The following is a 121896-nucleotide window of genomic DNA, read 5'->3' as shown; positions in this document are numbered from 1 at the left end:
AATATTAATATGGAATATTTCACACAAAATTTTTCTCCTTACATGAAAAGTGCTTAATAAATTACATTTAAATGATATATACATATATGGATAAGTGGATAAGATTTAAAATATAAGGAGTAGGAGTAAAGAAGGAATTGTATATCCAGTTCAAATGTATTAAAACACAAATATAAAATATAAACGGAAGTTACATTTTCCTAAAAGGAAATAAATATTCACTATCACTCTGAAGTAGATAAATTATACCATTAAGAGAAAAAAATATATACATAGACTGAGATACTTTCTTGCTTTGATATATGTAAAAAATAAAAATACATTTTATGTTTGTCTGAATGTTTAGGATTATACTGTTGGAAATGTATGCTCTACTTTTATGGACAGATCAACTAGGGGAAATAAGTTGGCATAATCATTTGAATTAGTTGTCTTCATAGTGGGCAGGGCTTACTTCTCTCTCTTTTTGAGATTTTCTGAGGTATAATTGATACATAAAAATTGCATATATTTAATGTACACATCTTGATGAGTTTGGACATAAACACAGACCCATGATATTATCACCACAATCAAGGTACTACACTTAGCCATCACCTTCATCAATTTCGTTCTTGCACGTGTGTTAAGAACGCTCAACAGGAGATCTGTCCTCAACATATTTTAAGTGCACAATGCTGTGTTCTGAACCACACATACTATGTTGCATAGCAGGTTTCCAGCACTTACTCTCTTGTATACTTTTTCAAGCTTCTTTACATATGTGAAGCACGTCATAAGATGCCCTGTGTTGCCATGGAGGTTGCAGCTATTTTGAGGTGGGCTGCAGCAAATCACACAAGGATCAATGGCATGAAGAGGAAGACTAGATTTCATCCTTTCCTCTCTGTCTTCTGTTTCTTCCCTCTCCAATTCTTCTGCATCCTCTTGGCTGCTGTAAGTGATGCTATTAGAGTTGATGACTGAGAACAGTGCTCACCTTCTTGGGACTGGGAGGCTCAGGTGATCTTTATCATCATTTTCTTCAGTGTATAACTCTGAAATCATTCACTGCAGGTTTGTTTTTTTTTGGTTTTTTGTTTGTTTGTTTGTTTGTTTGTTTTTGCAATCAAGAACATCAAAGCCCTCTTTTACTTGTATTGAATTTTCTAGATTGGCTTTCTCTGACATTTTCCCTTTATCTTTATCTTCAGGAACTAATTCTCACAAAGGGTCCAACATCTGTTGCAAGGCAACAGAAGAGGGAGGTTTATTTCATTTCATAAAGAACACTTCCAGTAGTCAACTAAGGGAATTTCAGGATCTTCTTCAAGTGAATCTATATCACTCTCCCCTGTCTGATGGATGGTAACTTTATAAACCACATCATCTTCCTCTGAGAGTTATTCTTCTGCACTAAAAGGCTATATAATCTTCTGAATCGAGACTCAACTCCAAATTCTGCAGAGAGTTAATCTGAAACTGAATCCTGATCCAACCATCTGAAGGTTCACTCATGCCAGCATCAAGATTAGGATTTGATGGTGTCTCTGTGGAGTCACCGCTAATGTTTCACAACATACGTCCCTCATTACACATAAAGCAAGGCTTGTACCAAAGAAAGAGAAATGCTATCAGATTTCTGTGCTTTCTTTCTCATTCACCAGGTAATTCATCTGAATTTTCTTCTCATCGAAAGTCATCTCTTCTTCCTCTGAATTCCCAAAACATTCACATCCCAGTCTCCTGGGGCGCTGACCGCACTAAGGCTGGAGAAGGCTTCCCAGGTGAAGGGGGTAGAGCCCGGACAGAGCGGTTAGGGATAGCCCTCCCCTGGGCTTCCCTGCCCATCTTCCTTCCAGGCACTCAGCTCTCACAGGCCTCAGAGATGCCAGTTCACTCAAGTCCCCCAGCGCCTCGCTGGGCATTGGCACTTGTGCACTCAGTGCCCTGCCACCATCCTCGACCAAGTACCCCTTTCATTTTCAAAACTGCCCAAGTTTGCACACAAATTCTCTTTTCATGCTACGTAAAAGTCACTGAAAATTATGAAGCTGAGGAAGAGGGAAGGCAGAGTGCTTGACGGATCATCCAAGTGGGTGTAGAATCCATGGCAACAAGGGAAGAAAGAGGGGCTTAGTAAGAATACTCATAAATGAGTGCATAGTAATAAAGCATAATTAGGTGAAAGCTAAAAACTTAAATTTAAGTCTTCAGACACTATAGACAACATGCCAAGTAGAACACCTGGGGACCTAACACGTAACAGCATCTCACACTCACCGTGGTGAATGATTCTATGAGATGCTGCTCTGATTTAATTACCTTCAAAAGTCCAAGTCTGATTCCTTCCAAAATTTAGCATCTATTGCCAGCCTAACAAGTGAAAACTTGAAGCTGGAGAACAGAGCCATTACTGAAATAAAAGTAATCAACAAACTTTTACAGATTTAAAGCGATGATTCACACAGGATTTCATACAAAACTCCCATTAATGCTAATGAAATTGGGTAAGTTACAGGCTGAAACTCTTCTATACATGGATAGGTGACTAGTTCCCTGAGGTACTTATTTAGATGAGGGAACTTAATTTTCTCTCCACTAATCGTCTCTGGATGAAAAGTAAGAAATCATGCTTCATAGGTTCAATTTCTTTTTAAAGTAGATGGCAGAAATTCAGAAGCATGGGAATGGATTCATCGAATGCCACATTAGGACACTGTAGCTCATTTTTGACCAATCAAACCATCTTCCATTCAGATGGATACTCATTGGCCAAAGTCTTGAGAAGTCAGTCCTGTTTGAGGCTCTGAAAGTAAGTCATTAAGTTCATTCAATCTTGCTTCTTTGAGACTCTAGAAAAAGAAACTGCAATTATGTGAGGGAACAAGTTGAGAAGAAGTAGAAATTCCTAATTGCTGTAGTAAGAATTGAAGAGTGCTGTCACTGATTTAATTAGCTGCCGAGGGAAGGAGAGATCATGAAATGTTGAGTTAGAAACAACATAAGATTATTCAAAGACTTTTACAAAATGATAGGACAGGTAGAATTAAGTTTCTGGAACAGAAATGGTTTTTGTGTGTTTTTCAGAAGAAAGGGGAAACTTTCACTACCATGTCACGGTAGTGTTTTTGCCACATAATGATCATTCTAATAACATCAGCTCGGTTGTATGCAATTCTGGACTAGCGCCAAATAAATTTTCTATTCACCTTCTCATGTGTTACAACTTCTTAGTATATAGGTACCGTGTATAAAGGTAGTATGTGTAGCTTGTGGTCTTATTTTATAATTGACATAATGAGGCTCACTTTGGTAACTTACCCCATAGAATAAAAGTGGTAAGCCCTAAAAATAAAACTCATTGTAAATAAAATAAGTACGCTGATTTCGATGAAGAGGTTGATGTCATGGAAAGCAAATCTTAAAGTCTCGTGTAGCTGACCTTCGTTCTTTGACAGCTGATGCAATCAAGCCTTAAAATGGGTATTTTCTAAAAATCATAACTTGGGATTCTAATGGCAGACGAATTCTAGTGTCTTGACTTTTAGTTAGTGGTATTTAGGAACTTTTAAAAAAATAGGGATAGACCCCAAATACCAAAATATATCTTTGATTAAATTATGCATGAACACATAAATAGTTATTATGTGCTGCTCAGTGAAAAGTATCTGCTGATTCTTATTTTGATTAAAGCCCAAATTACTTTGAATTTAAGCATTAGCAGACACATTTTGGCTAATTATGTGGCTTTAAATAATTTTTTTAAGTTTGCTAATTTATTAGACATTAAGAATTGCTACACATGACATTAAAAAAAAAAGTCTAGTCTAAAATCTACAGTTATAGTTGGAAACGTCTCAGTAATTGATAGAACAAGTAAAGTCAGTAAGATCAACACTGTCAACTAACTGGACCTAATTAACCTTTATAGGACAGAGGGCAGAAACCTGACAACAGCAGAATACACTTTTTTTTTTTTTTCAAATGCACAAACACTATTCACCAACATAGGCCATATTCTGTGACACAAAGATTCTAGAATGAAACTGTACAACATAAATCCTCAAACCGCAATGGAATGAAACTAGGAATCAATAGATAATAATTCAAAAATGGTCAAATATCTGGAAATTTTAAAACATACTTCTGAATAAATCCTGCATCAAAGGAGAAAGCAAAAAGGAAGTTAGGAGGTATTTTGAATTAAATGAAAGTGAAAATGTCAATATTTATGTGGTCAGTTTAAGCGGTGCTTAGAAAAATTGATAACATTAGGGGAAAAAAAGAAATATTTCAAATCAATCTTTGGAGATTCAGCTTAAGAAAGTAGAAAAGGAAGAGCAAATAAAGTTCAAAGAAAGTAGTAAAAGAGCAAAACATCAGTGAAATTCAAAATATAAAAGAAATTCAGATAATCGATAAAACCAAAATTAATCCTTAGAAAAGTTCAATAATAAAATTGATAAAACTCTGGTCAGACTAATTAAGGAAAAATGAGCGAAGACACAAATTACCAATATCAAGAATAAAAGAGGGAACATCACCTCAGATCCCAAAGACATTAAAAATATAAAGGAATATTATGACCAACATTATGACTATAAATTTGATAACGTAGTTTCCCTAAAATGGACAAATGCTTTAAGATAAACATCTAAAAAAGGGTGAATTTTGTTATATATAAATTATACTTCAATAAACCTGACTAACAAAAAGGGAGAGACTGGTTTAAAGGAAAAGAAACAAAATGTACTGCTGCTGTAACTAACACTGATACAGTCTTTTTTATAAAGTTGTTTTTATTTGTTTGTTTTTATAGCTTAGCCTAATATTTTGGGGCAACTTGAAGATTATTCAGAGGTGCTTAAAGCATAGTCTCTTAATATCTACAAAGTACACATTTATTTTCCCAGTTTTTCCTTCCTTTTCCTTTATTTCTCTTAAATAGATCATGTATTTAAGTCACTTAATTCACTTCCACTTTGGGATGTTTTCCAGTATAAGTGAAGCTTTTCAACATAAGCTATAGAGCTAAGTGTCAGTTCCCCTGCCTGGAATATGGCAAGTCCATTCAGCTACCTTTTTAATTTTTCCTTAATTTGAACCTGAAGTTTCTGATGAAATTGTATTGAAGCTAAAGAGTCTATCTAGATGGGTATTTTGGGGGAGACATGAAGTCATCACATTGCTTTTTGCACCTCATCATAGTTGTGAGCTTTGTCTGCTGGTAGTCAGTCACCAGTATAAAATAAAAGTACTTTCTAACGTGAGCATTAAGTATTCATGAAGTTATTAATTCTCCAATAGACCCAGGAAGAGAAAAAGTAGACAAAGGTATTATTAGTCAGAGAGATAATAATAACATGAGAGCCATAACTTTTCAAACACTTATATGTGCCAGTGTGTTAAGCAGTTTTCATTTATTACTTAAATTAATCCTCATAACATCACTGAGACATGAGAATAATTCTTATTGTACCACAAGAACTGATATTAAAGACTAAGAAATAGCCCACCAAATGAATTAGCAAAACTTAAAAGGCAAAAACCACCAGTGTTAGCAGTGGCTGTTGGGAAATGTATGAATTCAAGCTTGCATTGTAGATTGAAGGTTAAATTCTGTAAAAACCATTTAATTAAGTAATTTCTAGTATATAGCAAGAGGCATGAAGTTGTTTTGTGTTTTGTTAGAGCAACCCTAGAAACGTACTCTAAAGGCATAATCCAGGCTATGGAAAAGAAAAACCTGAGATTAATGATATTAATGTGAGCAGTAGCCATAATATTATTTTATTTATTTAACAATATTTAATAATATTTAATGTTGAACAATATTTATTTTTAAATGTGTAATACTTAACAATATGCAACAATAATTGTTAAATAAAATACAGTGTAGCCATATGACTTTATATTAAATACAATATGCTACACACCCATCCATATGTATCTATGCATGCATATGCATAAATATATACAGATATATGTACCCATATACATGTGCATAAAAATAAACACAACTCTGTATTTACATTTCCTTTGATTAAAACTATTTTCAAAAGTGTGATGCACAGACTAGATTGAAGTTGGCAAAAAAATACAATGTCTAATATTTCTTACCACTTAGTTATATTCCTGCAATAGTGAATTGCTTATAGTACTCCAGATAAAGCTGTGGTGTGAGCTTTGATTCATGTATTTCTTTTTCCTGCAATGATCCTCCTTCCTTCCTGTTTTGAGTTAGCCCAACTTATTCTTTAAGATATAACCCCCAGGAACATATATATATAACTCATACAATTTAATAATAAAAAAAAAAACCCAATCTGAAAATGGGCAGAAGACCTAAACAAGCAATTCTCCAGTGAAGACATATAAATGGCCAATAGGCACATGAAAAAATGCTCAATATTGCTAATTACCAGAGAAATGAAAATCAAAACTACAATGAGGTAGCACCTCATACCAGTCAGAATGGCCATCATTCACAAGTCCAAGAACAAAAAATGCTGGAGAGGGTGTGGAGAAAAGGGAACCCTCCTACACAGCTGGTGGGAATGTAGTTTGGTGCAGCCATTATGGAAAGTACTATGGATATTTCTCAAAAAACTAAAAATAGATTTACCATCTGATCCAGCAATCCCACTCCTGGCATATATCTGGAGGGAACTCTAATTGGAAAAGACACATGCACCCCAATGTTCATAGCAGCACTATATACAATAGCCAAGACATGGAAGCAGCCTAAATGTCTATCAACAGATGCCTGATTAAGGAAGTTCTGGTATGTTTATACAATGGAATATTACTCAGCCATAAAAAAGAATAAACTAATACCATTTGCAGCAACATAGATGGACCTAGAGATCATCATTCTAAGTGAAGTAAGGCAGAAAGAGAAAGAAAAAATACATATGATATCACTCATATGTGGAATCTAAAAAAAGAAAAAAGAGGATACTAATGAATTCATCTACAAAACAGAAACAGATTCGTAGACATAGTAAACAATCTTATTGTTACTAGGGGAAAGGGGATGGGAAAGGATAAATTTGGGAGTTTGAGATTTGCAAATGTTAGCCACTATATATAAAAGTAGATTAAAAAAACAAATTCCTTCTGTATAGCACAGGGAGCTATATTCAATAGCTTGTAATAACCTTTAATGAAAAAGAATATGAAAATGAATATATGTGTGTATATGCATGACTGGGGAAAAAAAAAGATATAACACCCAGGAATTATCTTTCCTGAGACTGTTTACTTCCTTCCGGTGTACACCTAAGGCTCCTCCGAATAGTTCTGTCTTAGCGTCTGACACAGTATTCTAAGATGGTCTTGCTGGCTTTGTAGGAGACTTCCATCTCCACTGGGACCCCTTGGGGGTTCAGAAACTGTTCCATTTCTTCTTTATATTCTCGGGATCTAGAAAGTTCTGGGTGTGTAGGAGCATTATAAGCATCTCAAGAACTAAGCCTTTGTGATCTGAAATGTAAGCAGTTTATATTAAGATAGTATGATTACATCAAGATAATAAGTTTCCCTTTTTTCAGTTTCTCATAATTTTATACTGTGGTTATATTGTTTTCATAATGATGAAAATATACACATTCAAACAGAATAAAATATGATGCCAATACATGCTAATGTCTATCTATAATTTTATCAGTACTACACTTCAACCAGCAAGTTTTAGAAATACCTAAAGGAATAATTATGATATATTTTATGAAAACCTTTAAATCTTTACTTGAAATCTGGGATCAGAATTGAAGAAAATGCACATAAAAAAGGAATGGTGCATGTCCATAGACGTCAACATTATGTGTCATTGAAAAGTATATTAAAACATGAAAATTGCAAATTTTTTAGTCAAACCTAAACTATCAAGTATTGTCCTAAAGCACAGTGTATATAGCTAAGGGTAAACTCTCTTAGCTAATAAGGAAAACTAGAGGTCCTAAAAAATTAAAACAAAAGGAGGAAATAATAGATGGCATTATAAAATATATAGAGATATTCCAAATATTTAGCTATGAATATGTCCTTTTATAATCATACAATTTGTGTGCATTCTGCCTCCACCATGAATATATAACAGTCTTTTGAAGTCCTGTGGTTGTTGTGATTTCTGGTTAAGTAAGAGAGCAATCACAGGAAATTATTTTAAATAACCTAAAGACACTTATTTGAGCAGCCTTGTTAGATTTACTGCACAATGGTTGAGTAGCTGGTTTTTTTTTTTTTTTTGGCTTGAGTGGAGACCCGATTTAGGGAATGTATACCAATTGATTGTTGGGTGTTAAAACAGAAGTAAAAAGAACTTGTGCAGGAATATTGAGCTTCTCCAAGGTAATATTTTTCTTTCAAAATACCAACAGTAAGATACCATCTGACACATTAAAAGTTCTGGAGGCCAAAAAGCTTATTTAAAATACACTATTGTGACACCCTAAGTGAAGGAATCTCTAAGAAGAGAAAGCTGAAAAATAAGCCAAAAGAAAAATCATCGTACAAAAGGATAACTAAGTTTAAAGCACAGGCATGATAACTAAGCCTAGAACAGAACGTCTTTGATCCTAAACACGTATCCAGAAACCATCAAAGGCAAATGTTACAGGTAGAAGCAATAAAAAAGATTACCTCGAGAGGAAGGAAAGGCGCATATTTAGATGCACTGTTAGAAGAGAAAACAAAACCAGGGAAGCAGTGAAAGATCTGAAAATTGAAAGGGAAAATCAAATCGGTGGCTTTTCTGCCTCATCCATCTGCCAGCACCCAGACAGCACACTTTGGAGTCCGATGGAGTGAAAACAAGATTGGGCAACTTCAGCAGAAACACATCCTCTCCATTTTTAAAATAATGAAAACAGTAACAGAGGCATGACCAGGAACCAAACAGGAGAAACACCCAGGAAATTGCACAGGGGACAGTCAGAGAGGCAGTAAAAGAGAGTTTATTCATTGGAATGAAAATTCAGCATGGCTGGACTAGGTTACATATTTCAATGGCCTGGAAAAAAAAAATGGGTTGAGAAAAATGTGAATTATCTAATGATCACGTTTAGTCAAGCAAGAAAAATGTCCTGGGCTGCTTGGGAAGAGCTGGGTCTAGTTCTGAAGTGACATAATTAGATTGTTTAAATTCCTGATCATGGCACCAAGAATCCTCACCATCTGTCTGCCCAGAGGATCCCTCTCACTGGACTTCCTCCCAGGAATGGGCTGTCTTTGTCACAGCTGCCCCTGAGAATAAACCCAGATACTTTACTGAGGTTTGAAAGAACCTAGGTTTTCTGGACCATGCCTTCATGCCAGCCTCTCTCCCATCATTCTCCCTGGTGTTTGCTAAACATCAGCCACTCTTTCCTTCCACGAAGACTTGAAGCTCCACCATCAAATTTGTGTCTTTACACATGTTATTCCAACTGGAAAAAGTTATCTCCATTTCCCCTGCTTCGGATACCACCTGATCTGAGAGGTTGTCCCTGACTATACCATCCTCCCCTTCACAGTTAAATCACACTGTTAATTACCTCGTAAAATGTATAAACATTTGAAATGAGCATGTATAATTATTTGATTACTTTTTTTTATGATTCCTAAAAAATATAAACTCTAAGAAAGCAGAAACCTAGTTTTTCACCATGCAATCCTAAACAACTGGAAAAGCAAATACTGTATAATAGAAATTCAATAAGTGTTTCTTTAATTAAGGAGTTGATTGGCAGAGAAACAGTGATCATCCTAGCCTTGAAGCAAGGATGAGGAAAAACAGATACATCGTTTCAGGAAAGGAGCTAGGTATGTTATATACATTATATCATTTAATCCTCCACCAAACCTAAGACATAGGTATTATTATCCTCACTTTACAGATAACAGTGGAGGCTAAAAACAATGAAAGAACTTAACCTAAGTCATGTAATTCTTAAGAGGAAATAGTTGGTTTCAAATCTGATTCTGAATTTCATGTTCTACCCACTTTACCACACTGACCCTTCATTATTCTAGTCATTTCCTTCTCTAATTAGCTCATTTTGCAACATCTTCTGTGAAGCAGACTATTTATAATAACCTTTTTCCTTGTGTGATATCTTGTTCTGATCATCAATTGGACTTTTAGGAGAAATACATAGACTGGAGATGCTAGCTATGGTTTATGTATTTACTCTAGTTCTCTGACTGAGCAATAAAGTCTTTCAGGGCAGTGATCTTGTCTATTTCTTCTTTGCCTGCCCCGTTTTGCCCCTGGCCCCACTACACCCCCCACAAGCCCGTTACCTCCTGTACCTCCTTCTCCCTTGTATCCCCCACCCGCCTATGTCTTCTGCATCCTGATGTGTTCTGCCCTAACTTGCAGCACAATTGTCTACACATCAAGATAATAAGTTAGCATAAAAGTAAGAGAAATCAGAGGAAACTTTCTTACTTCTAGATACTTGTTCATCGTTTGGGGCATAAAGGGAAGAATGAACAGGACAGCAAAATTATTTAGAGTGAGTAATAGTCTCAACTGCTTCATTTGTTCATGCCTGGTGACCAGAGCCTCACTCAAGTCTCTGAACTCATCTTCCTTCAAACAAAAACTTATGTAGTAGTTTATAAGCAGGTGTTTCAGACCTAATTTATCTGTTTAATTTACCTGTCTAATCCTAGACTCTTTATCTCTAAAACTGAGCTATTAAAACACCTATTTCAAAAGATTCTTGTGAGGAACAATTAATCTAATATATGTAAATATTCCACCAAAAGGGTGGGGCCATAGAAAGCATTCGATAGCTACAGTGTTCAAAATTTATACAAGTCCCACCTCTACCCCTCTGGAGGTAGGGTTTATGCTTTGGGGAGATTCCCTTTTGTCTTAGAAGATTTTCTCAGATTTCTCCAAAGGCTCTCAAAGTTAATAAAAGGTTCACTTGTTTTTTTTAAGAGATGGTACCCATCTGGGGGGAAAGTATATTATTCCTTTTCAAAAGATTTGATACTGACCTCTGAGTAAACAAAAGGACAAACGTCCTCATTACAAAGAAAGATTTTTGTTACCACTTGTTCCCTTCTGTGGCTTTTTAACTTCTCAGTAATTTTAAAAATGATTTTCCTGATTATATGTATGAGCTCTCTTTCATTCATGGATTTAACATCCACAATATTGATAATTTGCAAATATGATGGACACCACTAGTTCTCACTGATAACTGGATCTCTGTTCCATTTTGTGCACATGTGAGTCTGAAGTCCCTCAGCCTTGCAGTTAGGTAGGGCCCTGTGAGAACCAATGAAATGAGAACAAAAGTAACATCTGTTAGTGGCTGATGCAATGAAGAGCCCAGGAAGATTCTCCAGTATCGTGTTCCTCTGCCCCTCCTGTGGCAGGCAAAGCCTTGTGCTCCCAAGGCAGAACCAAAGAACGGAAGCAGCATGGGTTACTGAGCTACTGAGTGGCAGTCAGGTGCCTTGGAGAGTCCTGCAGATTTTCAATACATTTTACATCAGTGGGGTGGGTGGTGGTGGTGAAATGCTTTTGTTGTCTTAAGTCAATGAAATTAGAGGGTTGTTTCGGTCATCATAGTGTATTCTAACATGCGTGCGCAGGAAAGAGTCAATTCATCAGGTCTGAGTTGCTAAAAACTTGTGCATTCCCAGACAAACTGATTTTCTTGACTGGTCCTTGGTGGGTTACTGGAAATGGTATGTTTGAAATGTTCTGATAAATGTGTTTTGCATGTTTGGAGCTTTGAAGGAAACTCTACCAGTTTGTCCAGCTTGTGGGAGCAATGTGATTTGTGGTAGACACCTGCCTTCTTCTCGACAGTCTCTTGTTCTGTTAATTGCAGTCAGTCATGAAGGCAGTGTGTGCTTACGTGATCAACCCCCAATAAAAATGTAAGGCTCTTGGGCTCAAGAAAACTTCCTAGTAGACAACACTTCACATAGTTTGCTACAGTTTACAGCAGGAAGAATTAAGTGTGTCTTGGGTGATTCCAGTGGGAGAAAACCCTTGGAAGCTTGTTCCTGGTTTCCTTCAGACTTTGCCTGATGCACCATTTCCTGATTTTGCTTTGTATCTTTTCACTATGGTGATAAACCACAGCCATGAGTATGATGACTTCTGAGTTCTCAGTCCTTTTAGTGAATCACTAAGCCTAGGGATGATCTTATGAACCACCAAGACACTCCTCTCACTGATACAGAAAATTGGTACTGGAAGTGGGGTCCTGTCATAGCAAAAACCTAATATATGTGACACTGCTGTTATAGGTGCCTGAAAATATGATGATTTATATTTAAAAGTGGCAGAACATTTGTCATATATGATACAGTGATAAAACTCTTGCCTGGGGTAATTTAAGCATTAGATCATGTAAGTGATGAACTTTCCCTCTTGAACTGAGAGTCTAGAGGAAATGATTGGAAAATTGAATTTTATTAGTGTATTTTGAATAAAATAGGCCAGATTTTATATTATGTTTCAAGAAAGTGATGAACTCAGAAAATAACTGGCTATGGAAAGGAATAATGGAATCACAAACATTCCAGGTTTTGCAATATTGGGGAAGTTGATTGCTTTTGATCCCAAACGATAAGTGATGAATATAATAAAAACTTTGAAAGTGAAAAATCTGTAAAAATTTAGCCATCTAACAATGAATAAATTAAAGGCCTTCCTGCCTTTAATTAAAATTTCTCAAAAGACTTAAGTGCCTTGAAACAAAGATTAGATTAAAGGTCAATGCCAAATAAATTAATATCAATATTTAAAATATGTTGAGGTAAAGATCACATTTATTTATGATGTAGCCTTTTCATCTACTAGGCAAAATAGACTCAGTAGGTTGATAGAAAAAATTAAGAGGACAAAAAAAAAGTAAATAAAATCAGAGAAATTACTGGACCTAGGAACCTGTAAAAAAAATGTATGTTTCCTGGTACATGGATCTAATGGATTCAAATATGTAAGAACCCTACCATGCATGTGTATGTGTGTGCATGCACGTGTGTGTGTGTGTGTGTGTGTGTGTGTAGTGTCACGTTGCTAAAGGAACTTGGAGCTTAGACTGAAAAAAAAGCCTGTGATTCCTTGAGGCTTAAAAATGACTTTTGCATTTGTCAAAAATATTAATTATGTCCAGCTACTCCAGGAATTACCTCTAACAATTCTTGAAACAATTCCTTTAACTCAGAAGTATAAAGACAATAGAAGTAAAGGAAACATTACAAATTGGTATCAGAGCAGAACAGAGTCTGAATCCAAGTCCCATTATGGACTAGCCATGGAACCCTGGGCAATTGAAACAGGAATCATTAAAATACCATTTCAAAAAGCTATTGTGAGGATTAAATGCATGCAATTGCTCAGTATAATTTTGATCACATTGAAAGCATCCAATAAATGTTAACATTCATTGTCAAAATGATCCTTGAGCCCCCATGCTTGCATAGGCAGGTAGTGGATTGAGAACCTGTTATAGTCCCCATGAAGGGCCTATCCCCCAAAGTCCACTTCAGATACGGATGTGGAAGATAATGAGAGACAGAGGAGGGGAAAAAGCTTTCAGAAAATGGAGCCAGGAGGTCTCTGAAAAAAATGGAGAAGAGAATTTCTCCTGGAAGAGCAGGATAAGGGCTTCATCAAGGAATATTCTCTGCCTTCAAGATAGGGCATTTACACTATGTCTGCTAGTGGGGTTTCAGAATTTCTAAGGACCAACGACTGCATATGATTCTCATCATTCTTTTTTCAGAATGAGAATGTTTACTGCAATTATCCAAGCCTTATTGTACCATTGTCTACTAAGTGTGTATGGGGAGGAGCAGATGGTTGTCGTTTGAGTTCATAGGTTTCCCATCCAAGACAAGCCATGTTCACATCTGACGGAGAGACCATTATTACACAACACGTAAACGTTAGAGCTGTTGTTGGATAAGACTTGGGTGGTCTTCCTTGGCAAGGGAGTGTGTATTTTGCATAAAAATTAAACTTCATATATTAGAACTGGGAGCACAAACTATAGCAGGACTTACCAATGATCACCAGTATCTAGCTCTCTTCTCCTGCCTCACCTTACAGGAGCTGCACTTCCCAACCTCCTTACAGTGAGATGAGCCAACGTGACAGGTTCTGGCCAGTAAAATACATCACTTTCAAGCTAAGACAATGAAAATACCCTGAGAAGTTTTCAATTTTATTATTCTACTGCTGCAGCTGTTATGAAGACATCCTCATCCTGGGTTAGCCAAGTCCCAAGAGTGCAGCAGGCTGGGTGGAGGAGAGCTGCCACGGAGAGTTTCCTAGACCTAGGGTGGATTTTTTATAAATAAAAAAATTATCATTTTGTGTGAATCCCAAAAGATTTGTGGTAGCCTGTTAAAGCAGCATAACTTAGCCCATGCTGACTGAAACAGGGAGCACTGCTGAGTATCTGTGACTTGACATTGTTTTCAGTATCTCTAAGGATGAATTTTAATCTTTTCCACAGTAAGGCCATATGCTGGTTATTGTCAGTTTGTGCTCCCAGAGGTCAGAGTGGCTGCAGCATGTTAAACACGGAGAAGGGCAGTGCAAGAGAAGTTCTACATTTAAAAATTTTAGATTATAAAGGACTTTTTAAGTCATGGCAATGTGAGTGCAGGTTTTAGTTTCTAAAAACAATGGAAAGATTTTAAGCAAAGGAATGACATACGATACACACTTTATTAATATTCTGAGCTATGTGCAGTTCAAAAATGGAAACATGGATAACAGATATAGTGGCTATTGTGGTTTTCAAGAAGAAGATGCAGCTTAAACTAAAGTGCTCATGGTGACATTTAAAAGGTGAGGCTAGAATCCATATATATGTTGCAGTGAGAAGCAATAAGGCTTGGTGATCATGTAAGGAAATGCCCTAGAAACTTATTTCTCCTGAAGAACATATAATTTTTGAGAAAGTCAAGAGACTATACAAACTTCTCTGTATTTGCAGAGCTAGAAATTTGCAAAGATCTTGGGATTTATCCCTTGTAAATGTCAAGGGTCTTATGATACCTGCTTATTGTATAAAACTTGAAAAATACAGTTGTACCCAAATGTCATTGAGAAGTGGGTAGGAATTGCATCTATGCCACAATTACTTTTTTTTTTCTGTGCACTTCCGAGTTCATTTTCTACAACATTCTTCTCCCCAGTGCAGACAGAAACACAGACCTCCAAGTAGCCCCCCACCCAGTACACCCAGTACCCATTATCTCTGGGAACACCCAAACATGTGCTTCCCACATCTCTCCAAAGATTTCTGACATTCTTCATTCTCTCTTATTTTGTCCTCGAATTCTCAAGTGACACCCCCACAACACACACATACAGGCACATGCAAACGGAAGCTCTTCAGAGAGTCTCAAGGCTAATGCTTATATAAATGTCTTCAGGTAAGCTCTAATATACATGACATAATACTTTTAAATGATAATTTAAGTTTTTTGTATGAAAAATCTGACTTTTTTACACCTTCTGCCACTTATATCTCATCCAAACTCTCTCAAGAAAACCATCCAGTTATAATTGAGCCCTCATCATCCTATTCATATCATTGCATCTAAAGTCTGTAGATTGTAATTTTTCCTCCATTTATGTTTTTACTACAGTATTCAGGCCCCTCTTCCTCATCACTTTCTGGGAGTATTGAAACAGCTTCCTAACAGACAGCCCTCCATCCACTCTTATTTACAATCAATCACCACTGTACAATGCAGTCAGAATAAACCCACTAAAATGTTGACCTGACCACCTCTACTCCTCAACTAGATCCATTAAAATTTTGCTGTTCTCTGGATAGATCCCAAGTTTCTTTACAGACTTTTAGAAACACTTACTACTTGCCACTGCCTACTTCTAAAGCCTCATCTTTCAATTCTTTCCCCCTCAAACATACACTCTGCGTATGTCCCAATCAATCTGAATACCGTTCAGTTTCTCCAGCGTGGCAGGGGTCTCTCATTTCCGGGACTTCACGTGTCCAGATCTTTCCTTCTGGACAAATATTGCCAACATCCCTTTAGGATCTTAGTCTCAATGGCTCTTCCTCTGTAAGTCTTTTGACATTTTCCTAAACTAGACTCTACGTTCTGAATATGTCGTTTCCAAATACCTCTCATTTCCCTGTTTCTCACATAAATCACATTTGTGTTGGTACTGCATTTAAAAAAATTACCTTTAGATCACGTGACTCCATGAAGACAGGGGATTTCCCTTGCCCAATATATAGAAGGACTTGTGGCAAATGCTCACTGACTTGTTGTTGTGTGTTAGTTTCTTGTGCCCCAATTCCTCACTTGCCATTTGAATACAAGCCAATAAGTGATTGTGTATATTTTATGGAGAAGGCAAAATTATCCACCTAAGAGACTAGTGATGTGTGAGTTCCCTCACCAGATTTCTCTACCACACTGGGAAGCATATGGAGAAAAATAATTTAAAAAGGAAAAAAAACCCTAATATCTAATTAATGTGTTTCCTTCCAGTCTCCTATACATGCCTGGTAGATAGGCAGATTGAAAGCACAGTTAGTTGGAGAGATCAAGGCATGGCATAGAGCTAGATGAATGGATAAATGACAGTCATATGTGAAAGTGTATTGAGTGGGGCTGTGTGTATAGTTTTTGTCTGATTGTTGTTTTTTGGAAGTTTGTGTGTGTGTGTTCTGTTTTTCTAAACACTACCCAGAGAATCTTTTTCCATTTAATTAAAAATTTTTCCTGATGCCTACATGATACTGAAATATGTAATGCACATTATTTATTTAGCCTTCACATTCACTAACACATACATTATTTCCATTTTTTCTCATTATAAATAATCCCCTAGCAAACATTTCTGTCAAAATCTTTTCCTGAATCTGGATATAATATTAATCTTTCACACTTCTATGCTTCTGTGCTCTGGTGCCTGGTCTTCCTATGGGAACTCAGTAATCCTTTGGTGCACCTACACTGAGACCCATTTTTATAACCCAGTCCTCCTCTTTACCAATTCTTAGCAACTTTCTCCAGCTTGGTGTAGTAGCATCGAGCTATTGAGTTAGAAAACATCAATGCGGTGGAATTATGTGAACTTGAAAATTCATTTAGCTGCCCTGAGTCTGAGATTCCTCATTCTTACAATGATAATCATCCTACTATTTGTCCTACTTCTGCAGAGGTGTTTTTTGGTTTTGTTTTTGTTTTTTTTTTTGCCTCTGTGTTTTACAGACCATTACTAAGGGAAGAAATGTAAGATGTAAGTGCATTTTAACAAATAATGTTTGTTTTTATGTATGTGTGTAGGTGTGTGTGTGTGTGTATAAAAGCAGTTGATAAGTCTTATTTTGTTTGAAATGATTTGCGTGCCCTTCAGATCACTTGGATTAAGTTCAGATACTTGATTCATACACCGTGTGTTTGGATCATGTCCAGGGTCTGAGGCTTGGCACATAAGGCTCTTCTCAGCTTTACTCCAAGTTTCAGCTGCAAACTCATTGCGCATGTGTTATTTTTTCTCTGCCAGATGTACTTACTTCCCCATGTTTTGCAAAATTTCAAGGTCCTTTCAACCCATGGTGCCTTGCTACAAGCTCATTCCTCTACTTGGAGTGTCATCTTCCATCCATCCTCCCCTACGGACAAATTGACACAAACCAAAGATGAAAAGGTGATTGGTGCATCATTTTGAAACAACTTTCAAAAGACATTCTGTGTCTTAGATCGTATAGTATATGTAATTTTTAGAGTGTATGTGTGAGTGTGCACGCATGCAAATGTATATCACATGTGTGTGTTTTTGTGTGAGTGTGTAAGGACTGAAATAAAATGTGCTTTTTTCTCCCCAGAGTTTCTATATGACAAAGCTTCAAGCCAGTGAATTTCTAGTTAATGGAAAAGTTAAGGATAGGATTGCGTTCTCCTTAAGCTTTTACGCAGAAGGCAAACGGGTGATGGGTTGCCTGGAGGCCACTTCACCTGTAGGGTCTGTTGCTGTGTGCGGCTGTCAGCTTCCCATTGGACGACCTCACACAGCCAGGTGCAGATGCTTCTCTATGTTAGTTCTAACAGTACACTGGAGACGGGGAGCAGACATGCACTATTGTAAGGAAAATGAACAACCATCGTCTGGAAAAGAAAGAATTGAAAATGACAGGCCGGTTTTAAGAGGGCTTTTGTTTGGGCTTACGTTTTTCACCTAGAAATGGACACAATTACTGAAAATTAGAAATGAAGCTGGGCTTTATACAACAAAATGAGATAATTTCACGGCCAAAACAAGTGGGCTCGTGTTGAAAGGAAAGCCATTAAAATATACCTAAGCAGTAAGTTAATGGGGGAGAAATTCAATTTGAAAATGAGAGAACATTTTCAGATAGAAAGGGCAGGCAGTGGAACAGGGTGCTTAATGAGGTACAGTAGATATATTCAAGTTTAATCTAGATAATTTTAGATAATTACAGAAAAAGCTTAAGCTTAGGAGTTTTTTTTTTTTTTTTCCCCGACTTTTCCCCCTCACTGCTTGATGCCAAGCATTTGACTGGACTAGAAAAAAAAATTACACTATTACCCTATTATCTGTTGTTTTATATAAAGTCTATTTTCCAAAACTAAAAGTTCAAAGGGTTTTTCTCATAACTGACTGGACGTCAGTCCCATGAAAGAACTGCACTGTTGTCAAATAATGTTCAGAGGACATTCAGGACTTTCATTGCTCCTGACCCTGCCGCTCTGTCCAAAGAAGAGTCTCTCCTGGGTGGCCACCCTTCTCTGTCTCCTCATCTCACAGACTTAAGTCTGTTCTGGGAAATGACACACCGCTGACTGATCACCCTGAGAGTCAAAGGCTGTTTCCAGGGTGGCTGTGGGATGTCCTAAGGATGAAACTTCTGGAAGTTATGCTTCTATGTTTGTAGTGGGGTTTGCACTCCCTGTGCATTAATCCTTCCTCCTCACTATTTTCCTCAAATCTTTATCCAGGTTTTGCTTTGGGTACAGACCTCTAGTGGATGCTCTTTAGGTCTCTAGCAGCTTGTAAGATTTTTTCCCCCCTTACCACCAGGACTATACTGATTTATCAAGGCTTCAGGACATACTGTGATGTAGCTACAGGGTGTAGAAAGACAGAAAGGAGTGTTGCACAGGACAGAGGTGGTCTTGAGCCCATGTGTGCTGAGGCTTCAGACCTGTGGGGACACACTTGTTATCATCAGGCAGGCTCAGGTGGGCATCTCGCAGGTTCCTCGGCTCAGACTTATTTTTCTGCTCAGCACTACTAACGTTCCTGATTAAGGGCGGTATGAACTAGGCTACCTGGGTCCTAGTAAGAGGCAATTTTATCCGCTTGCATGCTAGAGAATTCTACTCTACAGAAAAAGTTTCATGAAATGGTTCAATATGCAGGTTTAGGAAAGATATATACCTGGCTTCAAGTTTCTATTTTAGCCACTTATTTGCGGAGTGTTCATGGACTTGTTGCTTATTTCTCTGTAGGACAGATTTCTTATGTCTTAAACTGATACATCCAATTCTCAGGTTTTTAGGAGGAAAAATCAAAGTGTATATTAATTGCTTTTAAATATAGACCATAAACTAGTTTAATCTGAACTGATCACTGATGAATTCTCACTGTGTCTATGGTAATAAAGAAAGTGATAGACTTACACTACCATCATCGTTATTATCATTTTAGGTCAGAAATAATTAGGGAAGATTCTACCATACCTTCCAGTTTAGTCCAGCTCCAAAAATACGCATATGATGTGTACTGATTTATCTAGGAAGATGACTCAACAGCACAAGATGACCTCGGAGAGCATACATGTTACCTTCCTAAAAGTGGTACAGAATCAGTTCCCGGGTGTGGCTGCTGAAATGGCAAGCCCCACGTCTGGTGCTATGTTAAGGCACACATTCTAGAAACCCCGGAAACCAAATCCAACGAGAAGTGACTCCCAGAGGAACTGAAACTAAGCCATACACCCAACAAAGACCACCACACAAACCATGTGAATGTACTGATACCCTTAATGATTTCTTAGATGATAACAACTACTCTGGTTTTTTTTTTTAATAACATAATATTATTAGCAATATTATGCAATATCAACCCAATTCTTATACATGTTAACAATTAACACTACATTTGTTCTTTCAGTGTGATAAGCTATTATACTGCGTCTTCACCATTAGAAATACACCTCTCTACGATGTTTCGTTCAGTCTCTACCTTTTATTTCCAGAAACTCAGTAAAAGCTGCTGGGAGCTCAGAAATTACATAACAAAATTAAGTTGCTACTAAATTCAGTTTATATAAATCCCATACCATACCTTTATCTATGAAAAAAATGTCATATGCTCCATATAGTTGCTCTCTTGCTTACAGATAGAGATGTTACCAACCATGGGCAGCATAAAGCAGATTAAAGCTGCTTTTGTCTCCATTCACGCCACAGGCAACTTCAGGAACAGCAGAGATCTCAGTTGGCTCCAGCAAGTAAAAAAGCATGATTTTCTCCCTTAAAGGATGAAGATAATTCGCACAGGCAAGACCTGGCTAAGCTAACAGGACACCAGGATTAGAAGACCGCAGATCCTCCTGTTACATTTGGATTTTCTTGTCTTGTATTTCTATGAGCGAAGGTTCAAATGAGTTCTCTTTGCTATAGAGAGTTGAGGACACAATGAAGCTTCCCGTGAAAATATTTTCCATCCATCAAAAGCCTTTCCTTGAAAAATATATATACGTGTGCTTGCAAGTTTTAAAAATGGATCGGTTCCCCCGTGACCCACCCCCATCCTGAAACGTTCATCTGAATAGCAGAATGCCCCCTAGCTTTGTACTCCACGCAGATCTCTGGCCCTTCCATAACCCATCCCCCATTAGAGGAAGGAGAGCTTACCTTGGTAGTGAGATCGGGATAGGAGAGGGAGCATGTGCGGTCCACCCTCTCTTTCTCCTGTTGGCAGTCCCCCTATTCCATCGTAAGGTTTGCAGTCGTGGACCCTGCTCCCTTCAGTGGTGAGAGCTGCGGGTTTAGTAGTGTGGTAGCCTCATAGCCCTCCACCTCATCCATCAGCAGTGAAACCTCAGAATTATCAGTCCAAAGTTACATATGGAGAAACTTTGAGGAAGCCAGGACACGTAGTATCTTATCTTCAAGGTGTTCTTTGGGGGTTGTTAATACCCAGTTTAGAGTAACTTCTGTGCACCTAGTAGCCTGTGTTTTGTTTTCTCAGCCAGGTCTGTAGGTTACTAAGAGTTTTTTGTTTTTGAAAAGCTTTGAGATTGTCACCACCAACTTTCAGCAGGGCGAAAGCAAGGCCAATTAGAAAATTATATGCCATTTTAAATTATTATTAGCATACTCTTAAAAATTATACTCATCAGTAAGTAGATTATTATGCTTGTGAATACTGGAAATCCAAATAGGAGCCCTGTGTACTGAAATAGGATATATTGTGTAAATGAACAGACAGAAATGAAGGCTCCTGCCAGTTTTGAATATATAACCCTCACACGGACAGATTTAGAGGAGAGTTGATCACAAATACTTGAGCCACCTCTTCAATTATTATTATTCCCCAAAAGCTTATACCTGAGGTGGCTTAATCTTGAGAATTAGCCTGGTATGAAAACAGTGTCTGGACATAGGCAAATGGTACTTTAGATGAATAGGAGATGGTACTTGAAGAAAAGTCTTTGAAAATGACTGAGGATGATCTAGGAGAACCAAGCAAAAAGAGAAAAGGCATATTCTTCAAAGAAATTCAAGGTTTGAGAGACTGTGATTCAAATGAAAGGGTAAAAAAAAATGTACTTAGGAAATAACATACCAAGGTTTAACTACTTTTAAGGTTTTGGCTGGACAAGGGGTAAATGTTTTATTGATAAGCAAACCAAAAAAAAAATGATCAGAGCTTGAGAAACCTAATGGAAGAATACAGGCAAGATCACAGAGACCAGAATGAAATAATTTCTTTGTATGGAGCTAGGACTCAGGGAACAATTGAGAAATGCCATCTTAAAGCTATAGATAGAGTCCATACTAGGACTAATAGAAAACTATGTCCTTGAAGACTGGGATAATTTTTTTTTTAATTGAAGTACAGTCAATTACAATGTGTTGATCTCTGGTGTACAGCACAATGTCCCAGTCATGCATATACATAAATATATTCATTTTCATTGTTTTTTGCATTAAAAGTTATTACAAAATATTGAACATAGTTCACTGTGCTATACAAAATAAACATTTTAAGTCTAGTTTTATATGTAGTGGCTAACATTTGTAAATCTCAAACTCCCAAATTTTCCCCTTCCCACTTCCTTTCTCCAGTAACCATAAGATTGTTTACTAAATCTGTGGGTCTTTTTTCTGTTTTATAGATGAGTTCATGGTATCCTTTTTTTTTTTTTTTTTTTAGATTCCACATATGAGTGATATCATATGGTATTTTTCTTTCTCTTTCTGGTTTCACTTAGAATGATGATTTCTAGATCCATCCATGTTGCTGCAAACGGCATTATTTTATTCTTTTTATGGCAGAGTAGTATTCCATTATAAAAATATACAACACTTCTTTATCTAAGACTGTGATAATTATAACAGCTTATATACTATTTGAACAGGTGTAATGGGGAAGACTAGGTGTATTATGTTTGCAAAATGCTCAAATTATTGTTGAAGGAGTTTCAAGGGAAGTTATTATAAGCAGAGGCACAGGTATTAACTATTCTTTTGAGGAGGAGAATATTTCCTTCCTCTATCCCTCTTGAGATCTTGTGGCTGGACTAACAGTAAAAACGACACAAAGCAGATCAACAGGAAAAGAACCAATTTAATTTCACAGGCACAGATCATAAGATAATGCTCACAGAGTGAATAAAGCAGGCAGATTTTGTAACTTTTTACACAAAGAAACAAATTTTTGAGGAGTTGATAGGGCAAAGAAATAGGTTTGTGTACTTAATTAATAAGGGACTTAAGGAAATTGCAGTTTGGGTAGTAAGTAAGTAAGTAATAAGGTGTATATATCCTGGACCCTAAAGTAGGAAGACATCTTTCACATGGAAGATTTATTTCCCGCTTTTAGGATGACAGAGAGGAGGGTCAAAGTATTCCTCTTCCATCAGCCATTTCTTAAGTAACTTTAATTCAAAAAAATAAATATGCCATTTAAGGCATATTTTTGGGTGGCCTGCCTGCCCTGAGTCACAACACTTCTCTCAAGGAATATGTTGTAAAAATTTTATAAAATAAGAAATAGAAACCAAGATAAAGGATGGATGATATGAATGAGGAGGGAAACAGGCAGATCTCAAAAGGCAGAATCCAGATCTGGGCTAGATTTGGGGTTCACAGAAGACTAACTCTAAGATACGATTTTCTTACTCAGGAGAATAAAAACAGAAATGTTTTGACAGAACCAGAAATGAAAGGCAGCACATTTCTTACAACAGAGGATCCCAGTAGGGTCTGAGACGTATATTATAAAGAAAAATGTAAAAGACCATTCAGCAGAGAAAGTTAAGCACAGCTGTTTTCCCAACAATCTAAACAATGAACACATTTATATATTGAGAGGAATGCCAAGGACCATCACAGGGGCAACACCCAAGTTGGAAGAACAGACAGAATCAGGTTGATATATGTTTAGGGATATCAGGAAATCGAAGACGCACAAATGTGACTGAACGAGGTCAAGCACTATTTGGAGAGCAAATAACTGGAGTTGTTTGAATGATAAATCAGTGTGTTTTGTCAGTAGGATTGCCTGTCATCTGTATAAACACCGTACTGTCCAGAGAAAGCAGCATCGGTAGAAATGTTTCAGACTCAGAAGTTAAAGGAAACTTGGTTATAGAACAGGAGGCACTGAGATGCTCTGAAACGTAGCAGGGCCAATGAGAAGGAGGTCCGTTACCCCACATTCTGATACTTTGTTCATGCCAGAGATGGGCAGCTAAAAAAGCCCTTAGAAATTAACTTGTGGTGCTTATTCTCAATTGGTGTGATTGCCTCTACCCTTCTGGAAGACTGGGACATGGGACATTCTTTTCTCCCTTTCTCTTCCCTCTTTTTCTTCTCCTCTTCCTCTTCTCCCTTTTCCTCCTCCATCTTTTGTCTTCTTTTTTTTAAGGAACATAGGAATGTGTAACTTCCCATTTTCAGGAATAAATATAATACTGTAAGATAGGCTAACAGGGGGTTTTGACTTATTTTATTATTTTCTTCTTTAGACTGACTAGAACATTGCATATTTTAATTTATTTTCTTTGGTTTTATATATAATCTTATTCTGAAAAATAAAGTCGACTTAAGGCAAATGATTTGTTTTCGACTTGGGCCATGTATTTATTGGAATTTACATCTGTCTTGATTCTGTCATTTGACTCCATTCAGAGTCTCTGAAAGACTGTTCTGGACAAAGTGGCCTGAAATATTTTCGGATGGAACATTGGAAGAGTCTAGCCTTAAATACAGTATGGATCTAGAATGGGCTTGATAAATGCACTGCTGTAGTTTTTCTTAGACTTTTGGGTAGCCAAGTCTATGTTACCTAGTAGTATTCCCAAGAAGGTAATCAAGAAGAGCAGTTGTTATTATTGGGGCAGTGGCCTTGTGAGAGTAAGGCAGTAATGTTGGTCTCCTTCACGGTGGAAGAATAATCACACTCTTGGTTGACCATAAGCTTAGTGGCTAAAGCCAGTGAGTTAGGAGATGGAAAGACATAGAATATTTGGGGAACATACTTCCTCCCAAACTGCTATTTTTTATGTGATATTAAAGACCCCATTATTGTAAAAATTCTTGCCCCTCCTCTTCACTACCCCCTTATAAAGTTCAGTGAGTTATCATATTGGCGAGTTTGAAAGAGGAACGGGATCCAGGTGGCCAGCCACCTTACTGAGTTACGTGCTGACCAGAGAAGGCACATGTATTTCATACCTTTTGGCTGTGTGTAGAACAAAGAGAAAGCTGGCTCTTTTTCATGAATGGGGAAGTGGTAATGCAGTCCTTAGAAATAAGTTCAATTCAGGGAATTGTCAATAGCAAGAAGTTACAGAAAGGTCAAGTTCTCCTTGAAAAGAATCTCTGCCCACGTTGGAGCAGCAGCATAAACTCTGCCAAATCAACAAAGTGATGATGTAGTGGGAAGGCAGTGGGCATGCGTGATACAGGTGCAGCACTGTGCTAATAACTCCGTGGCCTTAAAGGCAAGATGAAAGTCAGGAAATAATTCAAATGAACCCAAGTGACGTCCCAAAGCCAGGTTAGGCATTCAAAATCATTCAAATGATTCATTAAATGATGACCGAGGGATCATCTATTTAGGAGTTCTGGGTGTAGGGGTGGCCACAATAAACGTATAGCTAATAATGGCAAGCATTCTATCTAAACAGAAAAAAGAGATCTTAGAGATATAGTCCCTCCTTAAGCAGTCCCACTTATACAAAACGGACCAAGAGAGAAGACCAGGGTCCCCAACTTACCTACTCTTTGAGAGTTGGGCAATGTGAGACTGAAATTTCATTCCTGAAACTTACCAGAAGTTTCATTCCTGAAACTTATGAGACTTTGGCCACAGGTAATGACTAGGAATAACTTCTTAAAACCAGCACTGTTTTCAGAAGGAAATGATTTTAATAAACTTACCAGTTATCTTTTCACCATATTGAGGAGCAATACAATTTACAGAGAACAGTGGGCTTATTCTAAGTTTTGAAGTGTTGTCTGGATTAGTGCCAAGACAGAGCAAATTATATTTGCATGATTTTAAGTTATTACATAATCAATGAAGCCGCATCAGTCAAAACTTAAAAAGCCATTAAACAACCCAATGTAGTTAGATTGAAATTTGTCTTTTGATAGTACAAAATCTCTTAATTGTTTAATTCAATTAAAAAATACATATTTTACAGATGTTTTCATAATTAAAACATAATACACCAGCTTGTATTTAATAGATAAATAAATTACCACAACAGCTTGTTTTTAGTAAATAAGTAACTAAACTTTCACATTGAAGTCAAGATGAGAAACTTGAAATGATGGATTCCATAGCTAACCAGTTCACCAGTTTTCTTAAATAACTTATTCAGAAATTGACAACAAAAGATTAACTTAGAAGTTGTTTTTTTTTCCAATCCCTAAACGATCCTAAGTTTATAATTAATGAGCTTAACGAAATGAACAGTTGTTTTTCTGTGTCAGTAAACGTGTGAAGCATTAAAACATGAACAATCAATCATTTCATTTATCATGCTTCTCACATTATATTTCTAGATCACTGATATGAGATCCTTTAACTCAATTTTTAACAAATATGCATTGAATGATGCACAGAATAAATCTCAGTATTTATAGAGGAATATGTATCAATGTCATAACTTCCCCATCCATGTCCGATTATTCTCATTCTTAATATTATTCATTTTTCCTAACGAAATTCATTCCCAGGAGAGGTAAGAACTTTACTTTGTTCAGCAAACTTGATGGCTGGGTGTGTTATCTTTCAAATTCGCATTTTGTTATTAACACCCAATTCATCTCTACACATACAGTTCACAGATTAATAAGTGAAAAGGCTTTTATTAATAATTAATGACATTTTCTTTATTTGCCGAAGACTAAAATTCAGTCAGCTGAGAACCTTTCTTAATCTTTTTAAACAATAACTAGCAAAATTCTCTGTGAGTTCCATTATATTGTATTCTTATGATATTCTAGAGCTACTTATGTCTTATAGTCAATGTATTTTGAATAGGTTAATCAAATTTATCCAATATTTATTAAGTCTCCCCTTCAACAAAATAGTGTAGAATATAGAAATGAAAAATAAGTGTGATTCTTTTTTCTCCTTAGGTATTTCTTCAAGTAGCAAATCCTGATATTCTATGTTCCTTCCACTGATTTATATGTTCAACAAATATTTATTGAGTTCTTAGCATCTGCCAGGGACCGTTCCAGCACCTGAAGATTGAGTAGAGTGGAAAACATTGCTTTTGCCCTCTTTGTCCTTAAAATCCAGAAGATAACAAATAAGCAATAGATAGATAATTGAGTTTGAAATAACATGAAAATAATGTTCTTTTAAAAATGAAATATATCAGAAATTAGCTTTCTTTGTATAGTTTTTGTGTCTGTATGTTCTGAATGCATATCTAAAGAATGAATCAAAATCTGTTTTTCTCAGTAGCAAAGTAATGGAAATAATTTTTTAGCTTCCCAAGAGGACCTCAAAGGAGTGATAATCTTGTTAAGCTTCCTAAAGACAATGACCACAAACATCTGGTCCATCAAGTATTCTCAGAACACAACCAATGATTTTAGTATATAAAAGAAAAAAAACACAGTTTTGTGATTTTAAAAGACATATTGTTTCATATTTACATAAGAACCTGTGCAGATTAGTATTTTAATGCTCCCTGGCATTCTTATTACAATTCCCTTGCCCATGCACTCTCCTACTTTTCTGGGGGATAATAGCATGTCATTTTCTCTCTCCTAAAAAAAATAAAAACTTATATATCTTCCTTTTCTCCATGTAGAGCTAATGTCTGTCTTTCCTATTTTACTGAGACAATAAAAGTGATTAGAAAAGACACTTCAGGAGCATGTATTAATATATCTGACTACCTATCTATAGCAGTGTTCCAATGATCCATCTTCTCTGGTGTTGTAATAAATGAATTAATTGTGCTCCTAATAGAAGTTTGTCAACTTGCACAAGAGACCTCATGACTTTTGCCCATTCCAGGATATTGCTTCCATATCTGCTCTCTTTCATGCTATTAATGCTTCTCTCTCTCCTGTCACTCTCTCATCAGCATACACACATCCTATCCTCTCTCCTCTACTTCCCTCTCTTGATACTTCCTTTTCTGTCCTTTCCCTTAGAGCAAAACTCTTCAAGAATGTTCCCTATATTCTACCACGGGTTTCTCCCCCTCTCTATTTGAACCCACTTCAGTTGAGACTTCACTTCCACCAGGCTTCTGAAAATTGTCTTTTCAAGGTCAGCGATGGTCTCTACATTTCTAAATCAATCAATTAATAGTCCTTTCTTGCCTTGCCTATCAAGAATTTAACAGTTGATTGCTGTCTCCTCCTAAAACTATTGTTTCTCCGATTGATTTCCAGGCTACCACTATCTCGTGCTGATGCTTCCATCTCACTACCAATCCTCCATCTCCTTGGCTGGTTCTTCCTCACCTCCACAAACATTTAAACTTCAATGGTTCTCTTCCTGGCTTTCCTCTTACTCTGTATTCACTGCCTTGGTAATCACTTTCAGTTAAGTAATTATAATACTTTCTCTTCACCGATGACTCCCACGTATAGTTTCCTAGCCTCTCCCTTATCCCCCAAATCCAGATTTGTATATGCAACACCTACTTGACATTGCCCTTGGATTCATAACTGGCATTTCTGATTAACCTGGCAAGAAACCAAGTTATTGAACCATCCCCTCCACCATGAAAAATAAAGGCTGTTCTACAGTCTTTCCTACACTGATAGATGACAACCTCATTCACCCATTTGTTCAGACCACACCTTGAAATTATTCTTCACTCCATCCTTTTCTTCCTGAGCAGATACACTCCAACAGCAAATCTATTATCTCTCCTCAAAATATATCTATAATTTACTACTTTCACCACCTTGACTGCACACCCTGTGCAAGCTACTGTCATCTTTCACTTGATGATGCCAGATTGTTTGCTGACATGGTACATTTCCACTTGCACAGTGTTCTATGTTCTCACCATGTGTGGGATTGTCAGTCTTTTGTGGTAGACATGCAGTGACATTTTATTTTTATTGAACTAGCAGTTGCCTAATTACTAATGAGTCATCACAGGTTGCCATATTAACCATTTGGCTATCTTCTTTTGTGGATTTCCTGCTTAAAATGCTTACCTACATTTTAAGAGTGTACTGTTTCTTATTGATTTGAAAACATTTTTTATATCTCCTGGATATAAATCCTTTGTCGATGACATGAGTGAGTTGCAAATATCTTCTACTCAGTGGGTTTTCCTTTGGATTATAGCTTTGAATAGGGGTACCTTTTTACTATTGGTAGTTGAATTTTATCAATCTTTCCTTTAAGGTTCATGGCATTCAGTTTCTTTTGTTTTATTTCCCTAACCCAAGGTCATGAAGATACTCTCCTCTATGATCTGAAAACTGTGACTTTCACATATAGCCATACAATCTCCCAGAATCTGACTTCGTGTGTATTGAGACAAAGGGGCCAAACAACTTTTTTTTTATATGGATATCCAGTCTCCCTTTGAAAAATGGTTTTTCCCCCATTGATCTGCAGAATCACCTGTAAAACAAATTAATAAACAAAGTAGGGTGATGTTCCCCTTGGGTTCTCTCTCTTCCATCCTATTAAAGAAGAATGAAAGATCTTCTAAAGCAGATTTTAAAAAAAATGAAGTTGTAAATAAAAATATAGATGAATTTACTTGCTATTATTAAAGTAGATATTTTTAAAGTCATGGCCTAATATAAATATTAAAATGAATTCAACAGATAAAAAGCAAGCTGTGAAAAATACATTTGCCATATTTAAGACATAGAGCACCTCCATGAGTCAAAATAAAAATGATGAACCAAAAATTGACAAAAGAGGGAGAGGAAAGTAGGGATTGAGGGTTCACCAAAAAATCAATGAAAATTGTGCATGAACATATAAATACCTTTATTTTTCTCATAATTAAAAATAAAATTTAAAACAACAATGAAATGCAATTCTCATCCTATCAGTTGCAAAGTTCATTTGTACGTTAGAATATTCCGTTACTGAGGGTGACTGAACACTGGCTCCTCCTTATTCTTTTGGTGGGGCTAGAAGTATGTGATGCCTTTTAAAAGGCACGTCTGTACTGGCCTAGGTATTCCATCCCTGCATGTACTCAGCAACAAATTGCATCCTCACAAAGCTCTATGAAGCCAGCATTATTATTATCCCGTTTTACTTATGAGGAAACTAAAGCAAATAAGGGTAAAGTGAGTTCCAAAATCAAAGCTAGTGAAGAAAAAAAAAGAAAGAGCTCACATTTGATCCTAAATAGTCTGGCTCTTAACCAAATTTTATTGCCTTTCCATGAATGTGCAAGGTTGTTCATTGCAGTGGCTTTATTACAACAGTACTGGTATAACATTAATATCACACAATATAGGAATTAAAAAGATAACTTCATGCATTGGAATATAAAGCAGTCATTAAGAAAAAAATTATGTAAATCTTGTAAATCTATGGGTACTGACTAAAGGATACGTAAGGACTTGGTGACAGTGGCTAACACTGTGGGATACCCTGGAAATCTGGAGTCGAAGGCCGATTTATTTGTCATTACACTAAATCTTGCATGTTTTAAAGTTTTTACCATAAGCATTTGATACTATTATATTTTTTTTACAAGAAATAAGCAGCATGGTAATTCAAAACCTGTCTTAGTAGTGAGAAAACGTCATAAAAACAGGCGATCAACTATGTGTGGTCCACCCTAAGGGCTGCACCAGACGCACATGCTTTGTAAAGAAAGCTTTTCATTCATCTTTGCCTGCCGTCAGTGTGCGATCCTAGGAACTGTGCCCAGAGCAGATCTGGTATCAGAAGCAGGCTGTGGTGTAGTCCTTCACTTACTTATGAGAGAAAAATATAAATGTAATCACATCCATGACGTTTGGGAGGCAATTTGTGGAGGTGGCCCGAAGCTGTGGGGCTTCCTGCTGGCTCAATCAAGCCTTCCAAGAACCCTAATCGTTCATTCCTCAGAAGAAATGTCAAGCCGCTCATGCTGTCAACAGAGCAGATGCTCTGCTGACGTCTTTGGGGAGCAGTGTCAAGTGACTGGGAAATGGATGCCAAGATGACAGGAAACTCGTACCCTCCTCACTGAATTTCATGTTCCCCGTGCCCTGGTGTTTGGTCATGCACCACAGACCTCAGTGTTAGCAGCAGCCCTGGCCGGGGGAGACTCAACCATGTGCTAACCGGGACACCAAAGGACTGAGCTTCCTCCCTGTCTCCTTCATAGGGTGCTCTCCAGAATCACGAAAAACAACGTGTCTATTTAATTTACTTGACTTTATGAAAGTTTCCCTTCTTATGTGACAACTTTTACTGGGGAGATATCCTCTTTTTTTCAATATATGACTTAAAAATGTTCTCTTTGTATCTGTGTCTTCTAGTTTTTTTCAGCGTCTTCTAGTTTTATATATACATATGTAGGGTTTTTTTTTTTGTAGAAAGCTTTTACTGAGACACAGAGTAAATAATCAAAAAGTGGGAATTTTATTTTTTTTCCCCATGCCTTCTTGTGCATTACTTTATTTGAAATTAACACACACACACGTCTTTTCAGCTCCATTTTACAAAGCAGGAAAGTGAGATCCACGAGTAACCTGTCTGAAGTAACTAATTGGAGGTGGAGGTGGGTTGAGAGCTCTAGCTGGCCATGATTTCTCATGTATCAAGAGTACTGCTAGGTCCTCTGTGATTGGTGTCTTCACCTTCATTAAAAGTAGAGCTGAGGTTTAAAAATTCTACAACCAAAATCATTAATGTAGTGATATCTGACTATAGAAAATTTGAAGGACACTGGACAACAGAAAGATAATGGTGCGAAAGGAGAAAGACGGATAAAGGTAAAAGAAAGGAAAAAAAATCGACGTTTTTTAAATATTCTTATAGTTTTGGATTATGGATTACATTTTTATTTTCATTTCCACATTAGTATGTGCATAATTTTATGAGTTCTCTCTCACTCTGTTCTGTTGTGGCCTGAAGCATATACAATTTTGACAAACACTGTTTAGGGAAAATAATATAAAATTAGTCAATATTTATTCATAATGAGAAAAGAAATTGCAATAAGTACCATAACCGTTAAAAAAAAATCCAGGAAAACAGTATAATGTTTTATTTATAAAATTTATAACATAATTCTTTATTTTTCCTACTTTTTTGTTTTGGCTGCATTTTCTTTAATTGTTCCTTTACTTGAAAATGATTTTGTAATTATAACTTCTGATATGAGAGCACAAAGTCAATTCAATCTTTCCTCTAATGATATAAATTAGTTTCCTTTAATAATTGATAGTTTAGGAAAAATTATTTTTGTTTCATAATGTGTTACTGGATATGTTATTTACATTTTTGAGACAAATTTGGGAAAACTAAATTTTCTTTATAGCTATTCTGTAAGATTCAGAATATTATTGAATATATATAAATAATAAACACTTAAAAATAAACAAATAAAACAAAATAATGACACATTATTAGTTTTATTTGTTTAGTAAAATTTTAAGAAAGGAAAAAATATATTTTATATATGTATATAATATATTTTTAAGTATAGAAAGTTGCTTTTGGCCGGGAATCACTGAGAACTATGTTCTGTTTTTAATTATTTCACATGTCGAATGATTTGAAGACTTTAAACAGAATAGTTTCTGGCACTATTTGATTTCGATATTATTTTTTCTTCATTACCCTGATGTTTCTAGGTCCAGAAACCACAGATCACATTGACAATTTGACATAATCTCTGGCCATGCACTTCCATTTACAGTGTCAGGAGTCACCCCAGTGGTCATTTCCTGGTGGTCTTTTCTACATCAGACCCACTGATAATAATTTGATTAAAGATGAAAAGAATCACACAATCATGTTCAAATCAATAAACTGTCTTTTTAATGAGTAAGGTTAAATCAAAAATACTTTGTTATAGCAATTTTATGGTTCATTTAATATTTGCCAGTGTGAATTCAGTATATTTTTCTAATATATTTTCTAAATTACTATTGTTGATCACTCTATATTTTGGAATATTCTTTGACATAATGAGATAACAAATATGGCATCTCAATAAAGAAATGGAAGCTACACAATAGAATTAAATTAAAATTTTACAACTGAAAAATGCAAACACTTCAGTAAAAAAAAAAAAAAGATTGGTTAGATTTAACAGCAGATTGGACACTAGGGAAAAACTCAGTTTATTTAAAGAAAGGAATAAAAGCTATCACAAAGACCAAAAAACTAGTGAAAATAAATAGTCCCTCAGTGACCTACAGGACATTACAAAGAGGTTTAACATACATGCAAAACAGTAAAACAATAAATGGAAAAAAATTGGACAGAAAACATATTTGATAAAGTAATAGTTGAACACCTTCCAAATTAGATGAGGGATAAACACAAAGACCTAAGTAACTCAAAGAACTCCAAGAAGAATAAGTAGAATAAACAAAACAAAACACACATGCCGAAACACCTCCAAATCAAATTGTTGAAAACCAATGATGAGGAAATACTTCTAAAGGTAACCCGAGAAATAAGACATATTTCTTATCAGAAAAAATTAAAACTGGAAGAAAAAAAGAATAGAATTGATACCAATATAAGTTTCTTGAGTGTGATGAGAGGTCATTAGAAGGTTTGAGCAAAGAAATGATAGAAACTACAGTTGAACCTTGAACAACCAGTGTTTGAAATGCATGGTCCCATTAATACGTGGATTTTTTTCCTTCCAGATTTATAGTTGACAGAGCTATAATTGACATACAGCAATATATAAGTTGAAGATGTACAACATAATTATTTGACTTATATACATCATAAAACGATGACAATAAGTTTATGAGCATCCATTATCTTATATAAATACAAAATAAAAGAATAAAAGAAAAATAGAAAATTATTTTTCCTTGTGATGAGACCTCTTAGGGTTTATTCTCTTAAGCCTTTATATATAACACATAGCACTGTTATTTATATTAATCATATTATACATTATATCCATGGTACTTATTTAGGTTATAACTGGAATCTCATAACTTTTGACCATCTTCATTCAATTTCCACGACTCCCACCCCCTGCCTTTCTTAACCACAAATCTGATCTATTTTTCTGAGTCTGTTTGTTTGTTCGGTTGAGTTTTTTGTAGTATAATTGACCTACAACCCTATGTTAGTACCTAATACACAACATAGACTTGATATTTCTGTACTTTACAAAATGAACACCATAATCAGTCTAGTTACCATTAGCCTACATTCAAATATATGACATTATTATTAACTGTACTCCTATATTCTAGTTCATTTATTTTGTAACTGGGAGTTTGTACCTCTTAATTTCCCCTGCCTATTTCATTCATCCACCCACCCCTCTCCTCTCTAAGCAATCACCTGTTTGTTTTCTGTATCTATGACTCGGTTTCTGTTTCTTGTGTTTGTTCATTGGTTTTATTTTCAGATTCCTCATATAAGTGAAATCATGTGGTATTTTTTCTTTCTCTGTCTGACTTATTTCACTGAGCACAATACCTCCTAGGTCTGTTGTCAAAAATGGTAAGATTTCTCTTTTTTGTGGCTGAGTGATATGCTTTTGTTTGTTTGTATGTATTTATGTATATGAACATATATATATACACATACACACACCACATCTTAATCCATCTATCTATTGATGGAAACCTCAGTTGCTTTCACTGTGAATAATGCTGCAATGAACAAAAGGGCACATCTGTCTTTTTGAATTAGTGTTTTTGTTTTCTTTGGAAACAATATTCAGAAATGGAAATGCTGGATTGTACGGTAGTTTTATTTTTATTTTTTTGAGGAATCCTTAGTGACTGCACCAATTTACATGCCCACAAAAAGGGCACAAGCTATCCCTTTTCTCCACATTCTCACCAATATGTTTTGTTTGTTGTCTTTTGGATAATAGCCATTCTGACAGATGTGATGTGACAACTCACTGTGGATCTGATTTTCGTGTCCCTGATGATTAGTGATGTTGAGCATCTTTTCATGTGTCTATTGAGCATCTATATGTCTTTGGAAAAATATCTATTCAGGTCCTGTGTCCATTTTTAATTAGATTATTATTTTTCTAAGTTGAGTTGTATGAGTGCTTTGTATGTTTTGGATATTGACCCCTTATCAGATACATTGTTTGTAGATATCTTCTCCCATTCAATAGGAGGCCTTTTCCTTTCATTGCTAGTTTCCTTCATTATGCAAAAGCTTTTTAGTTTGATGTAGTCCCATTTGTTTATTTATACTTTTGTTTGTCTGAGGAGACATATCCAAAAAAAAATATTTTGAAGACCAATGTCAAAGAGAGTACTGCCTATGTTTTCCTTAAGGAATTTAATCGTTTCAAGTCTTCCGTCTAAATCTGTAATCCATTTTGAGTTTATTTTTCTATATGGTGTGAGAAAGAAGTCCGGGTTGATTATTTTGCATGTAGCTGTCCAGTTTTTCCAACACCATTTATTTATTTCCCATTGTAAATTCCTGCCTCCTTTGTTGTAGATCAATTGACCATGTAAGTGTGGGTTCATTTCCAGTCTCTCTGTTCTGTTCTGTTGATCGATGTGTCTGTTTTTGTGCCAGTACCATAGTGTTTTGATTACTGTCGCTTTGTAGTACAGACTGAAATCAGGTAGTGTGACAACTCCAGCTGTTCTTCTTTTTTTTTTTTAAGATTGTTTGTTTGTTTGTTTCTTCTTTTGATCTCTTTCTTTGTGATTTGATGATTATCTTTAGTGCTACGTTTAAATTCCTGTCTCTTTTTTGGGTGCAAATGTTAGTATGCTTGATGTTGTCTCTGAAGTCTCTTAAACTGTCCTATTTAAAAATTTTTTTTTTCTGTTCATCTTGGGTGGTTTCCACTACTCTGTTTTCCAGTTTGCTAATCTGTCCCTCTGTAAAATAGAATCCTCTTGGGGGGGGGGGCTTCTCTAACGTCAGTAAGTGAGTCTGACCCAGGCTTCTCTCAGACTACTTCCTTGGCATTGGGTCTCAGAGTGTATGAGATTTTTCAAGTGCCCTTTAAAAATAGAGTCTCTGTTTCCTATGACCCTCAGGCTTTCTCACATTCAAGTCCTGCTGGCCTTCAAAGCTAGATGTTTTGGGTGCTCATCTTACTGGTGTAAGAGCCATGGGCTTGGGAACCTAGGACCTCTAGCATCTTGGGAAGAATGTCTGCAATTGTAATTATCCTTCTGTTTGTGGGTCACCTACCTGGAAGTGTGGGTCTTGACTATACAGCACCTCTGCCCCTCCTCCCCATCTTGCCATTCCTTCTTTATATCTCTAGTTGTGGAAAATCTTTTATGCTAGTCTTCAGTTCATTATCACTGATAGTTTCTCTATAAATAGTCGTAACTCTGACATGCCCTTGGGAAGAGATGAGTTCAGGTTCTTTCTACTTTGCTATCTTGGCTGCTCCTCTAGATTTTTCTTTTCAGTAGTAAATATTACAGCTCTGTATGATTCACATTGGTTGAATCTGCAGGTGCAGAATTGCAGATCCAGAGAAACTGTGGATACACTATAACTTATACGTGGATTTTGGACTGTGCAGAAGATTGGCACCCTTAATCCCCTTGTTGTCCAATGGTTAACTCTAATATATGTATTTTAATGTAACACCTTGGCTTCTAGGATGAAAATAGATTATGATACAGGACATAAGTAGAAGCAGATACAGATTTTAGGTAGTACTTACGGTAAGCTAGAGGTGGGTTGATGGTGGCTTGGACCAGAGAGGGAGCAATTAATGTGACAAGAAGTAGGGAAATTCTAGGTATATTTTAAGATAGAACCAACATCACTTCCTAACAGATTGGATATGGGATATAAGAGAAATAAAGCATCCAATATGACTCTAAGTGTTTTGTCCTGAGAAATTGAATGATGAGGTAGCCATAAACTGACTTGGAAAAAACTATGGTTGACCCAGAGGATTATTTTTGGTAGGGAGGAGGGTTTGCAGGGAGTATGGGGCTGAGAGAAGAGGAATCAGGTGTTTAGTTTGGAATATGTTAAGCCTGAGTTTTCTACTAAGCGTGATATATTGTTGATATGCAGTTGTATAAATGAGCTTGGAGTTCAGAAGCAAGATCTAGGCAGGAGTGTATATTTGCAGGACATTGGTACATAGATAATATTTAGAACCATGAGAATATATGGGATCACTGATAAGAGTAAATGGATAGAGCTAATGAGTAGAAAAAGGACTGAGCCCTGAAGCACTGGTGTGTAAGATAGTCATGGAGAGGAGGAGGAACCAGCATAAGATACTGAGAAGGAATGGCCTGGGATAGAAGAGAGAAAATAAGAGCATGATTCCTCAAAGCCAATTAAAGAAGGCATATCAAGTAGAAGGAAGTAATTAATAGTGCAAATACAGCTGACAGATCAAGTGAAATGATGACATTGCTTGTCTTGTAATTAGAAGAACTGGTCTTAACTGTGAGCACGAATCACAACAATGTCTTCCTGATATTTGTAGGAGGAAAGGGCACAGACAGACCTATGAAAAAATTTCATAATCACCATAAAACAAAGAAATATGTTTCTAATATCAGAAAATATGCCTATTGTCTACTTTTCATATCAAAGGCTTGTAATTCCTAGAACATCTATCTTGCAGAATTTTTGATTTAGGTACAGGGGAAAAACAGAAGAACAGAATTGAAATTTATTTGCACTTCTGTTTGAATGGCATGATATATATGTGCCATTGTACATCATTTCTTCATTGAAATGGAAGTTAATATCATTTCTCCAGTGATTTTTTTTAAATTGAAATATAATTCAAATATCATAAAATTCATCATTTTAAAAGCAAACTCTAGAGATTTTAGTGTATTCAAAAGGTTATGTAATCATTGTAACAGATCCCAAAACACTTTTATCACCCCCCCAAAGAAACCCTCCAGAGAATGGCTGAACCCATTAGCAATTACTCTCAACCTTTATTTCCTTTTCCCACTCTCAGCCCCACCAGCGCCTGGGAACCATTGATTTCTTTTCCATCTCTATGGATTTGCCTATTATAATTCATATAAATGGAATTATGCAGTATGTGGCCTTTTACCTCTAGCTGTGTTAACAGTGTAATGTTTTCAAGGTTTACCCATGTTGTAGTATGTATCAGTACATAATTCCATTTTAATGGCTAAATAGTATTCCATTTTGTTTCTCCATTGATCACTGGATGCACTTTTGAGTTCTTTCTACTTTTTTGCTATTATGAATATTGTAATAAGTATATGTGTAATTTTTGTGTGAACATATATTTTTATTCATCTTGGATGTATAATTTAGAAATGCTGGATGATATGGGACTCTATTTAAATTCTAGAGAAAGCACTGAACTGTTTCCAAAGTGGCTGCATCATTTTACATTTCTACCAGCCTTGTATGAAGATTCCTATCTCTCTATACCACTAACACTTGTTACTGTCTGTGTTTTTTATTCTAGCCATACTAATAGTGTGAAGTGGTTTTGATTTGCATTTTCTTAACGACTAATGGTGTTCAACAGTTTTTCTCATGCTAATTGGCCTTCTTCTTTGGCAAAATGTTATTTCAAAATCTTTGCCTTAAACAAATTATTTGTCTTTTCATTGTTGAATAATGAGTATGTATCTATGTACACATGTATACAAATGTGTATATAGATATATGTATGTATACTACACATGTACATACTTATATTTCTATGTGTGCTAGACTTTGTCAGATACATGATATGCAAATACCTTATCTCATTCTGTGGCTTGATCTTCTATTTTCTTGATAGTATCCTTTAAAATACAAAAAACTGATCTATATGTCTGTCTATTTGTTATTTGATCTATATGTCTGTCCTTAAGCCAGTACCACACTGTCTTGATTACTGTAAATTTGTAGTAAGTTTTAGAATCAGGAAGTTTTCAATATTAACTATTCTAGATCCTTTGAATTTCCATATAATTTTTAGGGTTAGCTTGTCAGCTTCTAGAAAAATAAAGTCCACCTAGAATTTTGATAAGAATTGCCCTGGATCTGCGATCAAGCCAGGGAGTATTGCCATCCAAACAATCTTGTCTTCTAATCCATGAACGTAAGATGTCTTTGCATTTACTTAGGTTTTGTATTTCTTTCAACATATTTTATAGATTTCAGTGTATCAGTCTTATACTTCTTTTGTTAAATTTATTTGTAGGTATGCTAGGTTTTGACATGTTATTATAAATGGATTTGTTTTCTTAGTTTTACTTTGAGTTGCTTATTGCTACTGTATAGAAATACAACTGGCTTTTACTTGAGTGTCTTTTACATCAATGATTAATTACCAGAAACTAAGCAAAAATTCCCCTTACCCCTTAATCTTTAAATAAGAGTTGCATTTAATTAAAGATAGTTCTCTTTGTTTAACTTCCTTCTGATATGAAAGAGATATTCTTCCTGAATATTATAGAATACCTGGCTTATAAAAAATAATAAAATAATGCCATTTGCAGCAACATGGATGGACCTGGAGATCGTGATACTAAATCAAGTAAGCCAGAAAGAGAAAGAAAAATACCACAGGTATCAGTTATATGTGAAATCTAAAAAAAGAAAAGACACAAATTTACTTATTTACAAAACAGAGGCAGAATCACGGACACAGAAAACGAACTTATGGTTACCAGAGGGGAAAGGCGGGTATAGAGGGATAAATTGGGAGTTTGGGATTTTAAGGTACTATCTACTACATACAAAATAGATAAACAGGGTTCTACTCTATAGCACTGGGAACTATATTCAATACCTTGTAATGGCCTATAAATAAAAAGAATATGAAAAGGAATATATGTATGTATAAAATAGTCACTCTGATATACACCAGAAATTAACACAACATTGTAAATCGACTATACTTGGGTTTAAAAAAAAATAGGATACCTGGCTCATTTCCTCACTTTAAAGAATTTTTAACCACTGCCTCCTGAATTCTGGCAAGATTAATCCTGTGTTATGGAAGAAACCTTCCATTTCAAATGAGAATTCCCCATGTTCTCCTGGTCTGTTTATCTCATCTTGAGACAGATCCAAACCGTAGTGCCTACAGCTGCTGGTAATACTGATGGTGATGGAAATGGGAGATGGTGGTGGTTTGGAATGGTGTGTGTGCGTGCGCGCATGTGTATGTGAGCCATTGATGATTTTCTATTTGAGTATCAGTAATAGCTGTCAATCTGAAATCTTAACAGAATTTACCCTGTAGCTACTACGGGTATGGCTGACTTTGAGAAAAGAGACATTTCCTGTATCAGTTGTATTGAGAAAGTTTACTTAAGCAGTGTCAAGGTGGATAAAGGAAGAATGCATTCGTTTTAACTTCACTATACAGCAATTAACTTATTAACTTTGATGGATTACAGGAGGAGGTTAAAAACAAAATATAGCTTGTTTTCCTATCCCAAAAAGCTACTGGAATTTTCCTCCCTCAGCTTGCATTTCTTATTTGCGTGTGTGGAGTGTGACGGACTATTGAATCCTGACAACCTGTTGGATGAAATCTAACAACAACCAGTCAGATCAGTGCAACCCAAACTGCCCTCGTGGGACTTGACAAGAAATCCTGCTGTCCTTTAGGATGCAATTACCCCGCTGCTTGCTGTACAGAGTGACCTCTTTTACTCTGGTATTTACTGAATCCAGACCTAATGTCTGGTCTCATTTCAAAGTCCCTGTCTGCAATGCCTATCCCACGGCCAAGTACAGTAGACAGTGAACCACCATAGCTGCCAAGAATCAGTACTTTGAAAAGCATCTTTGCCAGGAGATTATCATGCCTGTTCCCGTTAGAATCAACATTGCTTTTTTTCTGGCTCATTTAATGTAAAATGCAATTCAGTTTTAGAGATAAGTACTTTAATTCACAAACGGTTGACAGCAGTAGGATTATAGTGTAGGCTCTGAACTTAAAAATAGTTTGGGGTCTGAGTCTAAGTGTTTCTGCACTGAGGAATATTTAACAGGATAGGAACTGAATGGAGGATATTAGTATTGGGCCTTATCAGCTCAGGAATAAAGACACACGAAAGGTATGACAATTGAGTAATGGGATTTGGAACTAAAGTCATGATCCTCTATTTCATATTAAGAAACATTTTGAAGACATAATGTATAAGTTTCATTAAAATTTATGCTGTGATTTATTTTATCTACAGTGATTTATTAGACATAATTGCAAAGAAGGAGTAGTTCAGTTTTTTTTCCCTATTTGGTTAGAAGTTAAGTACTCTTGAATCTAAACTTGGGGGACATGTCCTTATTAAAATGGAACTCATAATTAACATTTCTGTGCATTTCCTATAATCCAAACATGCAAGAGGGAACATTTAAATGACTAGCAATTAAAATGAAAACATTTTACTTTTACTGGCAGCCTTTTAACTTTTCAGTTCATCATATTTATAGTTATCATTATTAGACATCTGGAAAAATATAGTTATGCTTGCTATTTATATTACCAACTAAAGACTTTGAATCACTTTGTAGACATGATCTCATTAACGCTCTCTACATCTCTGTGAGGTAAGTGCAATTATCTTCATTTTATTGAGTTTAAATTACTTTCCAAGGTGTCAAAGAAAATTGTGGCAGGATATGTAAAAAAAATCAAGGTCTCTCAGTGTCCACTTTAATGGTAAATCCTTTCAATAAAACCAGAAAGAAATGAATCTAGTTTTAAGTGCATGGGGCTTAATTTTCGACCAATAGTCATTTGATGTAGCTATATAAGACATAATATTTTGTAGTTATGCCATTTCCAGTATAATTTATCAGCCTGACCCATATTCTACTGTATTTGTCAAACCAATATTTTATGCAATGACATTTCCCTAAGTTTTCTAAGAGAAAGTTTTACAAAGAGATGGAAATAAAACTTACTTTCTCTGTGAAAGTTTTTTTTTTTCACTTATTAAAGACATTGTCACTGCCTGTCTGATTATGCTTTTTCAGTCTCTACCACTCATAGCCACATTTATAACGTAGGCTTGGTTTCCTTTCAGATGGTTGTTTAAAATGCGTTCTTTACATTTTAGGGAAAGGGTGGAGGGCTTGCCGGCGTTCATTTTGTGGGTTTACTGAATTATTATGCAATTGATTGTCCTTCTTCTAAATGCTCTCTACTCCTAGACTTTTATCAATATGAATACTTAGGTTAGCATTTCCCCCTCCAGCTTTGCACTCAGATTTTCAGATGTGATATAATAGATGTCATAACTGATTGGGTTATTCTTTTTCAATATAAATACTAGCCCTCCCATATTGGTCACCTAATTTTCAATAAGGATGCGGAGACCATTCAGCGGGACAAGAATAGTCTCTTCAACAAACAATGCTGGAAAAACTGGATATTCACATGCAAAAGAATCAGGTTGGATCCTTACCTTATAACATATAGAAAAGGTAACTCAAAATGGATCAGAGACCTAATTTTAAGAGTTTCATGATAAAACTTATAGAAGAAGACATAGAGGGATAAATCTTCACGATCTTAGATTTGACAATGGTCTCAGTCTTAAACATGACATCTAAAGCATAGGCAATAAAAGAAACAAGATCTTCAAAAAATTTTTAAATGTTTGTGCATCAGAGAACATTATCAATAAAATGTAAAGACAGTGGATACAATGACGACAACAAAATAAAAAAATGGGAGAAAACAAAACAAATCATTTATTTGATAAGGGTTTAATATCCAGATAAGATGAAGTCCTAAAACTGAAAAGCAAAATGGAAAAAAAAAAAAAAAATTAACAAATGGGCAAAGGACTTGAGTATTTGAATAGATACTTCTCTAAAGAAGGTGGCCAAAAAGAAATGGCCAATAAACACATTTAAAAAAAAGATATTCAATGTCATTAGCATTAGGGAAATGCAAATCAGAACCGCAGTGAGGTACCACTTTACATCCACTAAATAATAATAATAATAATAATAATAATAATAATAATAATAATAATGAATAAATGTTGAAGAGGATGTGGAGAAATTGGAATTCTCATACATTATTGGTAGGAAAGTAAACTGGTATATCCACTGTGGAAAAACAAAGTTCCTCTAAAAGATAAACATAGAATTACCATATAACCCAGGAAATCTAGGGATTTCCCCCAAATGTTTGACTACAAGGACAGAAACACTTTTATGCCAATGATTGTAGAAACATTATTCATAATAGCCAAAAAATGGAAACAATCCAGGTGTCCATCTATAGATAAATGGACTAACAAATATAGTAAATAAAAGAATAAAATATTATTCAGCCATAAAAATGAAGTTCTGATACGGGCTGCAACATGAATGAGCCTTGAAAACACTATGCTAGGTGAAATGAACCAGACATAAAAGGACAAATATTTTATTCTTCCACTTATAGAAAATACTATCTAAAATGAGCAAATTTACAGAGACAGAAAGTAGATTGCAGGTAATAAAGGGCCGAGAAGAGGGAAGAATGGGGAGTTATTGATTAATGTTTAGAGTGTCCATTTTGAGCGGTTTTGGGAATAATGATATGGCTGCACAAAATTGTGAATGTAATTAATGCCATTTAAGTGGCATTTGCATTTAAATGGTTCAAATGGGAAATTTTATGTTATACATATTCTACCCCACAGACACCCACAAACCTATCCTTAGCATTTCCACCGAAATGACACAAGGTCCGAGTGAAATACACATATTTAGTTCTCTGTTTTCAAAAATGGGCGGCTGTTTATTGGCTTTTATAGTTAAAATAATACAAAGTGTTGAAAACTTCTGTCCCATTTCAACCCCCTCCCATAAACATTTAATAGTTGAAAAAAATTCTAATAAATATTTGGAATCTCTTTAGCCAAATTCATGTTTATATAATAGGAACAGCCACATTTCTTTATATATTTGAACCTAAAGCTCTTCAAAAAATAACGCACATAGATTTTAGTGCATGTGTTTGTGACAACTGGCTGCTCTTAGAACATATTCAATTCTTTGTTTAGTCTATTCAGAATAAATGAAGTTGCATTGCAGTTGTGTTACAGTATTTATTACATAATATGCATCCACAATACACATGCTTTCCAGTTTGGGAGACAAAAACAACTACACATTTAAGAAAACCTTCCGCTATTAAAATATGAGGTCCACGGCAAAATATTTTCACAATGGAAATCAAAACAATTATATAAATTCTCAGTTTGTTTATAAAAGCACACATTTGCTACCTATTGACAGAAGAAAATCTTACATTCTTTTCAAATAATTAGCAAACACCTAGTGTAGTTTAGTTTGAACATTTCTATTACCAATTGGAATAAAAATAAGTGTTGTAATACAAAATTCCTATATGTAAATATACATATACTCATATATATGACCAAGCCAAAGTTTTCAGAAAACAGTACTATTTCTATATGTGAGGTACTCACACTGAAATGATCATTTCTAATATATTCCTTTCTGCTTCATTTTAAAAAATGATGTCACAGACTCGAGCCATTAATGGGTCATGATTAGCAGTTAGAAAACACTGAAAAAGTGAATTTCCGAGAAGAATGTATGCATGAAGGTCAACAGGGGGTGTATTTAACAGGCAGCTTTGTGTGTTTTTTCCCCGTCATAATGCTAAATGATAGTTAACTCAAACTTCATAATGATCAACTGGGCTGCTCCTGTGTCTACACAGCCTTGTGGAGAGATTAACCTAGATTCCTAGAGATATTTCCATTCTCTGGGAAACATAAAAGTATTGTTCTAACTGGCGTTGTAATTAATCAAGTAAAGGGAAATGTCTTTATTTGAAAAAATACCTTGAAACGTGCTATTTTGAGGCCTGGGGGTTGGTAGCTGGTATTGAAGCTTCAGAGAATAGATAAAACCAACCTCCCTCCCTCCGTCCTCCTCCCCCACTCTCTCTCCCTTTCTCTCTCTCTACCTTTTCTCCTTATTTCTTCTCTGGAGATGAAAGAGAAGGGGAAAATAAGAGAGAAAGTATTAGAGCAGTTACTCTTCTTCTTGCCTTGCTCTAGGTGTTTAGGACCCTAGTCAATACTGCACAGCAGGTGATGGGAAGGGCATCTTTGCCTTCCTCCTAATCGTAAAAGGACAAATGTAACTTTTTATCCATAAATATCCACAGGTAGGTTCTGTATTAGGTTGAGGAAGTTTTCTTCTACTCCTGGTTACTGAGAGGTTTTATATTGAATGGGTGTTGAGATCTACACACACTTTTTCTGTATGTATTAATATTATTATATGATATTTTTATTTCTCTTAATATTGTGGATTATACATACTGATTTTTTAAACCAACCTTGCATGCATGATATGAATCCATCTTGGTTTTGATCTTTATATTTATTTTGCTGCATTGTTTGCTAAAATTTTGTTAAGAATGCCTGCATCTATGTTCATAATAGATATTGGTCTGCAGTTTTCTCATCTTTTAATGCCATTTTCTAATTTTGATATCAAAGTAATGCTGACCTCATAAAGTTAGTTGAGAAGTATTTTCTCCTGTTCTATTTTTTGGATTTTTTTTGTAGAATACATTATGTTTTCCTTGAATATTTGGTAGAGTACACCAGTGAAGCCAGCTGAACCTAAAATTTTGTTTTGGTTGAAAGTTTTAAACTATAAATGTAGTTTATTTATCAGATATTCCTCTATTTAGTTTGGTTCTTCTTGAGTGAGCTTTTGTAGTTTGTCCATTCCAAGGAATTAGTCCATTTCAACTAATTGATACTTTTATTAGAAAATTATTTATAATTCTATTATATTTTTTAAAATTAACTAAACTTTTCAGTAGGATTATATTTACAGAAAAGTTGCAAAAATAGTACAAATAGTTCCTGTATATTGTATACCATTTCTCAAGTCACTAGGAGTAGCCTACACTTACTGGTGGGAACCACACTCCACCTTTGTGACAAGGGAATATTCATATCTTCTTTGAAGAAATGTTTATTACAATCCTTTGGACATTTACAAATTGGGTTGTCTGTCTTTTTATTGGTGAAATGTGAGAGTTCTTTGTGTATTCTGGTTCTAGACCCTTTCAATAATTGTTGACAGTTTGTTACTATTATTATTATTTAGTTTGTCTTTAGTGTTGTTGCTCGATCCTTTGGAGTTGTTCTCCATTACCTCATGGTTTTCAAGGGTTATGGCAAGCAGTCAGGTTTCATTTGTATGTTTCTTCTTCTGTAAATAATATATCTATCTCTGGCAGTTCTTTTAATTTTCTCTTTACTACTAGCATTTGTAAATTTGATTATGGTGTGTCTTGGTGTAGTGTTTTTGTTTGTTTGCTTTTGTTGTTGCAATTATTCTGCTTGGTGTTCACTGAGATTCTTGGATCTATAGGTTTAGTTTACATACAATTATGAAAAATGCCAGCCACTATTTCTTCACATATTTTTTTTCCCTTCACATATATTTTTTTCCCTTCTCTTTTTCTGCAATCCAATGACATGTATGCTACACTGATACTGTCCCATAAGTCATTACTCTGCTTTTTTCAATTCAGTCTTTTTTCTCTCTCTGCTTCATTTTGGAACATTTAGTTCTATGTCATCAAATATACTTATCCTTTTTTTCTGCAGTGCCTTAATCTTCTATTAAATATTTCCAATTATTTTGTATTTCAGATATGCTACTTTTATTTCTAGAACTTGTATTTTGTCCTTTTTTAAAATTTATCTTAAATTTCTTTCCTCATCATACTTGCATTTTCCTCTAACTTACTGAATATATGGGGGATTTTACAATAGCCAATTTTTAAACATTGTTATCTTTAATTCCAAATTATCTAGCCTCTCTTTCCCCACTTCTAATGATTGATTTTTCCGTGTTATAGTTCATATTTTCCTGCATTACATGCTTGGTAATTTTCCATTGCATGCCAGACATCATTCATTTTCCATTGCTGGCAGTGGCTTTTTAAATATTTCTTTAGTGATGAACTTGACTCTTACATGTAGCTAGACTACCTGGAATAATATTGCTCCTTTTGAAGCTTTTCTTTAGGCTTGGTTATGGCAAATCCAGAGATGCTTTTAGCTTAGGGACAATTTACTCTCACTAATGAGGCAATGACCTTTTAAGAACCCTAAGCTGTGTGTCTTACATTGGCTTTCCATTTCAACTGGTTTGAAAACTATTCCTAGGCCTGTATGACCTCTAGAAATTGTGCAGTTGACTGCTTTCTAGTGGTTCTTTCCCTTCTCATGCAGTTTTCTCTTAATAACCCACAGATTGGTATTCGGTCAAAGACTCAAGGGAATACCTCTGCAGCTCACCCAATCTCTCTTTCTTTTTAGCTCCTGCCTCTCCAGGATTTTACACTGCAGCCTAATCAACTTGGCTGAGTCTTATTTCTGTATTCTTAAGTCAACAAGACTTCTAGATTCTTTTGAGTTTTCGCCAATTACACTGTGGCCTGACAGCCTTTTCCCGGCACTAAGCTCAGGCAGTCAAAGAAGTTGTCTTTTTTGTTTCCCTTCTCCGAGGAAACACAGTCTTGTTTTCTAGGGCCTTTTTTTTTTTTTTTTTTTCTTTCCTACTTTCCTGGTTGATTAAGATAAGAGACGAAATCTATTGCCTATTACTGCATTACATATGAAATTGGAAGTTTGCGTGTGTATCTTTAGTTTATCCTTGTTATCTCTTCAAATTATTGTAATGTCTTCTACAGCAGAGTTATGCAACAATTTATTTGTCCAACATTTGTTTTTGGATTTGGGCTGTTCTGAGTAGCTGCCGGGGACATTGTTGTGTTTGTGCCTTGGTGGGCATACACACATTTAGCCAATACCTGGGAGGAGTACAGCTGAGTCATCAATTAGGTTCTATTTAGCTTTAGGACAAGTTTTCCAAAATAGTTGAAAAAATTTACACACCCAGTAGTAATGTATTAAAATTCCAGTTGCTCCACAGTTCTCACCAACGTTTGGCAGTGTCTGCAGTTTTCATTTTAACTGCTCTGATAGGGGTGCCTCACTGTGGGCTTCATCTCTGTTTCCCTGATTAGTAGTGTTGATTACTTTATACTGTTTGAATCTTATCTTTGATGAAGTATATATTTGAGTCTTATCTCCACTTTTAATCTGTTTTATTTTCCTTCTTGATTTATGAAAATGTTTGAAAGTGTTCTAGGTATGAATGATTCATGTATTACAAATGTTCTCCTGATCTGAGGCTTGCCCTTCCACTCTTTTAGTGCTACTTTTGATAAACGGAAGCTCTTACTTTTAATGGAGTATAATTAATTAGCTTTTTATTTAATATTCAGTGCCTTTTATGCCCTGTTTAAGAAATGTTTACCTACTTCATGTTTATAAGGTAGCCTTTTCGGTATTCTTCTAGAAGCTTGCTTCTTTTAGCTTTACAACTATATATAATTTATTTTTGGTATGTTTAAGGTGGCAAAATAAAACAAATAGAAATGTTATGTTTTCCCGTACGGATATACATTTGAACTAGGATCGTATATTCAAAAGACCACCATTTCCCTACTCATTGCTGCGCTGATTTTCTTGTAAATCACCAGCCTTTATGTATGTGGATACTTACCAGGACTCCTTCCTGTTGATTTGTGTAGTTTGTTTATACTTGTGCCAATATCAAAATTCCTTGGTTACCATAGCTTTATAATTCTTGTTGATGTCTAGTGGTTTAAGACCTCTAGATTTGTTCTTATCTGTTTAGTATACTTTGGCTGTTCTTAGCCATATTTTTTTTCCCAAGAAGTTTAGTAATTTTCAATAAAATAAAGCTCTGTAATTGTTACTGGAATTGGATTACATCTATAGATGAAAATCAGAACTGACATACTTAAAGTGTTAAATCCCCATGAACTCTGCACATCTTCCATTTATCTGGATCTGCTTTTGTGCTATTGGAAGAATTGTCATGATTTTGATGCCTTGTGTTCTTCATTAATTTTATTTTCTACTTGCTTTTGGTTGAAATATGGAAAGGTGATTGATTTTTTTATATTGATACAGTAATCTTTCTCAATTTAATATTTAATTTTGATTGCAGACTCTTTTGTACTTTCAGATACATAATGTTAGTTATATTTCTTTAATCATTATTAATTTTGTTTATTTTTGTTTCTTTATCCCACCAGTTAGAGTATCCAATTCAATGCTGGATACAAGCAATGAAAATAGAATTTCTTGCATTATCCCCAATCTCAGAAATAATTTTTTCCATATTTTAACGTTACATGTGATGTTTGCCTTAGGATTTTTTACATATTCTTCAACAAATTTTTTTAAGTTCCCTTTTATGCCTCGTTTAATAAGAATTATTGCCAAATGCTTTTTCTGCATCTATTGAGGATGATATAATTTTTCTGTTTGTGTCCGCATATACCCTGGGCAAGGGCTGGAGAGAGGGAGAAAAAGGATCCTTGTGTCTACCAGCTCACAATGCTAAATTTCTTCCTCTCTAAAATTTAGTTTATCGTTTCCCATTGCTCTCCTAGACTGTGCATATTTAAAATATATCTTTTTTTTAAAAATTGAAGTGTCTTTGTTATAGTGACAGCAATGAGCAGACACACCTACTGCACACTACTCTAAATGCATGTTTTATCTATTATGTTAAGTGGTATTTTGATCATTCATTAACTTTACTGTTTTTTTTAATGTTTATTTACTACCTCATAAATTTTAGGTGTTCTCTTCCTTCTTGTCTAACGTGCTTTTTCTATACTTGTACTTTTTAATTTTGATTTTTTTGTTTTTGTTACTTTATCATGTTGATTTAAATCAGTGTTTTGATTTTGTCCTATATGTAATACATGCGTATCCTATGTGTACTGGTTTCAACATCATTATCATTTTTAAAATTCCATATATTGTTTCTATTTCCACTTTCACCAATGAGATAGTTGCTATTTTTAACATACCTAGGTAGTAGAGAGGTTTAATTATTTTGTTATTGATTTTTCATTCTATTGCAGTGAGACTAGAAATGTTGGTTATATTCATCGTACTTCATGTAACTTATTGATGCTTTCTTAGTGGCACAATATATGGTCAATTTTTATTCTCTCTGACTGGCATATTATTAATACTGTATTTTAATATGTAAGAGCATACCATATTGATTACAATTGTAGGTTTCATTTTTTTATTTATCATTCAATAAAGTTGACTTGGGTTGAGAGTATATGTTAAAATTTCCTTCTGCTTTGATCTCTGTTGTGCCTTGCACAATCGTAATTTCCACTGTACGTTCTTTGGTGTTGACTTACTCCTCACAGTGATAACTGCATTGCAAATGTAGGCTTTTAGCATTCCAAGGTGTTTCCTTTGGTCTAATTTAATACTTCCACCCTGATTCTTTTTTCTTTCCTTTTCTTTTTTTATGTTTGCCTGACCTTTGCTTCTCTTTTTGTTTTTAGCATTTCTGAATCACACTGTTTTATAGATCTTGCATACTGCTTAGAGTTGGTTTTTTTATATGAGTCAATCTGAAAATTTCTTTTAGGAGCGAAATAAAGCATGTTCACGTGCATTGATATATCTGATGCATTTTGTTTCAATCACATCATTTTCTTCTATGCTACTTTCCTGTGTTCATTTTATTTACTGGGGAGTCTTCCTGTCTCTGTCTCTGTCTTTCTGCCTTGTTCTCACTTTCTCTCTTGTTCTCGGTCTCAGTCTTGCATGCTCATCATTGTCTTGATTTCTCTCTCTTAAAAAGAAAAACAAAAAAACAAACTGCATATGTACGACATTTTGTGTGTCTATATACTGGTTACTTTTATTTAAATAATCTTGTTAAAATGATCTTTTTCCTTATTTATGCTTTTCCGATTTGATTTGTCAGCTTCAATTTTTATCATTTGGTTTCCATCTCTTACCTAAGCAGTAATCAGTGAGCTTATTCTGTTTTCTCCTTTCTTGTTCAATTCTCCTCCCACTGAAAAAAATCAGCTTATTTCTTCTACTGTGTGAGAATGTATAACTTTCTTTACTTTTCAACCATTCTTCTTCCCATTTTTTATTTTAATCTTACATCTGCAATTAAACCTATTTCTTTGCTTACTGTCAGGGCTTTAGCTAGTGGCTCAGAGTCAGCTCTTGATTGAATAAGGTTCATCATCTAATAGATTCCTGGGAAAGGCTTGTGAGTTCAGACATATCTCAGTTCTTGCATTTCTATTGCTTTGATATTTTGTTGATAGCTCAGCTGGTTTGAAAATCCTACGTTAGCACTTTATGTTCTTAAAGTTTTGTTTGTTTTTAAATTGTTTTTGATGTTGCTTCATTCTCTTCTTACTCTGTATGCTGCTCTCTAGAAATTTGATGTCAACTTGATTTTCTTTTCTTTATAAGTTACTTGGTCTTTTGCCTGGAGGCTCAAATAACTGTTTTTTTCTCCTATCTTTAGAGTCCAAAATTTTTACTAGGTTATATCTTGGGGTTGAATGTCATTTTTTTTTTTTCAATAGTGGGCCCTTTTACTGTCTAGAGTCAGTTCCTTTTTCAGAGTTTTCTTAGATTATAATTTTAAATAATGTTTCATTGTTTTGTTTTTCTTCTACAAGAAATCCAGTTGCATGCATATGCCTGTCATTTTTATCTGATATATTTTACTTGTTTTATGATTTTATTTGCATTTTCATAACTCATTTCATGGTACTTTTCAATGCCCCTTTGTATATTTCCCATCAAATCTACTTTCCATTAGCCACCTTTTAATTTATGCTTTATTACTGAGTTGATTTTCCCTCTTTTTTCCTGAGTGGGCAGAATTTTCATTTCACATCTTCCTGGGTTTTTTTTTTTTTTTTCCATTTCTCCTCACATTAATGAATTAATTTTAAAACATCTGATTCAGAGGACTCTTTTAAATCTACAAGTGAGTATTTTAAGTTTCTTAATTCTTCTTGGGCATTGCTACAAGTTTTTGCTGTTTTATTTCGTTTTGTTCTGCTTTGTTGTTGTTTGGAAGGATATTTTCTTTAGCTGAAACGTTTTAACTCTCATTTTCTATTTTCTTCTTATAATAGCTTTGTAAGGATGTTACTTTCCATTTTTGTTCATTTTAAAATGTTTTATATTTCTGAAACTATCAACAGAAAGTGTCTCTATGGCAACTGGGGTGAGGGACTTGGTTGTGTTACCGTGTCCCTTACACTGAGTATCCTTGTCTGCTAGCAAAGTGGAACGGGCTTTCTTCATGCGAGAGCACCTTTGATTGGGATGGGAGATGTTGATGTGCCTTCTGATGTTTCTGTATTTTTTCCTTAAATTTCCACCACATCCTTTCTTTTTTTTTCTTTTAACCCTTGACTCTAAATGGTGTCTTCTCTTTCCAAGTCACCTCACACTTTCCAGGCAGCAGTGCTTTCCCAAGACGGCCAACTTTTGATCACTCAGCAGTCAACATTCTGGCCAGTCGAGTAGTAGACATCAGTATTATAGCCTTTAACCAATTTCTACAGACTGCATTCTTTATGTATTTAAGTGCATACACTACATGTGCTAAAAACAATGTACTTTCTGTTACACTAGTTGGACTTCAAGAGATTCATTTATTTACTCAAGTAATATGCTATGACAATCTACCAGCCCTAATGAGAGATAATAAGTAAAATGAGCCCTCAGATTTATATTCTAAGAGATCCAAATAATAACCCAATGGTTGCAGTGTCATAATATTTGTTTTAGAGGCTAGAGTTATAGTTATTTGCCTTAGTTCGCACATCAAGTCTGGAGAAACGATAAGTATTTTGCTGTAAAGCTTGGAAGTCAGAGCCAGGAAGCCACAGGCAAGGAAAAAACAACTGGTTCTTACTGTCAGCAAAATTCAGAATAAATATTAATTTGTTATGCTTTCTGTGATAGATTCTGAAATTATACTACAATTAAAATATTTTGAAGGATACATTATCTTTCTCTAGTTAGTATCTCAAAGAGGGGATGATTTTTCTAATGGATCTAGATAACAGTTTGGAGAAATTTATTCTCCATAAAACTTAATAAATCAATTATCCCATGTACTACATTCAAAAACATTTTTAAATGCTTATGCTCTGAATGTTCTTGCCTTTTGTTAGTCAATTTGTTAGTTCTGGCATTTTCTTAGAGTGCTCCATAGATAGGCATGCTGGGTATATTTGATTTTACTTTTCCTTTCTATTTTTAAAAAATGTTTTATACGTGAAACATCACCAGCACCTGTGTGTAACACTTCTTCTTCACCATCATCATTGCCTATATATTTATTTTTGAATCTTTTGCCAAACTTACAGATTTGCTATGGAATGTATTTCTTTAAAATTTTATTTCTATGATAATTTTAATGAAAATAGGAACACCTCTTCATACTTATTGTATGTATACATTATGTATTAATTACCTCCTTTAAAAATTTATGTATTTTATTATTGATTTGTCTGAATGTATCTATTCTTTAAAAAGTTTATTCAAGAAACGCATTGAGTGCCTTCTATGTGCAAGGCACTGTTTTAGATTATAAGGTTATAGCAGCAAGCAAGATGAAACTCCTGTCCTCACAGAGCTCATATTTTAGCAGAGAGAAAAATAACAGGATGAAGAGGTGAAACTCAAACTGAAGGTACAGGCATGTGAATTTCTTGGGAAATGCCATTCCAGAGAGAGGAAACATTGTGTGTAAGAATTTGAAGTGGGAGTGGGCTAGCCTTTCCTAGGAAAAGCAAGGGCTTGGATGACTGAAGGGCCATGAGAATGGATCACAGTCATCGACGGTGAGGTTAGAAGGACACCTGGGAGCTGGAGTTGAATTGTGGATCCAAGTTGGACATGATAATCACACTGAATTTTATTTTAAGTTTGTTGAGAAATTATTGGTAAATTAAGGAGGAAGGGTTATTCTATTTGCTTTTTAACAAAGCATCTAGATCACTGGTTTTCAACAGACAGTGATTCTCCCCCCCAAGGAGATCTTTGGCAATGTCTGGAGGCATTTTTAAAAATTTTTACACCTGGATGGATCCTAGTGTTGTCGCGTTGGTAGAGGTGAGGGATGCTGAGGAGGATAATCTCTCCAAGATATTTAACTACAGACAGTGAAAAAAACAACCCAAAATGAACTGTAAGAAGATAGCGGTGGAAAGTAGTGACAAGACTAAAACCTTTGAGATTCTTCCTGCTTTGCCACAGAGGATAACTTAGTTTGTAAAGGCTTGGATGCACTCAATACCGCAAGAGCTCCCAGAGACAGAGAAGCTGTGCAGATTTATTCACAAAAGTCATGGAACCTTTGACTATTCCTTTATCTCATTTGAAAAAAAAAAAAAAGACTAGAGACCTATTAACTGTAAGGACAAGTAAACTTTTACTCTCTATATATAGTATACTTTTGCTATATATATATATATATCATACAATGGTGGAATGGAGAATATAACCTCAGTAAACACTCCTATTATAAAGGGGAGTCATGGGAGGCTTATAGCCATCACTAGTCCTTAGAAACTCCAAAATCCCGGTGGGCATATTTGCCAGCTACCGTTATGTTGAGGGTAGGAAAGTTTCTTTGATTAGGTCCCCGTTCTGCTTCTTGAAAAGGATTTTCCGGTTTTATTTTTTTCTATACCTCCTGACTCTGATGCTTTGTTCTGGAACATTCTTCCTTTGCGATCATCTTACTGGGCCACTCATGGAGAGTCCACAGAGAATATTCCCCTATTTATGACTGAGGGATCTCATGTCGTGAGATATTTTCATGGCATGAATGGTCTAGGACCTTTTAGATCAGGTTTATGCTGCATTTGCAAATACAGCTTTCTCAAAAAGTTTGTTTTTCTATGAATTGATAATAATCATGTGCTGAAGCTGCACCTACAGTTCTCTTTGAGATTTGATTTTTTTATATTTAATTGTAGCTTATTTGAGTTTGTTTAATAGACTACATATGCCATATTCTTATCTTGGTGATTGTAAAAGGCGAAGTAAAGATTCACATTTGTACAAGACCATTTCAAGCCTCTGTTTACGTTATGTACATTGACATCATAGCCAGTTACATGTCTATGCACAATATCAGAGGAGAATATAAATATATTCTTTCCACATCAATCAAAGGAAGGTAGACAATATTTGCTGAACAATAATTTAATATACCACACATACCGTAAGAGTGGTCAGGAAGGTAAGAGGTCCAGGGCTGAAAGGAAGAGCAGATATCTAGTCACTAGAGAGATTCATTGAATTAAAGGGTGAACAGATCCCACATTCAGTGATGTCACAGTAAGTGACAGAGATTAATTGCACTATGAAGTTCAGGAATTAGTCATTCGTATTGGCAGTGCAGTAGGTAGAATGGAGTGAATGGAGTAATACCAAATTTGGATCAAATAGACTATGTGACCTTAGGAACTAGTTATGAACCAATTTGTACCTAGTTCCTGTTCAGTTAAAAAGAATAATCACTATCTAGTTTATACACACACACACACACACACACACATACAGAATCTATCTATCTAGCTATGGCGAGAACACTACATTTGTAATCATTATTTAAATATTATATTCCTCTGATTCCAACTTTCAGCACAAACCACACCTGCATTTGTTTTCTCTTTCTTTTAGTATTAAAGAGGATTAGATTTCAAAGAGAATTTTTCTTAATCCCAGTAGATGTAGTGAAGTGTATGGTTGCAGTGATAAGAGAAAGGAAATAATGTCATAAATTAAATAATTAGAAATAATTATTTAATGTGATGGTAGATAAAATTGGGCTGCGATTGGGGAAATACCTCAAGCACCTCTGTGCATGTTCAGTCTACTTCTACAGTGAATATTTATATCAACTCTAATTATCACACTGGAGATTTATAAAGCAGATTTCAGATTATATTCTTTCTCTAAAGGGGAAAAAAAGATAAATTTGTTAAACTTTGTGATGAAGATAAAACTATAGACCGATTTTCATGTAAAAAGTATAAAATCCTAGTAAATCAATCTGCATAATGCACTTTAAAAACAATCCACTAAGCTTCTGAGTTAAGAGGGCAATTTGGGCATAAGCCTAAATCTCAACTTCTTGTTTTAAATTCATAGTAATGCTATATAAAATGTAGGAACATACAATATACTTTACAATGAGCATCTGCATTTAATAAAAGAAAGAAAATGGAAAGTAAGCACTTACTGGTGAGTGGGGCGATGAGGCTTTATTCCCCTAGGGGTTCTGATGTCACCATTAGGGGCTGGAGATTAAATGCCAAAGGAAAATCCACCTCAGACCCATGTACAGTAGGAAGCCTGAACTCTGGATCCAGGTTTACTTCTTGTAATGAAGCTGCCAGTGAGCCTCAGGGCCCCGAGCCATAGGGAATACCAGTTACACGCCCAGGAAAACATTCCTTGGTGCTGGAACTGTGAATGATTTTAACAAGACACCACAGAACCTCTGTTACAATCTGTTTCAGGGTAAATGTTCCTCAGAAACCTTTCATAGCAACAATCAGAAAACTACTCATAGGGTAGTCTTTTATAAGTAAGAGATATTTACAACAAATTCCAATGAATTAAGATTATGAAGAATATATCTGTGACCAGAATGGAAAAAAAAAAAAAAAAGCAATCATGAACAACAAAGTGAAAGCAAAATAACCAATCAATCAAATAACATAAAGTATGTATGACTACAACAAAGCAGGATTCTAAGTAATCCACGGGTTAAAACAAAGACCGAAGTAAAAATTGTAAGATGTTTGTATTGTTTTTTAAACAATGTTTAACTTATTTAGATTTAATAGAGTGGGAATTAGAAGCAAACTCATAGCCTTAAATGCATTTTGTGTATGGTGTGAATATTTGACAATGAATTAGCTAATTATACTTAAAAAACTAGAAGAATTCAATACAGTAAATTTTAAGAAAGGAAATGAAACAAGTTAAGAAATACTGAAACAGTGAGGAATAGATGTATAGATCAATTAGATAGAATTGAAGGGTCCAGAAATAAATCCATACACATATCATCAATGGGTTTTTTAACAAGGGTGTCATGATTATTAAATGGGGGAAAGAACTTTCCAACAAACAGTGCTAAGACAACAGGATATCCATATGCAAGAAACTGGGTTTGAACTCCTATTCTATACCATATACAAAGATTAACTTGGAAAGAGTCAAAGCAGGGAGGGTATAGCTCAGTAGTAGAGCACATGCTTGGCATGCATGAGGTCCTGGGTTCAATCCCTACTACCTCCATCAAAAATAACTAAACAAATAAAAATAATTATCTCCCCCCAAAATAAAAGATACAAATGGAATGACAAAAAGAATCGAGAATCTACAGGTAAATATAAAACAATATAACAGTTAGAAGAAAACAGGTACAATTTTTGTAATCTTGAGTAGGCAGTTTCTTTAGATATAACACTAAAATCACAAGTATAATTTTAAAAATAGATAAATTTAACTGTATCAAAAATTTAAAATTTTGTCCTTTAAAGGACACAATCAAGAAAAAGACAACCAACAAAATGTGAAAAGTTTATTTATAAACTATATATCTGTTAAGAGATTATAACTAGAATATACAAAACTTCTTTCAGCTCAACAATTTTTTAAAAATGTCTCAATTAAAAAATAAACAAAGAATTTGAGTAGATATTTCTCCAGATAACATATACAAATGGTTAATAAGCACATGAAAAGATTCTCAACATTATTAGTCAATAGGGAAATGCAAATCAAAACCACAATAAAATAACATTTCACACTCAGAAGGATGATTACAATCAAAGACACAGGCCAATAACAAGTGTTGGCAAAGATATTGAGAAACTAGATTCTTTAAACATTGCTAATGGGAATGTAAAATGGTGTATCCCCTTTGGTAAATGGTTGGGCAACTCCTCAAAATGTTAAATATAGAGTTGCCATATGACCCAACAAATTCATTCTTAAGAGTGTAGCCAAGAGAAAACATTAAGTCCACACAAAAACTTGTACATGAATATTCATGGTAGCATTATAGCCAAAGTGTGGAAACAGTGCAAATATATATCCACTGATGATAGAAAGATAAGATGTGACATACCATACAATGGAATGTTGCCTCCCATAAAAAGCACTGATACACACTAAGACTTGGATGAGCCTTGAAATACTCTAAATGAAAGAAGCAAGTCACTAAAGACCACATATTGTATGATTTTATTTATACAAATATCCAGAATAGACCAATTTATAAAGACCTAAAATAGATTAGTGGTTGCTTAGGTTTAGGAGGGAGAGGGAAAGGATGGCAAATGTCTAATGGTGGATATGGGTTTTTTTGAGATGAAGAAAATATTCTAAATTTAGATCATGGTGATGGTTGCACAACTCTGTCAAAATATCAAAAACCACTGAATTGTAGGCCACAACAGGGTGAATTTTATATATTAATTTCTCAATAAGGAAGTTTTTAAGTTAATGAAATAATATGTGAGCAAATACAATAGGGTTAATTTAGAAAACCAAATTCATTATTTGAAGATTAATTAAATGATGCATTTCTGGCAAGACTTCTAGCATACAGAAGTAATAAATTCTCCTTTCTTAAGTATCATAAAAGTAACCTGTTTACAAATAGTTTATATTTAAAAAGAGAGAAAAAATATAACCAGGATGTTATTTTAAGGCTTTACTGAACTGTAATTTTACAGCATAAAATTGACCCACTCACTTGAACAGTATAATTCAATGATTTTTATGAAATTTATAGTTTTAACAATATCAACACAATCCAGTTTTAGAAAATTTCCATCACTACCTCAAATCCCTATGAATCCTTTCTCAGAAAAACCACACTCCCCTCCTCAGTCCCAGGATACCAGTGATCTGCCTTATGCGTATGTTAATGCACCTTTCCTGGATATTTCATATAAATGGAATAACCCATTATATAGTGTGTGTGTGTGTGTGTGTGTGTCTGTAAGTAACAGAGAAAGAGAAGACATCTATTTTACTTAGCATAATGTTTTTGAGGTACACTCATACTGGAATATCAGTATTTCAGACATTCCTTTTTATTGATGAATATTATGCCATGGTATTGGATGTGCCACATTTTCCTTATCTACTTTCCAGTTGATGGATATTTGGATTGTTTTAAATTTTGGCTACAATAATAAGGCAGCTATGAGTCTTCCAAGTTTTTATGTAGATATACATTTTCATTTCGATGTTAGATTCTTAGGAGTGAAATTGCTTGGTTTTATGAGTACCTATGTGTAACTCTGTAGGACACTGAAAAACTGTTGAACACAGTAGTGGTTGTAGTTTCTCTACATTCTCACCAACTCTTAGTATTATATATCTTTTTATTATAGCCAGTGGGTGGACTTCATTGTGATTTTAAATTACATTTTCATAATGACTAATGCTTGTAAATGTCCTTTCCCACAATTATTAGCTATTTACATGTCTTATTTTGTGAATACCTATTCAAATGTTTTATCCAATTTTAATTGGATGTTCTGTCTTCTTATTATTGAGTTATAAGTATTCTTTATGTATTCTGGATACCAGTGTTTTATCAGATAGAAGATGTGTAACTATTTTCTCCCAGTGTAATATTTTTCAATGGCCTAATTTTAAGCACAATTTTGTTTATCTTTTAATGCAGTTCAATTTGTCATTTTTATTTTATGACTCATGCTTTTGGTATCTAAAATCTCTTTGCCTAACTCATGATCAAGAAAATGATCTCTTATGTTTTCTTTTTAAAACTTTATTGTTTTAGTTCTTACATTTACTAATATGAGTGAATAGTTGTGTATGGTGTGAGGTAAGGGGTTTAAGTTTTTGTTTGTTTGTATGTTTGTTATGTTTGTTTTTGTATGATAGCCGATTGTCTCAGCACTGTTCATTGAAAAGATTATTCTTTCTTATTGAATTGTCTTGGCCTCTTGCTAAAAATTGATTAACCACAAATTTAAGAGTTTATTTGTAGACTATTAGTTTGGCTCCGTTAACCTGTATGTCTATCCTTTGCCAGTACCACACTACTTAATTACCGTGGCTTTACATTACAAGTAAAATGTCTTTCAACAATTTTCTTCTTTTTAAAGAATTTTTTGGCTACTCTGGGTCTTTTATATTTTTATATAATTTTTAAGATCAGCTTTTCAATTACCACAGAATCTTACTAAGATATATATAAGGACTTCATAAAATCTCTACATCAATTTGGACAAAATAGCTATTTAATATTAAATTCTACAATTCATGAACATGAGAAGTCTCTCCATTTATTTAGATTTTTGATAATTTCTCTCAGTAACTATTTTTAGTTTTTAGTATACAAAGCTTGTACTTCCTTTATTAAATTTACTTCTAAATACTTTATTTTTATGACATTGTTAATGGAATTATTTTCTTGGTTTAGTTTTCAGATTGTAACTAGTGTAGCAATTATTTTGAAACATAAGTAAAACTAAGATTCCTAGTATAATTGTTCAAAGATAAATATATAATTAATTTTTATTTTATGAATTTATTTTGCTATTCTGAGGCCTATATGCACATAGGTCTTCATCAAATAGAATTAGACCTATTGATTTGGGGGTGCACTACAAATCAATACCCTGAAAATGAATGTATTTATTCTGCTTTCTTTACTTTCATGTAAATTTGTTTGGACCCTGAATGTTTTTCCTTCTTGTGTCTATTCAAAATTATGAGAGTGTTTTGTAAAGAAAATTTGTATAGATAGTTTTGATTAAGTTTAAGCTATATAGCTTTCTTATTTTACATGGCTGTCACTACCATTAACTCTACCATTAACCCTACTAAGATAGAAGATCATATCCCTTTGATTACTAAATCCACTCAAGTAGGGAGAATTCTAACTGTCCGAAGCACTTCATGTCTTAACATGAAACTTACACTTTAGGACTATTACAGAAGTACAGTTCCTCTTTTTTTTTTTTTATAAAAAACCTGCAAATTTAATAGGTAGAGAAGTTTTTGCAAATGGAACTACCAGACAAAATGTACTGCAGAAGAACTATTTTTAGAAGTCCCAGAAAATTCTCCGGCATACAATCAAATTATAGCTGATCTGGAAGTCAGTAGACTTACAGTCTGTATAATTCAAAAAATAACTGAAGAATTATCTATGGTCTCAGAATCCCCACAAGCAAAAAATTCCAAGGCTTAGGCAGAATAATTGGAGCAGAGCCCATAAGAGTCCAATTTAATACTTGTAAATTGTTATCTAAACTTGCCCAATATCTTAAAAGTAAAGCCAAGGAAAGTCTCCAGGTAGTAGTAACCAGAAAAAAAGCTGAGAAAGATGCTAGAAAAAAATACCTATGTAATTTTGTACCAGTTACTTGTAATACGCTAAGCTAATAAAAAAAAAACCCAATTTTCAAGCCTATAGATTTGTCATAGATATGCAAAGCAATGAATAAATAGTTATACCTTGCTTCTCAATAATGCCTAAACTAAACAATATACTTTGGATCAATCTGTAGCCAAATTCTTCACTCTAGTAACTAATATCTAGTAGATTTATGCTCAGCTTTCTTTAAGACCCCTATGACTAAGCATATCCAAACAACTTACTTGTTTTCACTTGGAGAAAATCAGTTTGCATAGAAACAATGCTTCAATGATTTATAACGTTCTATCCTATTTTCTTCCAAATCTCATACCAAACACTTAAATGCTCTTCTCCAAAATACCGATGACCACTTCTTACAGTCCATTGATCTGGACAATTTAGTACTAACTCTGTCCATCTACTGACTGATAATGAGCATAGAGCTTCTCAGAAAGTTAAAAATATAAAACCCTCCAATGTCTTCAAACAACAGTTTATCATCTCAGTCTTTACCTATCATTGAATGGAGGATATTATCTAAAGATATATCCCATATTATTCAAAATTACTCAAGATGAGCCAACCATGTACTGTAAAAGTGAGAACCAAACATGTCTAAACCAGGAAAGGCATCTTTTTTTTTTAACTAAATAAGCATCTGAGAATCAATCCAATGCAACCCAGAAACTTAAAAGACCACCACTGATCCCAAAATACGTCTTCAACATCCACCTGTATTGACTGTCTATGATTATAAACCTTATTTTTTGTAAGTGAATGAATAGTGAGGTGTTACTCTGGGCGTATTTACTTAACAACACGGCACATTAAGGACCCATTTCCCATTAATGATCTATCCCTACATCTAGCTGCCAAGGTTTGTCCTTACTATACGTGTCTTGAAAATAGGGCTCTATTTTGGCTATGCTATATATCCTTGTAAAATTAATAGCCTTCAATGATAAAGGAAAAGTCTTTAGTGCCTCAAAGCAAAAGAGTGACATAGATTATATAATTTAAAAAAAAATTAGATGGCACACTCTTTTCAAATGTTGAACCAGTCCTGAATACCTAGAATAAATTCCACATGCTCATGGTGTGTAGTTCTCTCTATACATTTTTAATATGACTTGTTAATATTTTGTTGAGAGTATTTGCTTGTATGTTCATGAGAGATATTGGTCTATAGTTTTCCTTTCTTGTAGTGTGTTTTATCTACTTTTACTATTAGAGTATTGCTGGCCCATAGGATAAATTTTAATGTTCTCTCTGTGACTATATTCTTGAAAAGACTGTGGACAATTGATATCATTTCTTCTTTAAATGCTTATAGAATTCACCAGTGAAACTATCTGAGCCTGGTGCTATAATGGAGAAGATGGTTATTTATATTTGATTCAATTTATTTAATAGGCATATGCTTATTCGGATTATCTATATTTGCTTAGTTTTGATACTTGACATCTTTCAAAGAAATGGCTTATTTCATCTAGGTTATTGAATTTGTAGACATAGACTTATTCAAAGTAATCCTTTCTAATCATTTTAAAGTCCATGGTATGAGTACTGATGTCCCCTCTTTTATTTCTGATATTGGTAATTTATGTCTTCTTTCTTTTTTTCTTATTTAGCCTGGCTAGAGTTTTATCATTATATTATTTTAAAAAAAGACAACTTTTGATTTTGTTGAAAGTCAATGTAATCTACAAGATCAACAGGCTAAAGAAAAAAACTCGCATGATCATATCAATAGATGTGAGGGGGTTAGATGGCAAAATCTAACATCCTCTAACATCCATTCATGATAAAAACTGACAACTAGTTAAAAAAAAGAGAAATGTTTAGGTATAAATCTAACAAAATATATACAGAATTATATGCTGCAATGCTCTGATGAAAGACATTAAACATGGTTTCAATAAAGGAGAGATATTCCATGTTCATGGATTTGAAGACTGCATATTGTTAGAAGTCAGTTCTTCCCAACCTTATCTATAGATTTAATGCAATCACAATCAAAATTCCATCAAGCTAATTCATAAGTACCAATTAACTGAACTTAAAGTGAATATGGAAAGGTAAAAGACCCAGAATAGCCAATACAGCACTAAAAAGGGACAGTAATGTTGCAGGACTCACACTACAGGATTTCAAGACTTACTCTAAAGAAATAATTAATAATCAAGAGAGTGTGATATTGGGGAAAAAATACATATATCAACAGAATAGTATAGAAAGTCTAAACAAATATAGTGACTGATCTTTGAAATAGGATCTAAAGAAATTCCATGAAGAAAGGATAGTCTTTTCAACAAATGGTGCTGGAATGATTAGATGTCCATATAAAAACAAAACAAAACAAAAAAAAAAACACCTTCTTTTAGACTTCATACCTTTTCAAAAATTAACTTAAAATGGATCATAGATCTAATGTAAAGTGCAGAACGATAAAATTTGTAAAAAAAAAAAAAAAGGAGAAAGGTACGTAAATTTGGATTAAACAGTGATTTTAGATAACATCAAAAGCATAATTTATTTTAAAAATTGATAAGTTTGACTTCATTTAAATAAAAAAATAAACTTATGTTTTGCAAAATTGGTTAGAGAGTGAAAGGCAAACCATGAACTGGAAGAAAGTATTTCCACAACACGTACCTGATAAAGGCGTTGTGTCCAGACTACACAAAGAACCCTTAAAATAACAGACAGCTAGGTATAGACAGATAATTCTAGCTATATGCCTCTCTATATAGATCTGTATTTCTGTATCTACCCAGCTAGCTAGCTAGATGGCCAGCTAGCTACCTACATCCCTACCATCTTCTAGTGCCAGAAAACAACACAATAATAGAAGTATATTAAAGGAACATAGAAGCCAACACAAAGAGCTCTCATGGCCAAACCTGCAAAATTTTGAGTACCTAAATAGAATAGTATTGGTTGATAATCCAAAGTATAAAATAAATGTCCTCATGTCCATTCTGATATAAATAAGTAATTGAGTTAATAAAGAAATAGGGAGACGAGACAAATCACTTACACCAAACAATTCCAAATTATTTATGTTGCTAGCCTACCCTTAAGGAGATAGACTATACCCTCCTACTCTCCAAGGGTGGGCTCAGCATAGTGACTTCCTTCCAAAGAGTACAGTATGGAAGGGAGGGACAAAGAGTAACTTAACAGCTGGAGAAACACTATCTCAGCCTGGTGGCCAAGTTAGCGTCACTGAACTTTGGTAAGAGATACTGACAGCACGTGCTCCTGATGTAATGGGAAGAGAATGGCACTTGACCTCTGTGATCTTTCTCCTCAGGTTGTATAAACCAAGTCTAATCATGAGTGAAACATCACAGAATTCCCAGTGGAAGGGCACTCTACTGATCTGTATGCCTCTAAACTGTCAGGGTCACCAGAACAAGGAGAGTTTGAGAACTAGTCATAGTCAAGAGGAGCTTAAGGAGATGATAATTAAACTCAATATGGCATCTAGATAAGATTCTGGGAATCAAAAAGGACATTGGGTAAAAGCTGAGGGATAAATTATGAAGTTTAGGTAATAATAACGTCAATATTCATTATTTTTTGGTAACAAATGTACTACATGAATTTAAGATGTTACAACAGGGGAAATGATTCAGGATATACGGAAACTCTACTATTTTCACAATTTTTCTGTAAATCTGAAAGTGTTCAAAATAAAAATTTCCCTTGCAAAAAATCAGCAGCTTTCTGCATAACTCCAGTAGTCAAGTAGAAGGTGACATGTCATTTGTCAAGCATGGATAAAACATTATAAGAATTAGAAATAAGCATACCTTGAAAGGTTTGGGTCCTAAAGGAAGAAAAGTATGAAAAAAAACAGGAAAGGGGGTGATGACTAAACAGGTGAGTATCTCACTTTTTTTTGAACAAGAACAACGAACATTATAAACGTGTTTGTTGTTTGTTTGTTTGTTTGTTTTTTTCCCTGGTTTTGTTGTTGCTGCTTCTTGACAGTTAAATTCTGAAGTTCCTCCGGGAGAATGAGCACTTGAGGAATTCTGGGTCAACATGATATATTTTACATACATTTTCAGTGTGTCAGCCAAAAGGGCCATAGAGCCGGAGAGCGAAAGGGACGACATAACAAGATGTTCACAAAATTCTGGAGCCACGTGCAGACTTGATGCTGAGGAGAGTTTTATACATACTCCACATAACTGGTGCTCAGTTTGTCTGAAAGGGACGAGGCTGAGAAGTGAAAATAGTCTCTGGAAACCCCAGGGAGTTATTGACAAAGCACTGGTCAGTTTAGAGACAGAATCCCTGCGTAAGCTTAAGTTAGGAATATATGTTTGTTTCTAAATTGCATAAAATCGGTTCCCGTACTTTCTTCATATGAAAACAATATCATTTTATAAGAAATCAGATAGGATCCAAACGAGGTTATATAAATAATATAAACAGGTAATTTCAATAAAATTGATTTTTTTTTCCTTAGTATAAACCACAGGCACAGCCATCCCATCTTTCTAAGGCCTGTTTTTCAATGGTTAGGGTCTGTTTTGTTTTTAGGTTAGAGTTTCTTCCTTTGATGTTGTCTAGGCTTATATTTTAAAAGTTAAAATAGGTTTTCAAGATTGATTGGAGGGAGACAAAAAGTAAAATATAGCCTGAAACCAAGCATTTAGACTTTTAAGTTATTCTTGTTTTCTTGATTTTTTTTTTTTCCTTCTCTTTAAAGGTGAATAGAATTGTCACTACGGAAGTGTGGTTTCTTTTTTTTATTTGTCTCTGGAACGAACCTTGGTAATTCCACAAAGGCTACAGAGAGCTTTTAAAGAACAAGAGAACCACATGCCTCTAGGGACTTGTCAGCACTTAGTACTGCTTGTTTTCTGTTCCCTTTGTTTTCAATAAGAAACAAACTTTAGAATTTAAACAAGAAAATTTAAACAAGAAACGCAGTCCTCATTAAGTATGAGCCTGTGAGGGAAACAAAAGAAGCTATAGAGACTTCCATGCGGGGTGTTTTTTTTTTTCCCAATCTCTGAAACAATTTATTTGTGTTTGATATTAGTAACAACAGACGCATATTAGAAAGTTTTCAAGTCTTGATTATTCAATTATGTATTCAATGAGAATTTTGCTGAGTGAGGAACTGACCATTTTTCATGACCCAACTCAAATATCTCTTCTCCAAATCCTTTTCTGATTTAAATTATTCACCCCTTTTTATCATGTGCCTCTGATATTTCCTAACTTTTTTTTTGTTGTATTTCTTTTTTTTTTAATTGAAGTACAGTCAGTTACAATGTGTCAATTTCTGAAGTACAGCACAATGTCCCAGTCATACACATACATACATATATTCATTTTCATATTCTTTTTTATTAAAGGGTATTACAAGATATTGAATATAGTTCCCTGTGCTATACAGAAGAAATTTGCTTTTTATCTGTTTTTATATAGAGAGGTTAATATTTGCAAATCTCAAATGTAACCAGTGGAGAACAATGCTGGGGTAATAAACCCCGGGATGGGACGATCCGGCTCTTGAGAAGCGTGTATCCTTCAAGAAGCCTTTACAGAGGGGTTAGAAATGGAGGTAAACATGGAAAATTGGAGCCATATTTATTTTTCCATACCTTGTTCATGGCCGTAAAAGACACACATGAAGTTAAACAGAAGACATGGTCTTTTGGAATCTTTTGCCAGTTCCTATCAGCAGAGAGTGAGTCCACATCAGTAAGGCTGCCTTCGTCTTATGAATGCTCTATTTCACAGCCCATTGTATTTTTGTAATGTGTTTATCATTTATAGCACACTTCCCCATATTTGAGTCTATCTTTTTGTTCTCAATGAAATAACCCTCTTTTTCTTTGCATTACCCAGATCTTGAATTTAAACCCCTCATCTATTTTTTTTTAATTGAAGTATAGTCAGTTACAATGTGTCAACTTCTGGTGTACAGCATAATGTCCCAGTCATGAATATATTTTTTAAGCTCCAATTTATACCTCAACCTCACCACCCATTCATCCAGTGAAACGGATATTGGAAATGTCTGTTAGCTTCTTTTCAAACTTTCTAGCCTGACTTCTCCAGAAAGTGTGAGAGCCCCAACAAGGCCCTGTCCATCTTAAAATGCCTCTCTTAGCTTATGAGTCACCAGTCTCTCCCCTCTCTCCGGCCACAACATTTCAATCATTTTCTGTTTGGAGCTCATTCTTCACCTTCAATTTGACCTTTCATAAACTCTCATTCTTTTCCCTTCCTTTTCTATTTTCATCTGGCTTAATGCATGCTACACTTAAACACCTATGTTCTGAATCTCTATCATGAAGCCAAAATCTTCCCTGTGTTTCAGAGTCTTATTTCCACAGCCCATGAACATCTGCTCTCAGATGTCCTGTAGACCCATCACATGCACTGCAGTCAAAACCAGCATCCCCATCTTTTCTTACCAACCTGCTGTTTTGATACCTGAAGATGTAATTCCAACATTCCTCTGGAAATCATGGAATCATCCTCGTCCCTTCCTTATATGACATCTTCCCGTCTCATTGGCCACCAAGTCCTCTTAATTTTTACAACGTATGGATCTCTCCAATCCATTCTCCTTTTTCCCGTTCCTGCTGACTCCACTCTGATTTAAGTTCTCTTCTCTTAGAGTTTGCCCATTGATCTCCTCACTTCCTCTCAGGCAGTTTTTCTAAAATGAAAATATAGCATATGATTCTGATTCTTAATCATATTTACCTCCTGGGCGATTACAGGGCAAAGTACACTCTCTGTCTCATGAACACCTAACATTTATAGCCAGACCCATGGATCCCTTTAGTCTGGACTTCACTGGACTGCAGACCTCACTCTCTGAATGTCCACAGATGGCCTAATGGTTTTTGAAGCTGCTGAGTGATGTATTTTAATCATTCTCCCCAGTCTGGGAAAATGACTCTTATTTCAAAGACCACTTTAAAATATCATTCAATTGGTGAAGTCTTGTACAAACATGCTCCTCTGCTCTGAGTGTTCTCCCTCCCACAATTAATTTCATCATTCACTTCATGTGCTTTAAAAGCATTTTGTACAAGCCATTTTCCCCCAGCAATCCTCTCCCATGGTACTGCTGTTGGAATTATATTTTCACACATCCTAGCTCTGTAACTAGCTCTGTGACCTTTCCCCTAGTAATTGGGAAAAAAAATTGAGGCCAAAGGCACTCACATGTTGTTCATCTTTGTATTCCCAGCATCTAGCAGCTTTCTGGTAACTTACAGGCACTCAAATACATCTGAAAACAAGTGGGCACGCATCAACGTAGCAACTCCGCCAAGGAGACGAGGCGAATCACGCCCAGCCTTATCATTAGCGTCGAGACAGTGGAATTGTAGAAAACGTGCTATTTCACAGCGGCCCAAAGGATATGACTCAGGCTTCAGTCAAGATCTTCCTGCCTCATTGCAAGTGGACACTTTTCTCGGAGCTTGGAAATGGGCTTTCCCTATTTTCCTCAGTGTTTAAAAAAATTTTTTGCATGCCTGCCAAGCTGTCAGGTAAAAAGATCGTCTCTTTCAGCAGTTCGGAATTTGAAATAGAAATACCCAAGGTCAAAGGCTATGTTTTACCCGAGTTTGAAGAAAATGACATTAAGTGCTAGTATTATATAGTAAGGTGTTATACGGAGTATATTATATATTATGTTGTAGTTTCTTCCTTTGTTCTTTTAGTTTCGTATTTTCTGTTTTACCTTCCCCCTTATTACCTAATCACCTTCTTATTATTGAGGAAATAACCATGACAAGTCAACAAGCAAGCAATGCTGCTCAGTGTAAAATGGGAAGTAGAATGATTGAAATTATAATAGTTACATTATTAAGTGCCTATCCTATACCAGACTCAGTTCTAAGAGCTTACATAATATTTTTTCCTGTGTAGAACTTTATATATGTATGTGTATGTGTGTGTATATATATAAACTTATTTCATATTTAGAATAACTCTAATGGGTAAGTACTATTATTATTTCCAGGTTACAAATGAGCAACTGAGTCACAGAAAGGGTAACAATATGCTCAAGGTCAAAGACCTAGATCCAGAGCTAGGATTCCAACCCAGGCAATCTGTTCCCCTATGCTTCTCACCACTATACTGTACTTCTCCCTTATTGGAAAAAAGTGACTCCCTTATTGGAATAAATAAAAATATTTATTTAGTTAAATATTAAACTTAGAACCCCTGGGCATCCATACACAGATATTTGATCACACAGGACATATCAAAGGTGAGGATATAAATAACTTGAAACTATTTAAAGGCATTTCCTGTTTATACAAATCACTTAGAAGAAACTGTAATTATCCTAGAAATAACCACTTATTAATATAGACAACTTAATCATAGTTGTTGACCCATGTGTTGTTTTTGAAAAGGACAGAAGGTTTAATTTATTAAAATTCACTGTGTAATGACCCAGAACCACATTCTAACAACAGGTGATTTAACCTGTATAAAAATAAACCCATTGGTATTAATGAATCAAGGAATCTCATGGCTTGGGTGGGAGGTGGAGCTCAGAACAAAGGGTCCGTTAACAGTCATGCTTTATACACTGTGATTTTCTCAGTCCAATTTGATCTGCTATAAAGAATTTGTTAAAGGGCCAAATTCATCCTTTGTATGTTTTGTGAGTCTTATTAATTGCATGTTACTTTCTTTGTCTTGATAGGCAATTTTGTTTTGTCTTGTTTCTTACGTTCACTTCCTTCCCCTGACAAATTCATCCTAATAAGATGCTTCTGTATTTGCACAGTTTAAATACCACACTAAACTTCAATGTCCTTGATTTGGCTTTTCATATTTTGTCATCCTTACCAACTGCAGGCAGATAATTCTCTTTATGGATTAGCTGTTGCTCTACAAATGAAAGCTCACTTCAGCACATTAAGATCCCTCTGCCATTTTTCTCTCTGGTTTTCTTGTTGCCCTGAAATCTCATGTACACCTGAAAATTGCTTCTTCCTGCATTTCCATGGCCTTGGTGAAATATAAAGTGACCTTGGTAATGTTCTTCAGTGTCCTCTCCAGAGCTATCTTTCCATTCTATGATGTGCTAGGTGATTATATCCAGACTGATGGTCCAACACATATAAATATACCTATAGTTTATAATGATAGATGTTTAGACTCACCCTTTCTAAAAAAAAAAAAAAAAAAATGTGTAATTTCATCTTCAGTTACTCCTACCCTTGGAAAACTCACACTTCCATGGGAAAGAAACCAAGAAAGAAAAAACTGTAGTTGAGGGTGATAGGAAAGCACAGAAGAGGGGGACACAACACAGTCTGGAATGTTAGACAGAGTCCAGGAGGCTGATGTATTGAGGACGAGTAATAGGAGCCAGCCGAAGAGAAAGGAAGACAAATGGTGCAAAACCACTAAAGGCAGCAGAGTGCACCTGAGTGAAGCTTAGTCTGACAGCAGCAGAGTGTGTGAGAGGATAATGCAGAGAAATGTAGCTTAAGAGGTAAGTAGGGTCAGATCATAAAAGGCTTACCCTTGGAATGCTGTTGGATAAGTGCTTTAGAAATATGACTCTTAGGGTGACATGGAGATTAGATTTTGCATTAGTGAGACAAGAGTCAAGAAGACCAGCCATGAGTTTATTGCAGTCATTCTCATGATGGATTAGGATTGAATTAGAATAGTTACCTATTAGGTTGGAGATAAGTAAATGGATTCGAGAAGTCATTTAAAAAGTAAAACTAATGTAACTTTGCAATTGGATGCCAGTTATATGGAAAAGGAGATCTCAGGGATGACATAAAGGTATATGCCTTGAGTGACCAAGTCGGTTCACCAGTGTGAACAGAGGCTGGAGATGGAAGTTAGTATTCCATGAGAAATATGCTAAATAAGGGTTTTCAATGCATCATCCAAGTGGAGATTCCCAAATGATATTTACTCGTTGAGTGTGATAGGAAAGCACAGAACTCAGAATAAATATATCAGTTCAAGATGGTTTTGGATCTAGGGAAGAGCGGCATAAAGAGCATACATAAGATTATTGGTTGATCCTGAATAGGTGCCCTCTGAGACTGGAAGGAAAAGGGCAAAGATGTAAAGGCTATAAATATATTTGTTGTTAATGGGTACACAAGAAATTGGTATAGGTAATATCTGCTCCCATAAATTTCTTTAGGAACTTACAATGCCTACTGGATGTAAAATGGATGGGATGGGATAGCAGCTTGAAGACTTAAATTTTGGAATTGTACTGAGACAATGGAAAACAAAATTGATTAAAAGAAAGTTAGAGAGTTGCTAAGTAGTACAGAGGACTATACTGAGTGTGGAAAGTAGTAATTCATTGTGGTGCTTTAGGGTGATAGATAATGTTGGGCCCAGGTTGTGCCCATGGCCCTGAAGTAGAGATGGATTTTACTAGCATAAGCACAACTATAACATAAACCGAAACAGTTTGCTGATAACTTTGCAGTATGTGCTATCATTTAAGTTTCTAACACAATCTCATAAACTAATATTCCTATTATTTCCATTTTAGAGATGAAAAGTATTATGTTCAGAGAGAATAACGTGCTCAGGGAAACCCAGAAAAATCAATGGTGAAACCACATTATATGTGGACAAATAATCAGTTTCTGAAATTGGTAAGCTTGCTTGCCACATAAAGTGACTTTCCTTCTGTGGGCAGTACACACCACCAATCTATAGTTAGAGTCAGTACCTGATCAGAGACAGTGACACTCACCTTGAAGCACTGGCAGGGCAGAGTTGGATGTGATAATCTCTGAAACACCCTGTAAATTTGAAATTCTGAGTAGCCCTCCTTTAAATACCAATGAAAATGGTTTTTTTGAAAATTTCACTTCATGATGTAAATTTCCAGGGGTGTCTGAAATTTTAAGTAAGTTAGTTGCCTTCTTCTCTTACTGCTAAGATGAAATATGAGTTTGTTTAGTGTGGTTGTGTGTGTGTGTGTGCACAGAGCCAGAGATTTGACTTTTGCTCTTTATTGCATTTCTTAAACTAGCTACACTTGGCAATTTATTTACATCAATAATTGAAAAGCCATCAGTCTCCTCTTGTCTTAAACTCCTTGCTATGCACACTAATGATATGCATGATTGGCTATTGCCATAAAAATGCACCATAAATTTTTCAAAGATAATTCAACTACAGAGAATGAATCAATATGAACTCCCGTGATAACATATGAGAGACGATCTCTCTACTGCCACTTCAAACCATTTAGTGCCTCTCTTGATGAGAAGCTATTATTGCCTCCATTTGCAGTTTTTAGGCAGTGGTTTAGTACTTTCCTCTTTCAAGACTTGACTAAGGGACTGTGTTCTCAGCCACCCCGTGCTGTAGATGGCCCGCACCTGCCGATGCTGCTTTTGTCCTGTGCTTTCTGGCCTCTGCCGTTTTTAGACGTCCTGTAAGTGGAGACGATCTATTGTGTCTGATGTGCATGATGAAATCAGGCATGAAGGATTGTGTTCTTTCATTCGTCCATTCTTCTGTTTGTTCCTTCCTTCCTTCATTGATTTGACAGACTGTTGTTTGTCCTTAAATTGATAGTGGTCTCATATGTGAGCTGTCACCAATTAGAAAGCACAAATCATACTAGGAATCTGAAATAAAACCAACTCTGAGGCCAGTCAGTGCTCGGAGAGAGGTGTGATGTCTCACCTGAGGGAAGTTATGCTGGGCGCTCAGCATGAGACGGTTTTGCTTACTTTGTCACAGAAAGCTGAGGCAATGCTCTTTGCAGTTAAGTCATCTGCCTGGGAAGCCAGCAAGGGAAGAGGGCCAGAGGGCAGAAAGAGCTCCTTCTCCTAGCATCGTCTGTCCTAGGTCAGTGAGAACACTGTTGCTTGCAGACTGAGCTTTACACGTCAACAGTTTCAGTAAGGAGGCGTGTATGGCCCCCACTTAACCCCCTTTTCTACGTAGGTGTTTCCAAAGAACAACACTGGATGTCCTACAGCAAAGGGTGATCTAAATCAAATCTTTGTCTCTATGGAGATGTGGATACCCTGATACTAATGGCACCCAGGGATTGGATGGGACTGCGGTTCTGATTGGACAACAAAGATATCCAGGTTCCTCTCCACTTTGCCTCATAGGATGACTTCCTCTAGAAATGCATGTCTGTAGCACACACACGTGTGAGCGCACTCACACACACACTCATACACACACTCACACACAAACACACACTTTGGAACTCACTATTTTGAGGTATGTGATTCACTCTCTGGAGCTGTCCTACATGTAATTGTTCAGAACTGGATCCAAAAATTTTTCGTTGGAGTGGGATAAATAACTTTTCTTAAACCTCAAAGTGATTTTTTTTTAAATTTCTGGAGCTTGAACTTAGTTTATCCTGTTTTTGTTACCTAACATTTATCATTGATTTTAAAAAGGCTCTGATTACAATTTTAAATGTTTTTCTTCTGTTCTTAATCACTATTTGTATTCCTCTTCCACATCAATAGATTTCCACTCTAAAAATACATGAATATGTTCATAAATATATATACAGGATAGTGTTGTTTGCCATGTATAACTTTGACTTTTCATTCATGTTGTTGTACTTTAATCTCATTTTCTTACTTTATTTTTTAAAGTGTATTTTAGAATGTATTTATATTGTAGTATATTATACTTAGTCCATTGCTTCTATAATAAATTTCATTGGATCCATAATGTATTACTAATCTATCCTCCTACTGAGCATCCCTCAGCTTTCTGCTTACAGGAACACACACTTACAAACACCCCATGGCAATCAACTACCATGTACAAACCCCCTTACAGAACTTCCCTGAGCTATGCACTCAGGAATGGGCATGATTAATCATAAGCCAAATGCCTAGTTACTTACGTGAAGTACCTGCTGAACAGTTTCCAGAATGGCTGAGGACACTGACATGATCAATGATCCAGAGTTCTTGACTCACCACATCTTCACCAACAGCTGGCATCCTGCACCTTTCCAATCACCGCCATTTGTGTGAGTGTTGCCTCGGATCTCATTATTCCTGAATTTGCATTTTTCTCATTTCAACTTAGTTTGAATGATTCATTAGAGGAAATGTTTAGGTATTTTATCTTATATCCCTGTGGTTTGCATTTGTCCATTTTTTCTGTTGGATTTCAAGCCGATTTTCCCAGCAAGGAGTGTAGGGAAGGCAGACCAGAGCAGTGGTTAAAGGCAGAGACCCTGGAGTCAGACCAAGGTTCAATTCCTGGACTCATGGTTTACGAGATACATGATGTTACCAAGTTGTTTACGTTTCTACCTCTTCTGTATAAAGTGGTCATAGTCTTAGTGAATGTTCAACATAGTCATCCGTTTACTATCACTATTGTACGGGCCCACAACAATCATTTGAAACATTAACTGATAGGATTTTTGTTTAAAAAAAGCCCTGTATTCACCCTCTGCCTCCCCACCTTAAGGGAACATTTTGCCAGAAGAATCAAAGTAAGGTAAGAGATGACAGATGACCATTTTCATTGTGATTGTGACTTTCTTTACCTTTTTTGATAAAGTAATATTGTAATGAGGTCTGATTTATATACGATCAAATGCACAGAACTTAAGTGTTCATTTCCTTTTTGTTTTTTTTAAATTTTACACATGCATGCAACTACCACTCAAAGCATTTCAAATATTTTCATCAAATCAGATAGTTTATGTTGCCCTCTGGTCAACCATCTTCACAGCCACACCCTTGAGAGAATTTTTATTTTGATCACCACATAGCAGTTCTGCCTGTTTCAGGGCTTTATATACATCGGGTGCTGTTGTCTGTGCTCTGCCGTGTTTGGATTCCTTGGCTCCACACAATGGTTTCTTATTTACTCATGTTGTTGTAATCATGTCATGTTGTTGCTCTGTTCCTTCTCATCACTGACCAGTAGTCTATGGAATGAACGTATCACAACTGGTTTATATACTATTGATACCGTTGATAAGCATTGGGTTTTGTCCAGTTTGGGGCCATTATGAATAAGGCCGCTAAGGAAGATTCTTTAGTAGAAATATGTTGGGGAATGTGTGCGTATGCTTTAGTATATTGGGAGGAAATTCAAACTAGGACACAGAGTTACGTAGTATGTTTAACTTAAAAAAAAAAAAAAACTGCTAAATAGTTCTCCAAATGGTTGAAGCATTTTATATTCCTAGCAACAAGGTTCTAGAGGTCCAGCTGCTCCATGTGTTTGTCACCATTTGGTATTGCCCATCTTTTTTTATTTTATCCATCCTACTGGGTATGAAAAGGTATCTTATTGTGGTTGTAATTTCATTCCCTGATGATGAATTTCCTATCCATGTGTTTGTTGGCCATTTGTATGTCTTCATTTGTGGAGTAACTATTCAAATCTCTTGTGCTTTTTTGTTTACATTGGGTTGTCTTTTTTGTTGTTGATTTGTAGGAGTTCTTTATATATTCTGTATACAAGGTTCATATTTTTAATGTTTTGATGAGAAGATATTTTAATTTCAATAAAATTCTACTTATCTTTTTTTCTTTTGTGCTTTGTTCTTTTGAGGCTTATTTTCTGTTTAAGAAATCTTTCTTATTCCAATGCCATGATGGCATCCATTTGGGATTTTTCTTTTATACTCTATTGTTTTAGCATTAATGTTTAACATGTTTCAATCTATGATTCATTTTGAATACACTTTTGTGTTTAGAGTGAAGTAGGAACCACATTTTATTCTTCACAAATGAAATTCAAGTTGTTTCAACACTCGTTTTTTTGTTAAGTTTTTCTTTTCCTTTTTAACTGACTTGGTGTTGGTCGAAAGTCAATTGACTGACTATTTATGAATAATTATAAACTCTGTTTCGTGATCTTAGACCAATGCCACGCTGTATTACCAGGAACTTACATTAATCTTAAAATCAGATGGTATAAATACTTCCATTTTTTCCCAAGATATTTTTGCCTATTTAGATAATATTTTCATGTAAATTTTATAATCAGTTTGTCAATATCTTCAACAACAACAAAAGCCTTGTGGGGCTTTCATTGCAATTGGGTTATATCTACAGAAATTTAATGAGAATTGACATCTTAAGAATATTGTCTTCCAGTCCATAAACATGACATATCCCCCTATTTATTTAAATCTTTAATTTCCCTCACCAGTGTTTGGTAGTTTTCAATTTAGAGATCTTGCACATCTTTCATTAGTATTTTCTGTAGAGTTTTGATTTTTTTTTATAATTTTGTAAATAGTAGCCTAAATATAATGTTTTACATTGTTTGTTGATGATAAATTGAAATATAACTAATTTTTCTGTGCAATGACCTTTAAGCTGTTCTTACGCATAAAACTTTTGACACCAAATATGTAGGTTGTTTTTTTTTTTCTCATACCAACCAATTCTCCAACTCTCTGGACAGCAACTGGTTGTCCTCCAATCCAATTCAATTCTGACATTAAGTACCCAGAGTTAGCATCAGACTCCATGTGTTTAAGGCTTAGTCCAACAAGAAAGCCCTCACTTCAGACACCAGTCACAGGTATTGGGTCCCTAAGTTACCCACTCTTCTGTTCAACTTTGTCAAGGTACAATGTCACGGAATTCCCCAAAACTTTCTCCTTTTTTTCAGATTTAATAATTTGCTAGAACAGCTCACAAATTTCCAGAAAGCACTTTATTATTACCAGTTTATTTTAAAGGATACTAATGAGCAGCCAGATGAAGAGGTGCATAGAATAAAGTCCAAAAGTATTCCAGGCATAAGAACTTCTGTCTGCACTGAGTTAGGTAGGCTCTGCCACCCTCCCAGCATGTGGACATCTTCACCAACTCAAGCTCTCCAAACTCAGCCATTTAGAGTTTTTTCATGGAGGTTTCATCATGGAGGCATGCTTGATTATTGACTCAATCCCCAGCTCCTCTCTCCTTTCTGAAGGTTGGAGGAGTGGAACTGAAAGTCCAGGCTTTTATTCAAGGCTTGCTTTCTCTGGTGACCAGCCCCATCCTGAAACTATCTAGGGGCCTGTCAAGAGTAATCATATTCAAAATAGAAGACACTTCTATCACCCAGGAAACTCCAAAAGTTGTATGAGCTTTGTGTCAAGAACCAGGGGCAAAAACTAAATACCTTTTTGTGATACCATAACCTTGAATTCTATAACATTGGTAAATTTGCTTATTCATATCCTAGTATATTTTCTGTGGATTTCATGTTTTCTACATATAAAATAATGTCATCATTGAAAATTATAGTTTTAATTTTATCATATTTTTACCTTTCATTTCCTTCTGTTGCTTTAATGCATAGAAATTAAACTACCACCTTTAATAGAAGTTATGATAATGAATAATTTCCCTCATTTTTCAGCTTAAAAGTGTCCAATAATTTGGTGCCATTAAATGTGATGTTTATGTCTATTTTTCATACATGCACTATATCAATATTGAGGAAATTTTCCATTTCTCTCTAGATTCCTAGTTTGCTGAGTTTTTTTTTTAATTATGAATGGGTATTAGATTTTGTCAAATGCTTTCTTTCCATGATTTTTTACCTTTATTCTGTAAGTATAATGAATCTCATTGCTTAATTGTTTATGTTAAATCATCTTTGCTCTCTTGACATAATCCCTGTTTGGCTGTAACATATCATCCTCACTAAATACTCCAAGATTTAGTCAGCTAATATTTAGTTAAGAAATGTTGCATCTCTATTATATGAAATATTGAGCAGTAATTATTTTTTAGAATTTATTTTCAGTATTAGAATTATGCTGGCCCAGAAGACTAATTGGGAATTGTTCCTTCTTTATCTATGTCCTGAAAGAACTTGTGCAGAATTGATATTATTATTCTTTAAATGTTTAATAAAATTCATAGTGAAATCATCTAGGCCTGGAGATTTCTATATGGAAATGCTTCTGATTATGATTTAATTACTTTAATAGCTATAGGGCTTTTCAGGTTTTTAATTTCTCCCTGTATCACTTGTTTTGAAGAAATTCATTAATATCATTAATCTCAAAATTATTGCCATAAAGTTGTTTATAATATCTTCTTATTGTCATGTTAGTGTTTGTAGGATCTGTAGTCATGTTTCCTTTGTGCATTTCTAATATTGATAATTTAAATTTTGTCTTGTGTTTTTTGATTATTTTTCTTGGGTTTTGATCAATATTATTAATTTTTTCAGAGAAACTACTTCAAATTTGCTGATTCCCATATTGCTTATCCATTTTCTACTCAATTCACTTTTGCTTTTATTTTTATTCATTTTTCTTCTCATTTTGGGCATACTCTATTTTTCTTTTTGTTACCTTTACACACTGGAATATTAGATGACTAATTTTACACTTTTCTTCCTTTTCTAATATTGGCATTTAAAGCTATAAAAGTCATTACAATGAATGCTTACCTGTATTTCATACATTTTAATCGTTTGTTTTCATTATCATTTAGTTTGAAATAGTCTCTAATTTCTCTTGTGATGTATGTTTCACCCATAAATTATTTGAAATCATATCATTTAATTTTCCAAGATTTGGAGATTTTCTTCATGATCTTATTGTTACTGATTTTTAATCGAATACTATTGTATTCAGCACAAAGGGTCAGAAAACATGTTCTGCTTATTTCAATTATATAATATTCATTGAACTTGTTCCATGGCTCGGCGTATGGTTTATCTTAATTAACATGGCATTTTCCTTTGAAATTAATGTGTATTCTTCAGTATGGGAGTGCAGTGTTCTCTAAATGGCAGTTCAGTCAAGTTGATTGATAATGATTTGTTGTTGTTATTTAGTCCACATTCTCTGTCCTTAATGATTATTTATCTAAGTGTTCTATGAAGTAGAAATTGTGCATTTATTTATATTCCCAATATAGAATTTCTTTATATTTCCATTTAGTTCTATTCACTTTTGCTTTATTTAGCTTACTAAATATTGAGGTGAAATTCACATAACATAAAATTGACCCTTTAAAGTGAGCGATCCAGAGGCATTTAGTATATTCACAGTGGTGTTCTACTTCTGTCTGGTTCCAACATGTCTCCATCACTCCAAAGTAAAGGCTCTCACTCATTAAGCAGTTTCTCTCCATCCTTCCCTCTCCCAGCAATCTGTGCTCTGTCTCTATGACTTTATCTGTTCTGAATAGTTCATACAAATGAAATCATACACTATTTGTCCTTTATCATTTGGCTTATTTCAGCTGGCGTAATGATTTAGGGCCACCTCCATGCTGTAGCGTGTATTGATACTTCATTCCTTTTATGGTTGAAGAATATTCCACTGTATGCATATAACACCATTTATTTATGCAATGATCCATTGATCGACCTTTGGACCATTTCCGCCTTTCGACTGTTGTGAATAGTGCTGCTACACGCACGAATTTGTTTAAGGATCTGTTTTTAATTCTTTTCTTTAAGTACCTAGGAGTAGAACTGTGCGATTATATGGTAATTCTATATTTAACTTTTTGAGGAACCTTTGAACTCTTTTTCCACAGCAGCTGAGCTTCTTTGAATTCCCTCCAGCAAAATGCAAGGTTCCCAATTTTGCTACATTCTTGTCAACACTTGTTATTTTCCATTTTTTCTTATATTATAGCCATCCTTGTGGGTATGAAGTCGGTACCTCATTGTGGTTTTGATTTGCATTTTCCTGATAACTAATGATGTTGAGCATCTTTTCTTTCCTGGGCTTTCGAATATCTTCTTTGGAGAAATATCAATGAAAGTTTTCTGCTGATTTTTAATTAGGTTGTTTGTCTTTCTGTTATTGACTTGTAAGATTTCTTTATATATTCTTGATAATCCACCCTTATCAAATAAGTGATATCAAATATTTTTTGTGGGTTCTGTTGGTTCTTCACTCTGTAGATTGCCTTTTTGTCTTTTGATAATGCCCTTTAAAGCACAAATTTTTAAATTTTGATAGTCTTTGTATTTTTTTCTCTTATACATGTTTTTGTGTCATATGTGAAAAATGAAATCTAAAGTCATGAAAATTTACCTCTATGTTATCTTCTATTGATTTCATGATTTTAGTTGTTCTATTGTGGGAATGATCCATTTAGAAGTATTTGTATATTTCTTTTGAGATTGAGATCCAACTTCATTCTTTCATATATGGATATTCAATTGTCCCAGGACCATCTGTTGAAGAGAACATTTCTTCCTGATTGGATTGTCTTGTCACTCTTGTTGAAAAATCAATTGGTAATAGATATATAGGCATACTTATGAGCTGTCAATTCTATTCCTTTGGTCTCCATTTTCATCCTTATGCCAAAACCAAACTGTTTTTTATTATTATTATTATTATTAATGCAGCTTTCTAGTGAGTTTTAAAATCAGAAAGTATGAGCTAGCCAGTTTTGTTATTTTTCAATATTGACCTGGCTATTCAAGCCTCTTTTTGATTCCATATGAATTTGAGGCTTAGCTTTGCCATTTCTGCAAAAACAAAAGAAGAAGAAGAAAAGAAAAGATCATTGGGATTTTGATGTTGTTTGGATTGAATCTGCTGATCACCATGGGAAGTATTGAAATTTTAACCAGATTCAGTTATCCAATTTATGAAAATGGGATGTCTTTCAGTTTTTTATATCTTAATTTCTTTCTTCAATGTTTTATAATTTTCAGCATGCAAGTATTTCGCCTACTTGGTTAAGTTTATTCCTAGATATTTTATTCTTCAGGATGTTATGATACATTAATTTAATTTCTTCATTTCCTTTTTGGAATGTTTATTGTCGGCATATAGAAACATGACTGCAAAGTATGTATTTTTGTTTCAGCAGGCAGTGCCTTGAAAGGTTGATTACCTTAAATATGTGGGCTTGTTTTTGATTTTCTGATGCAGATCTGTGACATGCTCATAGTGTTCCCCAAGTCCCTCAAATCTGATGAGACACAACCTTCAAATTCTCTCTCCCCTGGGGTTCCTGTTAAGGCTTGATTTTAGTCTTCTTTAAGTGCAGGTCTTATGTTAAAGTGTGATCTTTACTCATAAGGAGTGGCCTTTCTATTATTTTAGCTGGCAGTTAGGGCTGTTAAGAAATGATTAATGAGGTCTCTACTCTGGCACAGTCAGTACTTCAGAACCTCCCAGGATTACCTTTCCGCCAGTAGTGTTCAACCTCCAGTATCTCTGTTTTACTCTCAACCTCATAGCAGCTGGTCTCCAGTAAGTCTTGGTTGGTCTCTTCATGAACACATATAGCCCATCTCTCAACCACAGAATCATAAAGGACACCCATAGTGAATTCTGGGCCCCTTCTCTACATAGCTTCCTCTTCCCCAATATTCCATGCCATAGATTGGACCCATTTCAGCAGCTTCAATTCCAGTGTCTTCTTAATTTCAATAGGAAGCCCTTCTGAACTAGAGCTGCATCAATTTTTTGCCCAAATAGGGAAACTTTCCCCAAGCTTGTCATCAAGGAGCTTTGCTCAGGAGTTCCCCTTCTTTTAGGTTCAAAGTATCGTGTGACCTGTTTTCTATTGACCGAAGACCAGCTGTCTACTGTATTTTATCCAGTTTTACTATTGTTAGGATGGGAAAGCTAGTGAGGTAAAAGTCACTTCCTCATGGCTAGAAGTGGAAGCTCCATCAGAATTATTTTAATATCTCCGCCTGTTAATTCCATCTAGGTCATCTCCAGTGTTTGCTCTCTTGACCACAAGGTGCATTTCCTTGCTTCATCCTATGTCTTGAAATTTTTGATTAAATTCCAGCCATTTTGCATAAGAAACAAAAACAGTAGACACTGAGGTAAACAATGTCCAATTCTAAAAAAGGGCATGTCACTTCTCCTGTTAAGATACTAATGGGAGAAGGGGACTGGCTGAGTTTAATGATTTGATGACCTGGGTCTGGGCATGATTGCAGGTTCAATTAATTTAATTTACTTCTAATTTCAAAATGTTGAGGACTGTATCAGAATTTTTCCTTTAGAAGAGCTTGGATTAAGAACACTTGAGAGAGTCCAGAGATCTCGTTATGTTTTACAGACAAACTTGCAGCTTTCCAGAATGTGAAGAGATCTTTCTTCAATTTAGAGACCAGTGTTCAGCTTTTGGGGTGCTGGGAATTCTCTTTGTTGTCCTTCCCATCACCCTCTGCTTTCTGTGCCTCTAGCGTTCTCTTTCTCCTTGGCTGATTCATTCTGACTTTCAGGGGAAAGCTGCAGTGTACCTGGGAAAAAGAGGTTTTTCCTCGTTTTCTACACTGCGTATGGCTTCCGCACATCACTCCTTTGCATTTGTTATGGGAATGAGTTTTTGTGGTGGTTTGGGCACAGTCTGTGGCTGAGACTCTCTAGAATCCTAATGCATTTTGCCAGCCTCCATGTACACTTCATGCATTTGTAGAAAGTCTACCTTTTCTTCAATATCCCAACCTGTGTTGAGTTTATTCACCTTGTGCTTCTCTGTTAAGGATTGTAGCAGTCATGAGCCTTTTTTTTTTTTTTTTCCTCCCAGCTATTTGAAATTAAGTTTATTTAATTTATTTAGGCTGTCTGTTGGGTTTCTAAAGAGGTAGTGGATTCTCATTGTCAGATAAGAGCAACAGTCTCTTGAAATGTTTCCTACGTGCTTTTGGTTTTATATACATGTATATTTCTTTCTGAAATCAATTCTTTCCCCCAGAATTCCAGACAGAGGTCCAACATGCTTTGAGTCTTCAGATACTCACTGTTAAGAGTTCACAAATGCAGTATTCAGAAGACAGAGTACTGAGCATGAAATCTAATTAGTATTTAGGGGTTTGGGCAGTTTAAACTCGTATGTGAATCTCTCTCTTAGAAGCCTAGAAACCATGTGTAACTGTTCTCTCTCTGGGCTATGAGCCCTTAGAGTTCTCCCTTCTGACTATTTAATCTACTGACTTCTTAATCTCCTGTATGGAAACTGTTTAGGATAACCCCTCACCTCTCTTGAAAGAAGCAGGAAAGATGAGGGGAGCCCAGAGGGGAATTTAAAGGGGTGGAGAGAGAGGCAGAAGTGGGGAGAGGCAGCAAGGGTGGCTGGGACACCAGGAGTAGGAGGATAGGCAGGGAGCCTCTGGGGAGGCTCAGGCAGGCTTCCTGGCAGAGCAGGAGACTGACGGCTAGGACTCAGTAACTCAGCTCCCATGTGTCCTCAGTCATCTGTGGAGAAAGCCAGCTAGCAAAGAAGGGGAGGAGGCTGGCCCTGTTCCTGTAAGTTATTTCTGGATACATTATTCATATTTGATAAATCATTTAGAGGCAGCTACTTTATTAGCTTATAAAGCACATTATATGGTTTTAAATTGTTAATACAGGCTGTTGCGATGCATACTGTACCTCAGAAAAGCCATGCATCATTTTAATTCATAGCCTCATTACAAAGCTTGTTACAAAGTGCTGCATTATTGCATGGAGGATAGTGGAGTAACGTTTCTGCAAGAAACCTGAATGTTTTATTTACATCATCGGTGGCTTGGTAGGGCCCATAAGAAGTGCATTGGAAGATGGAGTCAGATCAAATTTTGAGCTTTTGGAGGACAGAGACCTAAATCTGCCTCCTCTAGATGTATCTTAATCCAGATTTAGCATGTGGTTCTAGTTTGGATGCATAGGTATCCAGAAAAGTCTTGCTTGAGTGATCACTTGTTTAGTGTTCCTGGATGTGCTGGCTTGTCTACTTCTCTAGGACCCCTAGAAACATTGGTACAAACCTGAGCCTAGGACCTGCTTTTCATTTATTCATTTAAGAGGTGCTGATCACCATCCATGTGACAGACACGGTTCTAGACATTGGAGATAAGATAGTTTAGCAGCATAGTTTTACTCCCCGACTTCATGAAATTTACCAGTGCAGTAAGGTGAGTTCGGGTGAATTTGTGCTGGAGTATTGAAATTAACTAAGTTGTAATACAATTTGTAGATGACAAGGGCAGCATACTAGTAAATTAACCAAATGTTTAGACGTCTGAATGATCAATAGATCTTCATTCAAACTGCAAATCAAACCACCTCTTCCAGGAAGGTCAACTTGACCAAGAAGTCAAACAAATCTAAGTTTGAATCCTTATTCACTTACTGGCTGTCTGTCCTTGGGTAGGTCACTTAGCCTCATTGGTACTCAGATTTCTTATCTGTAAAGTGAGAATAACTATTGCCTTGTCTCACTGACTCACTTTGAGTATTAAATACACAAACAGATATTTAGCTGAAAGTCTGAGACATTGCAGGTACTCAGTAGTCATCGTTTCAACCATTCAACAGTTGAAAGCAGAAGGTGGCAGTGCTCCTCAAATGGACTTGAAACATGCGCAGGTTTATACCGTGGCATTCGCAACGGTAGAGTATCAAGGATGAAATTATATTGTAGGTTAGTGTTAAAGCCTCTGAAATGTAAAGGCTCTCTTGAGATCATGTGTAATCCAATTCACTGCCTGGAACTTGGCATCCTTCTCCTCTTGTGAACTGCTGTTCTGTACATGGCTTTCTGGAACCTAAAGTAAGGGACTGTCTCTCATTTGAAATCAGTGGGAACTCTATTTAGGTCATAGTGAAGGTTCATGTTGAAGAGTAATTGGAAATGATGTAGGTTGGAAGAGAGAAAGTCATGAAGGGCACTGAACATTAGTTCAAAGAATGCAGGCTTGATGAGCAGACATGGGGAACCAGAGCTGGTCCCTAACAGTGTAGAGAAAATGCTACATCATCAGAGCTTGATTTTAGGAAGTCTTCTGGATCAGTATGTGTGTGGGAAGTGGGTAGTGGGAGATGGGAGCTAAATTAGAGGAGAAGACCATGTGTTGACCCAGTTTGGAAGGTAGAGCAGTCAGCATCTTCCAGATTCTATAGTCACTGCCTCCCCCAATTTTCCTGACGTCTCTACCATCTAACTCCTGTGGGGTACCCAAAGCCCAAGCTGACGCGGTCTTCCCTCCATGCGACAGAAAAGCAATGCTGTCTGTGACTATCACTGAGAGATGCTACCTGTGACTATCATTAAGGGATAGGTGTTCCTGTAAGTTTTTTGGGGGGGCTGTCTAGGAAAAGCAGAGTTAAGAGAACTTTGACAAGGAAAGAAATGTGAAAAGTCATGCCTGAATGATATCATTATACTAAACTTTGGAACTGGAAGATGCTTCCTTCATGTATATGGAAAATGTGCAATAAGTAACATTCGCCTTAAAGTTTATTTTTAGTTATGGAATGATGGAATGTGGTTGCCTGTGCCCCAAGTCACCTGCATGCTGTGACTTTAGTCTTACTAGAAATAATTTTTCATAAAACGCTTTTTTGAACGTTAAAAACAGAAGAAAAAAAGACAAGTCTCACATATTTTAGAGTTAATGAAGTTCAATGTTAGCAAGTCATTTACATCAAAAATAAGCATAGGCAGAAGAGAAAGAATCCACACAAATACTTCTTTTAGATGAGATCTGTGCTAACAGGTGACTATCCAGACCAAAGAAACGTTTTCATCTGGTACCTTTTGATTTCTGAATCTATGAAATAGAGTACAGGAGGGAAGTACAAACACCCCGAAGCTCCCCCAGAAAATAAGTTGTTAACAGTGAGTGACTTACTTCTAACTTTTTATTTACCAAACTAGCACCTGTGCATGCTTTCACTCTAATTTTAAAACCCTGGCATTTTTATTAAAGCAAGAGGCAGATGAGTGATGAATTCTCACATTCACTTGGTGTTAGATATGACAAGATGGCAGGAAACCTACCATCTTAATTAACAGGCAGGAACTCGTGGGTTCATGAGGAAATCATTCACAACCACGTGCTCCAAAGTGGATTCTCCGCTCTCTCTTGGTTGAAGCTGAAATACTTAGGTAGGAAATGTCCTCAATTAGCTCCGAGGCTGTGTTTACCAAGTTCAAGGAGAGCTTCCGAGGAGTCACCAGGAAACGGCTCTTATGGGGCAGGTGGATGCTGTCAAAGGAATGGGGTCTCCAGATTATGAACCATGGACCATGTTTTTTGAATCCTCTTTCTCCTTCTTTTCTCCAACCCCCAAGAACTCAAAGACTTAGCCGCTGCCTTCTGCTCTCCTGCCAGGGCTCCTCTTCCTCCCAAAAGAGGAACAGAGCCGAATAGTTTTCAGGTACCCTTTCTGTTTGAAAACAAAGCATGAGAGCTCCTTTTACGTTTTTCTGGGTGTTTACTGCTATTAAAAAACAAATAAACAGAGGGATTAAGAGGGAACATAAAACACAAGTGTGCAAGCAAACACACACACACACACACTATCCTTCCCATTTATGTAGGTCTTTTCAATGTGCGGAGTCACTATAGATGGGATCTCCCTGGGGAGCGACGGTGTTAGTCTTATCCCTACTTCACTCATGAGGAAACAGAGATCCAGAGAGTTTGTGAGATCTCCTGCTGGTGGAATTGGGCCTGTTACCAATGCTGAGGGAGTCCTGGCTGCCTGGCTCCTCCTAACACAGCATGAGGAACACTTGAAAGGGCCAGTTAGAGTTTCTCTGGAATTTGCAAAAATGTTAGTGGGGTGAAACCAATTTTTATGTAATTGTTAGCACTTTTAAGCATTTATCACGTGCCCAGTCATATGGGTAAGTTCATGGACATTTGATCCTAACAAAAGCCCACAAAAGAGGACTTTTCTTCCTAATTTTATAGACTGAAGTGGTGTTTTCTTCTAACTGCACATTTCTGAGCCATGCACTGAGTCCTCCTGGTTCCCTCACACTCCGTCACGCCCCTCTCAGCACAGCTCACTCCACAGCTCACTCCACGGGATGGTCAGACATGATCATAGTCCTGCTCTTTTAGGCACGGATTTCCCAACATCATTAAGAGGAGCAGGGAGGTGGGGGCCGGCGGGTGGGAGGTGCAGCTTCCTCTTCTCATTCCTCACTGCCTGTCCCCACTGGTCTCTCCTAGATCCAGCCTCTAAGTGCCCTCTGATCATCTTGGACAGTCGTCAGTCACTGTCCTCCTGTAACCAGACCCAAGGCTGTGCTGTAAGGTTTCGCTGGTTGTGCCCTGAAACTCCAGGGGGCGCCATTGACTTTTGCAGGTGTAGCCAGAGGGTGCTTTCTGGCAGATAACAGGAAAGAGCCTGGAGGAATAAGCGGCTTTTCTTCTTCATACAAATCCTCCTCCTCCATGTGAGCCGTGAGGCTGGTGGTGACCCTGGTTTGGCCGCGCAGTCTCCGGCAGGGGCCACAATTCATCTGACCTCATCTCCAAGTTCTTTTTCCAAATTACCTGAATGGCGCCTAGTCTTTGTCCCAGACAGAAATTCACAATCTAATTATTACAGCTTATAGGTATATATTACTGTCCACAGAGAACTAGATTCAAGTCGAAACAAGCAGCTTGTTCTCAGCAGAACAGATTGCTTTACGTTTGTCAAGTTTGTAAATTTGCTCTATTTCTTTTGCATTAAAAAGTTTGTAGATGATAACTAAAATCTTCCAAGTATTTGTATTACCTCCTTTAAAAAAATTGGTTTTCATTCCTTGACCACAAATCACTGATAGTATATTTTTAATCTTTTTCCTGCTTTTTTTTTTTTTTGATAATTGACTATCTAAATGTCTATTTTATTTCTCATCTGTATGTCATTCTGTGGGCTGGGCTGCTACCTTCCTTTATATGAACGAACATTCCAAACTAGAGTGACCACACCTCTTAAATTGCACATGTGGAGTGTTTCCATTTTCTTTTGTGTTGTTATAGATATTGTGAGCATCTTTTCGTACGTTTGAAGTTTTTTCCTTTCAGAGAAATTCTGAGAAATAGAATCATTTGGTAAAACAGCAGAAAATGTTTAACAATCTTGAAACACAGAACCAAATTGATTTACAAGGAACACTGGGTTATTTTATTCTCCTAATGGAAGCGTTTGGAAAAGGCTGCCTCACTGCACCATCACCAACCTTGAAACAATTTGATGGTAAATAGAGTCCCCAGTCGTTTTAATATGCATTTCTTTCTTATTTTCTAGGGAAGTTAAACATTTTTCACATGTTTAATAGCTGTCTTATGTTTATATTTCCTCTTTTAAAAACACTTGTTCATGTTCATAGTCCATTTATCTATTATTGGGTTAGTACATTCTTTACTTTCAGGGGCACATTACTTATTAATGCCATTATTTCTTTGTTTATCCTATATTTAAAATATATTCCTGAGTTGAGATTTCAATTCTTTTTGTTTTTAGCTTAAAGAGTCCACCACCCTCAGGTAACCACAGTGGTCAGTGAAATGTTTAGGTGTAATTTGAGAATTTTATTTTTTATTGTTTAAAGTAACACCTTAAATTATCTGGAATTTTTGTGTCTATGTGATGTGCATCTATGTCACATGGTATTACTTGATTTTTCCAGTTTTGCCAACCACTTTTACTAAATATCCAACTTTTTTCTATTCACCCGTGGCTGTTCCTCAGTTCTGGGGAACCAGCTCACCAGATGCCCGTCTGCTGGCTGCTCACCACCACCCCGTCTCAGACCCTATGCGGCCCCACCTTCCTGCCCTTTGATTCGACTTAACCATCCTAGTAATCATCAACATTTTCTTTTAAAAAGAGGTTTTAAATACACTGTGTACCTAAATAAAAATATGAAAGCCCTCTTGTTTAATTCTTTAGAATTTCCTTTGGCTGTTCTGAACATCTTGGTTCGATTGTCTTAAAAGAGCAATACAAAACTGTCAGGTAAGACTGAAAAATCGGTAGTGACATCCAGGCAGATTAGGAAAATACGAGGGGGAAATGTCTCTCCACGTCTCTACTGGAAGGAGATACACAGGGAAGACTGTGAGGTAATTGGAGAAATGTGGGGACATGGTTTTTATGTACCTGAAAGCACTGAGTTCTCTAAGTTGTCTGGTATTCCCTGAGGAGGTCAATTCCATAACCATAAATATGAAAAAAAGGGGAAGGTTTTGAGGCTTTGTGGAGGTCTGATGAGCATAAAGGAAATAGGAGTCTTTAGGGGAACTGACCAAAGAGAAAGAAGGCTGGATGCGTGGTTGTAAATCAGGTGAGCAGATGTGAGTCTGGATCAAATATTCTGTTTTATTTCAGCTGTTGGCTCAAAAGTGAATCTTGGCTGGGGTTTTGGCTTTTAGCTATATACGTTTTAGCTGTTCTAAGTCTATATATTTACTCATGTTATCTCTTTTTATTTTTCTTTTTTAATCTAAAGAGTCTGGGATTCTACTATCTTTCAAGTATGAGAACTATTTTACCTAATCAAGTCATGGCCACTGCTACAGATTTAGTGACTCAGCTAAAGGAACATCTTCCGTGGATACACAAGTGTGTCACTTATTATGGGAGGTGTTACTGTGTGGATGCTGAGCTCAGAAAATAAGGTTCAGTACAGTCTTCTGGCTCCTACTTGACAAGACAAACTCTCCATGCCTCGGGGTCACTCTGTAAAAAGGGAGAGTAATCATCACACCTATTTCAAGTGTTTTGGAGGGGCAAGTAGGGGAGGTTTCAATGATATCCCTTGTACAGTTTGGATTCCAGTGCGTGGCATGGAGATGCACTCACTGTACATCGGCTGTCATATTAGGAATGACCCACCCTCTGGGGACTTTTGGGCGTTGTCTTCTTGAGATGTGCAAGAAAAGAGAGAGTCTCTAACCTCACAGGGACAGCATTTTATTCCAGCACAACAAAAAGCTGATGTATGAGTCCTTCGAGAGGTGAGATTATTCAGAGCTTCCAGGGTTCACAACACAGCCCCTCGTCCCTAGCAGACGATAAACAAACATTTGTAAAACTGGGAATCAGATCTAATATATATTCAGTAAGTCATCATTTCCAGGATCTCTACTGGCTCGATTATGCAGCAAGGGGGGCAGTCGTGACTGTTCTTGAGGCTGACTCTTGTGATCTCACTTTCTTTATGTGCAATATGGTAGGGAAGGAGAAGGTATCTTTTCTCTAAGCGCCATACCAGTCCTAGGATGCTAAAAATCTCAGGCTTTCTGTCCTTAGTCAATTGTGACAAAATTTCCCTCTCTGGGAACACAAAGGGCAGCGCCAAAGCTAGGCTGGGTGCAGAACGGGGTGAGTCTGGAGAGGCAAAACTGTGCGACCTTACCCCAGCCCTCAAGCCTCATGCACAATGTGCTCTGACTCCCTTCCCATCTACTTAAGTGGAGTTCTGCTGCATTCCAGCTGTAGGATAAACAAAGCATTTATCCCAGTCAATTTTAACAGCCTTCTCTTTGTGCATTTGCATACCGCGTAACTTTCATACAACCATGGGAAGCTCATAAAACCTCAGTCTGTGCTGACCATAAAAAAAGGTATTTTTTTTTTTTTTGTATAATACTGGGTTTGTGTACTTCCTTGAAGCACTAGAGAAACTGCAGGAGTCTTTACAACTAATTAACAGCCCCCTATTGGGGCCATGGTGCTTTGCAGTGATTTATCCTGGGTAGGAGTGCAGACCTGGGCAGCAAGAACGTCTAAAGCTGTGTGCAGATCTGAGGGGATGTGTGAAGGGGTGTTACTTAAGACACACACCTCCCTCTACCCACTTATTGGTGGAGAGTGGAATAGAAATATTTAATGCATCCTTATCTTAACAGGAGAAGTAAGAACAGGTCATTTTTCACTGCCACGCCACTGTGACAGTTACAGCCTCCCAGAAATTAAGGTGTTTTTCCCCTCTTTCCCTACAAATGTTATTATGTGTTTTAGAAAGTCAGGTGGAAGTATCGTTCCTGCTGCAGCCCTGCAATATATTTCTGGCATGTTTTAAAACGTGTGTGACTTTAGGATCTAACGTAGTTCTTGCTGCAGTAGTGGTTTGGCACACCAACAGTTTCCCTTTATCTCAGGAAGAGAATGATCTAATGCCACAAAGTACTAGATTCTAGAAGTGCCTTTTCCCTCAGGTAATTTCCCAGCTGCAGAAGCAGAATGGGTTTGGGTGGCTAATTTCTCCCCCGGAAGTCCCTGCCATGGAGTAATTAAGGGCAGGGGAAGGGGTGGCAGGGAGCTGGGTGGTTTCCATTCCCACCGGCTCCCTTCCCAGTGTTCCCATCTCAGATACAGGAGTTTATTACTGGCCAGAAGTGGGCAGATGGACTTGGGATCAAGCAAGAAAACTGAAAACTAAAACTAAATTTGGTATAGAAGAAACACATATAATAAGCATTTGTGGGAGTGAACTAAAAAAGACCCCGAATGACTGGAGGAAACGTGGATCCCACCTGCATCACGCGTTAGTGGAGTAGTCACTGGGAGTTACTACAGCTTTCCCGTCCTCAGTTTTTCCATCCATAAAATGAGAATGGAAACGAGACCCATCTTTTAGTGAGTCAGGCACAGTCAGTATTCCACCAAAAAAGGTCAAAAATGGATCCATGGATGAAAGAAGCTTTGGTGGTAGAATTTCTGGTGTCAGAGAAGGAGACCATGATTGAACCATCTTGCACTACTCCTGCTCTCCCATTGGAGGTGCTACTGGTCAGTGGAAACCAGTGTGGAGGAGGAGGAAAAGTAAATGCACAAACTCTCAGCTAGGCTTCAGGCAGCAGACATTTATCAGATCTCCTGTTTAACAAATTCTTGTAAAAGCCAAGACTCAATGGTCTGGGGCACTGTTCTTACCCACTAGGTCCCCTTGGTGTGTCTGAATGAGGGAACAGGTTGGCTTTGGCTTTGTCCCTTGTCATCAATGCCTTGTCACCTGTTCTCCTGCTTCCTGCTTCCTGTGCCCTCAGGGAGCCTCCAGCTTGGGCTCCCACCCTGCATGTGCCTTCTGAGAAGTCACAGAAGCTCACCCAGCCTTTTGGACCCATTCCTGAATGCTTCCATGATTACCTTAGTCTGGAGTCTTGAGTTGTAAACTTTCAGTCACCAAAACAGAGTAACAATATCCCACGTGAACCGTGCGAGGGCCACTTAACCATACAGTTAAACTCGGCTGGAAGCACCATCCTGGGTAGTAACATAATATAGTCAGATTTGTTCTAATTAATACAGTGAACATTTGGTATTGGTCGTTTTTTACTAAAAAAAAAATGAGAAAATATGAATGATAACATTGAGTAGAACTCCTGAACTCATGAAAGGCATTTAAAAAAGCATTGACAATGGATAATGCCACCTTACATTTTTTAACACTCTGCGTATTTTAAAGCTATTTCTATGACCAATAATAGACTGAATCTTAAATTATTTGTGAAAAGAAAGCAGGGAGGGTATTTTTTTATCCCAAGTTATGGAGAAAGAAACAGTTCTAGGGTCCAAGGTCATACCATAAATTAACAAGTTCCTCTCTGTGGCCATTAGGGCTCTGAAGAAAATGGTCAACAGAGTGCAGAGGGTGTTTGTCTTCTTAGACGGGTCTATGTTAAATTCAACCTGGAAAAATAAACGAGGGTAAAGCAAGTCAGTGGAAGAAGAGGAAAAGGACATTTTTGTTCCCTTGAAATGAATAAATGTAACTGTAGTTATCAGAATCTGAATATGCAAAACCTGAAATAAGCCAGTACTAGAAACACTCAGGATCAATTTGAATTTATGAGACTTAAACACTGAAGCATTTTTTGTACTTTTGGAACAATATACTAATTTTATTTTTTTCAAACATAGAATGATAGAATGATATTCATTATATATTTTTAGGGAAAGAGATTATGAAACAGAATATAATTCTGTTTCTAAAATACATATATTTACTTATATGTAATGTTTAACAATAGAACAAAGCCTGAAATAGCAGCATGAACATTTTTCTTCAGCTTTATGGAAGTTTAATTGCCAGTAAAGTTGAAAGATATTTAAAGTGTACATCGTGGTGATTTGATACACATATACATTGTGAAAACAGCACAGGCATTTAATAGCAGTGTTCCTGAAGTGGTAGGATGATGGGTTTTTGTTTCTCTCACACGTTTATCTTTTTGTGTGTGTGTGTGAGAACATTTACCCTCCTCTTTTAGCAAGTTTCAATTATACTCTACAGTGTTATCAGCCATAGTCACCGTATTATACGTTAGATCCTCCAGCCTCATTCATCTTACAACTGAAAGTTTGCACGCTTTTACCAACCTCTCTCTATTTCAACCCCCACCCCCGCCCGCCTGCAGTCCCTGGCAACTGCTTTTCTACTCTATGAGTTCAACTTTATTTTTAAGACTTCACATGTAAGTGATGCATGCAGTATTTGTCTTCTCCTATGTGGGTTATTTCATTTAGCACAGTGTCCTCTACTTTCATCTAGGTGGTCGCAAATGACACTGTCCTTTTTCATGGCTGAATAACATATTTTCTTGATTCATTCATTGAAATATTTTTTAATCTCATGTATTTCACCAGCCCAAACAGAAGACTGCCTTTGTCTGATTATTTCATTTATGCGGTGATAATGTAGAGTTAGTGATATGCCCTTAGGGCTATGGTCCCAACGACCTCAATGGCGTGCAGAATTACACCAGAAGAAAAGCATCCTGTGCTTCACTGACCATTAGAAGCCCTGTTCTAGGTATTCTTCTATGCAGATTTCCTTTTCCTTTGCAAAAGTTTACTGAGACCTGATCTTGAATAATGGAAGTATGGATGGAACTTAGGAAGGAAAGGAGGAAGGACTGCCTCAGATTCAACACTCAGCCTCCCTGCTTCCTAGTTTTGTGACTTAAGGCAAGTTTTTCAACGTTTCTGTGCTTTGAATTACAGAATTGCGGTACCTACCTCCTAGGGTTTGGTGAAGCATCCATGAGATAATGCAGAGTGAGCATCAGTAAATGTTCAAGTTCCTTACCAAGCTGCAGGTCTCATGACTTGACTGTGAGCCCAGGACGATGACAGTTGTAAGGAGGACAGAAAAAGATGTTGCATGGATAATTTAAAAGATTAACTAAATGATAAATAAAGGAATAACAACATAAGCAAGGCCAACATTTAACATCTCATTTATTAAGTGGTCCAGGGGTAGCATTTCCAATGTTGGTTCAGACGCTCAGTAATGACACAGAGGACTCAGGGGCTTCCCACCTTTTTGCTCAGTTATCTTCAAATACCATTTTTGTCCCAGGAATCTTCTGTTTTGCAGCTGTAAGCTAAAACCAGATGGTGTTAGAAAAATTATCTGCTAGGAAAAATTTTCCTGGAAACAGACCCCATCCCTCACCATAGATTTTACTTCATGTCTTGTTGCCCAGAAATGGAATATGCAGCCACCTATACCTGTGGGAGAATCCAGAAAGCAAAAGTTTGGTAAAAGAAAACTTGATTGCATGATTGTTCCTCTGGACTTGGGCATATTGTTGTCGGAACAAAGTAAAGGTGCCTTAAGCGTGGGCAGAAGAGGATAGGTTTGGAACCTTAAGTATATAGTGTCTGTCTTAATTGAACATGGAATGCCACCGTGGCTGGCATTTTGGGTACCCCTGACCCTGGGAGCTTAATGTTCAATGGTGGGCATGGCTGGTGACTGTCACATATTAACACTGTGGCATATTTTGCCCTGCCTTTTCAGAAAAGATATTGCAAGTGTCATTCTTTACATTATAGCTCAGTTTGTGTAACTGGCCATAAATTCTGGCCAAGATTTACTTCTAAGTGGTGTGGAGAAGTCCCCCCAGTGAAATAAATACTTTTAGCAATAATGCCGCAAATGCAATGATCAGCTCATCACTGAGGATTTTACAAAGAACTTTGTTTTTGATTTGCTTAGTTAGGTTTTACAGTGAAGACAGAACTTTCTTAATTGATTTTATTACTTGTTTCACCAAAATCTCATTTTGCAATGCTTTGCACATTACTGCATTGCTTCAGAGCCAGAAATCATCTCTGATTTAGATTTATGGGAAGAGTTTGCATATTTCACAAACATGGATTTTCTTCTGGTTCTAACAAAGTAGATTTATTGTGTGTACAAACAAATAATATATCTATTTTGGAATGCTTTTATTTAAATTTTAATGATTTATGGGCACTGCAGTTTGGCTGCCCGTGTAGCCTTTTATTGAGCCCTTTTGAAAACCCCAAGTCTCTAACTGAGCAAAACCTTCCTACAGAAGCCGGGGTGATCAGTATCTTTTGTCTTTGGCATTATCTCTATTGAGGAAAGGGGGCCAGGGCTCTGTTTAGGCTTTGTTTGCTTTTATTATTTCCTTCAACCCTCTGGTTGGTTATTGCCTTCCTGTGTCATTTTGAAATTTATAGTCTATTTAATAGCATTTTTATTTTTTATGGTTATGTCAGTCTTCCCCATAAGAGGGTCTTAGGGAATACGTTTTGAGATTCTTTCAATAGCAACCACATCCAGAAACTACCTAACTGAATTATGAGTTTTATTTTTTCACCAGAGGGAACCATGAAACAGAAATGATTTTAGATGTAGATTATAATAATAATTTGGAGGCATCTTTATGATCTGTGAGTTTCATATCACTCTCACGCCTCGCACTCCCTTTGATTATTACTGTGCTAATAGCGCACTGCAAAACTTCCGTACGTATCCAGTAGCAATCTCTACAGCAGGGGAAGGTGCAAGGGAACGAGGGTGTGCACGATACTGCACCATTCATCAAATTGTCAAGAACAGTTTGTACAAACTCTCTCAAAGGGCTGTGAAAATTGACGTTTCTTCCTCAGAGATTGTGTGTTTACAAGGGCTAAAACATTAAACTATCATTAATGGGGGAAGAAAGAGATCATTTATGAGAAGGATACAGGGATGTTTCAGGGAATCCAATAGCACAAAGTCCTCTTGTGCGGGACCAGATCACGGAACTAGAATGTCATCAGGGAACAAGGTGTCCTCCTGTCTGTCCCTGTCCCTTGAAGACACGCGATAATGGATCACCCTCACAGATGGATACGGACACATGATAGTGGATGAAGAGGATTTTCTAATGAAATGTAACACTATAGAGTGAGGGCCCTGTCTCAGAACCCCTTCCAAAGGCCTTAGATATATTGACTCATTGAATCATCACAATGACCCTATGAAAAGGGAAACAGTAGGGAGAAGTCAATGTAAGGTCACGTAACTGTTCAGTAATACAAAACAGAGTCCTGATTTGATCCCAGCTACCCAGCATCAGACATGAGTGCCATCTCTCTTTCTTCCCTCTCTACTGACCTTTCTTCTGTTTTTCTGCTTCAGCCTGTACCAGCCTGTCCCAGCCCCCAATATTGCACATTTTCCTAGTTCAAGTGTCTGATAGAGATTGATTAGGTTCTCTGGGTTTTAATTCCAGATTCCTGGGAGACACAATCTGTTTGGTCAATCTGGGTGAATAGTTCAACTGGCCGTGGTGAGGGAGACGGGGTCATAGGGTTCTGACCTCACTGCCTTGTTTCACTACAAGGGGACAGCGACAGTTCTCATAGAGGGGATGTGGCTGGAGCAGTCACTCACGAGAACCGTCTATTATAATTTATAACTTGTAATACAAATATGTGCACCTGGGGAGCTCAGTTCACATGATCTCCTGTACTTCTCCATAGATCTTCAATCATTAATTTTAAATCAATTTAATTTATATTTCCTCAAAAACAATTTCTCAAAGACAAATCAATGGTGAGATATGTATGCTTTCTAGAGTTTATTTTATTTCTGTCTTTTTGGCGCCCATTGCCCTCCGGATTAGAGTTCATTTAGACACCAAATAAACACAATGAAGATCTCGCTCTCTGAAGTTTCCCTTAAAGATAATAGCTAAAATTAATTATCTTATGTAACCCTCATGACAAATCTCTGAGGCAGAATCGATACCATCCTCTCTTTAACAGTGAAGAAACTGAAGCGAAAAAGATCTAAACGAATGCTCCTGGTCACGCTGTTAGAAAGCAACAGGATCTGGAACCAAACCCAGTTATGAAAGTAGACTCTGAACTTTAAATAGTTACATTACCTTCGCACGTGAGCTTGTTTTGACTCGTTTCAGCCCGGATTTGTGGGGTGTCTTCATCTAAAAACACTACAGCAATCTCAGCCTTCAAGTGGTTTCTAGAGCAAGTTCCCCCACATATGTCTGCGTCTGCGAGCTCTTAGGAGAAGTACTTTCTGAGAATCTCCTCAACCTGACGGGCACCTGGCCGACGCTGGCGCATCTCAGCGGAGCCATGAGAGCTGGAAGGAGTGGACCTTAGTGGCTGAGACGTGGGCTGAACTCAGACCACCAAGATTGGAATTCTGAGTACTTATCTTAAATGTTGTGTAACTCTGGGCAAAGAACCAATCCACTCTGAACATCATCTGTAAAACCCAGAGGGTGATGCCTACCTCTCCATTTTCGTGAGGATTAAGTGAGGCGGGATACACAGTTGGTTCATTTGGCTGCTAACATTAGAGCGTGCCCAGAGCTCGGTGTCTAAGGCCTCCCTTCTGTCCCTTTGCTCCGCCTGCTGGGATGTAACACCATTGTCCTCACTGGCCCTCGCACATTTTAGCATCAGAATCCATCTTAGAACTTTTACTTTAACTACGTGGCCATTCAGTCTGCTGTCCTGTTCTGTGGTCAGGCCGCTCACGATGGCTGTTCTCTTGCTCTCTGTCCACCCTCTGCTGGACCAGTGCCTGCTCCACCTACACCCTACGCACATGACTGACCTTCCTACATACTTGACCCTGGCCCCAGCTAGTGACTGTTCTAATCTTTAGATCAGAACATCTCCACCAAAAGGGCTCATCAAAGGGGCCGTTGGGGGCGGGGCGTGACCCTCTGCTGGTTTCCCTGGTAACTGGTGAGCCAACCTGATATCAGTTCCCCCTATATCTGGTAACCTCCCCACACCCCTGGTAATGAAGACTGCTGTCAAGTCCTGCCTGCCATCTGCTGCACATGGTGGGGTGTCGCTCCAGGACCTTGCTTCAGACATTTAAAATCCCCCCTAATCCATTAAACCGTCACTGTCTCTGACACTGACTCTGGGCTCTTCCTTCGATCTTGAGGCCGGGCAAGTACAGGGCTTACAGGCCCATGGGGTGCAGCCCAACACCTGTTTATCTTCTGCTGCCAAATTGTAGCTTCTGTAATAAGTGCGTAAAACTCAAGAGCTCATAAATTCTCTGCATAGGAAGTCTAAAGAGGCAATACTGTAATATTTTAATCAGTCCTTGGATTTGTGAAAAAAAAAAACCCATCTTCCATTGGAAAAACTTCTAAGGAGAACCAGACAGAATAGAGAGATGCTGGGTTATCTCTGGCTTCTTTGAGAGACCCATGAAAGATATTCAGCCATTAGTAATTTTTCTTAGGTGGGACACTTATGAAATGTGCCACTTAATGTTCTAAAATCATATTTTATGATCCTCAGAAGCTGTGAAGTTTTAAGTCTGCATTAATAATAGTATAGACCTAATTTCTATTACTTTTTTTAAGTTTTTATAGACCACTTTTAAAGGATGTTTTCTGTTGGCCCTTAGAGAAATGAATGACGTATTTGTTCTAATCCCTATTTTATAGATGGGAGAATTGGTTTCCAGAAAGATTAATGGCTTCTCACTTCATCTTCAAACCAAGGGCTCTCGTGCCTTGTAGCATAAGGCTTAACACTATCAAGTTTGGAATCAGAAGGACTGGTTTTCATCTGAGTTTGCAGAGTAGCAAAAATAAAAATACTAATTCCTCTTTCATAAATTGTAAATGTGTTCAGCTGCAGCGACCAGAAAGCCAATTTACAGATATATAACCAAGTTGGGGGTTATAGATCTCACACACACACACACACACACACACACACACACAATACAAATACAGACTTTGTCAACTGCCAGCATTCGTTTCCTTTTTGGACACTGTCACTGATAACCAGTTTGGGGCTCCCTTGGCTCTTCCCTGTCCTTGTCACCTCTTCGGGAGCTTCATGCCTGATGCCTGTATCTGGGGTAGAAATAAGAAGGATGAAAGTTTCAGTCCCTCTGTTTCCTTTTCATAGACAAAGCAAAGCCTTCACTTCCTATAACCACCCATGGACTTTGCTGTTCTGTCACAGTGTGAGCTGTCACGTGGCCACATGCTACCAGGGACTATGGGAAAGAGAATATTGAGCCTGGGGCTGGTAATGTTGCTACCCAAGTAAAATTGGGTCATTCTTGGTTAAAAAAAAAAAAAAAAAAAGTAGGGGCGGCCAGTAGATTTTAGCAAGGCCAGCCAAGCCTGTCTGTCTCACGTGGCCTTTAGAGGTATTTTATTCAGTACAAATTTTGTGTAATAAAATAGATATGTAACACATTGCATTATGTGTAATATTTTCGTATTAATCATTGATAATATGATGATAGCATTGTTTTCCTTTTTCATAGACGAAAATCACCTTTGGAAGAAAAAGAGTAGCAATAATTACCAAAGTTGAAATTCCTACCTCATACTTCCACTGTGTTCAATTCTTAGTATCTTTTTAACCCATTTTAGCTTTATAATTTACTCTAAATAAGGATGGAAAGTATCATTATCATATTTTACAAACAAGAAAAATGATCTCCGTAGAGCTGAAGAGAATGGCTTAAGTTCATGTCAGAACATCTATTTTTACTTCAAATCTTGCAATATGACTTGAGTGTCATGTATCAGTACGCAAGAGCTACCCCTTCCTCCAGAAAGGTAAAAGGAGAAGAATAAATAATAAGCAATGGTGATATTTGTTGACTAGTTGTTGAAAAGTTAACCACAGATAATATTCTCTTGTCATAGGACCCTTTGCAGTTTAAAAATATGTTTGTATTTGATATTCAAAAAGCAGAAAGTAGACGAGGCAGGTGAGACCCCAGTGCAAATAGGAGGAAACTGAGCCTCTATTCATGTGATTGGCCCAAAGTCACTCATCTTATAAAAAATAGAGCCGGGGCAGAACACTAGCCTTCCCAAATTGAGCCCAGCGATCACTGTTGCTGCCCAGAAACAGGCTTTTTCATCTTTACCTCTCAAGAGAACGGTGTTTTGTAAAATTGAGTGATTCAGAAATCTTTTAAATCAAAGCTGGCAAAATCAGAGGTCCATAATGTACAGGTGTCGTTTGGCCCCCCACACCCTGGGTCCATGTGACGATGGTAAAATACAAATAATTCCCAATGTTTAAACATTAGATATTGAATAAAACCCTACGTTTTCAGCTTTCCTTGTAAATAAATAAACAAACAATAAATAACTAAATAATCTTCTATCCATTTCTACCGGGACCTCATTCCTGAACGGACTGAAGACCAGGCAGGAATTCTTCAGTTTTCCTTAATCCTCTTGACTCCCTGTGGGGTCCTTAACAAAAAGCAAAGATTTGCCCCGTCTCTCAGTTGGTGTGTGTGCCTTCTGTCTATAGGCAGGTAAGGGTGTGACTCCCTCCCTGTTAACTTATTAAAAAGTCAATTCCTGATACTTACCAGACGGTGATACATCACCTTCTTCTTCTCTTTTTCTTTCTGAGATTTCTTTGAGATCTTTGTAGATTCAGAACAGCAAAAGGAAAATCCGTTTGGTTGTTTTCAAGGTAGATGGAAAAGACAATGTACTTAGATTCATTCTGTCTGGCAGTGATTGGTGTTTGATAACTGGGTTCCATCACTTCTGCATATGGATTTGACATTGGCAGGCTGGCCCATAAAGAACAGTGAACTGGAATGAGGTAGCCGACTGAGGCTCAGGGGAAGGATGCAGGTTGTTGTATGAAGCACAGGCTGGTTCAACAGAGGCGCACCTGCCAGCGGGGCCTAGATGGAGGCCAGCGGAGGACCACTGTCTGACGGAGAACTCGGCTCCTTACCCACCCCGTCATTAAGTTAATAGTCAAGTAGGCCTCCTTAAAGGAGTGGACTTACCACTCGTTTTCCCCCACGTAAATAAAATTAAATATGAAAGGTGGTGATGGCAGTTGAACATCTGTCTTTAGCTTTCAGGTTTTTCACAGTCTGTTGATTAGGCTCTGTTTTGTATTATTCCAGTGTCCACAGCTGTCAAGTGAAGTGCGAGCGGGCCTGCCCGGATCAGGGAGCCGAGTGCGCCAGGCTCCCTCACGTTCCACGTGGTAGTAGGGCTGACAGCTTCTCCTCCGAACAAATTGTTTTCCGCGGTTGATGGGTCTCAGCTGTTCTAACCTGGGAATTGATGAGTTTTGCTTTCGTTTGGAAAGTAAGATCTGTTCACATAGAGTCGCTGGCTTCTTTGGGTGTTAGTGTTTATTTGATTTTTGTGTTTGTTTTTGTAGCGCTGTGTGTGTGCAAGTAGTGGTACTTGGGTCCATTTGTGACAGCAGGTTCTAAACCTCCCGAAACTTTACTATCTGGAGTCTCCCAAGGTCTGGGCTGCGATAGGGGAGGGAAAGAGCAACACAAGGGCGGGGAGCATTGCAGACAATCTCACTCTTACCACGCTCGCTGAGATTGATTTCGCATCTTGACTCAAGAGCATTTGTTCTCGGGCTGATACTGTTTCCTCATGAGGGAGGTTAGCTCACACCAATATCCTTGGGTTCTGCCAAACGGTAGAGTGCTAATTAAAATGGTAGGATCTGGAAACACAGAGGGTCTTCCTTCAGAGGTGTCAAATCTACAGACAATTTATAAGCTGTAAGTGTGCACATAGCACAGAAATTGAATATGTTTAAAGTGGGAAAGTCCTGAAGATTTTCCCCAGTGCCTTCATGTCCCCTTTCCCTAGTCTCCAGATCCAAACATGGTCTTAGAAAAGGATCTAAACATACTTTGACTCAAAGGTGTAAATAATGAATGGTTGCTTTGTCACCTAAACTGTAATAGGAAACAATTGAACATATCTATTGCTGTCCAATGCAACTTTCTGTGAGGATGCAGATGTTCTATATGAAATGTGGCTGGTATGACCAAGGGACTTAACTTTTATTTTTATTTCATTTTTTTTCTTTTGTTCTTTTTTTCTTTTTAATTTCTTTTTATTGAAGTATAGTCAGTTTACAATGTGGCATCAATTTCCGGTGCACAGCATAATGTTTCAGTCATGCATATACCTACATATATTACTTTTCATATTCTTTTTCATTATAGGTTACTACAAGATATTGAATATAGTTCCCTGTTCTATACAGCATAAACTTGTTTATCGTTTTTATATATATTATATCTGCAAATTCCAAACTCCCAATTTATCCCCTCAACCTCCCCTACTCCCCTGGGTAACCATAAATTTGTTTTTTATGTCTGTGAGTCTGTTTATTTTTTGTAAATAAGTTCATTCATGTCATTTTTTTCAGATTCCACATATAAGTGATATTTTATGGTATGATGTTTTTCTTTCTCTTTATGGCTTACTTCAGTTAGTATGAGAATCTCCATGTCCATCCATGTTGCTGCAAATGGCACTATTTTATTCTTTTTTATGGCTGAGTAGTATTCCAGTGTGTGTGTGTGTGTGTGTGTGTGTGTGTGTGTGTGTGTGTGTGCATGCCACATCTTCTATATGGACATTTAGGTTGTTTCCATGTCTTGGCTAATGTAAACAGTGCTGCTATAAACATTGGGGGGGGTGTCTTTTCAAATTAGAATTCCCTCTGAGTACATGTCCAGGAGTGGGATTGCTGGATCATATGTTATGTCTGTTTAGTTTTTTAAGGAATCTCCATACTGTTTTCCATAATGGCTGCACCAAACTACACTGTGGGAATCAACAGTGTAGGAGGGTTCCCTTTTCTCCACACCCTATTTTTATTTCATTGTCTTCATTTTAAATAGCCACATGTGGCTAGTGCCTACCCAATTGGAAGTACAGAAATAGACTGTTAATGATGAGTTTTAAAGCTCAACTTTTTCAAGTGAAGTAGGTAATTCTGAGGAGGGCTTAATCATCCTGGCGTTACTAAAATGGTACTGTTGCCACCCGAGAAGGTAGCACTGACCGCTTCTAGTGTCCAGCACAGGAGTATTAAATCACAGGAAACAGTAAGATATTTAAAGAATGAATACATGAGTGAGTACATAGTAATGATAACAAGTAATACCATTAACTAGATCAACTAACATTTGCTTGAATCAGGTTCTGTGAGAGTCACAGGGCTTACGCCATCTACGTGACAATTCTGTGAGGCACACATCATTGCCATCCTTCTTTTGCAGATAAGGAAACTGAAATGTAGGAAAGAGTGAAAAGCTGAAAAGTAATAATGGAGTCTAGACTTCAACTCAGTTCTGTCTCTGAAGCCCACACTCACAACTGCAGATACTACTATGACTATAAGCTTTAAAGCACAGTTTATTTTAGGGGCAATTACTGAAGCCCATATCTGAGTGTATGTCTTAGATCTCCAGGGTCCCTTTCTTTTCCTAACTTGATGATTATATTTAAAATAAAATAATTAGCATAGAGTAAATACTCCATAAAAAGCAGCTGCATTCTTTTTTGCTATCTTCGTAATGATACGACATTTCCATAAACTCTAATTGCATATGTGATATCAGTCAGAAGGGTCACTGAGTCGTGGATGAATCTCAGAAGTGATTCTGCCCTTAATGTCACCAGTGACAAAAGTATCACAAAATTATGGTTCTGAAGATTTAAGGGGCCCAAAGAGAGTAGCTAAAAACATTTTATTCTAGAGACAAGAGCTATTACTGGATGAGATTCTATTCTTCCCCCAAAATAGCAATGCTATTTATGAATGTGAATACCAGTATCACAGAATTTTGGACTTAAAAAAATCTTGTACCTCATTGTGCCTCATTGTCTAAATAACTATTCCATGGTGGAGTTAGATGGGGAAAGTGTGTCTGTGAATTATATTGAATTATTAATTGAAGAATGGATTGAATCGACTGTCTTTTCCACTGAGTACAGTTATAACTTTCTTCCATTCATTTTACCTGAAATATATTTCCTGGTGTTCACACCCATAGGACCTGTTCCCCTCTGTGCCAGGCACTGAGATTAGTGGAAACTGATACACTAATTATATTAACGGGGGAAAAGAAATCTATCACAAGGCACTTAGCTGCCAGCCATATGATCTGAAGTAAATTCAATGGACTTGACTTATTTTAATTCTTCAGTATTTCTAATTGGTCCCAAACTTATTGCCAGGGAGCGTTTATCACATTAGATTAACCAGATCAGTTAACCATCGGATTGCTAATCTTTGCATTACCCATAGACGCTGCAATTGCAGGGCTCCTAAATTTGACTGTGACTTCTAAGTGGCGACATCAACATTTTTTTTCCCTGTTCCTCTGTGGCACATAGAATGATTCCGATGACACAGATATACTCAGTGGGCTTCTAGGAGACTGGCAATGCAACCGAATCCCTGAGCGGACCAAGGTGGTGACCTCTTTCGTTCCGTAGCAAAGACTTACAGGTGTGTTCTGCTCTGCACTGAGCTGGAAATAGGAAACTACAACTAAAGATCATCAAATCTGTAAGGCTGGGGAAGCCAGGCCGACGAGTGCAGAATGGTCATCTGCCTGCAGGAGTATTTGTGGACAAAGGGCCAGTATTGGAGGCTGAGCCCTGAAAAACGTTAAATATCTGAGTGGGGTGAGGAAAACATTCCAAGCCCACAAATCTGTTTGGGATGAAAAACAGAGATGAGGCAGTGAGAAGGCTTGTGTTTAAGTCCTACTCAGACAGAGAGCTGGGCTTTGTCTCTGTAAACCCAGGCGCAGCATCTGAGATCAGTTAAGTAGGACACTGGATTCAGTTTATTTAGCACATTTTTCCCCTTGGTAAAAATGTAAATCTCTATTAGCTCATTTCCTTCATTTACATTCACACTGATCTGTTAAGACAAGCAGTTGAGATGGGGCTGATTTTCCAGTTGAGCATACATCAGCGTCACGGTAAAAGATCAAGCTGGTGCACTGTGCTCGCCCCCAGAAATGTTGGGTAAGTTTCCTTTTAGGTGAACAGAAGCCATCAGAGAGGAGATGCTAATAAGTCATAAGGAAAGACAGAATAATAACATTTAAAACAAACCAAGGCACAGCCCAAGTCAGCCGCACTCCATGGAGCAGGATAGGATGGTGGTCCTTCCTCCTTCTTCTGTTATAGGTTATAAGGGAAGGAACATCACATTCACTCGGTTCTAAGATTCTTTTTTTTTTCTTTTTTCACTTTACTGAGGTATATAAATAGTAAAATGCACTACTCTTAAATGTCTAATGCAATGCAATGCAATGATTTTTTGCATTTGTTTACACCATGCAGTCACAACCTAGATCAAGACAGTGGAAATTTCCATCACCCCAGAAGGTTTCCTCTCATGTCACTTGCTCAGCCTCTGCTTGTCACACATCACTTCTCCCCAGTCCCCAGAGTAGCTGCTATGCTGGTGCCTCCCTCCACCTCTCAGTTTTGTCTTCTCTTTGTCTGTGTGACTGCCTGTTTGTAGGGTCTGTTTCAGGCTTCATAGGCCTTTATTTGGAATTTTTATTGAGATAATTGTAGATTCACATTCAGGTGTAAAATACAATGCAGAGAGATCCTTTGTGCGTTTTTCCCAGCTTCCCCCAGAGGTAACATTTTGCAAAACTATAGTTTACGCTCATGACCAGGATATTGAAATTAATACAATTCACAAATCTTAGATCTCCTCAGTTTTACTTTTATTGGTGTTGTTTTGGAAGTATATACAATCGTATTTTTCACTAGTGAATATTCAATAAAATATTTTTTACTATTTGCTCACATTTTCTAAGATTCAAAATTTAATTCATTTTACCTTTTGTTGTGTCAGATGTGGCCTAGGGATCTTTTTTAGTTCTTTTTTTCCCCAAATGTTTAGACTTTTTAAAAATGTCCTTTTTCTTGGATTTGAAAGACTTAATTGATCATACATTATGATTTTACAGATATTCTTTCCTTTGAATTTTCCAACATATGGGACCAATACATCTGCTTTCTCTTGGCCTTACATCATACAGCTTTAAAATATATTTTACTCTCTGGTAGAGAAAATCTATTCTCATCATTCTTTACTTAAAATAAAAACTTATTTGCAATGCTTAGACACGTATTCTCCCATATAAATCATTCATATAATTTGATTTCTGCTTTCATTTCTTAAGGAAATCATGTCAAGATAAAATTGGTTTGCATTATATCTGTAAATGAATGCTTCAAGATTTTTTTTTTCTTTTTACAAATTTTATAGTATCAATTCTTACCATTTCAGTTAGCGTTGTATCTTTATTGTATTCAAGTCTTTTTCATGGACCTCAGCATATTTGCTCATTTTTTTTTTTCATGGAAGTTCTGTACATTTCCTGAGAGCCTGGGGGAAGTTCCCTAGTTTTTAGACTGAATTATTAAAAATGGGTCTTCTCCCCAATTCTCGCCTTTTCTGACTTCTTAGTGGCAGGGTGGCAATGACTGTCAGAGTGTTACCAGTGAGTGAAAGGAATGATGGATAGCATGACTGGCTCCCTCTGATGGAAACAAAGGGCCTTCTTTGGACTGAGACCCAAGGGTATTACTCAGCGGGAATAGGATCAATGCTCAAGCAGGTTAAATGATCTCAGACGAGATTGCAGAGTCCACAGCTTCCCAGATAGGTTATACATCTCCCTAGCTGTGTTCTCTCTGCCGTCCCCTTTCCCCCAAATCCATCTGTGTTCTCAGGGTACAGAAAAGACCGTGAGGACACTGCCTCCTCCTCAAATGGCAGCTCCGAGAAGTAGGCAAATGACTCTCACGTGAGCTGGGAAAGAATCAAAGACAATTCAAATAAACCAGATCAAAGCAAAGAGAGGAATTGGGAGAAGGTTGCTTGGAATAAAAGCAGCATTTCCTGACTGCTTTTGCCACTCTTTTGTGATCATGTAACTAAGTCTTGGCCAAGAGGATATAAGCAAGAAAAGTATGTACAAATTTTAAGAAGTATTATCAAAGGAACACAGTTCACTCATTTCTCAACAATTCTCCTTGTGATGCCTGGAATATTGACACAGTCACTTCCTTCAGATTTCTTGAATGTGAGAGGAAAATAGACTATTATCTTGTGAACTCACTGTTATGTGGGGGTTTGCTGATAAGCGCAGCTGCACTTGATTTTAACAAATATAGGATGTGTCTTTTGTGGAAGAATTCATACATAGCAGCTATCGTCACAGACATACTCTCATTAGATTAATGAACTTCATGAGTGGAGAAAGACATTTTCAGTCATCTAAGCAGAAACAGCAACTCTCAAAATGAAAAGCAAGAATCGAACTCGCTTTCTAATTCTCAACAGCCATGTTGAATCTTTACAAAAGGGCTTAGGGCTACAAAGTCAGCAGGAACTGGTACATGACCAGCTATCACAACAACCTAAGTTATCTTTCATGTCCAAATGTTAGAAGAAGACATTCTCAAACAGGGGTAAACTTAAGGAATAATTCTACCAGTGAGAGAATCTAGGAAAAGAAATTTCAAAAAGAAACAAAGCAAAGCAAAAATAAAAATAAGAAACACCATAAAAATCTAGCCAAAATCACGAAAGGGAAGACCACGGTAAAAACAACTGGTGTTCAACACTGATGCCATTTCAGCAGGACAATACGAAGACATGACATTGGGAGAAATGACATTTTAATTATTATGCATAATAAGTGAGTAACAAAAATCCCACCATGAGAAAGAGGAAAGAGAGAAACCAGAAGCTCTACTTTTAGTTCCAGACTTTCACATTCAATAGTCTACTTGATAAAAGTCATCTTAAAGTCATCTTAAATTCACTATGGTCATCTTAAAGTTACTATGTATAAACCAGAATTATGGTCTTTCTCCCAAAAATCTTTCTCCCCAAATATGGTCCCTTTCCAGAGTTCCCTCTCTATGAGTCATCATATCATTCACTCACAAACTTGTTTAAAAGACTCCAGGGGTCCCTTTCCTAAGGGAGCTGGTATCCTCAGTACTCCATCTCAAGCACATGCATGAATTTTCCCTCTGTGTCTTTCTCTCACTTTATCCACTTTCTCACTCCCTCCCTCGTATGCTTGACCTGCAGTAACACATACTTTCCCTTTCTAACTCCTGTGACAGGTTGTCAGGGCCAGGGCTCCTACACATGTTCTCCTTGAGTAAATCAATTCAATTAAGGGATTAAAGGATGAGCTTTAAGTCTAAAACATGTCCCCAGTATAATTTTACCAACATAGCCACTGTATTCTGCTTCATTTGTATTCTTGAGTTAAGTTCTCAATGTGGTTCAGAAGCAAGAGACAGCTTCTTAGGATTAATTTGGACTTCTTTAAATCACATCATTATCTATAGTTTGAAGGACATTTTACCAACTCACTATAATATAAAACTTTGATAAGCTCTCTGAGTGATTTGTTTTAAGTGTGTCTCTTGTATAGAGTACATGAGGTTTTGATTTGTGGTCCAACTGATACTGTTTCTTTAAATTGGTGGTTTTAGCCAATCTACACATGCATACATAATGACAGGTTTGATTTTTAGATTTTCCATGATATTTTTCTGTGCCTTTTTAATCCTTCTCTATACCATGACTTTCTTTGCTATGTTTTATGTATAAGTTCTTATCATTTTGAAGGTTTGTACATTTTCGTCTAGTGGTTTCCTAAAGGTAACTATAACTTTATATATAGTTAACAGTTGGATTTTTTGAAAAGTAATACCTATTTAGGAATAAATATGTGTGATTTTTAAATTTCTATGCTTCCTGTTCTCTTAGTGGCCTGTTACTCATTGACTTTAAGTTACAAAAGATAAAGAAATTAATATCTCTACTCTATTTCGCACCACTTGTTTAGTTATAGCATTCCTGCCCTCTCAGGATTTATGACTAAATAAATACTCCGTTCTTTAAACTTAAGCCCCATATTTGTTCTACCTCAGTTGTACAATTAAATGAATTCAATGCTAACTATCACTACGATGGCAATCATATTATAATATACAAATATATCAAATCAACATTTTTACACCTTAATTTTAAAGGCTGTTAAATACATATATGTCAAAAATAATATATATCATAATATAATATTTATAGTTCTGTATTTATTTAAATATATATTTATAATAGAAAGCATATATTATAATATGTAATTAATTTCCATTTTTAAGAAAAGGACGATGGGGAACTGTCTTTAAGTTAGTTTTAGGATATTTGTGCTCAGTTCCCTACCAGGGAAAAGTATTAAAGTAGCAATTTTAAAAGCCACCATAATAGAACTAATGTATAATTTTTAAAAATCCCTACCCTACTCTTGTGTGCAGTTTGTAAATCAGTCAGAGAACAGAGAGGAGGAGAGGTGTTCATCACTAACACGCGGAATTCCAGTGGAGAAGCAACAGGAAACAGTAGTTAAATTAATGGGGTTTGGGGTCAGACTGCCTGATTTAAAGCCTAACTTTACCATATACTATGTGCGAAAAGTACTAATATCTTCTGTAAAATAGAGATTAAATATGAGCCCGGAGGTTAAAGGATGATTATAGGAACAAATGAATAAAGCATGCAGAGGAGTGTCATCACAGAGTCCATACTCAGCAAAGGCTGCCGTTATGGTGTTCTCCATCTTCTTACCGTTTGCTAATCTGTGAGATGAAAAATGGTAGCTAGTTGTTGTTCCAATGTGCACCTTCCAGATCAATAATGAGACAAAAATCTTTTTTAAACGTGTTTATTAGCCATCTGTATGCCTTCTATGAGTTTCTTGTTATCATTCTTTGCCCATTTTTCTCCTGAGTTATCTGTCTTTTTTGAATGAGTTAGTCGGAGCTTTTTTTACATCAGACACATTAACCTTTCCTGTGTGTTATATCTATTTTTGCCCACTTCACTCTCAGCCTCACATTATACTTTGAATGTTTTTATTAAAGTGATATACATTTAGGAAAAGGTATAGTTTGATACCTACCTCTACAGCCACCATGGCTTCAGACCAGTGCATATTTACTGAAGAACTCCTGGGCTTCACAGAATATTTAGGTCCTGAGGATTAAAAAAAAAAAAAAAAGAAAGAAAGAAAGAGTGCAGGAAGTCATTTTTATTAATGTGATCACAAGCTAGTAGGAGAAACATGACTTAAATGCATAATTACAATAAAGTAAGTTTAGAAATATGGACAAGTTATGAAATTTGTGTAAAGAAAAGAGTGTTCCACTTTGCACACATCACAACTTACTGAAATGATGAAGTGAGAGCCTGACAGGCAGAGTGATGGATGATGACTCTTTGGAACACTGAGTACGAATCCCCAGGTGGGGGGAAAGGGGTTTTAAGAAGAAGGAACAGATTGTGCAAATCCGCAGAGAATTGAAACATTCTAGCAGGTACGTGTGGAAGTCACTATATTCTAATGAATAAGGCAGACATCGGTCCCTGTTCGGAAAAGAATCCACAAAACACGAGACAGGCTTCACAAAGAGGCTTTAATGGTATAAGGTTGAGGCGCTAGGTTGGGACCATATCATGAAGGTACATGTCACACGGCGTCCATTGAAAATGGCTTGGATTGTCTTCTGCTGTTGGAGAGGTGGCTGAAGAATGGAGGGATGATTCTGCACTCCTTATGACAGATGTGGGGTGACATGGGCGGGGGGCTAGGGGTGCCAGTTGTGCCAGCAACTGAATGAGGTGATGCATCTGAACTCCTCTCTCCCCAGACCTGTCAGTCCCTTGTCACCTGCCCCATCTCTCCCAGCAGACTGGGGCTGGGTGGATGCCATGATCTGTACTCTCCACCTGCACACCTGGGTAACCAGGGAATGTTGAAGACAACAGCATCATCATGCCTGTGGGTGATGCAGTAAATCCACATCCGCTGAATATTCTAAGAATCTCAGCATCACTCAGCAACCATTGGGGGTTTTCTTCCTAGGCCGGATTGTTCTGATTCTTCTCAATTACTATTTTAAAACTTAGATAGTCTCCTAAATCTGTTCATTCTCAGCAGACAGATTTGCCTCTTAGTTCTTGGAGGATATTGGAGAAGCCATGAATATTTTCTCGAAATACTTCCCCTCTCCAAGATAAAAACTGTTGTTTATTTATAACTATCTTTACCTCCTGTTCTCAGAGTCAGAGGCAAGATGTCCCTGTTTCTTTATGAGAAAATCGTATCCACCTTTACCCATGACCCCACATCCCCCTACTTGCTCTAGGAGTTTTTCCCCCTCACTCACTCATGTTCCCTTCCAGAGCTTCAATTTCTCATCTGCATTTTACTCATCTTAGTTCGTATTATTTGAGCCCATATCCTAAAATTAAGCCCAGCAGCCCCAGGGTTGGGTTGCTTTGCTAGATTAGTACTCCAGCCGTATGCAGGAAGGAAGCAGTGAGCTGTTTTCCTCAGTTGAAGAGACTTTTTTTTTCATTTTTTTCTTTTACTCCTGTACTTCTGGGATACCACCATAGAAATCCATCACTCTTCAATTCACACGCCGTGAATGTTAAAAGTTACCTGCGTGTGAGGACCATCACCTGCTGCCACATTTAGAAGCATCTGATTAATTCCATAAGTTACCATCTAAACATTTCCCAGTCACTGTGTCACAGTTAGATCTTGACTTCTAGCCTTGCTACCTGCAGCCTGAGGGTACAGATGGGCTAACACGAAGTGACCCTATTCATTTACCCCTCTGGACAGTCCTTCTTTACTGTGGGAACTCTTCAACCAATTGACCCTTTTCTTTCTCAGGATGAACCTGCCTGCACTTTGCTTTTCCCTGATTTCAAGTGCTAATGAATAATTCTCAGTTTTTGTATATTTTTGGTCAATGAATCCAAATGTGATTCCTGGAAATGTACTTCACTCCGTGTACTGTTCTAGATTCTGAAAATACAAATCTGAGTAAGAGAGACAGCGTTCCTGAACTTGTGGGGCTTTCGCTGGGGAGAGTGGGATGGGAGTGAGCAGTATGGAAATACACAATAAAAAAAAAAAATAAACAAATACCTAAATGGATTTTAACAAAGGAGCTAGGGCTGGGTAGGGGTAGTTAAAATCATTTTGTCTTCTCTCTTTCATCCTGCCCGAGCAGAGTTTTCATACCTCTGTGTCTCCAGTCTTTTCATCTTTGTAGGTATGTTCTGCAGACCTCAGCACAGTTCATTGTGCAGCCAAGGTTTTGCAGAACAACGCAATCATCTTTGATTTTGAGAAACTGCTCTCTAAGATCCCCCCAGATTCTATGCTACCTCAAAGGGTTTTGTTTTGTTTTCACATCCATTTGTCAATCTAGGTTTCAAAATACTGAAACTCTGTTTCATTTCCTTAAGCTAAGTTGGTATAAGAGCCCTTACACAGGGGAACTCCCCACCCATTCCTGGCATGTGCCTTTGGTTTCCCACTTCTGCTGGGGATCTGTAGAAGGGCCCACAACTGGGCTGTCTTACCATCACATCGCAGCGTTGAACAAGGTCCAGCGATAGATGAGGCAAAGGAGCACATTTAAAAACGCACACACACATTTTAAAGAGAAAGGACTTCACGCTGGAAGAATGCAGTATCTGTAACGCTCACATGGTTAATTTGGCAAATTCAAAAATCAGTCAAATCAATTATGCAGCAACATGAGGACCAAATCTCTAGCTTGTTCAACCACATTTTGTCTTCCTACCATCTGTGTTAGCCTCCTGTGTTTCTGTCACTGGGAAAGATTTGAGTGGCTTCAGAAAGCTATTTTTTCATCTCTTATTTTGCTAATAGTGAATGAAAGCATTTTGGCAAGGATATCAGGATGATAACAATATGCTGAGACATAGATTCACAGCCTTCTTTCATCATCCCCCGGCTCCAACATGAGCCAGGTCTACACAGCGGAAGAAGAAAACCTTTCGGCAGAGATAATACACGGACCCTGATAGATGACAACCCCCAAACTAAACATTAAAATAGCATTTTCTGGACATTTCTCTCTGGGATTTAATGAGCCACTGCTGAGGCAGGTTTTATCATTTCCACCCGCGGCTCACAATAGGCACTAAGTGGTCAGCAAAAGATTAATAAGACACAAGATGAGAAAATTGAGTGTTTGGCAAAAGCACCATATCGAGGCTGATGTGCAGGAAATTGGAAATAAAGGCGGATTGTAGGGAAGACATATTTCCCAAATAGCAATTCTTCACTGTGCTTCTTTCTGAGAATGCCTGGTGAACTAAGGCAAACATCTCTGGAGGTGTTGGCACAAAACAGGCCCTGAAGGAGTAGAATTTCTTCCTCCCCCTCTGTTGGAGCATTTATGTCACCCACTGCCGATGGTCTAACGTCCACACCTGTTTGTACCTGCCAGGGTTCATTTCTTGTGTCTCAACCTGGCTGGGCCACAGGGAGCCCAGACATGAGGTTACACATCACTCTGGGTCTGTCAGTGAGAAAGTTTCTAGGTGAGATTGATGCTGGAATCTGTAGACTAGGTGAAGCAGATTGCCCTCCTGAATGTGGGTGGGCCTCATCTAGTCAGTTGAAGCCTTGAAGAGAACAGAAAGGCCGACCTCCCACCAGGAAGACGAAACTCCCTGACCACTGCCTCGAATCGGGACGTGAGTTCTTGGACTCAAACTGAAACGTTGGCTCTTCCTAGTTCTCTGTTACTGCAGTTCTTGGAACTTGTCAACCTCCCTAAGTCATGTGAGCTAATTCCATCTAATAAATATTACCCATCATCTATCTATCTATCGGTCTACCTACCTTCATCTGTCATCTCTCTGTTTCTCTCCTATTGGTTCTGTTTCTTGTGAGTCTTGACTGACACAGTTCCCAAGAAACTCTGTCCTAGGACTGGTCTGTATATTTTGAGAGAGAGGATAATGGTCATGAGGGGGCTGAGGCATGTTTCTTAGCATCCCAGAAGGCTCTTTCCTTCACCTGCTGCTTCTTCAGTTCTCCTCTGTCCTGACCAAGGGTCTTTGTTAATCAGCATAATGATCTCAAGGATATCTCTGTTTTTTATCCCCTTCTTTACTCCAACTTCCTCATCATAAAGCTAGGATTTTTTTTATATAATCATCAAGACTCTATAACTGGATTCCTGTAGCTGCCCCAAATCCCTAACATTAAACACAGAATAATGGCATGTGTATCCAGAAATAATCCTGGAGCCAATTTCTGTGCAGACCCGGAATTCCCCGTTCTTTTCATCCAGAAGGGCAGAAAAATCCAAACATTTCAACAAACCAAAGAGTGATGTGAGAGAGTATGACTCAGTAAGTATTGAAAGAGGAAGGCAGGAAGGTGGGAAGGCAGGAAGACAGGACGGGAGGGAGAGAGGAAGAGTGTGCCTGTTTTCCACAAGCCAGTATTTCAGTGACATAATGTCACTAATATAAATAAGAAATAGGATCCTACCTTCAGGAGTTTAGAAGCCAGGGAAGGATGGGAACTTGTGCACAATTAACTCCAGCATAAAGTAATACTCTTCAGAAACTCTCACAGCCAACTTGCTCACCAGTGTCTAGACCACTGCTCGTTTCCATCAAGTGATGCATTTCGAACTTTTCGGCAAAGCCCTTCTCCCCTAATGCAAGTAGATGTCTGACTGTGACTCAAATAGCTTATCATTTCCAGTGACAAAGCCAACAATTCCGGAAAACAGCACTGCATTCCAGGTTTGCTAAAAAGAAGCGCAGGAAAAAGGCAGAATACGTGAGAAAGGGTGCTTAGACAGGGCTCCCCTTTGCTCTGTGTGTTTAAACATGATGACAAAAACCTAACTCAAGCACTGGTGTCCCGGGAGCTTAGAGAGAATTCAGGCTCTCTCTTTCTGCGTATCCCTGAGGACCACCGGACTCCAGTATCAATTATCTCCATAAACAAGGATCTATGTAATTAAAATAATTTGCATTCATTAATAGAACTCCCTTGTGGATAGACATACTTTCCTAGCAGAATTGTCTTTTCTAGTATGTCTAAGTTTAAAATCAAATTATAATTTCTCAAGCACTAGAGTAAGTGCCTTACCAATTAATTTTCATTCAGGCTTCACAATCAAACAGTAAGATGAATAGTAGTCTCTCTATTTTATAGATGAGAAAAAAAATGAGGTTTGGGTGTTAAAATGAATTACCCAAGGTCATCCATCTGCTAATGAGAAGAACTAGAATTTTATGTCAGATCTCCTAGACTCTGGGTCATGATTTTTGATATCATATCACAGATCCTGAAGTCTTACTCATGAAGCAAAGGACAGCTAAGGGAAGGGTGAGGTGGTAGACAAATCAAGATAAAACAGTCTAGCTCTTTTTTCATTCAATCTTTAATTCTTCCATGTGTCCATTCATCAAATATCTCTTTGTAACAGTCGTTGAGCAGGTGGTCACAGACACATATATTAATCATAGTTGATGACTTCAAATAACTCAGAAATGTGTCCTTTGAATCAGTGGCATTTTGCTTTCACAGTTCCCTCTCCTCCCTCTCCTCAATTTCCTTATGGTTCTTCCTGTTCTTTGCCCACTGGACTGGACCACTTGCCTCCCTTCTCCCCTAATGCTTAATCTCCAGGTGGAGTTCAGTCCTCATCTTCTCCAGAAATCCAGCCCTGTGAGCACACCTGCCCTCCTAAGATACTTAACATGAGATGCAGTCCAGCGATTAACTGTTCTCTAAATATTCCATGTGTTTGATTTTTTTTTTCCAGATGGACTATAAGCTTATGGACAAAATACCTGTGGATAAAACATTTTCCTTTGTTATTAAAAGCACAATGTTGGAGCCATAATAAGTAAGAAATTCAGAATAATTTTCAGCTAGGTGTGTTTCTCGAAATTCAGCCTTACATTACTGGGGCATCACTTAAACTGCCCCCTCCCAAGATTAATCCTTTGTTCAAAAAATGGATGTCAGTGGCATCTTCCCAGTTACATGCGTCCTCCCTTACCTCCTGGTAAATATCCAGTCTCCAGTCTTACCCAGTACCTCCCAATACCAGGTAGAAAGATTCCATTAATTTGCAACCACATTTGTTCCCCATAATAATGAGAAAGAACTCTGAAATTCCACTGGAAAACAGGTAGCTAATCATCTAAAGGGTTTTCATGCACGACAACATAATTTTTCATTTGGCTTTCCAGAAAATTGCAAAACATGATACCAACACACAAACCTGTCAATGTACATTTTTTTGTTTGTTTGTTTAATTTTGCCAAATGGACTAGGCTCAACTTTGGAAGAGAATTCCTTTTACTCCATCAGCCAAGGTTTGTTTTTTTTTTTTTTTTTTTTTCCATTGCTAACACTCTGGAACCTTGTTATCTTGAGATTTGATGGTGACCTCACAGGTACCTTATTAATAATAAACCAGAGGGGCTCAGCAGAGCTTGGGTTCAGTGTAATAAATCATACTGTAAGTAAGTGCCGTGTTTGCAGTTTTGGAACTTAGAGGCACATAGTAACCAGATTGAGGGTCTGGCAGGTGGTGAGAGTGGCCGGGGTGGGGACAGGCCTTTCACAGGTATGACATGAGCTTATGGTTATTAATTACTTTTACATTTTACATTGCTAATTGCTGTTATTCCTTCCAGTTACAATGTAATTGAATTTTTAAAAAATGAAGCCTCAAATGTCAGGTCCAGATAATACGTTGTGCCTCTGCCCAAGGAGGTATATACACAGTTTAGGTTACTGGAAATGATGGATAATAAGGCAAACTTCAAGGTGACTAAGGAGACCCAAGGCAGCAAATATGCAGCATGGGAGATTCAGGGGGTTATAAAGAAGAAGTGGGGTCATGGGAAGTTATGTGGATTTTTTGCTAGTCAGTTAACCAGCATGCAATTCAATTACTCTGTCTATCAGACAACTTCTTTAAGCCACTAAGGAAGGTAACTACTAGCGTAGTTCCAAGCCCATGTGTATTTAAAACATAATCTATTTTCTCTGCATTCTGTGTGTAGCACCTCGCTAGCGGATGAAGGTGATGGCATTGATTTAGCACACTTGCAGTCACATAAACATCGCTCTTTGGGCCACTTCACATAGTTCAGTGTTTCCTAACTTGGATATGGACTTCCTGAAAAGTCTAAGGGACACACGGATCCTTTCTGGTGCACACACATATAAGCACATATGCACTAGAACTTGTGAACAAACTGGAGAGCGGAGGTGGGGCATCCTTGGTCTCGGCTTTGATGGGTCCCCGAAGAGGAATGCCTGATGCAGGGGCAAGTTGACTGGTCACCCAACTACAGTGCCACACACCACAGCAGTGAACGTTCACAATAATGATCGTTCATTAGTTAGTGAGAAAGATTAAACCACGTCCTTTCTTAAGAAGGCAGGTAGTTGGATGATTCATTTTTTTAGTTAGCACTGTCAACCAAAATAACTCTTTACTATGAAAATGCTTGTATTTATCATGATAGTTCATCCCTTGGCAGTGAGAGTTGAATAAGGAGCTTCTGTACATGGAAAGCCCACCCATCCGGGGTTCCCTCCCGCACTTGGGAAGCCCAGAGCAAGGAGGGAGCTGTTTTGAGAGTTCTATCACCTCCTCTCCTGCACAGTCAGTGCTTAACGCATTTTCAAGAAAGAATAAATCGCTCCACATTCTACCATTAACCCCTTGAGATAGCATCCTTTCCCAACACCCACCTCCTCATCACACGCACTGCCTGGACCTCATAATCATCAGAGAGGAATTAAATGAATTTAACTGGGAGTGCAGCTGTCACCTGATCATACAGTTCTCTTTTTTAAAGATGAGAAAACAGAGGCCCTGAGAAGCCTAGGGATTCCTGCAGGCCCCCATTCAGCACTGGATTTGGACATGAAAGCGAGTCGAGTGCTCTCAGAATCAGGTTCCACGGAACCACTGGGAATACGGTTCCTTGGGATTTAGCAAAGCTGTTGTAACTGCTTTCAGGCAGAAAGCAGCCTGAAAACAACATTATTGACCTCTGTTAGAGAGAAGCCTGCTCGTAGATCTAACAGAAGTTCATGTCTAATGGATGTGTTCTTCAGTGCCTCTCTGTAAGGCAAGATGCCTTTAACAGCATCTTTGAAATTATAGTACTTTGTTCTAGTTTCACAGTAAATGCTCCGATGGCTGTGTGGGCTCTCTTGGGTTTCTTCTTTCTTTGCTATGCTGTGAAAACACACACTGCATCTACATTGTTATTATCATTGTTGCTAAGAAGTAAGAGAGCATGAGTTTCTACCCCGTCATCTTTACGGAGCAGAGGCAGCGAGTCCTGCTGGAGCGTAATAACAATCTCTAAGTAAACCAGTCCTGGTAAAATCTATCAAAAATGTGGCAATTTACGAAAATATGCCCCTCAAGCACACCAAAGTTGTCATCAGAGTGAGTTAGCTGCCAATTAACTTCTACATCGTGCACAAAGGGCACAGAATTCTAGTGTAAAAATAAAACCAGCTAATGCATAACTACTGTCTACGAACAATGAAACAGAAACAAAAACGAACACAACCACCTGGTGCTTTGCAATGTATGTTACCATCTTATGGGATGCTGCGGTTCAGGCTTCTGCCTTAGGGAGATTACTTTCAAAGGAGACAATAATGGAGGATATTTCTGCACAAATTTGGGCTTCAGATTTGAGCCAGTGAGCACTTACTGGGTGTCAAGTATGTTCCAGGCACTGGGTCACAAAAAGCAGGACACTTTGTTAAAAAAAAAAAACAGTTAGCTGTTATACATACATGTTACAGATTATAACGAGTAAACTGATTCTTCAAACAAATCATTCACTTTTTAGTGAGTATTCAGTTAATTAACTTTCGGCAAATTCATCTGTACCCCAAACAAGGTATGTAGAGGATGTGACATGTGCCTTTAGAAAGAGAGATGGTGAAATGATCAGGAAAGGAGGTGCTATTTGTGGTGGCCCTGGAAGGACACGTAAGTTTTTATCATTTACAGCCAACCTATTAGTATGTTTTTGTTCCGCTTCACTTACTCTGCTGAGTTCTCTCGAAAACAAAGAAATAAACAAAAATAACAACGACTTTGTAACCTGCCTGCTGACCTTGAGCTTATTCATTCTGGTGAGTTCTGCAGCACTTGTCTCTGCAAAATAGAAGGTTACACATCCTTCCGGTCTTTCCACTATCCTGGCATCTTGGAGAGTTTCTTAAGGTTTATGACTGACACTAATACAAGAATTTCATGTCTTACTCTTGAGCTGATGAGCAGAGGCTGCAGTCACTGAGGGTACAGAATAACTTTCCTCTGTCCCCATTCATCCACCCAGCTCTGAACCGACCCCTTGCTCACTCACCTTGATGGTGACACCATGTTTTGATGGACATTTTTTTGGGAAAGCCACTTTGCAAACCAGCCCATTTACTGTCCGGTTTTACCAGCAAACCTTCCCTGACCTGCAGGCCTTTGAAAGGAAGGCTCTCTCCTAAAATCTCATCATTCATCTCTCCTACTTCTTTTACGCTTTGGTCATTTTCTTCAGTCACATAATTCAATAAATATTTATTGAGCCTACTGTATTTTAGGTATTATTGTGGAAGCTTTGGAATGACACTGAATTAAGAGAAACAAATATGTTTGCCTTCTTTAAGGGTACAGTGTATTGTCAGGAGTGACACAACAGGCAACTCTCAGAGACAGTCATAAGTGCTTTGGAGAAAACTAAATTGTAACAAAGAGAATGAGTGCTTGAGTACCGTGTACTATTAAAGAGGGTGATCAGGGAATGCTTCCTGGAGGAGGCAATATCTGAGCAAAACTCTGAAGAAGGTTTAACTAGACAGCACTTATTAAGTAGCTGTTGTTTTACTACTCCCTGGGATTGATTTATTGATAAATACATGAATAAGTAAATAAATAAATTAAATAAATCTCTTTCTCTCTCTGAGTTCAGTCCTATGTTAGGCAGGGAACAGCTTAAAGAGGGAAACCTATTTATTATTTTTTATCTTCAGCACCCAGTACAGAGTCAGGCACACAGTGCTGAGAATGGGTGAATAGTTGAAAACATGAGCAAATGAACGCTCTTCTATATTTTCTATAGTTTTTAAGTCCTAGTTCCCCCCTAAAATAATGGTTTGGAAGAGACAGTCATATAAGCTGGATATTTCATGGGCTCCTCCATAATTCTGAGCCCCCTTTACAGTTATCAGGGATAGATGACGAGTTTTATCCAATAAAACACAAGCTGAAGTGACGTATATCTCTTCTGAGCTGAAGTATTTAAAAGACAATGCATGACCCTCCAGTTTTCTGTCCCCCTCCCATGGCAAGCTCGAAGACCACGTGTTGAAATAGAAATATCAAAAATACAGTCCCCTGGATCACTGCATGGAGACGAGTTCCATGAGCTAGTAGCAGATTTTAGGAGAAAAAATAAATGCCATTTTGTTAAGTTACTAAGATTTTAGAAATTATTTGTTTCCGTAACATTGTCTAGTCTATTCTTTTCAAGTGAGAGTGTGAGCGTGTGGGGAGTGTATAATCAGTCTTTCTAGGCATCAGTTATTAGAGTATAGCAGAAGTAGGGCTGGGTACACTGCAAGTTCTCTGTAATTACACTGAGAAAAGTCATACTGTTGGTGTCAGGTCAGTTCTAGGAAGTTAAGAACTTTTCCAAAGATACCCAGTGTGACTTCTGGAGACCCTAAGGTTGAGCTCCCCCAACTAAGTTTCCTTGAGATTTGAGTTTGTCCGTCCACCCTAGGTTGTGTGGTAGAGGGGGTCAAGAAGCAGCAGCTTTGGGTTGTTAAAGACCCTCTGGCTCCTCCTAAGGAACTGGGTGGACACAAAGCACAGGGACACTCCCTGCCCTGGGAGGGCTCACGACGAGCACACATGCTGCGGCTGATAGTTTATGCTCATGATTTTAACTAGACCACATACCTGCACTGTGACCTCCTGGATAACAGGAACTTTAATCCCCAACGTTCCTCACAGCACTGAGCAAAGAAGGATCAACACATTATTGATAAGTATATTTGATTGATTCGTTTATTAGCTGGTTGGTTAGTTAGGTAGTTGAAAAGCCATGAAATAAACAAAAGAAAGCAACCCCGGCTGGTTGAGAACACAGATTACCTTTTGAGATACTTAGATCTCAGAGTTTAAATCTGCAGTTCTCAAATCTTAAATCACCTCGTTAGCTTCCCCTATTCGAGACACTGAAGCCCAAACTATCCGTAGGCATACTCATTTGCAAACAAAATAAGCTAACTCTGCATGATTTAAGTAGGAAAGACAGGGAATTAAGAGCCAGAGTCAGGGTTATAAAACCAAGAAGTGCTCAAATCACCTGTGGACTTGACATGGTGAGGACACCATCCCCAGACAGACACCACATGGGGCACTGAGCACCGCTGTTCACACCACCCATACTGCTAACCTTGGGTACCCAAAGCCACCATCAGCATCACTGTCACTGCTGCCCAAGAGACTGTTCTGTCACATTTTCCTCCCGTAGCCTGTTTAACAGCTCTGTGTGCTTTTTATAGCTAATCTTCTAAGAATAATATACTCCACTTACTGGGCTCATTTGCTTACCTCACTGTCACTTTGCAACTCAAAGCTACTGGCTTCTCTCTTCACTCCACTCATTCTGCTCTTTGGCTACAGTCTCAGTGATGTTCTAATCGGTAAATGCAATGAATACTTTATCCAACTAAACTCTGATTGATTTATTCCCGTTTTTATCAGCATCTATTTTCATGCTCAAGCTATAAGTGCTAGTGTCCCAAGAGTTGAATCCCCAGTCCACAGGCCTGTATACTATATAATCCCCAGGGATCCAGTCGATTCTTATGACTTTAATACCACCTGCATAGTAATGACACCTATATGAATATTTCTAGCCCTAACTTGTCTTCTGAGCTTCGTACTTGTGTGTGTGTGTAGATTTC

General features: G+C 36.9%; 1 pseudogene; it reads right to left on the bottom strand.

Annotated features, from left to right (window-relative positions):
* Nucleotides 1-392: 392 nt before the first annotated feature.
* Nucleotides 393-81459, bottom strand: LOC105063908 (E3 ubiquitin-protein ligase Mdm2-like; annotated as a pseudogene).
* Nucleotides 81460-121896: the final 40437 nt, after the last annotated feature.

This window comes from Camelus bactrianus, chromosome 15 (assembly GCF_048773025.1).
Source record: "Camelus bactrianus isolate YW-2024 breed Bactrian camel chromosome 15, ASM4877302v1, whole genome shotgun sequence".
In the NCBI taxonomy this organism is placed as follows: domain Eukaryota; kingdom Metazoa; phylum Chordata; class Mammalia; order Artiodactyla; family Camelidae; genus Camelus; species Camelus bactrianus.
Note: the sequence above shows the minus strand (reverse complement) of the source record. Positions and strands in the feature narration are given on the sequence as shown.